We start from the raw sequence: 144,179 nt of genomic DNA, 5'->3' as shown, positions 1-144,179 counted from the left end.
CATTTTCCTCTAGCTGTTATATTTATGATTTTCAAAATTTCAAAAGAATTTTCAATTCATATCCCAGAAATACAGATTCCTGAGCAGCTGCCATTTTAGCTTTTTGTGCTTACTGTGGTTAATCACAGGAACTACAATAGATGAAGAGCTGTCACAGAATTACAGTTGTTCCCACGTGTTCTAATTTGGACAGTTGTCCCTGGAACTGCAGGTTTTGTTTTGAGAAAAGGTTATGCTTGTGCAGTCTTTCAGTGTTGCTTTAGAACTTTCTAGCATTCTTCTGCTGGAGACCTTGAAATACTCCACTGATAACAATTAGGTTAGCCCTGGAAATTCTCCTGAAAGTAATGGAAAAGTAAGATACAGGGTTTTCAAAGCTCAATTTACAGAAACATCCTTTTATTTTAAATATCTCCATTCAAAACCTCCAATATCAAGACCCTGAGTGCTGACAACAATAACTGAAGCTCTAGTAGACCTTGTAAAAATCAGGTCTCCCATGTATCTAAACAGTATCTACATAGTATCTAAACAACATTACAAGTAAACATCTGCCCAATTTACACTGAAAGAAATCCCATGGTCACCTATCAGTTTGATCCATTCCAGTTCTGAAATCTCCAAAGAAGGAAATCCTGCAAACTTTCCAGTATTTGGCCACCTGCACAGGGGAAACATTTTGCAGTATATCTAATAGGAATTCTAAATGATCCAACTTGTGGCTGCTGCTGCTTGTCCTGTCACTGGGCTCCTTTGCAAAGAGCCTGGTTCTGCCTTCTCTGTGCTCCTCTCCCATTAGGTGTTTGTAACCAGCAGCAGGACCTTCTCCTTGCCTTCATTTCTCACAGCTGAACACACCCAGGTGTCTCAGTCTGCTCTCACAAGTACGTAATGCAGCTCCATAGCTGTCCTGGTGGCTCTCCACCTGGCCCAGTATGTCACTGCCTTTCTTGTCCTGAATACCCCCAAAGAGACACCTCAGATACAGCCTCAGAAGTACTGAACAGAGGGCAATAAATGCTTTCCAGACAAGCAGCTACACTGTTGTTATAGCAACCTATTTAATCTATCCCAGATGCAAGATCCCAGACCTCATTTGCCCTTGAACTTCAGGAATTTCTGTCAGATCATTCTCCAGTCTGTCCAGATTCTTTGAACCACAGCTACTCCCTCCAATGTCATATTGCCTACAAACTTGCTGAGCATGCACTCCATCCCACCACCCAGGTCATGAATAAAGATACTGAACAGTGTTATCCCCACTACGAATCCCTGAGGGAGGCCACTTGTACAACCAAGTCACCAGTTCTGCTTCATATTGTTGATTGCAACTCTTCCAGCATGGTGGTCCAGCTGATTTTCTACCCCTGCTATCATCCACTTACAGAACCCATACACCACTAATTTGGCTCTAAGGAGATAATGGGAAACCATATCAAAGGCTTTGCTAGAATCAAAGTACACAACATTCCCTGCTCCTCCCTTCATCCCAGAGCGAGTAATCTCATCACAGAAGGCAATCAGGTTGTTCAGGTATAATTTACCCTTGATAATTCTGTGCTGGCTGTTCTCAATCACTTTCTTATCTTTCCTGTGCTTGGAATTGCTTGTAGGAGACTCAGTATGTAACATTCCCAGGGAGTACAGATCAGCTGGGTGGCCTGTACAGCCCCAAATTCTTCTTGTCCTTCTTGAAGATGGATATGTGCTTGCCTTCTTTCTTTCTGACTTCCTTGTAATATATTTTAGGCCATTAAAAAAAAAACATACAATGGACCCATATATGCTTTTAGAGGGTTAAAATTGATCAGGTCTCTCTTTTATGGAAATTTTTTATTCTAATGTAAGAAACTTGAAATATTTAGGTTTCAGGAAATCATTATGTGGTTCTGCTAGAGAAACTTACCCCCTAGATAACAATCTTGTCTCAAATTCTTTTGATTTCCATGAAAAATACACATTTTCCAAGAAGTATTCTATAAAAAAATGAAAACTACACATAGTAATCTCCTTAAATCACTTTCCATTATTAAAAAAAACTTCCCTGATGCCAAAAGATATTTTAAATATTATTTTTAATGAAATAAATGCAAACAATCAGCTTTGTAAGTACCAGAATACAAAAGAAAAGAAAACAAATAATGTACTTGTCTATCTAACAACTTGGTAATTACTATATAAAGCTCAAAGGATTTCAGAGAAGAACAAACTGATTTCTCATGAGACCAGAAGGAAGATCAGTGTAAGAGCTATTTAGGCACAAGACCAAAAGAGATTCTAGTGACATCTCCAAGGAACTGCACACAATGCTGTAGACCAGAAGAGAAAGGTGTTTGAGTGCATGGTAATGTGCTGCAAACCTGTGCTTGGACTCGTCTTTGAAAGGTGTATGCAGCTGCAAGCCACAAGGCCTCCACTGCTCTACGTGAGGCCATGGTTCGGTTTCGTTCAGGTTACTAAAACTCTTTGCTCTTGAACATGTTTGAAAGGCCTGATCTACTAATTTCTTCTTTGCTAATATTTTGTCATTAGATGAGTAGTGTAACATTTAATGTAAATACTTATCCAGGTGCAGAGGTAACTGCAACTGTTTACACTAAACAATTTTACTAGCAAAGGTAGGTTATTTCCTGTTCTTAGGAGAAGTTGCTACACTGTAAGAGCACTTTTTTACATGTATGACATTTTCTACCCTCAGATATTGTTGTGCTTTGCCTGTTCTGGTTTAAAAGAGTATGCTGAAGAGAATCATTACAGCTATCCTAGAGCTGAGGAGGTGCCTCTTTACTCAAGGTTTCTTCCTTGGTAAGCTTTAGCAGTGGAGGTGGCACTTCCTGGAGATCATGGGGATGATAAGACACTGCTCAGTCTGCATGTGTAGCTTGGTGTCAGTAACCAGAGTCCTGGTGTGAGATTAATTAGCAGGGATTATCAGTTGTTCAAGCACTGTGACCTGTGTGCAGAAAAAGCTTTGATCATTATATGTCATAGAAAACTTAACAGCAGTCTTCAGCAGCACATCTCCCAGGTTTGTTATCAGAACTAACAAGTTTTAGGTTCTCTCAGTTTCACCAGGGAAGCATGACAATTTCCAGAAATTCAGCTTTGGAGAAAGCCAGTGGTCCTATGAGAACAAAGAAATCATTGTAGGTAGGAGCTAGATCAGTTTGTTTGCTCCAAATTGATTCTGTTACATCACTACCAGTCTGTAGTAGAGGACTTGGGAAGCTAGATATGGCCAGGACTAGGACTAGCACTATTTACATTGCAGATATTGTTTTGATAAGTAAATGAAAGTAGACTTGCCTCATTTTTCATTGGGGGAAAGCTTTAAAACTTGTAAAAATATGGCCAAATAATATGAGTCATGTTTTATTTTAAAGTGACACAATATAACCATGAGATTCATAATAGTTTAAAATTGGTTATTAGTATATTCCGTGTTGTTTTTAACTACCTTCCTTACTTTTTTTTCTTTTTCTTTTTTATGTTCAAGAATCCAGTTTGTATTTATTTTGCATGAGAGCAAAATCCAGCAGAGTGGGATGACAATTGACATAACACAGAGGAAGTGAGAGTATAGAATTATCTATGTGAGTTACTATAAGCAAAAAAGAATGTCTTTTCTAAGCACAGAATGTACTTTAACCCTAGCTAGTTCCTTTTCTCACAAAAGAAAAAAAAGAGCATAGCTCCTTTAAAATCAAAGAAGCTACAATGATTAGTACCAGGAGAGCATCTTATCTGTGATTAAAGTAGACTTGGTGATTGATTCATTGTGGGGGTGGGAGGTGTTGAGGGGGGGAGGACTGAAATCACAGGTGAACAAATATATATGCCCAAAGCTTGCTCTCTAAAGTAAATGGGTTTACATGTGTGGATTAGAGAGCAGAAAATTGAAGTAGAAGAAGAAATACCACAAACCACAGCTAATTTGGCCCTCTGCTTTCTTATACTGTCACTGTTTCTGCACTTGGAGATGAAGCTGCAGCCACATTTCCTCTGCAAGGCAAGCAGAAAGGGTAGCTGAGATGCTTGCAAACTGCAGAGTTAAGTGCAGCTCTGCAGGAGTTTTCATACTGATGAAAATGTCAGCTCTTTGATGTTAGGTACTGCACAGTCCTGCAGAAAGTAAGGCAGAGTTCCCATCCTGTGTTGAAGAAGACAACAAGGAAGCCAAGAGGCTTTGTTTTTGCTTTGAAGCAAAGATAAACAGAGGCTGTCTACAAATGAAATATTCACATGTTCCAGTATGTTTTTCAGCTCCTTGAATAACTATAGTTTGGTTTGAGCTCAAGTGTAAGAAATGTTTTAAACTCCCATGCCATGGAAGGAAAAGGCTCCAAGGCCTAAAGGCTGTCCTGTGTACAGAATCAGGGTATTGGTGACACTGGACCAACACTATACTTACAGTTTCAGACACTTATAGAAACAATATTTACTCACAGAAAATTGTCCAAAAAAATAAGGATCAGACATGCTTAAATATTTGTAATGGAGCAAGAAACCTTTTCCATCCTACCCACTGTTTGCAGACCATATGGTTTCTGTTCACGTCCTGCTGGGAAAGAAAGGAGAAGAAAGAAAACCTGGGCCAGATTGTGGAGTCTCTTCTATTTCCAAAGCAGAGAAAACACCAGTAAATATAACTCTGTAAGGTAATATTTTTGTGCTCTTTTCTGTATTGTTTTGGCTGCTGAATATTGCAAAAGAGAGGCTTTAGCCATCCTTATACATAGTCAGCCCTTCACTAATTGTCAGGCACAATCTATTTTTCAAGATCATTATCTGAGAACCAAAGAATAGTGTTAAGACACCATTAAAAATTACAAGAAAATATTATTTCTTGTCATTTAGTGCTTGCACAACTAGGCAGAAACATACACACAAATACATAAGTCAGAAACACTGTTACAATGAAGAGCTCAGAAAAAGGGAAATGAAGGAGAGACAAGGACATAATATAATGAAGGGAGAAAGCAGTAGGTGTTTTCTTTCCTCTTCTGCATGCTCTTTGTGACAAGAAAATTACTTTGGAAGTTTAATTATCAGATATTTAAAAAAAAAAAGTAGCAGAGAAACCATGAATGAGACTGTTCTTTTGAAACAAGAATTACCTTATAAATGACATTAAATATCTTCTACTGGGACAGCAGGTGTCATGAAGTATATCATCAAAGTGACCCACTTTCAGATAGCAAGTTGTGTTTCCTCTTTTGCTCAGAGAAAATAAACAATTGGTATGGCTTATCCTGTCAGTATTTTATTAATTTGCTTTCTTATCCATTAGTGGGATGTTTTTTATCAGTTACTCGGTTCCTCTTGGCTCTGTCCTTGATTATGTTCACTTGCAGAAAGTAGTATTAGCTTGAAACACATCTCTCAAGGAGAAAGATATATTTCTCTAAGCATTCCAATAAACTTGAAATACTGTTGCTTGCAACAGTTCCTAAGGAAAAGTAGGAAAAAAGCCAAGTCAGAGTATCTTTTGGATGAGAAACTATTTAAAAGTATATGTAGTCTTGTGTATGTTAATTTGGTTTCTATGAAGAGAGCAGTGTTTGCATGTCAGGGTGTATGGCACACGAGTGGTCTGTGGTGTGGTTAGCCCTAACAGGCTGGAGTGGAGAATGTGAGCCCCTCTGTGCCATGCATGGAGAGCTACATGGGCCAGCTCTTCACTGCCTACAGGAGTGTCACAGGCACCATTCCCTGACAGTACTCCCTCTCTAGCTTCAGTGTATCCCAGCTGGTACTCATAGAAATGATACACTAAGTTCCTACCATTCTTCCAAACACCAAACCACTTGTTAGGTAATAATAGCAGTATTACCTAAGCAGTAATTATGGATATAGCAATAGTAAACATTGAAAATATAAAAATATTCTCCGATGAAACTTATAGAGAAAGTAATTTCTCTACACTGCAGCCCTGAGATTATTCCCAAGTGTTTCAATAATAATACTTTAACATTTGTAGGCTACAGTCTAACAAAGTGGGTAGGTACATTAAATATAAAATGAATATAGGATATATGTGGAAATGTACAGCCATATAAAAAAATTTGGATATTCCTTTTCTCTCTTTCTACACTTATTCCTGTATCTCGGAGTTCAGCAGCATAAATGGTGCCCCCATTGACTTCACCTGGTGAACTGACTGGGCTGGACCTCAGTAAAGAGTTTTCATCACACCCAAAGTCCTTTCAGAAAGATGAGCTCTGTGCTGTAGGAGGTAGTGAAGCACTGTAACAATATTTCAACCACTTCAGTAAAGAGTCATCTCACCAAATATATACAAAGGAGGGATCTGAGGAGTAGGAAAGTATCATTGATTACACATTTCTCACCTGAGCAGAAGTGCACTTGAAAAACATTCAGATAAAAAGAACTACCTGAAAAAGCTATCCTATGCTAAAACTACTTAAAGCTGGTACCTAAAGTGAAGAAAATGTGAATAACGGCATCTGAGGGCTGCTTCTTTTGATTTTTACTCAGGAAAGTCACTCTGATTGAGGAGAATTTTACCAAAAGCATGAGATCCACTGGGGTTGCCTTGGGGTTTATTTACCTGGTCTTGACAAAACCATTTTTGCCTTGAAAATAAAAATTGATGGCTTAAGGGAAAGGCCCTATTCCAAAAGGAGGTAAGCCCTTGGGCCACTATGAAGTCAGATACAGCAGGGTCTCAGTGCATAGCAAGTGACCACAGCATAGAAATCTGCTGCAATGAAAAAAGAGGGAGCAGGCAGCCTTAATGTCTGAAATTAAATGAAACTTTGAACCATGCACCTCCCATCTCTAAGGCTAGAAACAACCAGTTTGGGCATTGTTAGCTTCCTGATAGGGAGACATTTCCAACATTGTGGAAATTTCCAGAATGGATAGTTTACCTGCTAAGAGAAACCTGAAGTTTTAGCTGACAGGACATATAAGACTTGCTGCTATCTTAGGAAAAGTTTATAATGTATCCCAAAGGAAAGTACTAGTATTATTTAGTATTTATGTATTATATTAGCTTTTTAAAGCATGGAACAAATTACAGTTGATTTCTTAATTAACTGTTTCTCAGCAGATGGGGAAAACAGACATTGAGAGGTTAGAGGTTTGTACTTGCCATACAAGTAAATGGCAGTCAGGAACATGAATCAGTGTCTTCTGGCAAACAGGGCACAGCTCTTTGCCAGTCTGTGACAATATGGGAAAATCAGTGCTTGCTTGCTCCTCTTTGCCTCCTGCCAAGAGGCAGTGCTTTATGCTTGCCCAGAGACCCCTCATCCTGGCATGCAGGGTAGTCCTGCCACAGCCACTGCTCTACCCCAGTCCTCTTTACCCAGTGTTCATGTACGAAAAGCCTTAAGTTCAAGCTTCTTTTTTCACACCATTGTCAAAACCCTTAGAGACCTGATCTAAAGTAATTAGGTTTACTAATGCCTCTTAATTCTCAACCCTTTTAGTAATATTCTAAAAAGTTATATTGCTTATTAGATGATTTACGTGATTCAAATTCTTAATTTCTTGACACCTCTGAATTTCAGCCAATGCAGTTCAGGTACAATAGACAACTGTTCAATACAAGAATCTTAAACAGTCTACAACCTATGGCTTGGTTTGCTCTGTTCAAATCTGTTAACTTTTCCCCTTTCAGGCTGGAATCTGTTTTGCATGTCTCTCTGGATGACACACAACCTTTAAAGACCATTTAAAAACACCTGTCTGATGCTTTCCCTTTTTCTGTAGAGAACACTCACTTCATTGCCATCTGGGGATGCCAACACTTACCCTCCTATGAGAAGAGATGTCATGGTGCAAGATCAGCCCCTCAGCCTTGATTTCTGCCAAACCAGCAGCAGGTTTAATTGTACCTAGTGGGACAATTGCTGATGTTAGAAAAGGACTTGATTTGGGTTATTTGGGGCTCCAAAGCGTTGTCTGGATTAAAATCTAAATCTCTGCGAACAGTTTTCCCAAGCTAAAATTGGACTACCCAATTCTTAAAACATTTCCATGTCAGGAGAAGCCCAACTTCTGTGAGTCTCAAATCTGAAAATTTCTGCAGATATTCAAATAATTTCTGATAATACCACTTGGCCATGTACTCTTTCCTTTCAGAGGAGCAACATACCATCTATCTGTCAGCTTCACATGAATTCATTTTACTCCTAGAAAATTTATTATTAAATAAACCCCATTATTCTTGGCATAATTGCAGAAGAACTTCCCTCTTGTAAATATTCAGAAACTTTCTGGATATGTTCCTGGGCTTTTGTGTTCCTGCTTGAGCAGAGGGGTTAGACCAGATGACCTCCAGAGGTCCTTTCTAACTTTAACAAGTATAAACATGTCACTAACTAATCCTTTGTTTTAACTTTCACTTATGCTGCAGTTCCATCACAACTTAGCATCTCTTCACCCCTCACTCCTCCCATCTTGTTCCCCCTTCCCTCCCTTGTGCTACCACTGCTGCATGGTTCAGCGTGGGGAGATCCAGTTCAGAAAACCAGCATTTTTTGTGCTTGAGTAAGTCCCTGAACTGGTACGCTGTGGATCAGATGAGTACCAACACCAGCACAAGAGAAAGGCAAGGAGGTAGGCAGGGTAATTTATCAGGGAATTACAGCCTTAGGCATACTCAGAGGTGTGTTTTGGCCACAATAGCCAGGAGCCATCTCATCAGCACTACACCTCTAAAACACCATCTTTAGGAGTATGTTCTCTTTCAGTAAACATACTGTTTCTCAAACAGGAAACTTGGAGATATTTTGTTTGCCATTGGATATGCAGAGAGAGTAAAAAAAATTTTAAGACCCTTCCATTTCTCTAAAGACACTGTACTTCTCTATCTCTGTATCTCTTTCATTATACTGTGATTAAAGTTGTGGATTAATTGCTCAGCATCTGTGAGAATGAAATGGAATAACCTGAAATTTGCTTGAGACCTCCTATGATGTGCAAAGTTCTATTTCTTCCACTCTTTTGTTTTAGGAATAGAAATTTAGACATATTTCACAGTAGTTTCAGTAATTTTGACAATGACATGTAATTAAAATGTTACTGCATGGAAGTTTCAACCTTTTGAGATTAGTGGCATCTTAAAAATATCATTCACACTGTGATGATACTGCAGTTTTGGTTTCAGAGGCCAGTGTGGCACACTGCCTCTGTGTCCCATTTGTACTCTTTGAAACATTGCTGCTTTTTTGCACTTTCAGAGGCTTGGATGCATCCTTTCCTTCCAAACAGCCAAATTTGGCTGAATAGACACCTCATTCTCCAAATAGTGGTATTAAAATCAAAGAATGAATAGCTAAATAAGGTGCAACTCAATATTGCTAAATTAATGAGAATATACCCTTCATCTTTTGCAATATAGGAACCTGCTACAATGCTGACTACAAATTTGTCAAAAGAAAAGATACTCAAAAAACATGAGACCCGCATTGGTTCTAACAGATTATAACTAATCTGAATCTGCCATAGCCATAACAAAGCAAAGTAGCTTTTTCATGTCTTATTTTAAAGGAATGGTAAAAAGAACCACAAAGACCACCTTCCTCCACCACAGATACAGTAATATTATTTCTTACCCTTTCTAAAGATTTGGAAATAAAAAGGGGAATGATTCAGTATTACCTGTCATACTTGTAATGTATAAATTGCTGTTGTAACGGCAGCTTAGGGAGCTGATACTCAGGACATGCAAAGGGACTGAGCAGTTACTCATATGCTGTGTTTTTCCCTTCATATTACCCTGCACACCAGTATCTAGCATTCAAATTGTACTTCATCCTTTTGTTCTCTGCAGGTCTGATCCCAGTTTTTAAATGGAAAAATGTATTAACAGAGCCATAATCATATTGCTCCCCCTGGTTCCAATAGCTTTGGAAGAACTGCATTTCATATATTATATGTAACCAAATTAAAAGGCTCAAATTTTTTGTGTGTGATTTCTGGCTCACAGATGCTGGGTATAATTATTTCTTCTAGAGTATTGCATTATACTGTAATTTGCACAATGGCCCAAAAGCTTTCCAGTGTGCCAGCAGAATCAAAAACTCCACCACTTTATAGTCAAGTGCAGTGCTGCTGCTCTGCTTGTTTCAGCATGGGTAGACAATTAGATAAATAGGGTGGAATTAACCCCCTCATCCCCAAATTAGGGGTTTTACTAATATATAAAAAGAAACTCTGAGGTTTGAACATAAACCTATTGATTTCATTTCATCAAAAGCCACCAACATAATATTAAATAACATACAAATTAATTATTTTGAAGTGTGCAACTTGAAATGTTGAAGAGGTTCTACAATAGACTTTCATACTGAGATTCATGCATTTGTTTCCCCTGCAGCCTTCGAAAGCAGAAACCATCCTTTCCGTTCTTCTATACATGTAAAATTAGGTACCATTGAGTCACAGCTGTCTCAGTGGACAGAAAACATTTTTATTGTGACAAAAAGTACTCTCATATGAAGCATTTCTGTAATGTCACCATTTCAGCTGTCAGCTGACATTCAGCTTGACATTTACAAGGTGACTTCAATGACATTTCTGTAATTCGACTAACTAATGAACCTGAATAATCAAGTGATGATAGCCAGGATAAAACCCAAGCATCTGAAGCACATCTTCAACTTACATTTATGTCACAAATTGCTATGAAATTTTGATGATTCTAAATATTTTAGAGGTCTCATTAAATCTTGGTTGGATAACGAATATCACAAAAGCAAAAAAAAATCTATAGGAAAATTAATCTCAAATCATTGTTAAATTTGTACACCTGGGCTCACCATTCACTTCAGAACAGAATATCTTATTCTTAATATCACAGGCATTTTTTATAGCTTATAATAACACTCAATAGCTTTTCTGGTACCAGGTTAAATTGTGGTTTCTTTAGATTAGATTATTGCAGTGAATTGCCACTTTCAAGACATTGGTTGAAATGGAAACAGTAGCTGTACCAAAGAGAAATGCCAAAAAAGTAAGTTCAACTTTTTTCTTCACTTGTCAAAGCAATTATTTAAGATCTCATTTAATTAATTTTGGAAGCAATTTCAGAGTTTTCATTATATTCAGAAAATTATGCCAATTTTCCTGCATTACTCTGATTTTTTTGGATATAGAAAATAAATGCTCAGGGAAGCATATAATACTTTCTTTTTCATATATTGAAATGTATAATTTCATATATACTTTCTGTTAGTGTTCTGAGTTCATCTAGTACTTACTCTGCAAGTATTCTTTTAAGAATATCTGGATATGGAAAGTTAAGGCATGTTACCATAATGAGTTGCTGTCACTCATTCTTTCTCTTGTTATAGCATGGCTAACATCAACACTGCAAGATGTTACATCTATTCTTTAAATATGTTTATTCAGATGTATCTTTTATTTTTTCCTTTGGAAGTGTTGGAAGTTAAATATATTCCTTAATATTACAATGCAGTTGCTTTTAATAAGTCAAAGAAACCTGTTATCTTTTAATCACTTTCCTCAAGTTCCTTTCCCTCTCCTCTCCTCTCCTCTCCTCTCCTCTCCTCTCCTCTCCTCTCCTCTCCTCTCCTCTCCTCTCCTCTCCTCTCCTCTCCTCTCCTCTCCTCTCCTCTCCTCTCCTCTCCTCTCCTCTCCTCTCCGATATCAAATAGCAAAGAACAAGGAGATTTTAATTTCAATAGAGGGTGGTTTTTTTTCAACTCAGAAGACATCTTCATCTGAACTAGTCATCTAAGCACTGAAGATCTAATTATCATTATAGTAGGACAGTTGGACCATGCTGGGAAAGTTTCTGTTTCCTCACAGTGGGATATGAAAGGAGGTTAGGATGACTTGGTCTGATAGACACCTCTTGCTGTTGCCATCCAAAGTTAGAGATGAAGCTCTCCCAAAGCCCTGCCTTTCTATCAGCTATAAAAGACCTACTGAAAACTGTCAGTTCTGGCTATGAAGAAAGATCAGCCTGCTTAAAAAAAAAACAAACCACAATAAACAACACGTAGGGAGAAATTTGTTTCTGATGAGGCAACCTAGAAAGACTAACACTATTAGGCATCTGGCATTTGGCTCCTATTACAGGGAACAGTAAGGATAGGTCAATGATACAAACAAGTGAAATTAATTTCCTCACAGGAAGTGTACTGGCTGTCTTTTTAATTATTTCTGTTCCAAATGCTTCTATTTTATGACTTTGAAAATGTGCACTTTATTTTTATACTTCATTGGGTGATCATGTGCCTTTTTAGATGGGCAACTAGAGTGTTAACTAGAGTGATGTTTCAAGGGTGAAAAATCCCCCAAACCCCACAGCATTTTGGAGAACTTACAGTTTAATCAGTATTTTGAGTCATATAGGCATTGTATGAAATAGTCTATATTGGTACAGAATTTCTAGGGCATCACCCCAACCCAATTTGCATTATTATACTGAAATGCAGCTGCTTTTATGTACCCACCCTTATTCTTCTTGTATCTAAGTCTATCTCAAAGGTGCAGTAGCTGCCTCAACTAACCAGATATAATCTGAGAGAAAGAAGCCCCTGAGTAGAGAAAAGAGGCTCAGAAGTCATCCTAACTTGGAATGTTACTTATAGGACTGATTGGAGATTTTCTGAATATACTCTTTTGTCATGAAATATTTATTTAATTAAAGAAAAAATATTTGCAGGCATTTTTGCACCACTTTTGTAATGGTTTAGACTGCCAGCCTCCCACTTGCCTCTTGGTTGTTCTGTCAGCTTTTTTTTGGTTCATACTTTCCTATTCTACTGTGCTTTTCTGGCTCATTATCTTTGTCCACTAATGGGATACATGCCTGGGAAATTGTAGAAGCACAGGGCAAGCCTGCAGTCACTCCACAAGTTCCCTAGTAAAATACTCTCAGCTCTCAGTACTTCTTAACCCAGAACTGCATGTGTTTTGTTATTTATTGTGTGTATCAATGGATTTCACATAGGATAGGATTAGTTTCAAGTTCAGCTTCACCTCTTCCAAGTACAGCTCAACCACCTTTGAGTCTCTGCTGACCTATAGGGCACAACACTTGTAGCACAGTGAATTAGGTACTTGAGATGTTGTTTACAAATGTCTATTTGCTATGGACAAAACCAACATTGTACCACCATACTAGGGACACATACTTGCTTCTCTTAACACTGTAAGTGTTGGATATATGCAATAGCTTGACTTTCCCTGCCATCCCCTGTGATCTCTGCTCTGTCTGTCCTAGTCACTCAGAGCTCAGGAATGATGTGAGTCTCATTCACTGCGGACTTCAAGCTCTTGCCCCCGGCTCATCCTTCAGCTTGAAATGTGGGAGGCATACTCAAGTCTTAGATTGGTCATAGTGGTTTTTGTATCTTGGCCACTTCAGTTGATGTTTCATGCATGAGAGGCTGCATCTCACTCTTCATTCATACAGAGTATAATTTGCTGAGCCTAGGGCTAATATGAAATCAGCCTTGAAAGCAAGGAGGAGCAAATCCATATGTCCATCAGGAGACACTTCATGTACTGCCAGTGTAGACCAGAAAGGTAGACAGGGACCGCTGGTGTTGATGCTGATGCCATGAAGCAGCACAATATTCAGGAAAAGTATCACAGATGATAACTGATTCATTTTTGGTGGGGGGATGTTTCAATAATGGTTTTCATCACAGATTTTGTAATCTGTTCTCCTAGCATTTTGAAAAGCTATTTCTGAGCACCACAATATAAAGCTGTTAGAGAGTGTCCAAAGGAGAGCCATGGTGAAGGGTCTGTAGGGGAAGCCTTATAAGGAGTGGCTGAGGTTACTTGGTCTGTTCAGCCTGGAGAAGAGGAGACTGAGAGGAGACCTCATTGTGGTATTCAACATCCTCACAAGGAGAAGAGGAGGGGCAGGCCCTGATCTCTTCACTCTCATAGCCAATGACAGGACCCAAGGGTGTGGTCTGAAGCTGAGTCAGGGGTGGTTCAGGTTGGATATTGGGAAAAGTTCTTCACCCAGAGGGTGGTTGAGCACTGGAACAGGTCCCCAGGGAAGTGGTCAAAGCACCAGCCTGACAGAGTTCAAGAAGTCTTTGGACAATGCTGTCAGAGACATGGTGTGATTCTTGGAGTGGCCAGCAGTTGGACTCAATAATCCTAATGGGTCTCTTCCAACTGAGCATATTCCGTGATTCTGTGATTCTATGATTCTATGTTCTCATCCCTGCAATATCTTAATCTTTTTGTAAAGCCTTATAATTTCAACAAGGTCTGCTTCCAGGAGTATACCCCTTATTGCTCTTTATTGCAACATGCATATCGAAGTGAGGCAGCTAAAAGAACACTGTACTTGCTTTTATCCTTCCTCCTATACACAAAATTGCATGTAGAGAAACAATCATCTAAGGACACAATGGATTTTTGCTTACTTCTATGGAAGCCTGTACAGCTAGCTAGTAAACAGAAAGCTTTAAACTATATTAATGTCATTGACAATGTCAGGATGTATGGTTATTACAATGTAAAAACAAAATATACTCAATTAGTACCAGTGTGAAATACTGTTGGTAGTCCACTGTCTGATGATGTTTTATTTGGCTAAAAAAAATAAATAAAACCACACCAAAGACTAAGACAAATTTACCCAAAACCTCACTGGGTCTCAACTTCAAAATTACAATCACTGGTGTTCTACTAAGGTAGCATATGGCCCATACCTTTAATTTTGATTGATATTAGCAGTTAGCTAATATAATACTCCATATACGAAGATTTTGCTTACATTAATACAAATATGTTAAGTAAAGACAAAGACAAATGGTGATGCAAGTAAGTTAGCAGAATTTGGTAAAAATGTGAAGCAGAACATTTGTTCTTCAGATTTGGACAGTGATAGCTTACCACATTTATGAATAATTCCTTACATTTTTTATCATTTTCTGCCCCAGCAGCTAAATTAGTTTTACAAATATTAATTGAATTGTCTAACTTCACTATGCACTGGGTGATAGAAAAGATTATTAACTCCACTTTATAGATAAGGAAACTGAGACAGGGAGAGGAAATGATTAACTGGAGATCACATAGGGAATCACAGAAAGATAAATCCCAGATTTCTCCATCCAATGCATTAAGCACTGAACATTGCTACTTCTCCTCACAAACAGCCATCAGAAATGAGACACATTTCAAATAGAAGCAATTAAAGCAACATTTCATCAAAAATAAAAGCTTCTGAAATTCATCCTACACTGGTGATCCCAAATGTTGTTCTCTTTTGTCTCTGCCACACTGTTTTAAGCACAGATTATCCCTCCTTCCTTGCTTCCTGCACCATTATATAGGCCAGGATGTGCAGCATGTGCACTTCTATCTCTCCTGTAGCCCCCCTGAAAATATCTGCCCTACCTACATAGGTACATACCTATATACACTGCTGTGTATGCACATAAACACCATTTCTATTCCACAAAAGCTGATCATTCCTTAGCACTCTGGTACCTGAAGCACATCTGCCTCTCCAAAAGGACAGCCTCTATAGAGATGTAGGACATTTCTTCTATCAAGAAATTAATGCTCTGAGAGGATGAGAAGTGAGGGGTAACAAACAAACAAACAAACAAACAAACAAACAAACAAATAGCAATATACCTTATACATCAGATATTTGCTTGGCCTGACCTCACTCACACTCTGGGTGACCAGGAGAGCTCTGGCATATTCAGCTTGTACAAGCACTTGACAATTTCAGCTATCACTGCTCTAAATAAGGTTCATGATTAAACTAATTAAAATGGTGTTTGTTAGCTGACAGCCATTAATAAGCAAGCTGGTTAAACACTTGCCACAACGTATCAATCAACATATTAGAATTTTCTTGTTTTTCTGTAAGCCTACATGTCTTTGTCATAATTACCTTAGTACTTAGATCTAATCCTGAAATTCCATAAATCAACAGATATGCTGCCATTAATTTACACTGGAAACACAATAAGATCTCTATTAAAAACTATTTATAAAGCACTGAATGTAAGCAAATCAGGTGCTATATGATTATGGTTTTGAAGAACTTTAGTTTCTGGCTTTAGCACTTCTATGCACACTCTTGTCCCAAATAAATACTTGTACAAAAATTTTTGATCTATTTTTAACAGGGTGAATGCTGTCTAATGACTTTTGTTTAATGGGTCAAGTCTATGCCACTGAAGAAGAAAACAAAATTATTACATAGCAAACATTAGGCCATGTGTGTAGAGTCAAACAAAACAAAATATTCAAGACATAGAATTAACTATTCAAAAGATCTTGGCTGAGCTACAGTATTTTGAAAATCATTCTTAAGTTTTGATGTGCAAGTTTGTAAAACTAAAGAGTTTCCAAAGAGCAGCATGGATCAAAAATCATTGTATTTTTAAAAAATTCTTAATGATTGCTAATTTAGTGTGGAAGTAGCCTTCCAAAATGTTCAAAGTTACAAAAAAGTATGTTTATCTGGGTTGGTTTCAGACAAACCAGATTGGATTCAGACTGGAATCACTGGGAATATGATCTGATTAACAACTTGCTTAGTACTTGAAGATTAAGCTTCAAAAAACTATCTGAAAATCAAGAAAATGCAGTTAGATAAAATTAGAACAACTTAGTAATCATTACTGACGCTACAATAATTGTCTTTGCCTATCGCTTTCCATAATTATAAATAGTTTACTACTGGATGGTCCTGATGTCTCATATAAGGCCCAGAACATGAACACATTCTAATTTACCTATGATATTACTTAGCTAAAAAGTATAATGCATTACATTTTTATATTTGGTCTAGATACATTAAAAAATATTTCTTTTGCTTGTGAGGTGAGTATTACAGCTATTGACTTATAATTATTCTTGGGACCAGATATGTTTTGTTGGAACAAACTATAGTGTGTAAAGAATGATAGATGAATACTTTAAAAAAAAAAAAAACCAGAGTGAGTGTGGTTTATAATAAGAGTTTTTCAGGCTATCTAAGAAAAAGAATTTGTAATTAAAGACTTTTGTCTTCTTCATAACAGCTATAATAGTCCTTAAACTCAAAGCCACCTGTTTAGGCTTCAGCTCTAGGCCATTATACACCTGTGACCTTCTCCCACTAGCAGTTGAAGAACTTTCATATTGAATGTTTACCTAATGGCAATTGTGTTTTCAAAAAAAAAAAAAAACAAACAAAAAAACAACCCCAAAACAAAACAAAAACCCAACAAAAGCAACCAAACAAAACCCCCCACCCCTGTGCCCAGAATTCTGGAATGAAGCGCTGTCCTGCTTCCAGGAGGCACTGCCCCTGTTCTTTCAGGCTAGAAGGGGCTCAGAAATCCAGGAAGTTCTTCCACCGGTATTATTATACAGAGGGAAAAATTCATGGTGTGTGATCTCATTAAATGCCTAGGGCTGTGTCAAGGCACTGGATTGGCACATCTGCACACAGATTAATTTTGAAACCCATCTCCAGAAATCCTTCTCATCCTTGCCTCCCAAGTCCCAGTGCAGAGGCTTGGTCAGCTTCAGTTCCATTTTAGATGCCAAGAAGAATTGAATGTTCTGCCACAAAATCCAGGCTACAGCTGCATCTCTATTAGTGCTGTGTTTTGAGGCAATGCAATTCCTGCACACTGGTGCAATCCACAGAACAGTGTTTATGCTAACTGGGTTTCCTTTCAGGGATGTCTAACCTGGTGGTGGTGCTCCATATGGCCCTCAGTTTCACCCCTGCTGGGGACACATGAGACTGTGACAGTTCTTGCTGCTCCAGAGCACCATGACATTGCAGTGAGTCAGTTCCATCAAAAGTGTGTGTTTGAAGCGGATCTCCTGGCTGCCCCCCTCTTTGATTTACACCACAGAGAAGTCTCAGAGAGCCTCAACTGGATTCCTTGTAGGTGAAACTAAACTAGAAAATGTACTTCAGTTTCATCTGGGGCACTGCAGCTCTTAATGGACATTCAGTGTGTAAGATCAGATGAGATCCAGTTTGAAATACACCCTCTGAAACACACAGAGTGTGGTCCTCAGCACCAGCTACTTCCCTCTGCAGGCCTGCTTTTCTTGCAGCACACAATCTGGTAACTTAGGCACAGCCTCAGCGAGTTTCAGACCACATCTGTGGTCATGATGATTATGGGGATTTGGCAGTCTGACTTCAAACAGCTGCACAGTAAAACCCCTGGACTGCACATAATGTAGATGTACAGGCCTCAGAACTGTTTAGCTCAGTAACTCTCCCTTTTATTGCACCAAATTACTGGCTAATGTGGACATAATAGAGAGCTCTTTGCCATTAGACAGTACCCTCTGTCATGCAAACCAGAGGACAGGTATATATAAATATATGCTGTATTATCACAATTGTTACACCTTAACACTTATGCTCATCTCTCTGTTGCTTCAACTGTATGGCACTACAGACAGTAGGGTTGCAAGCAGGGAGAGGTGGGAGCCCTGCCATCATAGAGACCCTGAAATGGGTTGAGGACATTGGTTTTCTTATCTCTGCTTAGTTAAGACTAAAATTCCATCATGCAGCTTTTACTGATGGTTTATTTAAATCCTGAAAATGCAGTTTTATTTTATTAATGTACTGTATATCAGATTAAATTTTACGTGGGTTTTTTTGTTTTGTTTTGTTTTGTTTTTTAGCTTAGTATATCACCTAGAATTAAAAGTGGAGTCACTGAAATATAAATAAATACATAAGTGAACTCAAATCCACCATAATTCTACTGGTCTAATTCTGATTTTATGCTAGCATTAATCAGAACTAAAACAACTGAGAAAAACCCCAGAGTGATATACTTTCAGAGCTGGTACTAGTGCACCTCACAGAATCAGAAGTGCACCTAGCAGCACAGCAACTTCTGCTGTTGTAGATTGCAAATACTACATGAAGAAAGAAATCATGATGGATCCTAAAATTAATCTGATGCAAGGCCCAAGAGAGATCCTCCATGATACTTGTCAAAAGGGAACACAAAAGATTCAACCAAGTATTACTGGTCAGGAATTAAAATGTGGAAATGAAGGTTTCTACATACCTCTGACTTCTGCCCTGTGATTTCAGTCTGCAATAGAATTGACACACAAAAGAAAATAAATTATGCCAGAACTACAGACAAAGACCAAGGCTGCTTTAGATTAAGTTACATCAGAGATCTGCACCATCTGTTTTGCATTGAAAAAGAGCAATATTTTAAAAGCTCACATAGTCCTTTAAAATATATATTGAAATTAAAGTCAAAGTCCAACAGTGGAAACTGAGGGTCCTCAGTACCTTTCAAGAGACATTCAACAATTTCACAATAGCACTGTAAATGGGAAACAAGCCTAATATATATGATTCTTACCTGAATCCTGTAAAAATAAACACTATTAGTTATACTGTGCTACTCACATATTTTACATTCATATCCTCATATCTGGAGAATAATCTCCAGTCATAATATTTACAGATAAAGTTGTTATACCATTATATGGAGAATTTTATAAAAGAAGATATTTGTTTCTTTTTAGTCATGGATGGACCAACTGAATTTTCATACACTAAACTTTAGATAAACTGGATTTAAAATACATATGACTTTTTATTTTTTTCACTGGATAGAAAATTCACTGGTTTTGTTGGTTTACATAACTTTTCTCTTATTATTCAGACTTCACAATGTCCTTGCATTGTATGCCTTGGTGAATTCCCTAACTTCAGGTTTTGTTAGTAAAAAAACAACTGATGAATCACCACATAGTATCCTTGAGCAGTGCAGTTACGGTTTCCTTTAGACAGTATAGGCAGCTCACCCATGCTAGGACAACTCTCAGTTGCCTTTTTAAATGAGTTATCCAACATCATGGTAGATATAAAAGGGCCCTAATGGGATCTGGGTTTTTTTTCCTAATGGTTCTCAGAACCTAGGGTTACAAAGATGACTTCTCTGCAGGTTCCCTCTTTCCAGGCTCTGGCTGTCAGTGCAGCAGCAGTGCTGATGCCATAGTGGCTGCATGAGCAGCAGCACGGCCTCCTGGCTCACAGAACGGAGTGCGCCCCTCTATTTGACACTCATGACCAATTTTGGCAACTACATACATGAACAACACAAGCATACTGGACCAAGTCCTGCAGACAGATGTTTAAGGGACCAAAACACCAAGATGTTTAAGGGACCAGAAACACAACACACAAGAAAAAGCTGAGGTATCTGGGTTTGTTCAGTCTGAAGGAGAGATGACAAAGTGGGAATCCAGTTTCTGCTTTCAACTGCCTAACTGGGTTTACAGGAAAGATGAAACCAGACTCTTATCAGAGCTGCACAAGGAAAATACAACAGTCAGGTTGCAATAAAGGGAATTCTGAGTGAATACAGAAAAATATTCCTCTGTGAGTGTACTAAAGGACAGGAACAGGTTGCCCAGAAAGGGCAGGAATCCATCCTTGAAGATATTCAGACTTCAGCAGGACTACCCACAGTAACCTAAAAGCAGATTCTGCTTTGAGCAAGGGGGGTTCTATGTGGTGACCTCCAACAGTCCTTTCCAACGAAATTCTAAGCCTATGTGCATGGCTTGCTATTCTTACCACAGTAATACTTCTCATATCTAGCTTCTATATCTGCATCTATACACTAAATCTGTCATCTAGATCCTCATAATCCTCCATCCTGATTAATTCAAAACTGCTGCTTTCAGGCCATCTGTTATACATATTCCTTCCTTCCCCACCCCCCCACCCCCCCCTCCTGCATTGAGTATAGACAAGATACAGTGGTTATGGTATTCCCTGACCACAATTCTGATATTGCTGCGTTTTTGTGTCTCATCACAGCATTGCTTATCTCTCCCCCACAGCACAGCAGATTTGCTTGCCCATTTGTCAGATTCTGCCACTAGGTTCTGCCTGTGCTGGCAGATCTGCGTGGCAAATCGTAGGCCGTGACCAGTCCACTGAACTGGTGCATGAATGCCTTCCTGCCTTCCACATTCTATTGCACAGAGTTCAATTATTGAGATTTTTTGAAGAAGCTGCCAGATGATGCATAACTGGAAGGGTTGCAGAGTTTGTCAGTAGCTTTCTTTAAAATTGTGTTATACAGATTAGAAGATTAGGGAATATGCAGAATATGCTATGTCAGAAATTACATTCAATTAAATAATTACATGGGTCTAGATAACAATATAAATAATCCCAGCAGTTTTTCAAAGTATATGAGTTCCCACCGATATGGGACCTTTTTGGCATGAGTCTAGGTAACAACAATAAAAATGCTGCAAAATCTCTTAATTAATGTAAGCTCATTTTCAGTCCAGTATTTTCAGGCATTTTGATGGTTGTATTTTTGGAGAAGACTGTAAGATGTTGTGCTCTATGTAAATGCATAATTCTGCAAAATAAAATCCATCACAAAGGTCTGATTCACATCCTTGTACACAGGCACATGGTGATCTCTAAGATATTCTAGTTTCTTGAAAACCCACCATGGCCTCTGTCTGGGCACTATAGAGAAACACTACATTTGGCAGATACCTGAGGTTTCCTGAGATCCTCTGGGATTCCTGAAAAGATATGGAGCACTTTCAAATACAGGCAACTAAACTGGAGGCCCTAGTCCCCAGTTCATATGTAACTTGTAAAATAATAGAATAGCAAAGGAAACAATTCAACAAAAAACACTGAAATTATTGAAAGAAAATTACAGGGATTCCAATGATAAAAATATCACCATCAAGTATTTAGTTTCAAATGTTGGGTGTATCAGTACTTGGCATGCTGGAATGGAAAGTGCTTTCAGTGCTGGTGAGTCTGGTTCCTGCCATCACTGACAAACCTATAATCCTCTCCAGACCCAAGAGTTTTGTCCTTGAGCACCTATCACCTGCTCTGCCAACTAACAGCCAAACATGGTAATCAGTTCTAACCCCTAGATATATGCGATACAAATATGCGTTATATTCTCCTGGAAAGATCTACATTTTGTTTGTTTCCCAAACTCTTTCCATTCTTTTGGAGTGTGTTTAGACCATGATTTTAAAGAACTGTCAAGCTGGTTATCAAGCTGCAAATTATGGAATACTTGCTCCAAGTATCTGACTATAATGTTCTTAGAGAAAGTGGAAGTACTTTCTAGACAACAACCCTGTATTTTTCATGTCTTTCAGATAGAAAGTACAAATAATGATATCTCCTTTTGTACTGTCTCTGTCCATTTTGGACAGACAATTAGCTGTCTAAAAACTGATGTTTGGTTTATATTATTCCATATAAAAAGAGAATAAATAAATTCAGGAGAGATCAACACACAAAAACAATCCTCATTTTCAAAGGGGTCTGACAAACAACAGCTTCAGTAAGGGAAGATTAGTAATGCAACTAATAAATTAGGATTTTACTGAACTCTCTACCTAATGGGAAGTTAGAAACGTTTGTGGCTGGACCTCAAAATACACAGTCAACAGAGGTCAAACCCACTGACTGGAACTGAGACGTGGATTTGACATGTCTCTTCACAAAGGGAGCACTTCTAACTTACCATATTTTTGGCCATCCTTTTGCTTGAAACTCTCCACTGGAAAGTTCAAAATAATGTAGAGGAGGAGGACTACAAACCTAATGTTTTGACAAAATGAAGGTAGTGTTCATCAAAACTATAGAAAGCCTTGTCCACCAGACAACTATGAAGTCCTAGTCCATAAATAACTGCATAACGCTGTGAATATAACTATGGGAAAAATCTTTAATAATACTGTCTACATTGGTCAAAATATTTGCATATTAAATCCACCAAAATACCCCCAAATGCATCCACACAATCATTATTCAGCACAATATATTAATTACAGATTGAACTTGACAGCTATGACCAGTTTCATAAAAGCACTCTGACATGAAGTGTAACCTCTCATTTTATTTGTAGTAAAGGATTCTTTTCTGGATTTAGATGACTTGTAGTAACAGTCTCTTAACTTTTTTTTTTTTTTTTTTTTTTTTTTTTTTTTTTTGGGATATTATTACCGTATTCTCTCTGTCCTTAGCAAGAAATTGAAAATATGTGATGGTGTTCATTTTCCTGCTGTATGTTGCTTCTGGTAGAATAAGCACAATGTGGTTACAGCCTTCTATCTCTTTTATCTAAAAGAAGTGAGTGAATTTACAAGATGCTAGTCTGTGGTAATCACATCCATTACATAACTGAATTTATACTTCAGACCTGCCAAGTATTTCACACAGCTTGCAGGGCTCCCACAGTTGGCTCCTGCCTGGCCTTCTCTTGCAGCTGGGGATCCAACACACACATGTATTCAGCACTTACACAGAGCCTTTGATTTGGACCATGAGATCAGGGAGCAGGAATGAATCTATTGCAAACCCATGCCATCTTAATGGAGCCTTCTGCTCACAGAGGTCCTGCTAGGGGATGTGCTCTCAGGGTGCTGCCCAGTTTCCCAGCTGCATGTTAGCACATCACTCAGCACTTCCTCTGTCCCCTGGCCTCACACAGCATTCTCACAGGTACTGAAATAAATAGGATGGAAAGCACAGATATCTGATACCATGCAATGCACAGAACTTGCAGTTTATTATTAAGCAGACAGTGCAATAAATCCCTCTGTATTATATTTAGCAATGGTATAATTTGTGTCATTCAGGAAAGTGATCTGGATAGTTTTGTAAAACCCCAAGGCTTGGAATAAATCACTTCCAGAGTGAAGTATTTGACTGATGAGACACTAACTGTCCTACAGCGAGAAAATTATTCAGACTGGGAAGATGACAGGTTCAGAGCACGAAAAACAATACGCCATAGAGAGGCTGGAAAGAACAACACGTACAAAAGACCAAAGGGCAATTGTCACCATCCCTGAGTAATGACCATAACAACAGGTGCTAAAACATACAATACAACTATATAGTACTAGCCAATTTCTAAACTGGCAGAAAGCTGAATAGCCAAGTGAAACCCTTTTATAAGCAAGAGAGTCTTATTAGCACATTGAAAGGGACAAATAAAAATGACTAGGTTTTGTTTGCAATACCCATTACAGTCGCCTGCAATGTGAAAGAACTTCCTGTTTTCTACTTATATTTGATCATCCTATGCAATATCTAATATAATGGTTGCCAAGAGGAAAATAAGTAGAATCTGTTGTTATAATTGTCTGTGGCCTTGCAATGATTATATTTTTTCTCCATATTTCTTTCCAATAAGTTCTCTGTCTTACCAAATACAATATATAACTATTCCAATTTTCCTCCTCAAAGATGTTTATCCTTTCTTATCTAGCCTGCCTGTCATATCTTATTATAATTTAAAGAAATCTGAAATACACTGTTCTGATAAACCTGTCAGAATAATAACAGAAACACATATAGTTAATCATTATGATAGGGTTTTCATATTATTCTGGGAATGATAGAACTGAATATTATGAATAATGCTAAATATAATTTATATGAATATATAAATCCTTACCAGTGGTTTCAATTTTCTAATAAACTTGAAATTTTATTAGATACTAATTGCTAATAAGCATGATTCATGATGAGTTACTATGCACAGATTTACCATTTGTGACAGTGAAGTAAGACAGCAGACATGGGCACAGAGTATTCTTGAAAATTTAAAAAAAAAAGTTGTAGCTATCTATAAGTCTGCCCAATATAAAATACTTGTTCTAAAGAATGTCAGTATGTCTGTGCTGGTTTTCAGTAACTACATTACTCTCAGCCTTTTTTTTAATATAGCATGCAACCTAGGCTGAGGTAGCTAGAGATATGGATTGGCATCAAGGTGTCATTTGGGGAAATACTGCATCTAGATTCTTCAGGTCCAGTCAGGGAAACCTGAATGGAGATTTATCTTTTCCCATAAATTGCTAATGACTTCAACATTGAATTCGTAAGTTCAGAGAACAGAAAATATAAACCCCAGAGAATGACTTTTTTTGTTTGAAAGGCACATTAGCTGTAATCCTAAGCATATGAACCTGCCCCCTGCACAAATATAAGAAAATCCAACAGAACAAACAGAACAAGCAAAACCAATCTTTGATTTATTTCTCTGACTGTTCATGCTCCAGCTTTGTCATCAAGCAATCCATTTCAGCCTCCTCTGTGCACCTTGCATGTTTTCTCATTTCATTGTTTATCACTGCAGCTCTTCTTGCTGCTACTGCCTCCTAAGTCACACACAAATAGATTTAGTCGTGAACATTTAATGGCAAAGGCCTTTGAAAATGATAGAACTAATTTTTTTTTTGTCTAGTTGATAGCTTGCAGCACCAAACAAAACAGAATCATTAAACGGTTCAATGGACTAAGATCAAAGGGAGACACCTGTAAGCAAAATCCTCTATTATCCTTTCACTGTCAAAAGTAATTGTTGCTAATTGAACAAGTTTTTTTAATTGTAATATAGCTCAAGAGACCATATCCTGAGCTGCTGGAAATAGATCTGGTTCTGCTGAAGTCAGCTCTGCTAATCTATAGCAACTGAGGAACTGTCACAAGGAAACAGTTAACCCATTGCTTAACTGCATGGGCTACATGACCAGCTATTGCAACCAAAAATGTCTCAAAAGTTGGGCTGAACAATAAAAAGTGTCACATTAATCTTTGCCTAATTTGATGTGGGAAGCTATTAAATACACACTTTGTTATCAGTAGACTAAAAAATGTCCAATAGAATTTTACGAAGGCGAAATTTAAAATATGCCAGCAAATCTGCAAGCAGACATCAACCATCATATTGTAAATGCTTATAAAATCTGATTTCCCTTTGAAAGAAAGTTTCTCTCCTACCTGCTCAGTTTAACACACTACCACAATAAACCAGCAAGAAATGAAAAGCAGTGGTAGTGTACAGATTTAAATGTTTAGAAAGAAAATAATAATGAATCCAACACATCTTCAAATTGGTCATCTTTATAAAAACAGCTCAAAAAATTTTTAAAAAAGGGACTGCTTCTGAGTACTCTCTTTTGAGTGTGCTCAGCTTCATGTGTCTTGTGTCAGGAACTAAAACCCATGAAGTCTATGGCTTGCATCCTTCCCCTTCTCACTCCTGCTTTAATTCTGCAAGATAACTGAATGTGAATGGTGAAAAGAACAAGACCCTGGGGTACCACAAAGACAGACCTTGTTCCATTTGGGTACAGTCATTTGTGTATCCCACTAATCATAAGGTAGGCAATGAAACACAATTATCTATCTAAAAGCCTTTCTCAATGCCATTACACTCTGCATTGAAAACCATACCCTCTAGCCTGAACTTCCCAAGTTCTTTGAAAAGTTTCTGCTCTGCTCTATAAATGAGCCATGTAAGGCAACTGACTTTGAACTATTGCTGTTCTGGACAACAGTGATTTTCCAAAATCATACAGCATTTTGTCCTAGTCTAATATAAGCATAGCAAAAGGTGCATTAGTACATATCTACTCAGAAACTAAGAATGGGCAAGTACAAAAATTGCAATTATTCTTGAGTCAAAGGGAGTGCTAGATCGAATGATGCCTAACTGAACACAGCAAAAGCAGAAAACAAAGGAGGGCTGTGTTGCAAGAAATGTTAGTTAGCATCTTATTCAATATCCTAGACAAAATGCAGCTCTGAAACAATTCTATGCAGAAATCCTACCAAAACTCCTGAACACACCCTGACAAACACCTCAAATGGCTGGGCAGATGACCAATTTCTTAACATACAGAAATATGGAGCATTTTGGTAGGCTGACAATATGCCAAGGTAATTTTCAACACAAAAAATGCCAAACCAAGAACTGGATAGTAATCAACATGGGAAATGTGTGAAATTCAAAATAATTTCAAGCAAAAACGAGAGTCTCATGTCACTGACTAAAGCACGGCTGATCTTGCTTTTTGTGCTCCTCTTCCACTTTGTCTAGCATTTTTGGGAATGAAAATATAAGAAGAGCTTGGCTGATATATCTAAATCTATATCTAGATCTAATTGAAAATGTGAATTACACTATTCTAACAGTAAGGCCTGGCACTGCAAACAGGTAGACAGCAGTGCTGGCTCCTTCCAAGTTACCCATTCATTAAGCAGTTGGCCAGCAAGATGCTGGGCTCTCATACTGGTGGGAGTCTGGCAAAAGCACTCCAAAACAAGTGTTTGTAGGGTGTGGGCCAAATAAGTGCACTGAATCTTACAAAAGTTCCACTAACTGACTGTGATGGGAAAAGGGAAGAAAGCAGCTTGAAGATATTTAGATATCCCTAAATAAAGTATCTGACTTTTTGCAATAGTAGCAGGCTATTGACATACTCTCACAACCTAACATCAGAAAGGACAACAGAAAAATGTATCCTAGGTAAAAGTAAAGAATGTAATAAATAATTATTAAAAGTAATATATAGACTGACAATTTAAAATATTTTAAATAATATGGGGTTCATTTCTGAACCCATTTTCGAGACATAAAGGGAATTTCCAGTAAAAAAAAAACCAAAAACCAACCAACAGCACAATGGGACTTTCATCCAAACTAGTATCTTCCTCAGGAAAATTTATTTTTACAACTCATGTGCATAACCTCAAGCTTTAAAATGTTTGTTTCTTTTCTGTTTTCTGAATTAAAAAAACCAAACCCTTTACATAATTTTTTTTCCTCTCAGCTGCAGTGATATTTTGCTTTACGATTTTAAAAGTTGCACAGTAAGAAAAAGTAAAATTTAACTGCCATTGTGTATTCTGTACTGTTTTTTGAGTTGAGAGAGTTATGTAAATTACAGAGTAGATTAATGAAGAGGAACTGAAGAAAAGTGAAAAAAATTGCTCAATTTCCCCTATGAATCTGAAAGAAACACAGGGAGAAAAAGAAAGGGACCCAACCCTCAAATTCTGAGAATTCTATATCTATAATTAAAAGATCAAAGACTTTGATAATGAATAATTGTCATTTTGAATGCTGCATTATTGAATCAACTTAAAAATATTCATTAAACTATCTTCTCTATTTTGTTACTCTAGCCTTCAAATGCAAGATAAGAACAGAAAACAACACAGCCTTGATGAAACACAGCCTTTGGCAAGGCTTCAGAGGATCAGTGATGCTACAAGAATGGAAACAATGCAGCGCAATTTATCCTGAGGATACTACAGAATATTTCATCTTTGAAAAATGAAGCTGTACATTGAAATTTGGGCAAGAAAAGTCCTGGGCTTTTTAAACATAATCTGTGTATTTCTTCATTGGCACAGGAGATTATGGTCTCTCAGAACACCTGATATCAAACAATCTGTCCAGGATGACGCTTAACAGTATCCCTGAGAACTGATTCAGTTTAGCCTTTAAAAGTATCTATGCCTTGGGAAAACAAGGTTTAAAATATATTTGCTAAGAGATGTGAAAATATTTAGGCAGAATTATCTGATCTGTGTTAGATATAAGGTCAAAAATTTCTTTAGTTTCTTCCCTTCCTTCAGTCATTCCTTGCAGTCATCCTTCAACATCCCTGATAATATCTACAGTTTTCAAATACCACTTTAGATAAAAACCATACTTGTACATGTTCATTTATATTAGCTTACAGTGCTCACTCCTAAACTACTTTTGCAAAAAAATGTGAGTCATGGTGACTCTCATTTTCTTGGGATACATATACCCGGAGAAATAAGTGTGCCACATACTGATTTCCCAGGTACCACTCGAGCATCTCCTTCCTGATTTTGTAATGTTTATGTGCTGCAGCAACAATTTTTGAGGACCATAATGAATTTCATCTCAAAACACTGTGTATGATGAGACCTTCAGAAGTCTCCAGAAGTTTCATTGGCAGAAATTCACCTATAGAAAGAGTAAGGTATTTGGTCATTCCTGTTAAATAACGAAAATGGTTTCATTTTATGCAGTTTATTCAAGATTACACAGAAAGTTCTGTGGTCACAACTCCTGGCTTAAAGCTTTCACTGGTGAACCACCTGTCCCTCTCTGAGAGTCACAAACTATTAAGTACACACATACACATGCACTAACGTGACATAGCAAAACCAGCACTAGGTAGTGGCTGTGGCTGCAGTTCATCAGGCAATAGTGCCACGCTATTTGCTAAAAGTTATAATTTATGAATTTAATTTTATTGTTTTATAGAAACAATATACATTGGGGGACCATTTTTCAATACTTCCATACCATACACTTGTTCAGGCAGGGTGCCTATGAAAAATGAAGATTTACAAATCTCACTTGCAAATTGAAAGAAGGAAAGGCTTGTTCTCCGTTTTGATTCCTTTTTTTTTCCCTAGAGAAAGAGGTCCATTTACATTGATATTGAGTAATTTTATGTGTGAAGTAATACAGAAAACTGAAATGCCAAGATGATGTGTTGTAAATTCATCACTCCTTAAGCCAGCTGCTTCTTGTCAGAAAAGGAAAGTTCCTTTTAAGTGTCTTTTGAGACTGATATAAAACATGTTTTATGACAAGATTGTTTGTACTGTATGTCATCAGGTATTTCTAAAAGCATAAATTATGATTTTTTTTTAAAATGGAAAAAAAGGAATTATTTCATACAAGCATTGCAGCAAATAGTAATTCTACTTCTGATGTTTCAGGAAATGAGAAATTACTCCCCCAGTGGCACTTCCAGTAAAAGCAGAAAGATAATTTTGAACACTTCAACATGCAAATTTCCAGCACTTAAATTCAACAAGTACTTTGATTTGGCAGTAGCTTATTCATTTAAATCCCTTTTGAAATTAAATATTTAAAATGTTTTAAAATGTTGTTCCTCAATATTCTTTCAAATATGTTTCTAATTCATACTTGAGGGGTGATTTTTTCAGAACCTTTAAATTAATCAAACTGATTGGCCCTGTCCCTTCATAGGACAGCACACAAATTCTATAATGGCTTTATGAAAAGTTTAGTCACAAAATTTCATTAAAAGGTGTAGTTAATAAAGTTTTTGCAGTTATAAGTTCTTTTTCACTCTATTAGGTATTGAGTTTCTAGGAAGTTATTTTATTTCATAATCTCCTATCTTTAATACAATATGTATTATTTTGGTTTGTATTATTTTTTAGCATTAGAATAAATTACATTTCATTAAAATATTGAGTTCAATAAGTTTTTGGACAATGCTTTTAGGCCCATGCTGTCATTCTTGGGGCTTCTTGAGCAGGGCCAAGAATTAGACTCAGTGATCCTTGTGAATCACCTCCTACTCACAATATTCTGCTATTCTGTGGATTCTGTCATTTCTGACACTTTTCCTGTTGTGAGTTTTCATGGCATTTTGTAGCTGTTCTCATTTGTTTTATCCCTTTGCTTCCCTATTAGTAAGTCATTACTCAATGACACATTCAGAAAATTTTCACAAAATTAAAGATATTTTTCTTGATATATTTGTATAATTTTGCCAAAACACAGGTAAAAATGCTGCGATTATATGTCTGTCACACAGTGTTTGATTGCCACTTTTCATGGCAAACACAGATGAAAGCAAAAATACCAAGTCTTCATTCTGTCTCTGCAGGCTCATCTTTCTCGTGGTCATCTGCTGTTGTCCATCTTCCTTTCTGTTTCACAAAACAGATTCACACTCTTCACAAAATTTGTGAAAAGTCCTGGTTACGAGTCTGAGAGTACCTGTGCATTTCCTACCTGTAGAAGACACTAGTCGTCAAGGACAACTGAGTCCATGGTTCCATGTGGGTGTATTGAAATGCAGGGTGAACATGCACCTGATTACCACGTCCCTCTTCTCTCACATGGACTCTGCATCTGTATATCTTTTATGTGATCATTCATATGAAATAAAGAAAATATCTAAGCAGCTAGCAGTTGGCCAGAATTATGTTTGAAATAGCAATAAGAACTTCTTCTGTTATTGATGACAGGAAAAAGACAAGCTTTCCCAGTAATGGATATTGTGTTTGGGATAAGGAGATCCTAAGCAGCAACTATGTACCAGTGGGCTGCTTGATCACTGTATCTCCACACCCACAGCAGGATGTGGGATAGAATTAGAAAAAGAGAAGTGAGAAAACAACAAATGGCTCAAGATAAAGACTGTGTAATAAATGAGGGAAAAGTTTTTATAAACCCCAGTGATCTGCAAAGACTTAGTACCTCCCACCAGCAGGTTAGTGCCCAACCAGTCCCCAAGCAACAGCTACCTTGGGAAGACCACCCTCCAGCTTTACTGCTGAGCCTAATGTGATCGGGCATAAAATCACCCCTTGGTCAGTCGGGGTCAGCTCTCCCAGCTGTGTCCCCTTCCCAAACTCCTGCCCACCCCCAGCCTAGCCCCTGGCAGGGTAGCACAAGAAACAGAGGTGGCCTTGACATTGTGCAAGCACTGCTTAGCAAGAGTGGAATTAGCACAGTTTTGGTCACAAACCTACAACGTGGCAACATACCAGCTGCCATGAAGAAAACTATCTGCAACCCAGCCACACCCAGCACAGAGGTAAATCCAAATTTTTGTCTTTACTATTTACATTCATAGCACCTACCTGTCACCGTGGTGCATGTTTAGAGAGAAGTATATGAAGAAGTTAGGGAAGCTGGTGACTTGCCTGTACCAAAATTTTTTAGGCTTCCTTTCCTGCCAGGGTGAGACTCTACCAACCGTTGTAAAACTGAGACATCCATTGGTCAGGCTTGATGGAAAGTCAGTCAGTCAGTCACAAATTTTGTGAAAACAAAGTGTGATTTCCTCTGTCTCCAGAGGTACCAGTCAGTATAAATTGTTCTTGACTTGTCATGGTAGTTGCTTAAAAAAATAAATTTTCTCTAGGAGTTATGATGCTAAAAGTGGAAGGAGATGCCTTCATATGTGTCTTGTCTATGGCTGAAAATGACCCACTGACTCTTCTGTTATGATGGTACACATTTGTCATGGCGTGAGGCCAGGACATGTCTCTGCCATGATCTCAACAGAATGATATAGCTCATAAAAACAGAACTAAATTGATACTTGCAGTGTAACATTGTAAGAAATCTGGGGAGAAAGCAATGATATTGTGATTAAAAGGAATCTTAGAAGAGAGACAGTAGCAGCTGTAATTTCTTTACCTATTACGACCTGATGTTGAGGCCCCCAAATGATTATATTTGTCTCTTTTCTGTTACTCCTGCAGCTATTGATAGCAATTATGCTGTATTTCAAGTAGAAAATATTCTTTGATTTCAGAATTCAGCTTAGGATTCCTTCCACAACAGCCCTGGCTGTCAAAAGAGAACAGTGTAATGAATTATTCTTCTGAGACTAGCACAATTCTCCACATGGCACAGCTTCCTCCACCAGCAGCCTAGAGCTGAGGTCGCCCCTCGGGCCCTGCTGTGCCTCTGTGCTGATGCTCTGCCCAGGGGCTCTGACGTGCCCTACCTCGTGGAGAGGTCCTACCCTTTTCTCCTGAAAGCTGCTGGCTTCCACTTTCCTTTTTTCTTTTTTTCCCCATGAATGCCCTGAAAATAAACAGTGAAACGAGGTAGAGAAAAACCATGAAAGTAAGTTGTGAACATAGCAGTTTGCAATTTTTAGACAGACTGCACACGTTTGTTAATTTTCAGAAATTGTGTCTTTGGGTGAGTAAGTAGCCTTTTCCTTTAGTCTGCAGAAATAACTGATTCCTTGTTCCACCATTACCCAGGGCCTATCAGCAATAGCGCCTTGAAGTTTCCCTCAAAGCAGCGTCACCAGCACTTCGGAGTCGGGACAAACTGTGAAGCAGTGGATTGAACGCGTGTGCCACGGCGGAACGCTCCCCGAAGGCTTCTGGGAATTCACATGAAACGCTCGGAGCCGTCGCCCGGGGACAACTGGGAGAGCGGGGGGAAGGAGGCGCGGGGCGGCGGGCCGGGCCGCCTCGGCCGCCTCAGGCCCGGCCTCCGCCGGCGCGGCCGCCGCCGTCTCCCGGCAACGGCGAAGCGGCGGCGCGGGCGGCGCGGGCGGCGCGGGCGGCGCGGCGCGATCGCCCCCGGGCGGCGCGGGGGGCGCGGGCTCCGCGCTGCGCCGGCCGCGGGGCAAGGGCGGGGAGCGGCGCGGCGCTGAGGGCTCTGGGCTCGCGGCGGTGAGCGCAGATCACCGGGTACAGCCCCCGGGTCGCGGCGGTGCCGGGGCAGCACCGGCGGTGCCGGGCGGGCGGGGCGTGACCGGCCGGTAACGTCGGGCCGTGCCCCGCTGCCGGGGGGGCTGCCCCTCGGCGCTTGCCGCTGAACTGAGGGCCACGTGTCCGTAGCCCTTCAGCCCTTCAAAGTAAGTTAAAGCTGTAAAAGTTTTGTTTGTTTGTTTGTTTTGTGGGTTGGTTTTTTTTTTGTTTGTTTTTTTTTTTTGTGGTAGTATCTTTCCAAGTACCAGAAGAGAACTTATGGAGCAAGACTACTTACCAAGGGCACGTAGTGACAGGATGAGGTCAATTCAAGACTAATTGAAAAGAGTAGATTTAGATTAGGTACTGGGAAAAATTCTTGCCTGTGAGGGTGGTGAGGCAGCGGAACGGATTGCTGAGGGAAGTTGTGGATGCCCCATCCCTGGAGATGTTCAAGGCTGGTTTGGATGGGGCTCTGAGCAACCTGGTCTAGTGGAAAGTGTGCCCTGCCCACAGCAGGGGGGTTGGAACTAGATAATTGTCAAGATTGCCTTCTAACCATCATTCTAAGATTCTATAATTTTTTAAAGGCATACATGGAAGTTTCCTCCAACCACAACCAAAAAGCCCACTAAAAACAGACTGTCTGCATGATAAAGGTATCTACCCCTTTAAGAACAGAAGTGGCAATTTCAAGATTTATATTAAAGTTGTGATGTTTAATAACAGCTGAAGTGTATCACTATGAACATAAATATAATTTAAACACAGACAGAGAAGGGCTGCACTGAAGGGCTTCTCACACTATTTCTTATTAGCAACCAGTAGCTTAGGAACTGGTGTCAGCAATTGGTGGACACATTCAGCAGATCTCTGTACCAGTATTTTTAGATATTAATTGGGAAGCAAGAAACTGCGGTAAGGAAAGACCTGCCATAAAGAAATTTAGATGGTAGAGGAAAAAGAATTTTATTTACAAATCTAGATAGATAATCTGGAAAAAGAAAAATAACAGTTCACTTCAGGGGAGACATGGAATTTCTGTGTGACAGTAACATGAAAGATATGAAATCTAAAATTCTATGGACAGGAGATGAGAATTGGAAAAAAAAACTATTGGATATAAAAGCTTTCTCTGAAAGAACAGTAACAGTTTATTAGGCTATTAGCAGGGAAAGCTCATCTCATTTATTAATTTTATTGCAAAGGTTTTGAGACTTTTGTAGATGGGAATTTCAAAGCCAAATATGGATCACCTGGTAGAGAAGCATCATCTGTAGTACAGAACTCTTTTAAAGTCTTGGTTATCTGAAATTATCATCTACATGAGATAGTTTGATACTTATGCAAAGTAAAGACATCTGCTTTCTATTGTTCATTGACAGTGAGCAAGATCACTGTCACACTTATTGATGGCAGCAACATTTCCTTTCTTCCTTTCATTTTTATGGTTTTTATCATGTTGCCATTTTCTGATTATCTAATATTCTTCTAACACAACGAATGCCAACATGAGCTTATATATCCACTGCTGTCCTTAGGTTTGCAAATCTGCTACCTGCATATTTGTCTTAAACTGCAGCAAATATCTTTTTTTTTTCTTCTTCTTCTTTTTTTTTTTTTTTTTTTTTTCTGTAAACATAATAGATCCAGGTAAATGAGCAGTTGAAATGAAACAACAGGGCTACCTTTGCAGACATAACCATCAAAATCATGAACGTGATAGTAACACATCTGAGACATTTCCCATGTCAACAAAGAAGTATGAGTACAATTTTGTACAAGGCAGAAGAACCATCATCTGGGATGTTCAGCAGAGGTCATCCATGTTTTCAAAAGGACTTAAAACACGCTTATGAAGATGATCTTTCTAAAGCAAAAATTCAGAAAAGGAAACAGCCAATACATTTCTTTGAAGATAAAATTATTAATGGAAGCAGTTTCCATATCCCTATATTCTTACCAGGTCTTGGAAAAGTAAGGGCTAAACTTAGAGTTTATCTCATTTCCTGGGGTTCTACTTATGTTGTAGTGTTCTTTACTCATAATTCATTTGTGTGTGTGTGTGTGTTTTGTGGTTGCTGTCTTTTTTTTCTTTTCATTGAGTCCCCTATACAGCCTGCAGAAACTCTTCCATTGCCTTTGCTATGTCGTGTCACAGCCATTTTTCAGAGCCTATTTGTACTGTTTAAAATAACTTCATTTTCTGAAAAATACTTCATACTCTTGAACTATACTTCAGTTAACCAGATGGTGACATATGGCCATGTCTCTTCTTGCTCTTTTGCTTATACATGCATAAACTAAATATTTGCAGTGGTAAACTTTTTTACCAAGAAAGGAAAGAACATATTATTTCAGTATGTGCAGTGTGAGAAATCCTTTGATTAAGGGTGCAGTTTTGCATACTTCAACTAGACAGAGACTATTATATATATAATATATATAGATGAAAAATTTATTATAGATAATATTATAATATATATTATATATTTATTATTAATTAGAGATGAAGATAAACATTCTTTTTGTATTTTATTTAGGATTTTTATTTGTTAAAAGTGTGACTAATCTATAAAATATCGCTATAAGATATAATCCTTACAATGTTTTACAATTTTTATTAAAACGCTATTCAATTAATAACATCCTGCTGGGACATGATTTTTCTTTCTAAATCAATCTGAGCACTTTGGTCAACAGCACGTGTCTTCAGAAAGTTTGTGAGGCCCCTTTTTTGAGAATCTTTTTATGTAGATAAGTCTTTAAACATTCTGGTTGAATTTAGATACATGTTTCTGTAGTTATTTACATTAAAAGAGGCCCTGGGGAAAGATCGTGACTAAATAGGATTGGGCAATTACCAGATGTGAAATTAAACAAGGTCAGGTGTCAGGGACGGGACAACTCTGGATGTAGGCACAGGAAAGGGACCTGGGGGTCCTGGTCCATGGCAAGTTGAACCTGAGCCAGCAGTGTCCTGGCAGCCAGGAGGGACAACCCTGTCCTGGGGGGCATCAGGCACAGCATGGCCAGCTGGGCAAGGGAGGGATTGTCCCATTCTGCTCTGCACTGGGGCAGCCTCACCTCCAGTGCTGGGAGCAGTTCTGGGTACTACAATATAAAAAAGAGATTAGACAGTGTCCAAAGGAGGCTGTAAGGATGGTGAAAGTTTGGAGAGGAAGCTGTGGAGAAGCAGCTGAGGTCACTTCTCTTGTTCAGCCTGAAGGAGAGAGACCAAGAGGAGCTCCCCCTCCCCTTGTCCTCACATGGAGAAGTGGAAGGTCAGGTGCTGATCTCTTCTCTGTGGTGACCAGTGACAGAACTTGAGGGAATGGCCTCAAGGTGTGTGAAGGGAGGTTTAGATTGGATATTAAGAAAAATTTCTTCCCCCAGAGGGTGGTTGGGCACTGGAACAGCTCCCCAGGGTAGTGGTCAGAGCACCAAACCTGACAGAGGTCACAAAGTGTTTAGCTCTCAGGCACATGATGTGACTTTTGGGGATGGTGCTGTGCAAGGCCAGGAATTGGACTCAGTGATCCTGATGGGTCCCTTCCAACTCAGCATATTCTGTGAGTCTGTGTGGGAAATAAGGAATAAATTTTTTGAGGAAAGTAGAATTCTTTAAGCTAACAAAATGAAAATTGAGTGGGGATATGTTTGTTGCCTTCAGATAGAGGAAAGGCATGATCAGAGGGCTGGAGTACCTGTCCTATGCAGACAGACCGAGAGAGTTGGTGGTTTTCAGCCTGGAGAAGAGAAGGCTCTGAGGACACCTTAGAGCACCTTCCAGTACCTACAACAAGCCCACAGGAGAGGGACTTTTTACAAGGCATGTGGGGTTAGGGCATGGGGGAATGGCTGTGGGAAAAATCTTAAGAGGGTAGGTTTAGATTAGATAGTCACTCAGAGGTTGGTGAGACATTGGAACAAGTTAACCCAGAGAAGCTGTGGATCCGTCACTGGAAGTGTTCAAGGCCTACTGGCATGGTTGCATGGGGGTTTTAATAACCTTGTCTGGTGGAAGGTATCCTTGCCCATGGCAACAGGGTTGGAGTGAGATGATCTTTAGGTGCCCCTCCAACCAAACCATTCTAGGATTATAAAAGTATTGTTTCTATATAGGTAAATATATGTGGAATTTATATAATATACTATATAGTATGCATAGAGTATAGTAAATATATATTGTATGGAATAAATATTTACTATAAATAATGTTTTCATACATGCCAGCAAAGAAAGTAATTGAAGTAATTGAACAACTTTTTTTAAAACAACTTTTTAATGAGAGGTGGGGAAAAAATATGTAAGGTTTTTAAGATATAGTGTGATAGGTGGTATTAACATGATGCAGTGGCTGTGATGGGCAGGTCCACTCATTCAGAATGTCCCTTTCCCCCAATGTCCCTCTGAAACTGCCAGGAGGAAGCACTCATTTTAATTCATGTAGATTGTCACAGGTGGCTAAAATCTTAGGAGTGTCTTTAAGTCAGGCCATCTTTGCCTTCTGAATAGGAAGTGTCCTGTTATTATGGCTCAGATAGTGGTTGTGTAACTACTGTCTCTCATTTAGTTTAGATTAAGTCAATTTTTCTTTAGTCTATTTCTCATGGGATGAGGGATTTCACTATTTCAATCAGACATTTAGAATCACACATGAAAATATCCTCGATTCATCTTGTCACAGCTTGGATTCTCCAAGGATAGATCTTAGATCTGATGTTATTTAATATGTTCATTATAATTTGGAAATTAGCAATAGTGTAGAGAAAAAAATATTCTGGTGCGATTAAAATAATTTGTTAAAACTAAAGAAGACTTGTAGAAACTTCTGAGAGCTCTTCTGCAGTTAGGTGAACTAGTAACACCATGAAATAAAATCCATTGTTGATAAAAGCTGTGTAATTTATACTGTCAGGAATGTTTGGAACAATATACTCTTCAGTAGTAAATCTAAATTAATTGTAATCGAGTGAGAAAATGAGCCGTTTACCATATGTGGATAACTTAGTGAAAATCTTCACTGAGTAAACTGGGTAAAAATAAATACCCTGAAAGTTACAATGTCACTCAAATAAGTCAGTAGTGTTCTAGAATTGATTACAGTATTTCTCGTTACATACATCATATCTGAGAAAGGTTTAACAGTCACAGAGGGACTCTGAGACAGGAAACACACATGTCTGGAAAAGCTATATGGAAAAAAATAATTAAGACCTCTTAGAAAGGAGGTAAATCAAAATGTACAGTGACTTATAAAGGAAGGTAGAAAAGATCAAGTCAAAGCATCTGGTAACTAAAGTTGTAATGTAAGAATGAAGGGTTATTCTGTTGAATTGAGTAACACATTTAAGCTATTTGCATAGTTTCAAATCTAAGGAGTAGTTCCTTATACCGTACACTTGACAATTGGACCTGTCCTGTAGCATGTCTAAGAATGCAGAGTAAAAGGATTAGGCATTTATGTGGACAGTAAAAATAGCTACTATTGTTAGGAAGAACATAAAAACTTTAGGAGATCTAAACCTTGGTACTTTAGGGAAATAGAAACCCTGTAACAGATGGAAGAAATCTGACTTTCAGGATTAGTTTCGTGCATTTATCAGAAACACTTGTCTGTTGTCATTCTGGAGCCTGGATACTGGTCAGCCATGTGGAACACTGTTCTTATTCACAGAATCACAGGGTGGGTCAGGTTGGAAGGGCCAAAATGGGTCATCTGCTTCAGCCTCCCTGCTCCAGCAGGGCCATCCCAGAGCACATTGCACAGGATTGCAGCCAGATGATTTTTAAATCTCTCCAGTGAGGGAGGCTCCACACCCTCTCTGGACAATCTGTCTCAGTGCTTGATCACCTGCAGAGTAAAGAAGCTTTTCCTCGTATTCAGGTGGAACTTCCTCATCATTTTTTACCAATATACACATGCACACAGATAAAACAGTGGGAAATTCAAAGGCCTTGACTTAATTCGTCTCCCACATAATGTATTATTTTCATATGGCACAAATATCTATATCTGCAGGAACTGAATATTAAATTGGACCTGCTATCTCTTTTTAACTCTCCTATTATATGAAGCCAAGTTCTTTAATAGTGTGGTAATGCTTGCACTGTCATGACAACACAGGGAAAGGGAAGTCTATTGATCCATATTTAAGGAGTTGGGCAGAAAAAAAGATGAAAAGAGAATTTTGGAGAAGGAAAGGAGTTTCAAGACTATTCCACATTATTCTCTTAATTAAGATGAAGCTATCAGAGAATGATGAGGATATTTAAGCTGGTATAGAGGACATGTCTGCTGATAATGTGATTATCTTGTGATTCCATTGGAGGACAGCAGTACTAATATGTCTATACAAGAATCAGTGGAAATAAAATGTGATAATGACTGATTTATAGGCAATTTATAATGTTGTCACAAGAAAAAAATAGTTTCTGTGGGACAAAAATAAACAGCTGTACTTCAATTAAACTTGCTCAACTAAATTGACATTATGTAATCATTACTTGTAAGGCAAAAAGAGTCTCACTTGTGCATCATTTTCAGTAAGCCTGAAAATTGGGCTAGGTTGTAGTAACATAGATTGAGCCTATCTTAAAGCATTGGACTGTTAATTTGAAAGTGGATCATGTAATAAACAACTGGTTAGAACCTATTTCTAAATCCTTTTCCTTGCATTGCTTTTCCACAGGGGTAATTGCTTTCAGAACAGGCTTTTGATTCCTTGACTAAGAGGTAAGTTCCACTGCTGGCAGTGCTTTTGACTTACTCCTGTTCTTTGACTCAGCTCTCGCAGTATATGCCAGGTCCTAAGTTTGCATCTCTTATTTAAGGTTTTATAAAACAGAGAATGCAAATGGAACAGGAAGTGTTTTCTAAATGCATTGTCACGTTTAAACCCAGGAAATACTATGTTCTTTAAGTGTTGCAACAGGACTCTAATAGGGTAAAGGAAGTATTTATAAGACTTCAGTATTTCAAAAAGAAATCTTTCCTCATATTTCAAAGTACTATTTATAGATTCTTTCTTTGTTAAAGGTCACTTGCTAGCCATCATCTCGTGTTTTTAAAAAATAAAAAGTGTAGTGATGAGAAATAAGTGGGTATCTCAAATTTGCAATCTAATAAACTATTCACTAAGATTGCAAAACTATTTGCAATCTAAGAAACTCGCTGAGAAAAGCAGCTAGTCACATTAAAGCATCACAGTAAAAATAAATAAGTACAGGGATCAGGGCCATCATTATCTTATGATCTAGTACTTGGAGTCTCCTCCTCTAAGCAGGCATCTGCAGCAACTCTTTCAAAAACTAAATAAATTTTCTGTATTTTATTTGACATGGCAGAGATGCCAGTTCCTGATAAAATAGTTAAGAAGTTAGAGGTTTCCACTTTGAACCAAAAAGTCCACATTTGGGACCTTCTGCAAAATCATTTTCCATTCACAGGCAGAATATTCTGGTCATAGAGATATTACTGGAGATGTGCCCGTTCCTGCAGCCATTGCAAAAAAGACAAGGTGGCTGTGTTTTTTTGTATGCCTGGTTCTGCTAGTGTTCAGTCTGCTATGATAGTGTCTGCCAGACTTAGCCTGGCATGTGGATTCATGTGGAGAAATGGGGTAATAAACTAAGCTCACAAACTTAGATGTCAATGTAAATACATGAGCTAACAACTCCAGACTCTGGTCTTGGTCCAAGGAAAAAGTAGTTGTTTTTAAGGTGCTATTCCATTTTAGATACCTCCTTTAAGATGAATCTGCCTTAAGAGCAATTGAATATGTTGACTAGATCTCCATCAATTATCAAGCAGAGTTATTAACTTTAGTGCTGATACTTAGTTTAGTTTAATGGATACTACGCATAGATTCTGGATATGGGTTTAACTTAGGATGCTCACACTGGAGTGGTTCTGGTCCTGTGGGAAAGCTAATGAAGTTCAGAGTGAAACAGGGAAGTGCCTACTGAGCTAAGGCACTAAGAATAGCCAGAGCTGAGGGAGAGCTTTGGGGATTGTGGTTTTGGAATGAGGATTTAGTCAGACATAATGACTGTTCCTACTGCTTGAGAGACACCACCTGATTGCACCACTGCACTAAAACTGGGTCGGAGAAAGAAAAGCAGGCTAGTTTGTCTACCACTGAGGCAATAAATTCCAGGTGAAGGACAGGAAGTAGCATAGAATGATAACTTCATGGATTGCTTGGCTGGGTATTGGCTACATCTGTTAGGTCAAAGTACTTTATTACCTCTAGCTCTACATGATTTAAAACAATCAACCCTTTAATCTCAAAAAACATATGTAGAAAAGGCATGCTTCTATGATTCTAGAAATGTGCAGGACATGAAGTAGAGGATATTACTCAAATGAGAATATTATTTTGTCTTTAAGATTTAGAAACATAGAATCATTTACTTTGGAAGAGACCTTTAAGAACAAGTCCAGCTGTTAACCTAACACTGCCCAGCCCACTACTAAGCCGTGTCCCTAAGCACCAAATGTCGTAATACCTCCAGGACTGGTGAGTCAAGCACGTTCCTGGGCAGCCTGTTCCAATGCTTGACAACCCTTTCGGTGAAGAAATATTTCCTAATATTCAATCTAAACCACCCCGGCACAACTTGAGGGCATTTCCTCTTGCTGTATTGCTTGTTATGTGGAAGAAGAGACCAGCCCCCACCTTGGTGCACCCTCCTTTCAGGCAGTTGCAGAGAGCAGTAAGGTCCCCCTAAATCTGCTCCAGGCAAAGTGTTAACCTATCCACGCCATGAGCAGCAAGTTTGTCCAGGAATTAATTTAATTACATGTACATGTAATTACTAATGAATAATTTTAATTTTTAAAATAAGTTTTACAGGTGACATTAAGCCAGCACTTCATGCATATTAAAATTTAAGCCTTACTACAATTGTTTTCCAGATTCTAAATATTTAGATTGGTAAACTGAGAATCAGAAATAGGCATGCTGTAAACCTACTGAGAAAAAGACAGCATGCAGTTATCTTGGAGGGAAAGGGATTTGCATAAAGAAGCTCTTTTATAGGTCAGTAGCCTTTCAATACCTGTACATGTTGATTATCTGTAATAATTACAGTTCAGTGCAAAAGACACATTTTTAATTATCAGAAAGCCAAAGAATTCTGTGTCCATCATTCCCTCAAGTCAGAGAATGACCACTGAATAGAGAGCTTTATGGAAACAAAGCTCACATCAACATTTGATGGGAGAATATATTGAAATTTAGATTAGTAACTGCAGCAAAGAAATAGACTGAGGGGCATAACTGACAGTAAAGTAATTGACCTGTTCTCTCTGCTTTTTGCCACAGTTGACACTGCTTTTTTTTAATGAAATTTTTTAAGGAACCAAATATTTCTAATAACTTAGAAATATGTAAAAGTTTCTTTAAAATATTCTCAGAAATTGGATGTATTTATACAGAGTGAAGAAATATTTGCCATTAAAAGCCTTAGTTATTCTTGGTCTTGAAATATATATAATTTGAATCTGAGAACATAAATTATATAACATTATAAATAATTTTACATTAATTAATTTTTAAAATTAGTTGGTTTAAACTTAATTAAACTCACTCAGAATTATAATTGCTTTTTATGACTGCAGCTTAATTTATATCTGAAATGAATTGAGCTGAACTGAATGATTCTGAATACATGTTCATATTCCATATCAGGATTTGGCACAATTTAAGTAACTCAGATTTCCTGAATGTCCATCTAAATCTGGTTCTTGCATGTGTACATGATTCTTACTTTCTACAGTAACTGCATAAATCAGAAGGTAGTATGTCCATCACACCTGTTGAATATACTGTCAGTAATTTGTCCTTTTGCTTTTTCTTATATAAATTAGTTTGTCTCTGGCCAAAGCTGTGCTTTCTGAAACACTGTATTTGTGTGTGTGTTTTATACGTGTGTGTGTGTAGAGATGCAAAATGGTAAAGCAGATTGGAGCTGAAAAGTTTTTGGCTGCGTGGATCTTCATCTCAAAACTGTAATTAGTAACCTGCCTATGAAGTTTTAAATTTCAGGTCTATTTTTAGGATGTGCTTTATCAACTGCTTTTATTAGTGCTGTGTTACAATTTATTTGTAGAGATTGGTAGAGGAGCAGTACCTGGAAAATTCATGAAGAGCTGCAAACTTTTGTTGAAAACAGCAAAGAATAGCCTTGACTTTTGTAAGCAGCCAGGCTACAGCTCATGTTGCACTAGAAAATAATCTCTTATGCCAGAGGCAGGCTCTCAGTAAACTCTGGCTGAGGGTGAATGTGTGGTCTCCCTTTGCGAACTAACCGAGGAATTAACAAGGGGTACTAACGGTGCACATTTCACTTTTACACAGTGTTAAAACAAACTTAAGTTTGGCATAACTTGGATTATGTTCTATGCATAGCTAGTGCTAGTGGCTCATGTTGCCCTTTACTTTTGCCTGTACCTAACTGGAAGGCTCTGCTGAGGTTTTGCAAGCTACATGAAACTAGGTCCACATGAAGTATTACATCCATACGCTTCAGAAGCTGCTATCAGATGCAGCTGAGAAGGTCTTCTTGGTTATGTGCATGTGTGCTAATACAAAAGGAAAAATAAGACAAGCTGGACTTTGTGTAAATAAGTGTAACTTTTTAAAATCAATGAATTTTATACTGTGCAGAACTGTTTCTTAATAACTTCAGACCTGATTTTTGTCTCCTGTGAAATATGAACAGAGAATTCAATTTGTATTTGAACCATGTTTTCAAGGTAGAACTTATTTGTACATTCTGCAGTTGTATGGAATGTTTACCAACATAGAATGTATAGACAAACAAAGGGAAATACCCTAAAAGGACATTTAAGTCCATATATGATTTACAGATGCAGATAAAACTAATTTACAGAAAGGGATGTTCTGTGTATTTGTACCACATTACGGCCTGAGCCTGTGCTGACTGAGGTTTTTTTATCTATGTATGTTGTTGACAGATGTATTTTACCAAACGTGTACAAATGTTAGAAACAGGGACTACTTTCTCTACAGAAATTACTATGTCAAAGAAATTTTCAGACTGATTTGGTGGGTCAAATGAATAAGAAAGTCTGTCTTACAAGGTTCCCTGAATCACTCTTAAACTGGTTCCTAAAACACAGAAGGGAGTTTGTTTGCCTGGTTTTATTTTTGTTTGTTTGTTTGTTTGTTTTTAGAATGGGTAAAAAAGTAAAGAAGGAATCAGAGTCTCCACCCAAGGATGTGGTAAGTTTATAAACTGCTATGTGCTATAAAATAAACATTACACAATTACAGGCTCAGCTCTACCATCCTTACATAGTTCCTTATTCTCCTAGTTTACCCACTTTATTCTAAAAATGGCTTTTAAAGATGTCTCTGTTTCTGCTTTTCTTGGACAGCATACAAACCAGAGTGACTGGGCATGTGTAGTTCTTTGTAGAGATTGTTGTCTTTGGCAGGCATTGCAAACAGTTATGTATGAAACAATCCAGGCTTCTTTTTATTTGAAGAACAGTGTTAGCTTTCTCTTTGTAAAAATCAAAAGAGAATGGAGAAGAGCAACCTGAAATCTGCCTATCTTTTCAACTGTGAATACATTCTCTTTCTTTAAGGATGAAAGACTTAAAAGCCTAGATGGATCTGTGGTTTTTTACTGAATACAAAATTTGACAAATATTTTGAATAATACTACATACTCTTGTCTCTTTTGCAAATATATACAGTCTTAAGGGGAAGTTTAGGTTTTTCTGTTGTCATTGGAAATACAGTGAAAAGTACAAGAGCTGTAGCCAAATATAGAATAATGGTGATAGGGAGACTTTTTTTTTACAAAATATGGAGGTTAAGGGTCTGACACTAGCACATTTTTCAAGAATTCCTATAAATTCACAAGGTATAAAGAGGCCCCCAAAAAGATAATTATTCAAAACATAGCTATTTTTTAAAGTTTGTTTTCTTCAGAAAGAAGTAGAGGAAATACAAAAACACGGAAAAGAATACAATATAAATTCTGTGTCAAATAACAACCAATTTAATGAAAATGGGGCCTTCAACGAGTCCCGCAGAGGGAGTCCCATTCCCTCAATGAGTCCCATTAAATGGCAAGTTCTGTACACTGTTTTAAAAAACGCAATGGATTTATGAGTAAAGAGTTGTAGTACTGCAAGAGCTTTTTCAAAGGTCAAAGAAAAGTTAGCAAAAACTACATTGCAGTTTCAATATTAAATAAGCATAAGTAGTTTTGACTAAGACAATAATATCCAATAGCCATGATGTTACTGAGACATAGCAGTTGACATCAGGTTTACCCAGCTGTTCTGTGGAGAGATGAATATTACAAATGTAATTCATAACCTTCAATCAATAATAAATCCTTATGGAAGGAAATTACATAAAATCTCAACATAACTTCTATCTGTATAAAATAACCTAAAAAAACATGAGTCACAAAGAAGGTGTATGTGGATAAGTCTAATTAAAACAGGCCTGAAGAATTAAGACTAAGTATCTTTGCAGCCTAAGAAAAGGTTTGAAAGGCATGACAGCACATTTAAGTCATACAGATGAGCTGAAGTGATCAAAGTTGGCTTCTTCAGTAAATAGCTAGCAAATCAGTAGATGCAGCACCACAATTTCTACATCCAAAATATACAACTAGATTTTCTAGAGAAAACTGTGTTACAATATGTTGTGTACTACAATAACCTGTAAATACGCAGAAAAAGTCAGTAAAACTATCAAAAGGAACAAATTGGGAAGAGTGAATTCCAGATGGCATCTACAGCTTTGTCTTAGCTTTTACCCTTATTGTACTTCAGGCTAGCATGTCTATTCTGACAGTCGTAGCAGGAGAAATGTTGCATATCAAGACACTATTAAACATGAAAATAGATCATTGTAACTATTAATTAAGAAAATCTTACCATAATAAGAATTTTGATTTACACCATAATGGTGGTGTAAAATAAAATCTGAAAACTTTAAAATTCACCTGGTGTTTCAGATGGCAGGAAATGAGATGCAGACAAAATAAAAGATGTATTAGCCATTATCTTGTGATTGATAATCTGTTTATGAAAATGTCAAGTCCAAGAAAAGAAGCCTTGAGATAATGTAGATGGGCTTATAAAAGGAGGCCTTTGTGCATGTGGAATGCTATGAGAATATATGGTACTGCAGATGATCACTAATTTTTTATAGATTTCTAGGAACAGGTGGGAAACACATCTCTTAGCCTACCCACTGTTTATATGTTTCAGAAAGTATTCTTGAGGACTCTGTTTTCACTGCCTTTCATAATTTGTCTTTTAGTATTCTCTGTTCTGAGAATTGTTCTCCAAGAAGAAAAACATTGCTTTGAGCCTCTATCTCTATATGAATGACCTAAGACAGTAATTCAGGCAGATAAAATATGCTTTGACATAGATTGATAGGAACTTTTCACATGATATCTACATTAAGTTTGGTCTAGACAATACTATTATTTGTTCATCAACTTGGTCATGGACATTGAAAGGAGAGCCTAAGATTATCCCTAGAGAAAATACTGAAGTGTTATCCCTTAAAGAAAGCTATAGATAACCTGAGTATTTTTGAAAATGGCTTAATTCACAAGACTGATATTAAAAAAAGTGGAATGTATCTATTGGCACAGTCAGCTTCTGAAATTGTCTCCACATAAACACCTTCTTTTGATGAATGTCTAAATATTAATTTGACTTTACTTTAGTGAGGCTTTCAGTACTGCCTCTTGTAACATCCTCATAGGTAAACTGGTGAAGTACAGATGAGATAAACAGTGTAAATTAACCAAAAGGTAGCTGAACTGACAGGCTCAGAGGGTTGTGATCAGCAGCATGAGATCCTGTTAGAGCTCAGGCACTTGTGTTGTGCTCCAGGGGTTGATCCTGGAGCACAAACTGTTCAACCTCTTCCTTAGTGACCTGAATGATGTGCACCCCCAGCAAGTTTGCAGAGGATGCGAAAGTAAGAGAAGTGATTGACAGCCCAGATGGTTGTGCAGCCATTCAGGGGGACCTCAACAATTTCCTAGAGAAATAGGAAATTGGGAATTTAATTAAGTTCAATAAAGGGAAATGGCTAATTCCTGCACCTGGGGGAAGAATATCCGGTACAGACTGGGTAAAGAGCAGCTGGAAAGCAGCTTTACAGGAAAGAACCTGGTGATTCTGGTGGACATGCACCAGAAATGGGAACTTGGGACAAAGAGAGCTAACTAAATCCTGGGCATTAGGCAGAGTGTTGCCAGGAACTTGAGAGAGGGGACTCTTGTCTTTCACTGAGCATTGGTGAGTGAGACCACACTCGAATGCTGTGTCCTGTTCTGTGTTCTCTGGTACAAGAGAGACAAGGCCTTACTGGAACAAAGTCTTGGAGCATTTGTCATAGGAGGAGAGACTGACAGTTGGGACTGCTAGGTCTTGAGAGAAGGCTTGGAGGGGTCTTGTCAGTGTAAAAATTGCTGATGGGAAGAAGTTAAGAAATCAGGCCAGGCTCTTCTCAGTGGTGCCCTGTGAAAAGATGAGAGGCAGTAGGCACAAATGGAAATGCAGGAGGTTTCCATTTAAGCATAAGAAAAAAAATCCTCTTTTACCTTGACAATGATGGAGCACGGCATAGGTTGTCCAGGGAGCTTGTGGAGTCTCCATCCTTGGGGTTACTCAAAATCAGACTGTGCAGTAACCCTGAGCTCTAGCTCACCCTGCTCTGGACAGAACAGTTGGACCAGATCATCTTTGGAGGTGCCTTCTAATATCAACTGTTCATGATTCAGTGGAATAAAAAATGCTTCCACTCCCAGATTAGAAGTAAAAGCACTGTGACCCTGCATCAAAATATTTTGGGAGAGAACTAGCAAAGATACAAAAACTAGCAGTAAAGTTTTTTCAAATTGACTATATGCAAGAAGCTTCTTAGGGGGGACACTGTTAGGTGATTGCAGTCATGAAAGAAAAGCAAAATTACTTATTGTTGTGTCAAAAGACTAAGCAATGTGGTAATCACTAAAATAAATATGATAAAATTGCTCAAGTAGGAATAAAAAGTGTATGCCTAGGTCTTGTGCTAAATGAAAAATAGCTAACGTCTGAAAATGTGTTACTAGAAGATGGGATAGTAGAAAATTTCATTTTTTAGAGGAAATACAGCAATAATTACATGAAGTTTTTCTTCTGTGCTGTGTCAATTGGTAGAAATAGTTCTTGAAAAAAACAAAACTAAATCCATAGATACATATCATAGCAATGGGGAAGAATCAATAGTGCCTGTGTAGAGGAAAGTTTGAGTTATGAAATCTACTTGAGTTCTTTGGAGGGGTCAATGAGCAAATGGATAATGGTGTTCTGAATGATACAGTTGCTTAGCTTTTCCAAAAGTTTTCAGACCAGGCTTTTCCCTCTCATAAACATGAACAGGTGAAAAGAAATTACTCTCCTAGCAATAATGCCTGATTATAAAATAGGAAGCAAAGGTGAGAAAAAAAATTATTGTTCAGATTTTGTAATGGGGAGAAGTTGCCAGCCATGGGGTTTTTATTCTCCAGCTGTATCATCCAGTACATCAGAATGAATGTGGATATTTTCATGAAAAGGACATCCAGTTCCTAAGTAGGAGAAAGTAATAAGTACAAAATTTCAAATTCCAGAAATAGAAGACAAAACATTGTGTTACTAGCAAATGCCCTGTACATGCACATGAATGCCATTAACAGTTCTGGTGTTTCTATCTCAAAAAGGTAGAGCTGAACTATAGAAAGACAAAAGAATGAACTCAGAAAGACAACAGACAGGGTGGCCTCTGTTTTAGGAAAGGTCAAGGAGAGTAGGTTTCTTAATTTCCAGAAGGAATTACTGTGAAGAGGATTATCATAGAAACTTACAAAATTATGACTATACAGGGAAGGTAAATGAGTGTAATTTATTTCACCTTTTCTTGTAGGGAATGAACTGTGGAGGATAAATAAAATTATCAGGTGGTATTTTTAAATCAAATAAGAGGCATAGTTATTTTATTACTCTAACTGTGATACTTGTGCCTCAGAATATTAAGGATGTTAAAATACAGATGGCTTCAAAAATTCTGTAACAAATTTTTCTTGGACTTTTTGAACAGAGAGATAAAATCCCTAGGCTCTCCAGTTCTCTACGTTGCCGAGCTGGTATCTGTGTGGGAACATAAGTAAAATTTAATAGTCTGTTTGCTCACACCTCTTACCTGGCCCTTGCCAAAGACAGGATGTGGGTCTAGGTGAGTCTTTGGTCTGATGGAAACATATTTTGTATTATATTAAAGTTAAACTAAATTAAGTTGATGGAAGCAGAAAAAAATCCAAAACCCCAAAGCAACAAAACCAAAACACCCCCCTCAAAAAAAAAATCTAAAAAAATGTTAAAAACCCCAAACAAACAAAAAACCTCAAAAAACCCCAAACCAAAACCAAATCCCAAATACTCTTCAGTTGCTAATGGCTTTAAGGTAAAATGTACACAAAAGGCAAGATCAAAGACATGTTATAGCTTTTTTTTTAATTTAACTTGCTGTTTTCTTAACACAAACTGAATGATGGGGATGTTGTTGCTTATAATTTAGTTAAATTTCTGTGTTTATTCAAGGTTATTTTTAACTTCAAGAACATTATTCTAGCACATAATGTCCTGTATGTGCCATTACAGGAAGAGTCTGCAATGATGTATGAAGATTTAGATGCAAGTCTTGGATTAAAAAAAAAAAAAAAAAAAAAAACCAAAACACAAAATGTGGAACACTAGCTATGCTGACATAATGATAAGGAGAAGTCATAACCAGTTCTATGATAGTTTTGATGAACATGTTACCTCCCAACAAATCACAGAATCACAGAGTGGGTCAGGTTGGAAGGGACCACAGTGGTCATCTGGTTCAGCCTCCCTGCTCAAGCAGGGTCATCCCTGGGCACATTGCACAGGATTGCATCCGGATGGTTCTTGGGTATTTCCAGTCAGGGAGACTCCACAGCCTCTCTGGCAGCCTGTTCCAGTGCACAGTCACCACACAGTAAAGAAATTCTTCCTCAATCACTCAGGTTTCTGATTCTTAAAGACGCATTGACATTGGTTTCAGTGACTATTTTTTACTGTGTTTTAGCACAGAAATGCTTTTAATAGCAAAGTGCCTATTGAATATTGAATACAGTAATAGCAAATCTAATGTTTAATCAAATGGTTAGAGATTAGACTAATTTGACTGTGTTCGTGTGCCAACCTGTCATTAAATCCTAGGAATTTTCAGTGAGTTGGGGTTTATATAATTACTTGTAAACATGAGAAATACTGAAAACAAAGCAATGCAATTCTGACTGGTATTACATCAATGTGTAAATAACTGAGATTTAAAACTCTTATTTCATCTTTCATTTCTTATTGAACTTTATCTGAGATCAGTACTGGTGTTTATTTTTCTCTGAACTACCAGCCTTTTCTAAAACTTAGAATTTTATTCCATCACCAAGTATTTGACCAAACTCAGGAGTTACGTCTGTGTTTAAATAATGGCACTTACCTGAGGATCATGTTCTGTCTATGCAAAGACTCAAATGTGAAGAAGTAGAGACATATTAAGAAGCTAAAGGGACTTCCTATCACCTCTAAGTTCTCCCACAGGTAAAATGAGCAGTGATAGGCTGGATTGTTTTGCCTAGTTACAATCAAAAAAGAAAATTTTGATAAATGATTCCATCATTTTAGGCCCATCCTTGCACCCCTATGCTATTATTTGATTTAACTCCCAGTGTGGAATGATTATTAGGCAAAATCACTTATGGTACAGTAAGCAAGTCAGAGAAGGGAGAAGAAAAACCTTTCTCTATGTTCATTTTTCTTCTAGCACACTCATATTTTTTTTAAGATTTGCTCCCCTAAATTTCCTTGCTGACAACTGATTTGTATGTACCTTCATACTTTGATTGTTCAACATGTGCCTCTGATGTAGCTATTAGAAGTTTGTTTAATGAAGTAAAACAAATTATTGACATTTGTAAATATATATGTATATATATTGTAATAATATTGTAAATTAATTTGTATTGCTATCTTATAATCTGCTGTATTTTCAAGATAAATACATTGTTTTTGGAAACTGCATGACTCCAGTATCTACTAGTTTCTGTATGTAACACAGATGCTGTATTGGCCTGAAATGTGAGGATGGGAGACCGTTTTTTAATATTAAGCAATTACTTTAAATACAAGGAAGCTTAAAACTTTTTAATAAGTAGAATTTTCAGTATTCCTTGAGTCTTCTTAGGAAACAAAAGGCTTTTTTAAAGGATTCCCTTGCTCAAGTGATGTTAGTCCTAAGGAGTCTGTTAAGATGGTGAAAACTGTCCCGTTTGTTGGGAGATTTCTTTCTGCATGAGAGAGCTCAGAAATGGAAATGAAACCTTTGTATCATTTCTAGCTGGGTGAGCAGGAATTATATCTTGGAAGTACTTCATCTAGTAGAGGATCATGGTGAGCTGGTGAACTGAGCTGACAAAGGCACAGAAAGTGTTCGTTTATTTTTTAAACAGCTGCAAAGTGATATTGCCACAGAGTAACCAAATCCTCTTCCTTGTACACCTGCTGAGTCCATGGGCTCTGTGTACAGCTGCTCAAAAAAAAATTTCTCATGTCTGGTTCTGAAATCTCAGAATGCTCTTACATATGTAATGACTACATAGCTTGTTACCTTCAAAACTTTCTAGATTTGCAGGGAAGCATGAAGGTTTTCCCAATATCTTCGTATGTGATGAAATCCTGGTTATATTTATTTGGAAGTCAGTTATTCTTTCTAATTTTTCAACAATTACTCTAATTATTATTTTAAAAATTGGATTTTTCAAAGGAAACAGCAACTCATTAGCATTTCTAATTCCATGTAGATATCAAGCAAGATTTTATTTTATTTTTAATGAAATGTGGGAGTCTACTGCAGCACACTGGAAGACTCAGTATAAATCAAACTTTTCTTTCCCTTCTTTTTGTTTTGTTTTTAGTTTGATCCTTTATTGATTGAAAGCAAAACACCAGCAACAGTTGTACTAATGCTTAGTTTTCCTGAAAATGAAGTTTTGGCCAAAGCATGTGATGCTCTATATAAATTTGCATCAAAAGGTTGGTATTTTTGCAATGAGCTTTGTTTTGCACTGCTTAGATTTTGATAGTAGTTCACAATTGTTTAATTTCCTGGCATTGAAATCTTACTTTCTCCTCAAAGGCATCTGGTGAAATTTGGGGTGGGGGGGGAGTTTGAAATGTCTATCCAGCCTGTAGTTGCAGTAATAAAGAAATCTTGTAGTTTGCATGGAGGAAACCTTTAAAATTTTGTTGGAGAATTTTATATTTACTGTTTAATAGAGCTCATTTTAAATATAAGACAGGTAAGGGTTTTTATAAGCAACAGATCTGCAGTTGAAAATGAATTCTCTTATGTTCTCTTAATTCTTTATGTTGGAGTTTGAAACATCTGTACCAGTGTAGTAGTTTTAATCTTCAGTTTTCAGTAAAAAGAATTTCTTTGCCTTTTTCTGTTATTTTTACCCAAAGTTGTTGTGTCAGTATTTCTGTGCATGTGATTCTTTGGAGGCTGCTCAGCCTCCTTTATCAAGCGTATTTCTGTATGATCTGGAAATCTAACAAGTCTCCAAGATTCCAAATCTTCCAAAGGTCCCTGTATAATCTACAGCTAAATATCATATTCAAGGTGCTCAGGAGACAAGCAACTGTATAACAAAGGCTCAAATTTATGTAGCATGTAATTTCCTAGGTTGTCTCCTACTTATTCCATGTTATTCAATGTTAGCCACTCACATTGGCATACACTGGTAGTATTCTTGCTCTGATTAATCTAGTTTGATTTTAAGTTCCATTTAATTTATGTCTTCTTTAAAAATTATGCATTTATATGCTGATTATTATACTGATGTAAGTTACCAACACTGATGAAATTGTGAGAGAAGAGCTGGAGTCTTTGACAGCTGGCTAGAGGTCACTGGGTTCTGAAAGATATTTAGGTTCTGCTTAATATGTCAAGCTTAGTTGAGAGCATGAGATCAAATTCTGAATATGTGAAGAGACAATGTGGGACTGTTGGGGGAACAGCTACAAACCATAAACTCTTGCTGGCTCCTTCCATCCTATCCACAGTAAAATGTGTCACACTGCAGGAGGATAGATGTGTTTATACTAAGAATCCTTTAAATTATTAATGTAGATACTCCCATAATCTTCCAGAAGACTAGACTGTAACTCTGAGGTGTGGCACAAGAGAAGGAGTTGTTTTCAGTTAATTAATTGCAGTTAATATTAATTTTTTTTGGAGTGTAGCTAGTAAATAAAGTCCCATAATAAATAATACTTCCTCCATTTTAATCATGTCTTGGCCTGAGAATGAGCATAGATCTCTGGTTTCCTCTCACATTTCTCGCTTGTAGCCAGGAAGGACAGGCGTGGTTCATTAGAAAATGAATTATAAAGCTGTTGTGGGAACTGAGAATAGGAGTAGGATTGGGATTTTGTTTCTTGGGGTTTGTGTGTATTTTGTGTGAGCAGGAACAGAAGGCTGTAATCACACTAAACTCCTCTGTTCTTTGCACATCCAGCACCTATTCAGCAACAAAGCACTTCATTCTCAGGTGGTAGAAATCTCAGGTAGGAATTAATGATAAAAATCCTGGTAGTTGCTTCCCTTGAGGGATAATAAAGATTCACATCATCAGTGAAATGTTATGTTGAGGAAAATGCAACTGGGAGGCAAGAAAGGAGGAAAATAAAATGCATTCACCTGACGCTGTTCACCTATACTTTGCTAAGTAGAAAGCTTTCCTTTGTATTTCCACTGCAGTCTCCAACAAATGAGTAGTGTCCAATAGACAGAAGCATCCTTTGCTTGAAAAATGTGAATTAATCTGAGATACTGTTAATCCTTGAAACTATTTGACACATATTTATTAGGGATGTAAATCAGATGATCTTCAAAGGACCTGTCAGGCTTCTGTTTTTTGATTCTACTGTTCAATAAAAGATTGGTAGTGGTTTTTTACCTTGATTCATTAGAACTGTAAGGTTGGCCTTTTTATTGGGCTTTTAACCCAGTTCCTTTCCAGGTGATGAAAACAAAGTGACACTTCTTGGTCTTGGAGCATTGGAACATCTCTATAAGCTCCTCTCACACGAAGATCCACTTGTGCGCAGAAATGCCATCATGGTATTTGGCATCATGGCTTCTAATAGTAAGAGTCTCAAGGTTTTACTGTTTTTCAGTGTGGGTCATCAAAACACGATCATGTGAAAAAATCCTGTATTAATGGCCCAGAGTAAAGTGATGTAAGGTTGAGTTTCAGTGGTTGTTATTTTTATAGTGCCATATAGACCTATATCTGATTAATGTAATTAAACAGGTCTTCATTTGGTGGATGTTCTACCCAGTTGTCTTCTGTGAGGATATCCCAACCACACTCTGAGCCTTTTCATCAGCTGCTACCTGCTTGTCATGCTGCACTGGACCTTACCCACTTAGATTACTTTTAATTTGGCATTAGCATATTGTCAATGGTACTGCACAAACATGGATTTGAATTAACAAGTATCTCCCATTTATATTCACATCTTAATTGTTTTTTATTTAAAAGTAAATTAAACTCATACCTTTTTTCCTCACATTTCAACATATTGAATATGTTGATAAGAGCAACACAGCCCTGTAGGATCACATGAAGTCTGTCCCCAAAAAATATTATTTGATTTTTCTATCCAAGGGTTGAGGTTTTGCTACTTTGCCATTGACAACATTAGAAATGCAATCTGAAAGACTTTACTGTGATTTTAGTAAGACCTGTGTAATTCATGTTTTCCATTTGTTGTGTGGGCTGGTGTTAGCATAAAATTGCAAAGTGATGGCTTGAAAACTAAATAACAGAAGGATTGTTTTTAATTTGATAATTTTAACCACAAATAATTTTAACTATTGGGGTATGACTTCTTTAGCAACCAAAATTGTGCAATATTTAATCAGAACTTGCTAGATGCAAGTATTTTGAATAAAGATGCAATGAAATATAGAGGAACTTCATGTGTAGCAAATGTCAGAGAATGTCATCTGCAACTTGAAAGTCTCTGGTTTTTTGGTTTTTTTCTGGGCTTTTTTATGATCTTGGTCTAACTTTAGTTGTATGTCTTTCCCAGTCATGTCTTTTTGTCACTCAGGGGATAACCATAAGTGAATTTTGGTTGGAGCAGATTCTGTTTCTTTACTCAGCAAACAATGCCAAATAAAATATTTCATTTTTGTATTTACTTCATTTTAGACGATGTCAGAAAGTTACTGAGGGAGCTGGATGTCACAAATTCGCTTATATCACAGCTGGCTCCAGAAGGTACCTTATAGTATTCATTCCTTGTGCAAAAGTACAGTCAGAAATAATTTATGATTGCCATTTTAACAGAAAATTTAATAAAATCTACCCTGTAATACATGTTAAATAGGTAAATGCTTTTATAGGAGTGGCTCTGTAGCTCACTGAATAGTGTTTTGTGTTGTACAGATGGAACAAGATGTTTGTGGACACACTGGGTATGGTGAACAGCTGTTATTTATTGACTTCAAATAATGCTTTAAACTACTGAATTAGTGAAAATATACTGTGCTGAATAAAACTTCATAAAAATGTTTATTTTTTTTCTCCACAGAAGATGTAGTTATCCATGAGTTTGCTACTCTTTGTCTAGCATATATGGCCGTTGAATATACTACTAAAGTAAAAATATTTGAGCAAGGTGGGTTAGAACCACTTATCAGACTGCTTGGTAGCTCTGATCCTGATGTTCAGAAGAATTCACTTGAGTGTATCTACTTTCTGGTGCAGGTAAAGTTTGCTCTTGTTTGTTGTCTTAAACTTCAGAGGCAGATAAGCATTCCCTGTGGGCAATTTTAAAATACTGCTGTGTGTAATTTTGAAATATTTGCTTCCTTTACTTCACAGTGTTCATGACTGTTTTTGAAACATTGAATCCTTGCACCTGAGTCCATAAATGTTTAATTAGTTATGAATATAGCTGCTTTTTAATTCTGTTGAACTTAATGCAGTTGTCTTTGGTATACTGCAGTAAAAGTAAAATCAGTATAAAGTTCAGATTTTTTAAACTAAATTAGAATTTGCCTTCTGTCTTAGTTGAAAAATGTTAATCTTGGTAATGAGAGTTGTAATCTGTCTATCCAAAAGGTTGGAATTATCCTGTAAATTAAAGAACTACCAATTGCATTGTTTCTTGTTTTGACCGGCAAATAGCACAATTTGGAACATCTTTCTAGTGATAGGTGAATGCTGTCAACAGCTACTTTCCATACTAGGAGGAATAGATTTGTTATTGGCCACTTCTACTAATGTCATCCATATGCTGCTTAGCAAAAGAATGGTGCATTTGTATGGCAGTTCTTTCCCATGGCTTAAGCGAATCAATTCAGTAATGAATTCAGTTTATAACTCTATCTCTTTTGGGGCATCAGAGCATGTCTATTCAGAATCACATTTTACTCTTTCTCCTTTTTTACTATCTCGCTGTCTTTGTTGCAGTGTATATCTGGATAACTGCACCTGGTGCTTGCTTATATTGATAAGGATAATTGCATGCTGCACATGTGCAATAAGCTATTTAAAAGCAAATTGTAATTTATTTATTTATTTTCTCTTTTAATATAATCAACTACTGTCTTTTTATTAAGCTGCACATTGAAAGCTGAAAGTTGAAATTTTATATTGTCATTCTATAATTACTAAAACAAAAGAAGATATAACCAGGCAACCGTAGCAGAGTTCAAAAAACTGTTTTCCTCCCACTGAGGTAAAAAATGGAGAAACTAAATTTTAAAACTTTTTAAAAGAAACATTTGTCTTGAGGCAAACATGGTAAAATCAAGACTGAATAGGCTTTCTTATACAGGACTAGATTTTGTGGTGTGTATTTCAATCATACAAACCCCTAGAATTTCAGGTTCTTAGGGCTTGATATATGCAGTTTGATTCTTAGCTTAAAAGAAAGAAGTCTGCAGAACTGGAAGCTCTGCAGTATTGACTCATTTTTTAATGTCTGAAATCAGATTTTGGTGTTCTTTTTGCAAAGTGAGAAATTGATGTATTGTTACATTCTCTATTACTAACATTCTTTGTTGGAATATTTTACTGCAGGATTTTCAAAACTGTGCTGCCGTTCGTGAACTGAATGTAATTCCACCCTTGCTGGGACTACTGGAATCTGAATATCCGGTCATTCAGTCATTGGCCCTACAAACCTTAGAAGTAATTAGCAAAGACAGAGAAACCAGGATATTACTGGGAGAAAATAAGGGATTAGATTGCCTTCTGAATATACTGGAAAACAATGTACGGTTTACTTGCCTGAAAAGTTTTTTTGTTCTTGGTGCTGATGTTTGTATGACTAATGAGAAATAATACTTATTTTATGGAAGAGAGATATAAGAACAAAGAGTTACTTACTTGAAGGGATCTTTGGTAGAAATAGGATAAGCTAGGATATCTATAGCTTACTAAGAAAAGAAGCAAAGACATTTCCCAAAGTGTTTATTATTCAATTTTTGAATTGAGTTTACTTTATATAATGACTTTAGACACAATTTCCTATCATTGTTTATGTTATTATGAGACTCAGTGATTCTGGAGTTCAGGTGTCACAATGGGAAATATAATGCATAGAGATGTTAGAGAAGTTTTTTAAGTATTAAGATGACAGGCTTATTCTGAGAACCTGTCTAGCCTGCTTTGATGTAAATTAAAAACTTCTGGGGTTTTTACCATTTTTAATAAATTGTGTTGAATCCTAAGTCATCATCAAATAAATTATATGAAAATATGAATTTGTAAATATGTACTTTGCAGTATGAATAGAATGTCCAAAGGAAAGTTGCAACAATTATCCTACAAACATAAAAGCCTAAGACAATTTAGTCCTGATGTCAAGGTTGGTTTTTTGTGTGTGTGTTTTTTGTTTGTTTGTTTGTTTTGTTATTTATTTATTTATTTATTTATTTATTAGGAACTCAGCGATCTACATATTGAAGCTCTTGCTGTGTTGGGAAATTGCCTTGAAGATGTGCATACTCTGCAACAGATTCAGCTGACAGGAGGCCTTAAAAAACTACTTTCATTTTTAGAAGTCTCTACTGTTCCTGATATTCAGAAGAATGCAGCAAAAGCAATTACCAAGGCAGCTTATGACCGTATGTGACTTTTAAATATTCCATGAATATGAAATTGTTTATGAAGTAAATTTTTGTCCAGAATGAGGCCATCTTCTCTGGTTGAGGGTAGTACTTGTATTGAGGAAAGCAATGACAAGAATTAATTACAGTGATGAGTCTTGCCACTGAGCAGCAATTGGATGCTAGGAAATTATATATATTTGAAAATGTTACGGTTTTGCCTCATTTTATTTTCAATTTATCTTTATTATTTTATTTTAATATATTTTTGTAAAATGCTGTCCTAAAAGGGAAATGGAGCTCTGAAAATATGATCCTTGTCTTTTGTTTAGTGATGCCAGCTGACTGCCATCTTAAGCCACCTTTGCTGGCGCTGTTTCTGCCTCTATCTGTTAAGACTTCATTGCAAGCTGACTTCCTTTTTGCATTCAACTGCTCTTCTAAATGTCAGGCAATTTCAAATACAAATTCCTTTAACAGAGGCATGAAAGGAAACCTTTCAAATGGCTTGCAGATTAATATTCCCAGGGGAGTTAAATAGTTTCATTGTAATCTTTTTATAATTATTCATCCTATAGTTCTTTTTATATACTTTTCTTTAATTCACTGAGGAATTCTGAATTAGGCAGGACATGCTCATCATTTATGCCCATAAGGATGCTCTTTTAATCAAACTACATTTGAAATTCCTTCCATACATTGGCTACTGAGTTGCAACATGTGCCAAGTAGTGTTGTATAATAAAATGCAATGTAGCTAATAACATACTTCTGACTATAGATTTTACTTCTGTGAAGGGATTTTTATGACAGTGGAATTTAAATATTTCATTCATAATTCTGGTACCTTGTGGTTGAATTATGGATTAATATGTATTTTAAAAAGAGGTAATTTAGTTTAATACATGGATAAAATAATCTCTCCTTTCTGCCATATTTCAGACCTCCTTTTATCTCCCCCCATGCTATTTTTCTGATTCTTTTCTCACCTTGCTTAGTTTGATATCGTGAATATTTTTAATCATTTGGATTGAAAATGATACACAGAAAGAGTGTCCAAGGTTTTTCTTTGCTTTTGTCATTATCTGTTGGAAGCTTGGCAAGTCACTGAAAATTGTTTTCATTAATGTTCAGGTATCAAAGACAGGAAGGGACCTTCTTATGTCACTATTTTCTTTGTGTATTTTCCTGTGTTGTTATTTTATTACGCTACTTAGGACTGTCAGTATCATTTTTATAGTCCTGTGACAGGCTTGTAAGTTGTATGCTAAGCAGATTTATATTTGCTCCCACTGCTTTCTACTGCATCTTCCTCCTTTATCATATTTATTTTCAAATAAGCATAGCCTTCTTTCCCTCTTTCACACTTTTTTTTCAGTTTTTGTGGCCTAATATTTTAGCAGCTGTTAGTAGAGGCATGTCTGAGCACATTCTTAAAGCATGGCTGCAAGAACCACACATAATATATTACAGTACCGCCTATGATCTTATATCATGGGATGTTACCGTCAGTGAAGATGCATCTTCTTGTCATGCTTCTTTACAAATGGAGTCAATGAGGTTTCATTATAAAGGTTTGCTCTCTTCTTCAGCCTATGACAGTTAGTATGGATGGAGCAAGCTGGGAAAATACATCAAAAGGAGATTTAAAATATTTGCTTTCAAGCTGTAGAATTTTGGTGGCACCCAGTTGACAACAGGAAACTTTTTGTCCTGGTGCAGTGGAAAACACAGTCCAGTAAACTTGCTGCTCAATGTAGTCCCCAAAAGCACTGAAAATTTTTCAGCTACCTAAAGATACTGGTCTAAAGTCAGCCTTGCAGTGAAAAGAAAAGGCCAGTATAAGAAACAGCCCAAGTGCAAAAAGAAACTGAAATATTTTCAGGTTTTGTTTTTTGATTGGATTCTGGTTGTAAGCATACTATAAACAGCCTATCCAAAATGCAACACTAAAGTGTACTGTACTAGTACTTGCCTTGATGTGAATCCAGTATAATCCAACACAGCTCGTAGTTCTGTAGTGACTTTTTTATTAAATTTGCAATAGCTATATCCACATTCTTCAGGTTTGATAATAATGGTTGCAATTTACCAACATTTCCTGTATACTTGGGTAAAAAAAATACTGCTTTTCATTGGAATGAAAAACGTACTTCTGCCATGACAGAACATGTATCTAGCTGTTTTTTAATCCTGGCAGCTGAGTATACAGCAGTATCTGGTTTTGAAATTATTGTTGTTGACAGATGGAATTTGGCTTTGGATTGTTTTTTTTTCCTGATAGATCTGATCATAGCAAGCAGTTTTATGCCCCTTTCAACCCTTTGGAAAGGGACTCTTTTAACTTGGTGCTGTTGTTATAAGATATATTTATCCCTTAAGAGTTATTCTCAGTATCAGAATAAATTACATTGTATAAATTACACAATATTCAACTTTAAATAGCATCTTTAGGATCCTGCTCTGTTTAAGTACATTAAAATGCATCATATTTCTATACATAATCATTATGCCTTTGTCCTGAATTTTTCATTCTGTAACATAATTTTGAATTTCTTATATTAATTTACTGATTATTTTGTTTTGTACGCTCAGAATTACAGTGGTGAATTGTACTGCGATTCCTGCCTTGCCCACCAAATAATGCAATCATTTCAAAACACTAAATTGTAATGTAAAGCTATAAATTATTGAATGTCTGTGGGTGGATTATCTGGACTGTTGATTAAGGAGAGCCTGATTTTCTCCTGACAATGCCAGACACACCAGCAACAACAAAATACTGTGGAGTGTATATGGAGAAAGTGATGATCACACTTACACTGCCAAACTTCTGGTTTGAAGCTCTCCACATTCTTTCTGTGTATCTCAATGCATCTCATGCTCAAAGGGGAGCACACTAAACATGCTCTGTAGCCTGATTAACAAATGCATTTCATAATACAGATCTTTGTTTATCAGTGTTATCACAGCCCAAGATCAGTGGGAGGTCATGATACTATTTCACATTAACTTTTTTCATTTGAAATTGGTATAAATAATTCCATAAGGTGTTGACAGTGACCTGAAAAGTAATCAGTAGAACTCAGATCATGATTTTGGGGTAAGAGGAGAAAATAGGAAAATATATTGAAAAATAAAGATTGTCTCACCATGGAGTCAATGCATTAAAATCTGGACAGAACGGTTGATACTCCAGACTCTTTTAGTTGTGTGTGCTTGATTTTCCTTGTATTCAAAGTAATTTGGGTTCAAAAATTGGTGTTGACACTGACATACAAAGTACTTCAGTATAAACCATGCTTTTCAGTTGTGCATTCTTCCTAGTTTGTAGTAAAGGACATAAAGCAAACAACTCATACACAAAGAGAGAGGATCAGCAGAAAATGTTCATCCCTTAAATAGACTTGGCACATGGATATTGAAATATTAATGATTTTCATTGATCTAGCTACATAAATATACATATATATATATATATATATATATATATATATATATATACACATACTCTTTATCATAAGTTCAATTTCAAGATATTTTCTACATTATTATAAAATTACTTTTCTGTTTAAAGTACTTTAAATTACTATTTTCACTCATTCAAATTATTTATTCATATTATTTAGTATAGGAATAAATTATTTTTAAAATCAATGCTTACCCATCATCATAGCTGCTTTTAAAAGCAAGAATTATTTTTAAGAAAATCTGTAAACAAATAAGTAACTTGCTGTACAATAAACAAATTACTGAGTCATGAAGAACCTCTAGAGATCATTATTAGGGATTATGGTCTACCTTGGCAAGTAACAGGCCAGCGACGTACTTGTCAAAACAGTCTCTCATCCCAATTGAGGCCTTCTCTTGAGAGCTGGCTGATACACATCAAAGTTGTGGCTGAAGTTCTGCTGACACTTAAATTCCTCTCTGTTTTATTTGTTGCATCTTTGTTTTGAGATTTCATTTATGTATCTGAGGATTCTAAAAAAGTTTAAAACTGAGCTGAAGAGGAGAAATTGACTGCACCTGTCTCATCTCCATGCTTTGAGTCATTTATGCTCTAATTACATTTTCAATCAAACTTGCTTTTCATTGAATTTTCAGACTTGTATTTGTTTCCTTTTATTCACTACAGAATCAGGTTTATCTAAAAGAATACTTTTAGGTTCTAAATAAGTAAGTATTCTAATTGTAATTATTCTAATTGTATTCTAATTGTAGGCATTCTAAAAGAATACTTAAAATATTTTTTTTCCCCCTTTACATTTTTTTGGGGGGACAAAATCCAAACAAGGGAGTGATCCCTCAGGATGATAGCACACGGTTGTAAAATTTCTAAATATTTTGAAGTCCCACTGACTTTTCAGTTCCTGAAATTCTTTAATACATTCCAAATTCTGCTATGTAGATATAACTTCCAGCATGCAATTAGTCTGGTTTAAATTATGCATATGGTTAAATGTTTATTGACTCTCACTATAGAGCTTCCGTGCTCTCCAGCGCCTTTCTGCATGAGAAAGTGTCTTTCAGGGATCTTTCTAAGAAACACCTGCATTTCTGAACTCATCAGTTTATCAGCTTATTGGTATCTACATACAGATGTCTGTAGATACTTGGTGGGTGCTGTGTGTTGTTACTTGTGCAGCTGCTGCTGGTCAGTACAGTGTAGGTCAGCAGTGAACACTGTGCTTAATCACAAAATTCAAATTCTCTGAAAAGTAGGTGGAATTTTTTTTTTCTAATGCTCCTTGCCTTTTTTTGGCTATTTGTAATGCATTGAGTGGTATTTCACAAAGTTCAATTGTACATTTACTGGTATGTTCTTCAGTTTTATGCATTTGGACTTTGTTAGCATAACCTGAAGTTCAGCACAATCCTGAGTAAGTATGATCTGTTGCATTGGAAAAACTGTTTTCATCATGCCTGTATGCATTCTGTGGTTTTAAATTCTTGCAGAGAACAAACTTTGCATTCTGTTGGGTTATGTATGTTTATACTGTGTTTAATAGTAATTATTTGGGCTTGGTTCAGAGTTCAGTGAAGCCTAATCCAGGAGCTGGATTTTGGATGATCCTTGAGGGTCTCTTCCAAGTCAGGATATTTTATGATGGGATTGGCTCAGGTCCTTTGTGCATATTTCTTAGTGGCTGGTGCCTCTGTTACCAAAATATTTCCAACAACTAAATGAAATCAAATTATTATCCTTTCACTGATTTGGAAAACAAATGCAGATTAATGCTATTGTTATTTCTCATTTAAAGCTGAAATACGAAAAATCTTACATTGGAAAGAAGTTGAGAAATTTCTCCTAAGCCTTTTGGAAATTAACAATGATGAAGTTAAAGTTGCTGCTTCCCAAGCCATTTCTGCCATGTGTGAGAATACAGACAGTAAATGTGTCCTTGGACTCCAGGGTAAGTAAAGTGGGAAAGGATGAAATGTGAATTTGTGGTTTTTTTCTGTTTATAAGGAGAATATTACAATTTTGCAGTCTGCCATGGTTTATTTAAATGTTCATATATGTAATTATTTCTTTCAAAGGGATTCCTCAGCTAGTACAGTTGCTAAGCAGTGATAATGAAGAGGTAAAAGAAGCTGTAGTGACAGCATTAACTAATTTGACAACAGCCAGTCCTAGAAATGCAAGGTGAGTCTGCAATAATTAAATTATTATTTTAAACACTAAACTGAAGTGATAATATTTTGATTTTTAAAGAATGCCTCATCTTGTTCTTTCCGTACAAGTCAAGTCTGTTTGAATTTGACTATAAGGCACTTTTTGGTGCTTATGATTCACCTGGAATAGCTAGGTTCCCATCAGTGTTACAAGAGTTGTGCTGTCTGCTAACATTAGCATCATCAAGGAAAGGTATGAAGCAGATGTAATGGAAGCAGAGCTGTAAATCATGTTTTGAAGAGAACATATGAGCAAAATATGCCTTATAATCTAAAGCATTTGATGTAGAGCTCTTTTTTTGAATCTAAAATAATTGGTACATTTTAAAACTTGATGGTTCATACAACGTTTTTGGTTGATCTAAATCCATTCTTTGAGAGAGATTGATCTCCTGAAGGTTGGAATTGTCTTGCTCTTCCTTTTTTAAAATTATTTCCCAAGTAATAAAGAAGGCTTATAGTGCATTCTCTGAAAGAAAAGAAGTGTACCTTCAGAATCTGAAATTACTAACAAAGGTAACAATGGTTACTTCACTGTATGTTCTAAAACAATTATATCAACTAAGTTCTACTGTCAGCTGCAGCATTCTTTTATCCCAACTCTTTCAGAAGTCCTCTTCAGGGAAAAGTTACAGAGCAGTGTGATGTATATGAGCAATCACATATAACTTACAAACGAAAAAAAATCCTTCTGAGTTTTCTGGAATATACTTAAAGAAGTTGTAATAGAGTCACAGGCATTCTTTGAAGTGAAAAAGGAAAATAACTCACAAAACAAATTGTTTCAATTTATTGATTCAGCTCTAATAGTCACTCGTATTTACTTAATGTTACCAGATGGAGCAATAATTTGACACAAGAGAATAATACTCTGTTCTCAGATTCACATAGTACATTTCTTTTTGTCTGATATTCTGCTCTCCTTATGTGCTGGACTCTTCAGTTGGTGTCAGTGGGAGTCACACACACATAAAACAAGCACAGTGCTGGAGTCCAGAGGTCAAACTTTCAGCTCCACTACGGTTGGTTTTCGTAGTGCAGCCCTTTGAGGTTTCACATTGTGAAAAGGGGATCTCTGGAGAGTTTTGAGTTGGTATAGCAGCTTATGCCAACTCATTCCATTTCTTTTGCTAAGGAGATAGTCAGGACATTGTTTAGCTCAACTGCTGGAACAATTCTCTGAGACCTCAGGCAGGGAAATAGCTGTCTCTGTTCCTCTGCAATTATAATGAAGTCCGTATTTGTTTCTTGCTGGGCAGAGTCAGGAAATTGTAAAGGTGGCTTACATATACTTCTCTCTCCTTGCAATCCAGCTTCAAGTACAATATGGAAGCACCAGATAATCTAATCAGAGGTCTTCTGTGAAAATCAGGAAGCAATAATTTACATTAAATATGTATATTGGATGAATTCCATGTGACTATATAATTACTTCAAAGCTTCATTTCTAAATCAAAACCATTAATAAGTCACAGAAGGGTTTGAGTGTGACTAGGATCTATAAATGAATATATAGTGTTGAACCCTTAGCTGATACAAATTGGTATAGTTCCAGCTCACTGACTGACTATCAGACATATATTTATTTTACATTCACATAATAGGAAAAAAAATAGTTTGGAGAAAATTCATTCCATATTGAGTTACCATAATCATATTTCATATTAGAATGTTTCATTTATATGTCCTGTAGACCACTGAAAATAAGTGTATAAATAATGAAGATGCTGATGCACTTTTATAATAATGTGACTTCGCTGTGTGATTATGTTAACAATATTCTGATCTCTAATGAAAATGATGAGACTAGTTTTCTTTTATCAGTTATGTATTAGATTTTTGTTATAAACCCTCCAAGAATATAAAATCAGAAAGGTAGTAGCAGTAGGTGAACCTTATATGGCAAGAACAAAATGGGTCCAGTGATGGGGAAGACTGTTTGCTGTAAGTGCTTTCACTTTTTACTGGCCAGTCAAATATTCAACCTTGTTGAACTCATATGCATGTGTTCTGCTGTATTTCATGTCATAAGCATTTTTCTGTTATTTTGATTGAAGGATGTGTACCTTGTTCTTTTATTTGGTACAGTATATATTTGAGGATATAAAATGAATACAAGACATTGCTATTTTTGCTGGAGATTTGTTGTTCTTGTTAGGAATATCAAAAAGTACTGCCAGCTTTTCATATAGAACAGAAGAAAACCCAAAGCAATTGTGTAATTAAAACTCTCACTATAGGTAGCTCATAAAGTGTTTCATTGATTAATAGCACAAGAACAGCATAGGCAATGGGCAATACTACCTTCCACTAATGTATATTAACCTTGACCTTTAGGTGCTTCCCCACAGCAATGAAAGGCTAGTTCTATACCCCTACCCAATCAATCCTTTGTTCCTCAACTGAGACAGCTAATAACAGTGTCAAATATGGTGGAGGTTTGGTAATTGGAACACCTGTTCACGAGGAACGGGACAGAGACCAGCTTGTCATTTGACACAAGTCCTCAAGCAACCACGATTTGGCAAAACAAACAAATTAATTAATTACTCTGTTTCCCGTAGTATTTTAACAAAAAATCTGGAGTAGAAGAGGACATGAATCCCATACAAGTGGCTTGAGTTTTCAGGTTTACTGAAGAACATGGATTTTCAATAGGATCTCTACCAGAACACATCGCAGTTAATATAAATAACTACGAAAATATTTCAGCATTTAAGTTTTTGCTGCAGAGCTGATGTTGTGTCCCAATAGCACAATAGCACATAGGAAAAAATATGTTGGTCAAATGCCTCCTTAGCTTACAGAATTACATTCTCAGAATATGCTTTTATAAGAATTTTACCGGAAGGACAGGGTTTTAATGCTGATCAATATTGATGATAAATCCTTGTTAATAATTAGGCTCAGTAAAAATAAAATTGCAAAGTACATTGCAGCTTAATATCTCATGCTTATTCTGACATGTTACATTACTATGTGTGCATAGCTCTGAAGTCATCCCTGATTTTACATGTCAGAATTTGTTTCTGTGGTCTGCTTCTGGATAAAAAGAGAATTATGTTCAGCTGGTTATTTACATCCATCTTATCTATCACATTTTTTTAATCCAGATCAAAAACTTTGCTTTATTGAAAACAGTTCTTTGGGCAGCAGAATGCCATTTAAAGAATCCCTGAAGCCCTCTGGTTTGGCTGTGTGCAGGCACCGGGCAGTGTGGGTGCAGTCACTCCAGTAACGGATGTGATGCACAAATGGAACAATTGCACACGAACAAAGAAACAGCAGCGTCATCTGTTGGGCAGGAAAATAAGTGATTCTGTGCCACACATCTAATCCTGGAACAAATGGCTTACCTTAGGCTCTGCCTGTTTTTTTCTCATTTAAAGTATAATCAATTATTTTCGCTTTTCATGTATTTAGGATTAGATAATAATGTTAAATATAAATACGATATGAGAAGTAGCACATAGAAATAAGCTCTCACATATACCAGTTAGTCAGACATGAATTTGACTAGCTCTTTCCTTCAGTATTGTCGTAGCACAAATGCCATTTCTAATAGCTGCCTTCATAAATCTGGCAATGTCTGAATTCTGGGCACCTAATGGATTTGCCAATGAAGGAAAACACATGCTCTGAAATTCAAAACTTCGTGCTGGACATGAAAACTAATTTTTAGCCTCAATAATATTTGTCTTAAATTGTTTATTTTAACATCAAAATTTATAGCATTCAGTTAGAATTTGGTCTGGGGGAAGAAGGAAAAGGATGGTTTTTCTTCATCTGTACCAAGGGCTGCAGAAAGTTGTGGTTTATGACAGGATATTTCTCCTGGGAGTGTCATGTGACAAAATCCTGCTTTATTTCTGGATTGAAGATAATAAAGTATCACCCCAAAATTTACAAAGTCAGCAAGCTTGATGTTATTTAATTTTCTAATTCTTAAATTCAGAGGAATCTGAGAACCTATTTGAATTTGCAAAGGTTATATCCATATAGGCAGTTCCAGGCATTAGTGCAGTATCTGAATGTATGCTTTCTCAAATGTATCAAGATTGTCAAGATTTGAGAGCAGTTTGGGACCGGAGGAGAGTTTAGGAACTCATTGGTTATGGCTACTCCTCAGTGAGGGGAAAATGAGTTGTTCCCTTGGCTTTAGTGGGTGTTGTATCTGTTATTCCAAACTGAAATTCATACACTAATCTAATGACTCAAAATACATCCTCCATCTGTTTCACCTGTAGTGAGAGTGTCTCACCTTTTTCAACTGAGATTTTCAGTACACAATAGATTTTTTATTTTTTATGAGTATGGCTGTCAAGGAAAAAATTGAAGAACATCCAGTTTTTTTACATTCCAAATATTAGGAATGCATTATTAGGAATGTTGTTATTAGGAAGTTGGGATTACTACCATTAGGTACTAATGTCACTAGGCAGTAATCTTCTCTATTAGAAAATGGGAAACTTAGTAATAGCTTTTCTCTTTTAAGACTGTAGATAGAACCTAATTCACATAAATATTAAAGTGTCAATATTATGTAAGATAATACATTTGTATGAATATATGTATTAATTTATGAGAACAGGAACACAAATCTAGTGGCATAAAAAGGTGATGATACACTGTAGGTTTTGTCTTTTTTTGTGGTTTTAGTTCTTTATGACATAAGTTCGTTTTTCTGAAGGAGGAAATCAACAATAGAATGTTGACTGTATTGTGTAGCTGTAATATGTTTTAATACTGACCCCTAGTGACAGAATTCTATTTTTGAGCTAATGTGCTGCAAGGTAAGGGATGTTTTTGCGTTTTTTGGGTTGTGCAGTTATTTTTTTGCATTAGCATCCACGTCTACACCATGTAAAATACAGTTATCTCAGGCCAAGAACAGGTTCCTCTTTTTCCTTTCTCTTACTCTATATCCATATTGTGGGAGGAACTGTATTTAAAAAAAAAAAAAAAAAAAAAAGACAACAAAGTCATTGCCCACTATCTAAGAGCTCACAAGCTTTTCCCTGCAAGTTACATTTTGACTTCCATTGAAAACTGCAAAATATTTAATGACAAATTTCTCCCTTGGCAGAAAAGCTGAGTTAAGACTTAAGATCACATCAGATGACAGATACACAACCCATGGACATGGGTCTGTGCCCTGCTGGCAGTCAAAAATCTTTCATACAGCCAGCTGGTGTATTTTTCTCTTAGATTGGGAAGGTGTGGCTGCATGGGAAAGTCCTTCTATAGGCTCAGACACTCTGTTTTCTTCCCAGTAGACTTCTTTCACAAAAAAAAAATGTTATGCATTCTCCTAAGGTTTGTGGATTTTTTTGTTTTGTTTTGTTTTGGGTTTGATGTTTTTTTGGTTTGGGTTTTTTTTTGTTTGGGTTTTTTTTCTTTTGGTTTTTGTTTTTAACTTTGGGGTTATATTCAAGACAAAGAACAATATAGAATATTTTTCTCTATCTAACACAGATCTTATGTCACCACATCCTAAAGTGCATGGAAACCTAAGTAGGTCCAAAGTAGTTTCAGACAGAACACAGAACACTTCTGATCTGGGATGATGATAACTACATGGAAATTTTCTTCCTTGTAGATACTGCAGAATCTTTTGGCCTGTTTGTACAACCCTACTTTCAAAGCCTTGCACTATGATCACTGTTTATCTTAGCTGTGGGCAGCTGGAATTTCACTTAGAGCATGTTTGTTGTCACCTGTAACTTCCCATGATGGATTTCTATGGGATCAGGTGAAAACTTTTCCTTCCTGGATGGAAACTCCTAAGCCTGGGAGAGAAAACTTTCTTTTGTGTAGTGGCATAAATACCATGATTACACTTGAGTGTGTGTCCTTGCAATGTCAGTGATATGCCTTTTATGAATTAAAAGTGGCAAGGGTTATTCTACATATAAATAAGTATTTCAGACAAATGTATTGGTGCTTTTGTATGCACACTTTCTTTGTAGTAGATTCCTAAATTAAATTATTTAAGTGTATATTTTAACTTCCTTTAAGTAAGTGAAGTTGTTTATTTGTTTGTTTAAAGTGTGAAATTGTTTATTTGAACTAAGGAAATTTTTCTGTGAGAAAATTTCAGGGCTATGACTAACCATGCAGGCTTAATTCTGCCCTGCTGTGAATTTAAGCTGTGCACTGACTATGGCATGTTGTCCACTTGGACTGTCATCCAGTAAAAATAGGGTTTCACAAGTATCTTTGACATTTTGACATACAACCTTAGTAATTTTATCATAATACAATCATATATGTGTAGTTTCTTAGAGATGTAATTTAAAGAAACAAAGCTAAAAGCATAAATTTCTTCACCCCAAATCATTGTAAGAGCTTGAGCTTGTAGCAAGGCAAAACAGACAGCTGCCATTTGAGATATATTCACAGTTGTCCAGAAAAGAGTTATCCAGAAGTGAAAGCTGAAGTTCACAATCCAAAGTACTGTGTATAGAGACTGACTTGGCACAGCTCTTTTATCCTTCCTCAGCTGGTGCTCCCAAAAAAGAACTACAGGATCTTTCAGGAGCAAAAAGGGTTTCTATTGTTGAATTTTAAGCTTTCCACATAATAGTGGAAATATCAGAAATTCTTTAGCAAGGTTGCAAATATTATTATAACTGAAAGTCTCAGGCATCAGGAACAGATAGTTCACTACCAATGCTCCTGTAATATTTTAAATTATGTATACTACAGTTTTAGAACTGAGATCTATGTAACTTCATCAGATGAGTTCAATGATAGACATTAGAAGATCTCTGTGAATTGCTAAATGAGAGTCAGGTCTCTGCTAACCCAGACAGTTTAAGCCTTTATTGCATCCAGACTGTGAGGTTTATTAAGTTTTGGGTGTATTACAGTTTTAATAGGATTCTTGTAATTAGAAATTAGGAATAGAGGCTTCAGTTCCTCAAATGAAAAATATATGGTTTGTTGATATCATCAATATTTTTATTGGAGCACAAAGGGCCCCCAGATTGTAGATCGGAGTCTCTTGTGCTAGATTCCCTTACTCAGAATAAACATACTGACATTAATCTCCCTTGTCTAGTGAAGAAAACAGAACTAATATTAGTCTATAAATAAAATACGAGTGACTATTTACAACAGTCAATTGCTTTTGAAAATAATTAAATCACAAAGTGAAATTTTTGATAAGAAGACAGTTATTGGATGTGATTATTCTGATGGCATAACAAGGCTAATGAAGAATATGAATACATTTAAGGAATAAAAAATTAAGCTATTTCTTGATGCTTTTTCAAACTTCTGCTTATGATATTCTTTCTCAGACAGAAATTGTATAAGAGAGCTGGATCAAAAATACCTTGTGTGAAAAAAAAGTCATACGATTTAACACAGATAGAGTTGATTTAAAAAAATGTGTGTAATTAGATGCATAATTCTTATGCATAATTTACATGCAATTATGTATGAAAATGAGCTATGCACAGGCATAAATGGCTAGCTAAGCACCTCACACACAATCACAGTAATTTTGCACAGAAATTAAACATGCAGTTGCAAACACATTTGAAAAAAATAAGTCCAGTGAGGAGAAAAAATTTGAATTTTTTCTGAGCAGAAATTCTGTTAAGTCCTCAGTCAGGAAGGGGGGAGTAAACAGCATAGAAGTGAATAAAAATATAATTCATTATAAACCAGTTTATGTTCAGTCATGGTATAAGAAACAAAACCAAATATAATTTACCATTTTTATGAAGTGTCAATCTCACTAGTGTAAATTTAGTACAATCCTGAGTAAACAGTGGTGTCAAGCTGTACAGCTCTTCTCCTCTCTCCCCCTCCCCCAGAGGTTGTTTAGGTTGGGGGTTTGAGGGGCAATCTCAGTGTTTTCTGGCAGCTCTTTGAACACTTTTGGTTGTTTTCTCCCTAAGGCTAGATTTTCTCTTCAGGAAGAAAAGCTAGCTGGACCGTTCCTGATGCTCTAAGTAAATAATCTGTTATTTTTCTTGTCATGGCTAGAAGGTCTGGTCACAGAGCAGAGCTTTTATGGTCCTGTGATGCCAGCAAAAAGAGGTGGTTCTTGCTGCAGAGTGCTTATAGTACTAAAAGTAAAGTGAAGTATAAAAAAAACCCACAGTATTTTAATAAAATTTTTACTGCTGATTGTTTTCACCACACACTCCCAATATCTGAGCTTTCCTCCTGTACCCCAGACAACTAAAGCAACAAAATACTCACTTCAGTGACATTCATACACATCTCCAAAATGTCTGGTAAAAAAAAAGTTTGTATTGTGAAGTTTTTGGTAATGATTTTTTTGTCAACTTTTAAATTATTTTTGCAGTAAAAGCAGTAAAGAAAATGTCTGGTTTTCCTTAGTCTCTCAGCATTTATTCTTTGAGTCTTGTATTATCTCTTAGAGAATATTCTAAAAATAAATATACATTACAATGTATATTTAAAATTAATTAAATATTTGTTATATAAATCTTTATTATATTTATTATATAAAATAAATTAAATATTTATTATATAAAATTTTAATCCAAATGACAGCTGAAAAAATATTTTAGCTATTCTTGAATACAGTAATTTGAATCCAATTGTAATCAGAATTTTACTGTTTCACTAAAGAGCATGCTTAGGGTCCTTAGTGTACTTGAACTGTGTATACCTTGATAAAGGTAAATGCCTAACCCTGTTAGGTTAGGCGTTCTAAGGATCATAATATGTGCTTATAATTCATAACATTTCAAGTATTTTAACTTTAATTTAAACTCTGCAAATTCCTACACCCGTTTTTTCTTTTTTTTTCCTTCCTGTTTGTGGTTCAGAATAGGCAGCTTCCACTTTTGAGGAAAAAATGGTGATGTGGCAAATGTAACATCCTTTTTTTTCCTTCTCTTGTTGTCTTCTTTCCTTTTTTCTAACCCCTCTTCTCCTTAGGAAAGTATGTACTTTGAATATATACAAAACATGGAGGAAAAAACTTGTGAATTTTTTTAATTTACTCCTTTTCCACATCAAAAAGTGTCTACTTCTTTTCAGCTAAACCAAGGCTCACTTCTTCCTTGAAGATACAGTTCTGTAGTGGAAGCACTGATAAACTGCACTCTCAGTAGGATGTGTCCGAAGGAGAGTCTTCTGGAGGCAGGGAGAGTCTAGTGCTGACCTGCATTAAGCAAAGACAGAGCTGGTAAAAGCATTCTCTGACTTTTGTTGCCACATAATAAAAAAATTCCACACTGCATGTCTCTGCCCAAGATAAAAGGGAATAAGGACCTTCGTGCTTAGTGTTGTGGTATTTCAGCACCTTAAACTTGAACATGTTCATCTTCTCAGCTCCCTTCTGAGGCCAGGTTCTGTGCTATTCCTGTGTTCTCCAGAGGCCTGTGGAGTAGGAGTGAGTTGAACTATGGATTCCCCATTCCTCCTTCTGTGTGCATCTCTGTTACCAGGACACAGCACTGGCTTCAGATGTTCATGCCCTCTTAAAAACTTCTCAAAGGTGTTAGTTACCTTCAACTCTTGTTACCAGCCATTGTCACTTGGAACAAATTCTTTTTGCCTTGTGCTCAGATGTGCTACTTGATTCAACTATATGCATGAAACTGGGATTCAAAACGAGTCTGCGCAGAAGTAGAACACAGGGTAGAAATAAATATGTATGATCTTCTAAATCAGTGGTTCTCAACCTTTTTGAAGTTGAGTGGCACTTGAGAAAATTGGCTGTGCTCTGTACCTTGCTGAGGTCAGCTCTGAGCTCATGAGGAGCTGTCACCTTTCTCTTTTGTTAAGTGCTTGTGTACTTGCTGGTTTTATGGAAATTATTGTAAATCTGCATATGATGTGAGCAACGTCATTCAGTGCTGTGTATCATTCTGTAGACAGTCTGTTAGGGATTATATGTTTACTAGGAGCTCCTGTGGGAGAATATGTGTATTCTTGGGTGTAGTATAGGAATAGTAAGTCCTGTACTTACTGCAGAAATATTGGATATACTACACCTGTGAGATGCAGTGCTGCATTTTATGAGTAGTGAATCTGTCCCATAAATCCTGGAATTTCTGTGTATCCATTGTAAAGGAGAAACTGCTTGATTTTGCTTTTGGTTTTTTTTTTCCTTCCCGGGTAAAGTGTGTGTGCATGCACTGCATGATGCTGTAAATCTGATAGCTCCTGGACACACCTCACTGTGTGCAGCTGTGTGTGTATGGTGGGTCTCACCCAAGCTGTGCTAGCAGGTACCTCATGGCATTGTTACACATGCTGTTAATGTGATGTTTTCCAGCAGCCCTGTGATAAATGTGGTGTAGAACTCATTCTTACACGTGCCATCACCATGTCCAGAAATTCTTCACATACAGCAACCTGGATAGAGCTACGACAGTCTTGAAGCTGAAAATTTGGATAAAAGTTTCATGGGCAGGTTAAGACAGTATTAACCAAAGAAGTATAGTGGCCTTACCTAAGTAAAAAACCCAAAACAACAACAACAAAACAACCAAAAAAAACACCCAACAAATAAAACATTTTTAGCTCTTCTTGATCTGGTCAAGTAGGATAGGGGAAGGAGGATACACAAAGGGAAATCCAGCTACTTGGAAGACAGAGGGGTGCAGTGTGGGACGTCTGAAAACATGGGATTTACTTTTGAATAGAGAGCAAAGTGTTTGCATTAAAGCTATTGGTGCTCTAGGAGAGTTAATTAGGCAGCACCAAACTGAGCCTGTATCTTAATGCTGCACCTTCAGTCCCTAGATTGCTGCTTTCCCCCTGATTTTCTAAACAAGTAGCTGTTGTCTGCCTGCCAGATAATGTTAGATCCATGCTCCAGCACTGCTTGTGAGCTGCCACTGCCTTGCACCTGAGGCAGAGATGAGAGTAACAAATCCCATTAGGCTCTGCCCATCCATCCAGGTATGCTCAGGAGCATCTGTATCCCCCTCTCTGACCATGTGGAGATATTGCACCGAGTTCACAGTAAGACTTACATCATGTTGCCCATGTATTGGGATTATTTGAATAATTATTATTAATGGCACAGGTTGGCATGTATTCTACTTTCTGTCCTGTTTGCATAGAAGTCTGACTGTCAGCATTCCTCATGGGTTTTTTGTTTGTTATCCAATGCCAGCAGTCTTTGGTAGTATAGCAGTTTCTTTTATATGTGATACTTGTAAGCTTGGTTTATTTTCTAACTGTGAAAGTTATCCAAATATTAGTCAAATTTTGGTATAGTACTGTTACAGTAAAGGCTTTTCACATACAGATGTCTTTTATTACTGTGTTCACAGAAATTCAGCAGAATTGATTAGAAGTGTAAACTCTTTATTTGAAGATTTTTTTATGGTTTTCATGTAGACAACATGTATTAATAGATGGTATAAAAAGAACTTGCAGTGAAAATTCAACTTGTCATCTGTGCATTCTCATTTCTAACAATATTGCCAACTTTTGTTTAGCAAACATATTAGCCTTAAGTAAAATTATATATCCTCTAGTAGTACAGCTCCTTACACCTTCTTGCTGTCTCATGCTCAAATCTGCTATTTCATTAATAATGCTTCTTCAGCTGTTTTTTTTCCCCTTGACTGCTCTCTAACCTAAATCTATGAGATTCTCCTTAGGAAAAATCCCAACCATCTTCCTCAATATTATTTGAAATAACATTAACATATATTGAAATAACAATAAAATAATAGATTATTTTGCATGTCTGCCTTAGGACTTGTCCACAGGAGCATTTGTTCCAGCACTGCTGAGGGGCTGAACCCTTCAGCCATGGATGCAATATTATCTGGGAACAGAGGGACTATGTAAACTGGATCTGCTGTTGATAGACTAGATGATCTGGATACTCTGTTCACTATAATCCTTATTAGTAGTGCTAGAATGTTTATGGGGAGAGGTGATAAGAGGCTGCAGAGGCATTTGCCTGGAACTAAAGATACTGAAATTCTGCACCTTTGAAAAGATGCAGGGTTTAACTCTTCTCAATGTGAGTCACATAGAAATCATGCACACACACATTTATATTTACAGATGCCCACATATGTATATATGTAAACCTTGAATTGTAATACTAGTTTAGTTGGTAAAAACAGCATACTAAAAAGAAAAAATGGTCCTAAAATAACAAATATTTTTTCTCCTTTTTCATTTTGCTAGTGTTGTAGCTGAGTCTGAAGGAATTGTGCCAGTAATGAACACCTTGAATGCCCGGAGAGATGGAGCCATTTCCAATGCCATTGCAGTGCTAACAAATCTGTCCCTGCAAGAGCCATCCCGTGTCAGTATCCAGAGCCATGGCATCATGAGTGCCCTTGTGGGGCCACTGTGCTCAACCAACAGCCAAGTGCAGAGCAAAGCAGCGTTTGCTGTGGCTGCCTTTGGTTGTGATGCTGATGCACGAACTGAGGTAAAACTACTCTTTGAGGTTGTGTTGGTAATGATGTTTCTAGATCTGAGGTGGGACTTACATTAACCAGATTCTGAACTAATCAAAATCTGTTGTGTCTGACCTACAAGTCCTGAGATTTCTATATAGTTACTTATTTTTGTGATACCTGTTCTGCTAAATATAGCTCAGTTTTTTAGATTTTGGAAAGGGTTTTCTTTAACTTGAATTTTCACTGCTGTCTTTGCTTGCACCAAATTAATGTTTTGCAGCTTTTCAGTGACTTCAATGAGCTTTAACCAGGGCTATATCTTGATTTGTATATTTAGAAGCATTAAACATCAAGGTTTCTTTCAGCTGCAACTGTCGGCTGAACTTTGAAAGATGGGAAGTTCAGTCCTCTTTACTCTCCCTCAGTGTTCTCTTGCCCATTTTCAAGGCTTGAACAGCAATGTCTGACCTTGATTAATGAGATACTGGATGTGCATGGAGTAAATGTATTTCAGACAAAACTCAAAATATAATTAATCCTTTGATCAGTGACATCCAGCAAGTTGAACTCTTTGCTGTTTATGAATTGGTCATAGTATTTTATTCTCATAAATAAGAATGATACTATGTGCATTCATAAATCATAAGCTGAGGTTTTCTCATGGGTCAAAGCTATTAATTAGGACATGAATAAGGGGCATAGATAATTAATCTACCTCTTTCAGTGCCCTTAAAATGTCTTTCTCTTCAAAAATCCAAATGAGCAATATTTCCTCCAGCATGTATAGGAAAGATATTGTAGCACACAAGAGAATAGGATGTTAATAAGATTGTCATACCTACAATACAAATTCAAATGTATTGTGATGTAAATTAGTTGCTAGGAGGCACCAGAACACAGAAAACGCTGTGTAACTCTCTGTGGCAGTCTTGGGTTGCATAGTCTCTTTGGGTTCCACACTGCAGCCTAATAACTGAAAGGCAGAGCAGAGCCAGAAGGGATTTCTGCCTTGTACCACTCTTGAAGCTCCAGCCTATGCAGACTTCACAGAAACACAGAATTCCCATTAATGCCTTTTTTTCAGCCCAGTGTAGCTTTTCTACAAAGCTTGAATGTTTTGGGAGGTGAATTTCACAGACTATTCTTGCTGGGATAGATGAAATATGTAAGTGGAAATGTTTTCACTTTTTTAATAGTTAAGGAATGTAGGTGGGCTGGGACCACTCGTTGAATTGCTGCATTCTAAGAATGAAGAAGTCAGAAGAAATGCCTGTTGGGCTGTTGTGGTCTGTGGAAGTGATGAACTAACTGCTGTTGAACTGTGCAGGCTAGGGTGAGTAGAAATAGTATCAAAAGTCAAAAGAAAATTTTTGATGAGAGATCTCAATTTAAGTCAATCTTTGCATAGTTATAGCAAAATAACAAAGCTTTATGATAACCTGAAACTACTTTTGCACCACATTTGTTATGGATGAAATGGTATTGATTTTAAGGAACAGAATCTTCTGACAAAATATAAGTCTTTTAGGAGAACTGTCTAGAATTATAAAACATTTATTGTTTCTGTGACTGAATTAGGTTTTATACTGAAGATAACTTGTATCACTCAGTATTAGGGACTACAATGCCCCATACATTTGAAAGTGAAATAAAGGTTTCAGACTAAATTTAATATACAGTAAATTGTACTTAGTACACACAGATTTGATTTAAAAGCTCCAGTTAACTGCAGATGTGCTGAAGTGTCATGGAAAAGTGGCTGTGTTTTATTCTTTCTTAGGGACTCCCAGGTCCATATATGAATTACAAATGCTGGTTTAGGTTATAAGAATTATGACACGGGACTCCTCAGACAAGGCGACTCTTTAGTTACTGTTAAATTAAAATTTTTGTAATTGCCCTGCTCCCTCTGCTGGGCACTTCTCTGGTGACTGCACAGATACTTCAAATCCATCTATGAGGGAATTTCAGAGACTCACAGAAATTCAGATCAAGAGGAGACCTCAAAGGTGATATTATCCATCTATCCTAGTGTAAGGCTGATTAAGGTACACTGACATATTTTGGCTTGGATAAATTTGGATAAATATTGATCCTGCAGGAGTTTCACAACTTTCTGAGGTAACCTGTTGCAGTGCTGGAATATCCTTACAGTTAGAAGGGGTTTCTCATTTTTAAATATCCCTTAAAACCAATTGTGTTGTCCTGCTTTCGGTGAGATTGAATATCCACTTATTATAGGAATTTAACTCACTGAATTTTCTCATTTTTCATGTCTCTCTTGTTTCTTTTTCATGACAAAGTAAAAAGGTTAGACAAGTTTTGTTTGTATCATTTCATCTCTGAATTTCTCTAATTTTTTTATGTCTTTTTGAAGTAGTATCTCCCAGCCTGGATGAGGTACTTCAGGTGAGATCATACCACTATCATATGAAGCTCAGTAATTATTTTCTCTTTCCTGCATATGTTTCCTGCATATGGCACTGTTCTTATGTAATGCCTTTTTGTGACAATATTCCAGCAGGACTCAAATTTATGTGTCCTTTAAGTTTGACAGCATATTATTGACAGTAATACATTAAGCATAGTTTTTCAACTAGTCAGGCACTATTTCATGTTATTTTCACGTAGATCATATTTCCCTGACCTGTTCATGAGTATGCAAGTAGGAATAAATAAAAAGACTTATAAAAGTCAAAACATGTCTCAAATCAGCTCATATCTCACATCTATGTCTTCTGCCTATATGTTAAGTCAATTACCCTATTGCAGCAGGGATTAGATTGACTTTTGGCAAATTGATTCTTGACAAATATGTATGGCTATTTCTCATCTCTTGTTGCTTGCCTACCAATGGTTTAATAATTTGATGTGGTGTTTGGACACTGAAATTTGGCTGAATGATCTCTATTATGATTTCCTTGTTCATAGTTTTTTTCAAAACTAGATAGTATCTTTGCCCTTCTCCACTCTCCAGCCATCTAGCCTAGAATTTTCCAATACAATTTTAAATAGTTCCAGTGTTGTATTTGTAAATTTATAGAGTGTATGAGGTAAGTGTCCTCAGGGACTGCTAACCTTTTCTCCTCAAAATTATCCCAGACATTTTAAGACTATTGTTTGTACCTCCTTGTTAATATTGCTGCCAGGCATCTGCTTGAAACCTTTCTATGAAAACTGAAGCAAAAAAGGCATCAGACACTTCAGTCTCTTCTGTACCACCTGAGTTTTCTTCCCACATTGAGTAATAGACCTACATTTTTCTCTCTAACTTGTAGTATGTGAAACATTTAGTTTTGTTTCTTTTTGAATACTTGTGTCTCACTTTGCCTGTTCATCTTTTGGGTTTGTCCCTTACTTTTTTTATTTTGTTGGAAATGTAAATGTTTCCATTTCTGTTTGATTCCTGGCTTTTTTCTTCTTTTTCTTTTTCTTTTTCTTTTTCTTTTTCTTTTTCTTTTTCTTTTTCTTTTTTTCTTTTCAACTCTTTATGGAATTTTTGGTGTAGCTGTTTTATTTGTCTATTTGTCTGGTTTTGGTGTATCTTTCTTCCATGTGAGGGTAATTGTGCCTGTAATGTCATTTAATTTAGACCCTGCTGTACACATTTTACCTGCCTTTCTTTATTAATTTTCCCCTTTGAAATTGTTCCTTGTGTTACTTGCTGATTATCTGCAATATGCTGTAGATATATAGTCTGAACTGCTCTTCCCCACTTCTATCTTCTCCCACTTCTTTCTTCTGTAAGAAAAGGATGTCATCTGCCTTGCCTGAAAAACTTGTTCTCTGGAATTCATCTGAATTCATCCCTTCAGACATCTACATGTAGATGTCCACAGCTGAGGCTCCCTATGTAGTTCACAGAAATATATATATATATATTGTATATATATAAAATTGATTCCTTGGGACATGAAGAATATCTGCATGTGTGCATAGTCACATACAGATATTTGAATATGTACTCTTACACAAACATGAGAATACATAATGCTTTTTTCCTGGTGTTTTTTTTAATTGCTGAACAGTCTTAGAACTGTGGTATGTAATGTTTTCCTGATTCAGTTTCCTTTATTTACTTACTGATGTTTTCCTAAGTTTTTCAGGTCAAAAGTTGTCACTTTATGGGTTTCAGCACTAGAAAAAGCTTAGGAAATTAATTCTTGTCCTCCCATGTCCCCATGTTACTATTTGTTTTTATGTCCATGTTGCAAAAATCCTGCCATTCTGGTGGTGTTGGTACAACTTGTGTTTCCATGCTTGTTCATGTTTAGCAAATATCTGCGAGCTGGGCTCCCCCAAACAGAGTAACAGTGCTAGACCAGAAGGATTCAGACATTGCATAATGCACAACTGAATCTGCAAATTGCCTTGCAGCTGAAAAGAGAGGGAGAGAGGTTGCCTGGACTGTATCATATGGTTGGCTCTGATAATTATTACTTTTACATGTTTTTTCTCCCAATTTCTCCATGGTGCTCTATAACATCCTTCTAGATAAAAGATTGTGGCATCCTGTCTGCATTTCTTTAGGTAGCATTTAACTACCTAAAGGAATTGTTTTTGCTTTTGAGCACTGCATGGTGTTTTCCTTCCCCAGAGAAGGAATTCTGTGTGGCACAGCCATTCCTTGCTGGCCCAGAGGACACAGGATCAGCACTTGGAAGTGAATCTGTCTTGGTCTTGGTAATGCTGAAAACCTTGAGCTGTATAATGACATTTAATTAGTATTTAATGATGAATGAGCCTTTGTATTTTATTTATCAGTGCTTTAGACATCCTAGAAGAAATTAATCTGTCAACAAAGTGTAAAAATAAATTTAGTGAAGCTGCTCTGGAAAAGCTACTTGATAACAATCTTTCCCAAAAGTACAGTCGGATGGGATATTTATCATCAAGTAATATCATTACTAATGGATTCTATGATTGTGGTCAGGTAAGATAGTCTAAACAAATTATTTAGAAAGAGTAATATTTTCCTCTTAATTTAGAAAGAGTATTGTAGCAACAGCCAAACTCTGGCTACAGAAAATACTTTGTTTTTTCTTGTCCTGAAATTTCACATCTGTTACACAGATCTCCTTTGATTATCTTTCTTAATGAATGAAATCATCTTCATGGTATTCCCTAGTTGTGATCTTCCCAATCCTATCTGAGCTGTTCAGACCTTTCCAGATCCTTTCTCAAACTTCAGTTCTTCTGGTCTCTTTCCCTGCACTATACTTAATGCTAACTTGACATTGTATGACCTATGGACGTTTTGTTTGTTAATTTTTACATAAGGAAGCAAAGAGTTCATATTTTCACCTCAGTCATGACCCTTTCTCTCACAAAAGAAGTGTTTGTGTATAAAGACTGACTCCAATATCACTTATTAGTGCTGTGCTCAATTTAAATCTGAGAAGGACTTTTGAAAATACCCAGATAAATTAGAAATATCAGTCTTACTGACAATCAGTGAAATACTGCTCCTAAAGCACTTGGTTGCTTTTGAAAATTCCATCCTATGTTGTAAAACCTTCAGAGGCAGGAACATTTCCTTATTCTGGAACTGTTTGGAATGCTTCAAACCAATAACTACAAGCTAAAATATTTATAAACAATCTTTTCTAAGAAAAATAGATGAAGAAAATGCAAATTTAGAAGAAAATAATTTCAGATATTTTGAATAGCTTTATAAGTTCTTACACAATCTTTGGTTTAGGATTAGGAATTTTAAATTACTCTTTAAGTATCTTTTAAATGTATTTTTTACTCTGCATCTTTAACTGAACAGAAAACCTTATATTTTATGCTAATTTTCTTATAGATAAAACATGGAGGGAAATTTTTGTCTTTGGAAGAACTAAGCAAGCAAGAGCTTACTGACCGTCGGGAAATAATCTTCATTAATGCTAAACCCCAGGAAAAGTGAGTGATGTTAGATCTACTAGCATTTGTTGTAATAGCTCGTCTTTTTAATAGTTTTCACTGTTCCAGTACAAAATCTATCTATCTATCCATCTATCTATCTATCCACACACACACATATAAAAATAGAGACATTTATTTTATTCTCAGCACAGGGCTTTTATGTCCTAGGAGGCAAAACATTCATATTTTATAAAAATAAGAATTTGGAAAATAGCTTATTCAGTTGAGTTGCTTTATTTATCTTAGCCTTGAAGACTCATTCATTTAACACTCTTTGATTCCTGATGATGGGACACCCAGTGTTTTATTAGTTATAACAAAGCTTGTCATCTGCTGTAATAATTATGTCATCTGAGCTGAATGTCAACATTCGACAATGAAAGCTATGATTTGATGGTCCTCTTGTACAGACAAATGCATGGAATTTTAAGCACATCATTCCAAGGGGTGGGACAAAGCCAAGCATTAAGCTCTCAGGCTTTCTTCTGTGTTTAAGTTGAAGCCAGCCTAACAAATCTTCTTAGATTTGAATGCAGGAAATTGGTATTGGGCTTGTTTAACTGGGAGCCATTTCCTGTAAACAGTCTCACAGATCAAAGATCGCTCTACCAATATTTTGCAAGTCCAAAAACTTCTTCTCTGTCAACACATCACATATTTGGGTTACAGTATGATTAGCTTCCCTTTTAAGCTTGTATATGGCAACATAAAGATGTCTGGTAATATCTGACAAATTGGACTTCCATGCTCTTTGTTGATCCCTAGAGCTGTCTCTAACTATCAGGTCTTCATTCTTTGACTTTAATAACAGTGTCTTGCTTTTGCACGTTGGCAGCAGCCTTACTGCCCAGTTACTTTTGTGTTCATCATTGGGCATTCTCAGAAATAAAAGTTCTAGCACAGGAGCTGGCAGGGCTCACTGGCAGAGCTTTAAACCAGCCTGGAAGGGGAAAGGGACAAAGCCAGGCTGGCCAGTGATGAGTGATGGGATGGCGTGTCAGTACTTGAGGAAAGGAGCACTAACAGGATTCCTCAAACTGCCTCAGGAGGTGCTGGCTGCAATGCACCAAACCTGAAATGTGTCCACACTGATGCACCCAGCATGAGGGACAAACAAGGGGAATCCAGGCTTTGGCCCAGTCCCAGAGGTTTGACATCACCGGCAGAAGTGAAAGCCGGTGGGATGGGTCCTGTGCCTGGAGTGCCCTGTTGGATGGTTACAGGCTCTTCAGGAGGGACAGGCAGGGCAGGAGAGGTGGAGGGGTGGCACTGTGTGCAATAGAAGGGGTAGAATGTATGGAGCTCACAGCTGGCAATGGCACAGGTGAGAGCCCATAAGAATCAAGGGACAAACAAATAATGCAGATGCCATCGTGGGAGTCCACTACAGACCTTTGGGACGGGACAATGATGAATTGTTCTTTGAGGAACAAAGAGACTCTTCCAAGTCAACTGCCTTTGTCCTTATGGGAGACTTCAACTTGCCAGAAACTTACTGGGAACATCACACAGCTGCTACAACCTGGGCCAGAAGATCCCTAAAAACCTGAATGACAACTTTACAGAACAGGCTTGGAAAGATGTTGATCTTGATCTACTCCTTGATCTACTCCTTGTCAACAGGGTGGATCTTGTGAGCAAGTGGAGATTGGAAGCCATTTTGGCCACAATGACCACAAAGAGATCAAGTTTAAAATCTCTATTAACAAAAGGAAAAATGCAAAAACCTTGACTCTGGGCCTGAGGGGAGCAGACCTCGGGCTGCTCAGGGAATTAGTGAGTAAGATCCTCTGAGAACATATTTTTGGAGATGCTGGCATCTGTTAGTTGATCACTTTTTAAACATCACCCCCTGAGTGCACAAGAGCAGGCAATTCCCAAATGTCAGAAGTCAAGCAAGTGAGGCAGAAGGCCATCTTGGTTGAGCAGGAATCTTCTCTTAAAAATAAGGCAAAAAACGAAGGTGTATGCCCAGTGGAAGCAAGGTCAGGTGACATGGGAAAAACACAGAGTCTCTGCTGGCCACTGTAGGGAGAAAATTCACATGGCCAAAGCTCAGCTGCCGTTAAAGCCAGCCAGAACTGTGGGGAACAAGAAAAAGAGTTTTTTCAGGTATATTAATGGCAACAGGCAATGTAAAAACATCATTGTCCAATTACAGGATGAGGATGGTCTCCTCACAAACACAGACAGAGACAAGGCAGAGGTGTTCAACACATTCTTTGCCTCTGTCTTCAACAAGGATGATGGACCAAGGGTGCCCTGAGCTGGAGGACCATGACTGCAAGAGTGATCCACTCCCAGTCAACCCTGAAACTGTGCAGGATCTGCTGCTCCAGCTTGATTCCTACAAATCTGCAAGGCCTAGTGGGATTCATTCAAAGAGCTGGATGATGTTATTGCACAACCTCTCTCAATGATTTCTGAGCAGTCTTGGGAATACAGAGAAGTCCCAGCTGACTGGAAGCTGGTGAATGTCCTGATTTTCATGCAGTGTGTGAAGAAGGATCCCAGAAACTACAGACCTTTTAATTTCACTTTACCAGTGCCTGGTAAAGTTATGGAGAAGATTATTCTGGGAGGTACTGAAAAATACCTTAAAGACAACAAAGTCACTGGTCACACCCAGCACAGTTTCTTGAGATGAAAGACCTGCTCATCAAACCTGATTTCTTTTTGTGACAAGGTAACCCATGGGGTTGATCAAGGTGAGCCAGTTGATACAATGAGATTTCTAGATTTCAGGAAAGCTTTTAATGCTGTTTCTCACAGAGTCCTTCTGCACAAGATGTCCAGCTGGATAAACTCATTATGTGATGGGTGAGCAGCTGGCTCATGGGTTGGGCACAAAGGGTTACAGTGAATGGAGTGACTTCAGATTTGTGACCTGTCACTGGGGAGTTCCACAGGGCTCCATACTCAGCCCTGTGCTCTTCAACAGCTTCATCAATGACTTGGACCCAGGACTGGAAGGGACACTAAGCACGTTCACAAATGATACAAAACTGGCAGGAGCTGTTCACTCCCTCAAAGACAGAAAGGCCCTGCAGAGTCACCTCAGCAAATCAGAGGGCTGGACAATCACCAGCCATTGAAGCTCAACATGGGGAAGTGCTGGATTCTGCACCGGGCAACCCTGGGTGTACAGACAGACTGGAGAGCAGTGCCATGGAAAGGGACCTGGGGATCCTGGTCCATGAGCCAGCAGTGCCCTGGCAGCCAGAAGGGCCAACCCTGTCCTGGGGGACATCAGGCACAGCATGGCCAGCTGGGCAAGGGAGGGATTGTCCTGCTCTGTTCTGCACTGGGGCAGCCTCACCTCCAGTGCTGGGGGCAGTTTTGAGTGCCACAGTGTAAGAAAAATATTCAACTATTAGATACCATTTAAGGGGGACCATGAGGATGGTTAAGGGCATTGAGGGGAAGCTGTGTGAGGAATGGCTGAGGTCACTTGGTTTGTTCAGCCTGGAGGAGACTGAGGGGAGACTTCATGGCAACCTACAACTTCCTCATGAGGTGAAGAGGAGGGTCAGGCAGACCCTCTGTGGTGACCAGTGATAGAACCCAAGTGAATGGCCTGAGGTTGTGTCAGGGGAGGTTTAGGTTGGATATTAGGAAAAGAGGGTATTTGAGCACTGGAACAACTGTCCAGGGAAGTGATCACAGCACCAAGCCAGACAGAGTTCAAGAAGGATTTGGACAATGCTCTCAGGCACATGGCATGACTCTTGGGGATGGTTCTGTGCAGAGCCAGGAGTGGGATATGATGATCTTGATGGGTCCCTTTCAACTCAGCATATTCTGTCATTCTGTGATTCCATACTTTATTTTTGATCCTTGAATTAATGTCTGGTTTATTAGGACTTATGTTATTTCTTTCACTTATATACTACCTATGAATAGTTTATTGTCCTTTAAAATCCAAACTCCATTTTCATAACTTCACATGCAAATATTAACTCTGCAAACAAATGCAAAAATATCTTATTCTGTTTCAGTATTGTAGTACAAAAAGTACAAGATGTATCACCGTCTGTTTCAGAAAGAAGCAGCAGAGAAAAATCAAGGTATGGTTCTCAGATTTAGTAGTTGTAAATGTTGTGTTTTTGCTGTAACACTAGAAATAGAAGTTGAGAAAATAGTGACAGATAGTTTCTGAATGGAGTACAAATACTGAAACACAATGTTAAATATATTTTTGGAGTCTTTCTGTCACCTGCTATTTGCAGTAATTTTCCTTTGTCTATCTTAGTGATTATTTGTCCTCTCTTCCCATGCTGTATTTGAACAGCTCAGACTTACTTGCTCTTATTTTTTTTTTCCTTCATTATCCCTTGGAAGCAGTGAAATACTGCGATTTTACAACTTAACAACCAAGACCCAGGGAAATTACAGTAGAAGTTCCTTCTCAGTTTAGAACCTAAACCCATAAAATGTTCCTACACTGCCTACATGCTTCCTTATTTCTAGATTAAATCTCTTCCAGTGCAGTTGACAGATGACTAAAAGCTGAGAAGGGTATGCTCAGAGATGTTCTGATTTTTAGACAACTAGCCTAGAAATATTTCACTCTTGCAGCACTTGTCCTGATCCATATAATACACTAGCACAGTGCTGCAGTCTGTCTCTTCATACCAAGTAGATCAGAACGTCTACTCTTGTAGTGGAAAATTAACTTATTTCTTTTACAGAAAGAGGATTTGAGTCTGTCCCTCACACCTGCAGACAGCTGACCACAAGATATTTGGGGTTTAGCAGTCTCTCTGTGGTTTGTTGTGGCTGATCACTAACGATGAGGTGTAACGAACAGGGCGTTTTACTTGAGCTGTTCAGGTACTTAACTCTCCTTACTCTCGCCAAGACCAGGTTTTTATTCCTTGTCTAATATAAAATGTTTAACCTGGAGTTTGTTCCTGTGGAATGAAACTGAGCCCAGCTGCCCTTCCTGTAAAACAGCAGCACAGTTATGACCACAACGGTGCCTTCTGCGGAAGGCAGGTGTGCATGCCTGATTCCAGGGGAATCCAAAAGCAGTCCAAACAGAGCCTCCTTGCCCCTGATGGAATGGTCTCTAGTTCTTGATAGGAATGTGATGCAACCTAAAACTGTCCTTAGCTTTTCTGTTAGCTCACTTAGCGAGCTGACCATTTATCATGCTGGCTTCTGTGGGTCCGAGTCCTGACTTCCTAATTTTCTTTTCTTTATGGTACAGGGAGTCTTGGCAATGGCTAAGGGCTGTGAGTTCTAGACAGTGATGAAAATTATGAAATGCTACGTGCTGCAGGGTTGGAGAAAAAGGAGAAATGATGTGTCTGTTGTAGGAGCTGATGTACTGTGTTTCCAATTTTTATTTTGGAGCTCGTTCATGAACTGATACCCTACTGTCTGTACAGGTGTTTTATTGACAGAGATAACGGCTGATTTTTGACACTGCTTTTATATTTCTGCGTATGTTTGCATCTGCACTTAACAAATGAAATGTGCAGTAAGAAAATCAAGACAAAACTGAAACCTGTTTGTGATTTCAATAGTTCAGTAATATCTCCAATAGAGGAAAATCAGAAGTTGCCTGGACTATGGTGTTCACTCAGCAAAAGCAGCACTAGAGAAAAAGGCTTAAAGTATTATACTTTGATTTTTATTTGAATATGTTTGAATTATATACATTTGTTTAGAACACACATGCAAATTATTGACAGATAATAGCTATTGACTCTGAATGTTTGAGGTTTTGACTTAAATCAGGACCCAAATTATCAGACTAGTCTATCCAAAAGTTATTAACTTACAAGGCAGACATTCCCATTTGACTAGTTATTTGGGCTGCAAGCACTTCTGAAATTCAGTTTAAATCATTTTATAGTAGATACCTGGAATGGATTGTATGAATTGCATTGTGGAAGGTTCCTGTTTCAGGATGCACCAGACTAGATACAACACCTTGAGTGCCTTAGGAGGCTTCTCCCAGCTTCTGCCCCCTTCCAGGTCCTCCTGCTGCCCCCACATGCCCTGCTCATGACCATCTGTGCCTATGCAGTTTACTCAAAGGGAGCAGAGGCAAGGGGAGATGCTGAGCCCCAGTTATTTTTGCTCTGCTCCAGTGGGGAGTTCCTTCACCTTGGAAGATGCTCTACAGTCATAGGCCATTTTGTATAGTCTCAGGAGCTGGGAGACCTGCTCTGACAAGATAATATATTTGTTTATTACAGTGTGTGATGAGGATACACTTGGATAGTTACTTTCTAATGTAATTTATATCACTTACAGTGTAAATGACTGCTCTGTTGGCAACCATAACTCCTTTGAAAAGAAAAAAATTTTCTTTAGGAAAAACAAATACCTGATTCAATTTCCCATAGTAAACCTTGGAGGGGTACAAGGACTCCTTTCTTCAAGTATGAAGTAATTGCTTTTGAATGTCATGATCAAGTTCTATGATTTATAACCCCATTGTCATTCATTTTGAATCCATAATTCATACATCATTATTATTATTAATTTCTGAGATATATGGGAGTTACTTGAAGGTCAGTAGCTGACTCCAGGTCTCAAACATGCTTAGACTTTTTCCTATGTATTTTTTCCCTTGATGTTTCTGTTCATCATTATTTTGCAAAGTACTACTGAACACTGTTTAAAATCATTGTTTTGAAAAAGTGATACTGCTTTATATAAACCATAGTTGAAAGCCAAGAGAAAGGGCAGTTGTAATTGTCTGCTGGAAATGTTTGAATTAGATGTGAGGAAGTGGCTGGTTGATAGCTTGACATATATTTTCATTGACAGCAACATTTTTAATAAGGCAGTTTAATATCTGATATACACACTGATTGGACTAAAAGATTGTATTTAATGTAGACTAATAAATGTGTATTTATTGCATCCTATGTTTCAGTACTGCATTTAAAGAAATACTTCCCAATGCTCCTTTGTTCCTTTTCAGAAGAGAACCAGGGCATTTAAGCTATGCAAAATGGGAAAGAAAATAGGTGTCCTGGCTGCTTTTTGATGGTAGACTATTGTATTGGCTGCCTTCTTCCTCCAGCTTCCTCCAGCCATCCTCTGGTGACCTGTTGGACTCTTGTACTAAAGTTGCAAGGAATCAGAAACAGCTTGGAGACTATTAAAGTGCCACGAGCTCTCCTTTGCAATATTCCTCTGCTTTCACAGCAAGTAGTCTCACAACTAGGAAGACAGCTCTGAGAAATGAGAGTGATTTTTTTCTGATGTCACGAATTCCCACTGGCAAGAAAATGGGGATTTAAAAAAAGAGGGCAGGAAAAAAGACAGTACAAGTCTCCTGTAGAGGTTACTGGTTATTTTATAGCGCTGAGTTGTAAGACAGCAGCTCCACAGTTCCTTATGAGATAAAGATTAGACAGATATGATGAACTGAAGAGCTGAGGAGTAAGACAGAGACAAGTGTGGAAGGCAACCTTAAATCATCTATTCCGCCAAGGAAAACAACCTGAGAGAAATAAGCAGCAGCAAAAAAACAAAACAAATCACTGTTCAAACCCATCTCAGGTGTTTTGTTCCTGCAAATTGGAAGGGAGGAGAGTAAGTGTGATTCTAGAGTAATTTCAATAGTTACGAATAGGAAACAAATTCTCCTATAGCACTGTAATTTAATGGTGCACTTCTCATAGAGAAAATGAAGTACTGGGAGGATAGAAGGGGAGAAGGGGGGAAAGGGCAAATGGTGGAGAAACAAGAATTACAGCATTTGTAAATGTTGTTCTTTTAAAAACTTCCTGAACTGGACACCAGAGAGTTGGGAATAATTCAGGATTTTTTAAACATGGTATTTTTAACCATAATGTATAAGTGGATAAATGGATACGTATATAGCTATTTAATATAGCATTATAAGGTTCTCTGGCTATAGTTAGATAGAGTCAAATTAGATAAAAGAAAACTGTTTGTCTGCTTTTCTCCAAGTGTAAGTGTAATTAATAACCAGAACAGTTTATTTAAGAGAGTGGTGATTTTTCAATAATTTAAAGATTAAATCTTAATTGGTTATCCTTCTAAAATAATGTGCTTTGTGACACCTATTTAAAGGACTTTTTGTGACTATGGTAAATCTCAATGGGTTAAAGGAAAGTTTGCAAAGTATTCTGAAGACAAATTGCTTGAATTCAACTACTGATAATGATGTATGCCCTTTTGCTTTGTTCAATGCCTTCCATCTTAAGAGTGCTATTCATAGTATAACTTTTAAGAATAATTTGAAGAGCATGCAATAATGACAGTGTGTCTTAGAGCCATGTACTCTAGTGATCCTTTATTTCTTTTTTTTTCTTTTTCCTTCCAAGATCACCAGAAGCATTACAGATTTTAAAAATTAAGCCAGACTGTTAAATTAAAGAAAGAGGTTTTGTTATATTTCACAGTAAAAATTTTCAGGATCTACACTGAGAAAAGGCACAATGCTTACAAAACACTAGCTTCATGTGTTCCCACAAATGAAAGATCCTAAACTGTTTGACTGTATAGCTCTTAATAATACCTCTGGTAAAATAATGATTTTATAGATGCTGCATAACTTGTCAAATGCACAGTGTTTAATTTAAGCAGAACAGTAATTTCATTTATACTTCTGCTGGGTGCTTAAGATGCTTGTTTAGGATTGTAGTCATTTTTCAGATCCCAAGCATTAGTAAAATATGAAGCATGTGCAATGAAAAAGAGTCAGCTAAAACACAGACTTATTGTAAAATCTTTCTCTGACAAGCCATGCTGTAATTTGCATAATGCTTGAAGTACCTGAACTTGCAAGTACAGAGGCTGCCTTTTGGAATGTCCTGTCAAGATTTCAGCTGTGCTGAAAAGATCAGATTTTTATCAAGTAAAAACTCATTGGAATTCATGTTTTTTATTTCATATCCATACAAAACTAAACCATAACTAAAAATATGCTCTGTATGTATAGGTAAGTAAGTGTCTACTCCTCCTCTATATAATCCATACATGGGAAAGGCATATCAGAGCCATTAAGTAAAAATAAAATGAGAACTGACAACAATATTAATATGGAGCTAGTGGCATTTGTTCCTAACCACCTCCTGTGGACATGTCCCACAAGTGTTCTCTACAGCTTTGTAGATTTTGGATATTTGTTATCAAGAGAAAAGATGCCTCCTACATTCCACCTCTCCCTAGTCAACTTATCTAAATGTCCTTTTGGAAACGAATGTATTTGAATTTGAACCTTAGAGAATACAGTATTCTAGATAAGTGTGTATTTTTTTTTTCTATGTAAGAAAAGGGAAGGGGAAAAAAGAGGAGGAAAAACCAAAAGAAGTTATTCAAGTAACACCTACAGTCCAGGAGGAAATAAGTTCCCATTGGCTACCACCACCTGACTTCATTTTAATGGATTACATTAATGATGCTTCTAAAACAATTCTACCACTAGCTACTACCCGGGAACAGGTTGTGGCTCTTGCACAGTGAGTACCAAATTGTATTTCCATAAGCTGAATTGGTAAAATAACTGTTTTCTTATCCAAAGTCAACTTTTTAAAAATAGTTATTTTCCCATACTTAAGTGGAATCCAAATCAGCTTTGGCCCATAATGCTGACATATTTATATTTTAATCTTCTTGTTTCTCATTTTCTTGTAATTAATTTAATACATTTTAAAATAAAGTATCACTTGTAACAAAAGAGTATCAATTTATCATTTAAAAAAAATATTCTCATAGACAATTTCAGGTTATTTTTCACATTTATACATCTGTACTGATTCTTTCCAGTGAACACATCAGCTTCATATAGCATCTACATAATCAAAGAGCCCCAGAGTCCCAGGTTTTGCAAAGCTTAAAAACATGGTTAGAAGCCAAACCTAATAGTCAAGATGGTTGCAAGTTACATGTATCATGTCTGTTCTTTCTCCTACCATCTTTCCTGCCTGCTTGGTTTTGGACCCCCTTGGGACAGCAACTCTGTTGTATTTTGTTTTCTATAGAGCTAAAAGCATAGGACAAGTTTTCTAACATAGCTTTTAAGTGCTCTTGTAATTAATATCCTGATAATTAATAGCATCAGAATATTGCCATAGTGCATGCACAGACTGTTGATATCAATGTGTGATTCATTGGTTACACTGACTGCTGGGCACCAGTCACTGTCACCTCCAAGCAGTGTGTCCGTTTCCATCTTCTCCATAGTTTAACCTTTATATCTTAGCAGTTTCCAGGCTGCCTCCTGAATCTGGAGAGTTCGACATCAGATCCCACTTACTTTCACAAAATTTGTTACTTTTACTATCTCTCATTTTTAATGAAGTCGTCTAATGTGATATGAGGAATGAATTTTCCATTGATTGCAGAATTTGACAGGACAGATACTAATCCTTAACTATCCAGCTGTATATAAATCATGCTGCCTTCCTCAAGGTGGAATGCATAAAACTCTCCTACAAATCCACTCTTCTAACACACTAGTGAAATACTTGCAGACACACAACCCAGTGAAACAATCATGGGAAATTTAAGTAGAATGTTTTAAAATATGGGCATTTTTTCTGTCTGTGGTCCATTTCAGGTGCCTGCATAGCATGTGTTAAATAGGGAGCTGGGGAGAAGGCAGCCTGGCAGCCTGGCTGGAGTTCCTCTTGTGCTCTCTGGGGAGGAGGTCAGGCTAGCTGAGGGGACATCAGTAATGCTGGATGTCTCCTTTGGAACAAACACAGCACACTTTGTGTAGTGGTGATCACATTGGCTGGGGCAGCATTGCTCTCCTTAATGAGGGCTGGCCACAGGCACACACAGCACAAGGGACTGCCTCGAGCCCCACACTTTCTCAGCTTCACCCAGTAATTCCCAATTTCAAGATACCCTGTCTGACACCCGTGGTGATAGCTTCCTGTGCCCATGCTATTGAAACCAATGCTTCCTCAATTCTAAATTTTGAGAAGTGAGGCCTTGGAGGTTGCTATGTTTGTGCTGGGCAGAGGAACATGTTCACTGCTTCTACAGAGTAGGGGATGCAGGTTTTAGCTCAATGTCTGAAGCAATGGCTTGTGATTTTCATGTCAGCTCTGCAACATCTTATCCATAGTGAGAGACCTCAATAACCCTTGTGCCCGTGGCTGAGACACTGAGGGGGAACAAAGGTCTTTACATACATTGATGTGCACAGGGGAGATGAAGGTGTGTGTGTGTGTGTATTACAAACCAGGGCTTGGTCCTGTGTGTGCACAGTCCCCCAAAAGACATGTTTTTGGCAGAGCTTGCACTAACATGAGTTCTGATCTGTTTCTGAGCCATTTGTTTAAATGGATAAATACCACTCATCCCCAAAATATTGGCTTCAATGTAAGAAAGCACACATAGAAGATAAGTACTTCCAATTAATACAGCTGCTTTTCTATGTTGGGATCATTACTTATGGCTTTATTTTTGTCGTACTTATTCTCATGCATTTATTACTATTTCAAACAAATTATAGGTCTGCAGACTGTAATATGTAACTCACCTAATCTGTTATCTGTAAACATGACCATCAGTTTCTGAAATTACTTCCTCAGTAATTACACTGTTATTGATGACTTTTTCTGACGACTTTGTGCTTATACTACACCTCTCCAGAATCTCTTCTTTTGCACCTTGGTTTAGGTCTGTGACAAATATGAATGACCTGAGTTAAGGTATTTGTATTTATCAGTAAGCCTATTTAAAATACCAGTTATTAAATAAAAATAATTAATTAAGCAAAAGTAGAAAAAGTATTACAGTCTTAAAGGTCATTCACTTCTTGCTTGTATACATTTTATTGTGCACATTTTTGCAATAAATACAAGAGGAATTATAGATTTAATTGATCCCATTATGCATTTGGAACAGGTTTGTTGCAGACAAGATGGGTGGCACGGTTGTAAGAGAGCAACTACATAACTTTTGCTGGGAACTTGACATGAGTGAAATAGAATTTGAACTGAAAAGCAACATTGTGCCTATCACAAAAATCAAAAGAGGGACATTCTATCACAGAGCTTTACTTTTCAAGGTACATTATAATTTATTTTGCAACGTAACATATTATTGTTAAATGGATAATCTAAACTAAAGTATATTTGCATAAGTATAATACTTTATATTCATGCAAAATCTTTTGTATACAGTTTCATAATTTTTCAACAGCAAAGTTGATTTCCCAGTGAATGAAAGCCAGCTTTGCTTCTTTCTGTAAACATTCTTGTTGTCATTAAATTGTCTTAAGTGATATCAGCAGAATACTTGATAAATGGCAAAAAGCCAAAGAATTTGATTTCGAGTCAAAACATTTCACATTTTTTGTAAACTGTAAAATATTAAATTATGCAGCTTCCTTCTTTTTCCATGCTGCAAATGTAGACTTGTTGAGACAATTTTTATTTGGTATCTATCCAGTATTCCGGGATAGTATATAACAGCTTCTATGTTCTAGTTTCTTAGAAGAAACTGTGAAGTTTTATTTCTTCTTGCTTCATATGAGGATGTATTGGTGCAGCCTGATTATCTGTCCCATCCTTTTTCCTTGGCTGGATTTTAATCTTTCTTGAATGGAAAGAAACAAAGAAACAAGGGCCTAGCACATTAAGCAGGAAGGACCTAGGAGAGAGTACACAGAAGAAAGAGTATGACCCTAAATTTATGGTATCCATAGGGAGAGAAAGTTTCCACTTATTTTATGACATTCTAAGGGTGTGAATTAATTATGCTCCACTGTCCTAAGAAACTTTTGTAGGGACAGGTCATCTCTCTTAAAGCCACAGCACTCTAATCACTGGGTATCTGTCCATTAGTAACAAGTTAAAAATCTTCCAGGATTTTATTCCGTCACAGCAGATGTGTGTTGAAAAAGCAGCTTGGTAGCTGGAAACCATTATGGAAAACATTATGGAAACTGTGACAGTGCAGTCCAGAGGAAAGGCAGGTGTTTCATCTAGCAGACACTTGCCTCACATTTCATTGCTTCCCACATTTCCAGGGTTGAAAAGCAAGGAGTGTGCTTCAGAGTGAAGCAACAGTCCTAAAGTTACACTGATAAAAATGCTACATTTTTACACTTAATATTTCATACTAGCTATATGTGTGCAGTGTGCCTATACCTCATTGCTTGAATATACTTCAAAATGTTGCTCAGAAGCAGTCTTCCAAGTAGACAAAAAACATTGCTAGGTACTGTGGGTGTTGCACTTTATTTGAGATCTGAAGGACTGGCTGATAAATGTATTACTGTTTGAAAAGAGTTAAAATGAATGTTTTTCAAGTTGTGCATAAGATATGCAAGAAATAACATTTAAAAGCCTACACTTTCTATGCAAAACCAACAATAAAGGTTCGAAGTTTGGAACACTTGAGAAATTTATGAAGTCTGAAAGGCTCTAGGCCTTTCAGGTGTTGGTTTTGGGTTTTAAGCATCACTGGGCCTTGCTGTATATCACAGAAGCTGCATGAATGAACTTTTTGTTTCTTTTTTAGGTGATAGCAGACAGAGTCGGCATTGGCTGTAGTTTAGTTCGTGGCAAGTATAACAGAGCTTGGAATGAAGTTCAGTTGGTTGAACACTCTCCCAAAGGGCTTCTGCTTCCTCCTCAAGAGTATATTGTAGATCTAATGTTTGAACCAGGCCATTTGCTAAAACAAGGAAGTGCACATGCTGATCAATACAAATGTATTTAATCATCTTGATGAATTTCACCAAAATAAATATTTTAAATATGTTTGCAGTGCTGTATTTATGGAACATGAGGGGGTTCATATACAGCTATCAAAAAGAAGCATATCTGGTATGTTGTTTTAAAGGTTTAATTAAATGTGGCTTTCATATCTAGCTTCAGTGCTTAGAAATTTTGTTAATTTTTTTGTAAAATGTTAAGAATACATTGCAAAACTACAGAATTAAATTTAGTAATCAATAATATTTTGTGTTCACTAACATTACAATGCTTATTAAATAAGTTAAATACCAATACAGCATATTCTCTTTTTTTTATTTTTAATTTTCCTTCAAACTTATAGGAATTTCATGTCCATAAAGCAAAAAAATGTGGCATCTGATGAAATGATAGGACACCTAAAAACAGCTGGATAATTTTTGTGTGAAATAACCCAAGAACTGAGAAATAGAACTACAATAACAGTGTACTTTCATCCTCTGTAGAAAAAATCCCATTTATATTTCTTAGAGCTTGGCAGAGTTAATATTTACATATAATAGGATACTCTGGATGAAAGTATATACTGTTTGTCTTGGCACAGGAAAGACAGATGATTGGTAAGTTAGATCTGTTTAAGTTCTTTATTTTTGACTTGAAGATAAAATGGACTCCAAGAAGTCAGCAATTTCAGACAGAGAATTTGTATTTCTTGCAGTCTTGGGTAACATGGTGTTGCTGAAGACTGGCAGCATGTTTAAGAGAGGTAAAACACGGGCTAGAACACTCTGGCAAACACTTCCTGGTGAAACTGTCAGGAAGGTACTGGAGTATTTCAGAGACCACCACTATCAATTGAGTTTACTATGGAAAACTGAGAGAACGTACTGTACAGCAATTAGGCCACTGCAGGCCTAACAGAACTGGATTTTGGTAGACCAGAACACCTACAACAAGGCATTTACTTCCTGCCTACCAAAAATGTGATTAAAAATTTTGGGGTCTGTGTTCTTTTAGCTTTTTAATGTTTGCCTTGATGCTTTGGTTGAGGAGGAGGTTTGTATCTGTTGTATTCATTACTGCTCACAAGCATGATCCCACCACTCCCTCTCCTTCCTCCTCTGACATGCAGCATGATTTCCTGGTAGCCCTTAGGGGAACATTTTATCTAAATTTATGTTGTAAATTTGCTTATATGGCCTCATGTTCATTTTTTTTAACCTTATGTTTAGCAGTCCCCTAGACATCAGAATGCAGAAGGAATCTTGAAACAAAATGCAGGATGTGCTGGCAGAACTGAGAGAAAGGTGAGGATGTGTTTCTTATTGCTATGTAGCAGGTAGGAGACTGATGGAAAGTCATATGATCTCACTGACAGGTATGACTGGGTATAGAAACCCACAACCTTCAAAGTCCAGTAAATTGAAGCAAAATAAGAATTAATTTCCTGCTAGCTATCATTTTGTATAGTTTTCTTACATTGGAATTTCATTATTTTGTATTGGAACCATAATGTTAAAGTATGACTTACTGTGTTTGAGGAGGTCTTGAAAAGAAAGCAATTTCTGTTGTTTCTAAAAAAAAAATCTATATAAAAAAATAGTCAAAATGCAGTTTTTCAAAATAAAAATTGGGAAATTTCTAGACATACAAGCTCACCTTACATAAAATAATTATCTAAACAAATAAAACCAAATACTATACCTTGCATTGTATAATGTGGAATTTGATGATCTAGAAATGTAGGATCCAAAAATGTTTTATGTCTTTCAGTTTTGAACTTTGTACTGTCTGAGTTCTGTCACTTCAAAATTGTAATGCACTTGGATGTCAGAATTAAGATATAGGCAGAATATAAACACTTCAATTAGAATGGTTACTTTGAAAACTGCACTTTTTTTGTCAAGTACGTCAAGAAATTACACACTTTTTTATTTTATGTTAATCAGGGACCTGTAATTGTGTCCATGGCCTGGTGAAGAAACTCCCCACCCTTGATAAGAGCAGCTCAGCTCACACTCATTCCAGAACTGAATCAGAAAAACAAAATGTTTAAACATTTCTGCAGGGCTCAGCTGGGTGAGAATTCCCAGGACATGCCCAGCACACACCATTTGGCTTGGGCTGTGCCTGAGGGAATCGATCGCCTCCTTCATTTAAGGAGCAGATGGGGAAGAGCTCGTATTTCCTTTTACATAATAGTTCACTGGGCAGATCAGTCACACAGAAGGAGTCAGGCTTGATGCCTTCCTAAGCACGAACAAAACAGTCTGCAGCTACCTCATTGCAGGATCTGTTCTGGCCACTAAACACTCTGCATCCCTTTTTGAAGATTTGCTGTCATGCAGAAAAGAATGCAGGATTAATAGACTACAGAAACAGAAAAGTTGAGCAGCCTCTTCAACTTAATATTTGGGACTAGCAATTAGGCTTTTCCTTTGGGAAAAAATAGTCTGGGTCTCCAGTATCCACTTCCAGAAATGTTCTTATATTTTACTGCCTAGACATGTAAATACCTGCTGTCTTAAGAAAAGGTAATCAGAAGTCAGGTTCATTCCTCCAGAGCTGTAACCACCAGGCAGTGACACAGAATGGGCCTCATGGCCAGCAGCTGTGCAGAATGAGAACCAAATGAGATGTGCTCCGCTTCTTGAAAGTGAGGGCAAATGGTCATCCCAGGACAGTGATGGGGACTGAAGATCCTGATTTGAATGAGGCACTCCCAAGGCATGCATCCTCACTGCCATGTCTGTGCTTCTGAGAGAAGCAGGCGTGAAGACTCTTTCCTCCTGCTTATAGGAACTGCCCAGCTTGGTACTGACTGTGCAGAAATGATGAAGTTCCCTGCTCAGTTCCTGCATGGTCTCTTCCAAGGCATCTGCAAGTGACGCACCACACATGCACACACCAACACACACCGCTGCCCCCACTACTCATTAAAAATAATTTTAGTTTTCATTTGGCATTGAAAAGCACAATGCTTATATAGCACATCTGCATATCAAGAAATACAAATCTGGACTGTGTTAATAAAAGGTCAGGTGTGATTCCTACCTGTCTGATCAATGTAAGTCAGTAAAGCAGCAAACCGAAGTTCCAGCAGAGGTTTTGGTATGAGAGAGTCTAATGGCTGGGCAAACCTCTGCTTTTGCTTGTTCTGTGTGTCTGGGACCATTGTGGCTAAGGGAGTAATTCCAGACTCTGCAGATGAGTTTTTGGCTGAGACCTGTTTCTGAGGGGTGCTTCTGGTAATCACCTCACTGCAGAAGTGGACTCTTCTTCCCCCAGCAGGCACCAAGGCAGTACAGATTGCTTGCAGCAGCAGCTCTTCCATGCTTCTCTTCTGTTGCCCTCTATCCTGAGCATTAGGAACACTGAGGTTAACTTACATTTGTTTATGCTAGCAGGGAACAACTGCAGTGTAATTTACAGATTTGGGACATTTCAAATGGTGTCTGATTACTCACTGCTAAACTAGAGCAGTTGACTTGACATCACTCCCTCAAACATTGCAGTCCCGTGCATGTAGAAATTGAAATGAACTCTTCTTCCAGGAAATCTCTGTTGCTGATTAACTCTGGGTCCTGAGAAGAATCCAGAGCTCTCAGAACAAAATACATATTTATTTTCAGATGCAAGAGGAACTTTTGTCTGTTACTTTTCTCACTAAACTTGTCTTCAGGGAAAAACAAGTCTTTTATTAGTAAACATGCGCTTTGAATGGTGACATACTATTTCATCTAGAGCTTCTTTGCATGGATCTGCGCCTCTTCTACTACATTATTTATTTCTCTGTAAATCCAGCTCATTATTGACACAGAACATCAGAATGGAAACTGCAGTGGCAGTAGACATTTCCTGGCCAGCATGTCAACTTAGTTAAGTGCAGTAAAACATTTATTATATTCATAGCCACCTAGCTGGTTTATACAAGGGTCTTTCTCCCAACAACTCTTTGGCACTTTCTATTTTCCTTCAGAAGACTGAAAAAAAAAAGACCAAAAAATCCCTATATAATTAGAATCCCAAACACATTGTAACAAAGCAGAAGAAAGCATAAGAATGGACAGACAGACTCAAGCCAGGAGTCTATCCTTGAACGTAACCCATCTCCAGCAATGGTCAATATGGAGAAGGTAAAGAGCATGGCTCAAATACATTTCTGCATTTCCAGAGTACTCTGCTAGGTTCAGCACTTCACAACTGAGGGGATTTCTGTGTGTCTAGGGATTTAGTAACACATTTACACAGAGGTGAAAATACATAGCACTACAACCTACATAGCTCTACAACCACCCACTGGCACATCCAATACACAAACCCTCTAACTCTACAGCTGTGCCACTGTACCTCCTTTCCTCCCAGGCAGCTGTACCTCTTCCAAATAGCACAGAGGGCTCTGCTCTAGCACTGGCTGGGGCCTTTGCAATACAACTGTGTATATGGGACATGGGACAGTTCACCAGAACTGCTACTAGAGCAGATCTTTGCAGAGAAATTAACAGCTCTTTAGACCTCTTAATGAGCTTGTTATTTTTCTATTACACAAACACTGTCTCTGACACTTAAAGATATCAGAAATAGTGGAAGAAATAGTGGAATAACTTTATCTGGTCTTCCTTGTCCACTGTCACCCAGGCAGAATTTAGAATTCACGTACAAGTAGAGTATGCACAGGAATGAGTGAAACACAGTGGGGGAGAGACATACACATACATACACACGTATATATGTCTTTGACCTATAAAAATGTTATTTGCAGGACATGGAAGAAATTAGAGTATTGGAGATACAATGAGCTAGTAAAAGCTTTTCTTTCATGAAGAGTGAGCTTATTTGCATGGTAATGAACCAGCTTGTTTTTCCAGCTCATTTATGTTTCACTGATATGCTAAGACACCATCTATGGAAATCTTGTACAAAGCATAATTGAAGCAAGTTCCTACTTGAAGCTGGATAGATGTTGGGGGAATTACAAGGTGAGAAGAACAATCATATCAGACTAGGCAACAGATCCTGTTACTCATGCAGCCCTTTGCCCAGGCTACACCCACCTATTCAAATGCTGTCTACAAACAGCTCCCCCCATGCTAATACTACCTTGCAAGTTAGCACAGCAGACCCTGTCTTCCAGCAGACCAGATGCTTGGGATTTGCAGGATCTCTTTGCTTATTCTGAAATAAGAGACAGAAAAAGCTCTTCAGCAAGAGCTGTTAGCTGTTTGCTGCTGGTTTTCACTCATCCATGCTGCATAAAAGTAACAAAACTCTCCCTAGGCTCCATAGTGTGTAAAATCTTCCCTTTTTGTGGTGCCAGTGTTGTGCAAGTTTGCTGTAAAATATGGCACCAAGTTCTTGTGAAGCAGAAACTGCTCCTAAGTCACTTCATTCTTTTGTTACGAGAAAGGTTGAGCGAACCACCCAACCAGAGACCTCGGTGCCTGCTGCTCCCACAGCTTGCAGTCTTCTCCATTTCATTGTTGCTTTATCTTACTGTTTCCAGGAGACATCCCTAGATTGTCTTACTGTGTCTGATACTCATCTCCTGTGTTTTCTCATCTACATCCTATTGTGGTTTAACATCAACCATCAGCCCCACCCTGCCTTTCATGCACTCTTCCTCCTGTAAGTGAGGGGAGGGAATCAGAAAATTCTGTTTAATAGGTAAAACGAAAGCTGCACATGCAATCAAAGCAGCACTAGGAATTCATTCACCACTTGCCATGGCCAGGCAGGTGTACAGCCATCCCCAGAGAGCAGGGCTCCAGCACATGTTAACAGTGACTCGGTCAGACAAACGGAATCACAGATCACAGAACCAGCTGGGTTGGAACAGACCTGAGATCAGAGTCCAGCCTTCGAGCAGACACCACCAAGGCAGTTAGACCATGCTTCTAAGTACCAAGTCCAGTCTTTTCTAAACACCTACAAGCAGTGGACCTCCACCAACACCATAAAGGACATCATTCTGAATGTCCTCCCCCTTCCTTCTTCTCCCCCCTGTTTTATATATGGAGCATGATGCGATATGCTATGGAATATGCCTCTGGTCACTTGTGGTCAGCGTCCTGGCTCTGCCCCCTCACAGGTCCTTGTGTAACCTCAGCCCACTTGCAGGTGGAGTAAGGAGCAGAAAAGGCCTCAGTGGTATGTAAGAGTTGCTCAGCAGTAACAAACACAGCCCCATGTTATCAACGTCTCCAGCACAAAACCAAAACACAGCCCCATACCGGCTTCTGTGAAGTAAATTAACTCTATCCCATTCCAAATCAGCACACCTTTTTCTACAGATCATCAGTTCTTCCTAGTTATAAGAAGGATTTGAACAAAAACCCCCACACCATAGCATGTTTTTAATTCCTTTTTAGTATGAGCTTCTCTGAACAAGGTGCTTTCAGTGACACAGTCTGAAAGAAGATTCCTTAAAGGCCAGGTGTTAAAAAGATATTAAAGAGTCAAAAGGCTTTTCAAAATGTCAAGTCATTAGTTTTAATTGGCATTAGGGAACATATTATGAAAGACTGGAGGTCTGCTCGGTGTCCCAAGGTATAACAGATGTTGGTAATGATACCTAATTTCCAAAATTGGAGAATTCTCTGACAAATGGGCACTCTTAAGACACAGTTTATCCATGGTAGATCATACAGAAGAATCACATGCTGTGAGTGCCAGTTTCTTTTCATTACACTGTTTTTTCTCCAGACTTCTAATGTAAGTGGGTTTAATCTGAGATTCACCTGCTATTAATGGGAGCTGCATTACCAAAGAGAGAACTAGGTGACTAAAGACTGGTTACTAGGTATAAATATGTGCAAAAAAGTCAGGGGCTTTAAGCCCAAATCTTGGGCTATTCAGGTACTAAATTTCTACAGGAACTCCCAATGACAAGAGAGTATCAGGAACTGACGGGGACTTGGACTTTGCAGCACTGGGCCAAATTTAACGTTGGGTCTAAGGAAGCTCACTGGAGTTTCCACAAGCCAAGAGCTGTGTGGCATGTGGTACAGGTTTAAAACACAAATAATGTGAAATTTAGGCTTAGCTCAGGATGCAGAGTTCCATGTGCCAAGGATCACACTGGTCCAATGCTCAGGGTGCCTTCTTCAGAGCAAAACCTCTGGTCAGAAATATGGAGTTATTTACACAGGGATTAGTCTGTAGCATTTGTTACCATGAGATAGAGGAGGTATGGGAGTCACAGAATCCTAGAATGGTTTGAGATGAGAGGGCTCTTAAAAATCATCTCATTCCAACCCCCACAGTGGGCAGGGACACCTTCCACTAGACCAAGTTGTCCCAAGCACCATCCAACCTGACTTTGAGCACTTGTAGGCATGGGACGTCCACAGCTTCTCAGGGGAACCTGTTCCAGTGCCTCATCCAGGGGCTGCCACTGATTCAGTGTGTTGTTGTCACTTGCTGTGTATTTGCTGACCACAGAAATTCAGTAGTAGAGAGTAGCACAGGTTTCAGTCAGGTCCATGCTCAGTTTTGATACTGAAACACTGCTGGACGTTAGGTATGGTGGGGAGGTATCTTTGCTTGGCACTCAGAAATTAGAGCAATTCACTAATAAATGGGCTTGCAATACCTGACCTATCAGCATTTTTCTTGGTAGACAAATGACAGTATGGTGTAGAGACAAGATGAAACCATATGAAACCTAGAGCCTGCTCTGGTCCTTTCTACCCTCTTCTTACATAGCAGATATGGACAAAACCATCTACCACAGCAGCACTGACTCAGTACACTCTGCCTTTTAAAAAGCTCCTCACCTAAGGTTCCCACATAAGTAGGTTTTCCCCACAGATCTGGCCAGATTTTATATCACATGAAGCTGCAGAAGTTTTTGCTCAGCTCAGAGTTGCTCAGACAGGTCCTGGAAAAGAAACCCCAAATCCTGTTCCAGTGGGAGCAGGGTGTGCTGGGCCAGATTGCTACCAGGCACTTCATTTTCATCAAATGGAACAGCAGCTCATGCCTTGAGAACAGAATGCTAGTTTTTCCAACAAAAATAAATCTTTGGAGGCTCACCTAAGAGAGAAGGAAAGAAGATTCATAGCTTCACTTACATTAATCCCAAATTTAAAATACGTCTAAGATGAATGAGTGGGAATAAAACTTGTTCTAGCAATCCTCATTCCTCAGTAATTCCCATTTGCTGGGAAAAAGGCAAACTCTGTTATCAGGGAAATCACTCTGTGGAAGAGAGTAATTTTCCTAATCAGAGTGTGAAGCATGCCCTACTCTTAAATCATTTATATTTTACTTTTTTATGATGCAATCACAAATTAGCTTTTTCTGTGTTTGTAATGAGACAATAGAACAGATGGTCAGGGCTTAGTTCAGGGTGATAAATCCATTAGGATAACCTACAGAAAGTTGCTGCTATGGCAGTTGCTGCCAAATAAGTGTTCATTCAATTTTCTGTTCAGGCTTTGGGTACTGTGTGAAGAACCATCTCAGTTCTTCAGTACCTTGGGATAAAAGGGATGCACAATTTTGTGTAATATATTATTAGTGTCTACATAGCTCAAGGAACTGGATGGTAATGATATGGGGGATGCATAGGGTAATGCAGGGAAATAGCCTGGATCTGTTTCTTCCCAATAGCTGTCCCTGAAGATACACATACTCCATACCAGACTGCATGTCTACTTATAGCTGAACCAATGGCTCAATTGCAGAGTTGAGTTTTCTGTCGAGGAGTGATTGCAAAATCCCATTTAACTTTGAATTCATGCCTTCACTTGTTATGCAAGAAATTTCTCAAAACATTTAGAATCCTAGTATAATTCATACTGCATAGGATCTATTGAGGGCATTTGGTGTAATCCAACTCAAAGCATTTGTCACAGTGGACCAAATCCAAAGGTCTCTTCCAACTGGAACTATTCTATTCTATTCTGTCCTGTTCAAATTTCACCCTTAGACTCCAAGAGAAGGCTCTCAAGCTAGCCCACAAATATGAGCTATTACTTTCCAAAAACAAAAGTTAGAATAATTAGATATCCTATAGCTTATGATTAGCAAAAAGAGATATTAAACCATAAAGCAAAGTGAGAAGTTGTGTGTTCATTATTTCTGATGATGTCTTTGACCTGAATCACATCAGGCTGCTCCATAAATGAATCAGAATCCATAGATCATCTTCAGGGAGGTTCAGATCTGCATTCAGTCTCTGTGTGTCTCTGGAAACCAGCAGTACCCTTTTCCAAGGTACTTTGACACTTCTTCCTATAAATTTTGCCCAAATCCCTTTCCATCACTGGAATTCAGCACCAGAGCACTACCACATACCTTTAGATAGTGTTTCCATGTGGAAACAGTATCTCCACCAAGAGCTCCATAGTTTCATCACACCTGAGTGGCTAGAGGCTGGCTGTGTCAAATCCATTAGAGGAGAGAGAAGACTCTGCCAAGGAAGGATGTGGAGTTCCTGCAGTATCTCTTACAAAAGCATTGAGGGTTTCCATGGAGAAAACAGCTCCCCACAGATACAGCCCACCATGGAAGGGCTTATGCCAGACCCCTGTCCTTCACTCCCTGGGCACCTGGGCACACAGCACCCCTGCATATGACAGTCCAGGACAAAATGTTGTATGGTGAGCTCCCACGTGTTTCAGAGGAAGCACCCCACAGGAGGGGGCATACATTAGATCTGACAAAGAGAGCAGAGGAAAACCGATTGCATACAAATGCATACAAAATAAAACCACCACAATTTCAGTGTTTTCTTCCATACGTGGTAATGTCAAGGGGCTTTATTAACAAAAGCTGTGTAAGCAGAGGTTTGAATTTGAACAGGGCTTTTTTTCACTTCTGCACTTTGTTGCTGCCTGGCTGAGTGCTCAGTATCTGCCAGTGCAGGCATTACGTGCTGCTCTGCTTGTCCCCAGTCAGTCAAGGCAGAGCCTGAGCTGGGAAATGGCTGGAGCCCCAATAAATATTAGCAGGATAGTCTGGGATGAGGCTGCTTCCCTCTTCCCTTCTGCTCTCACCTACACATGGGATGCTGCTGCTGCCTCGGCACAGAGCCACACTACAGGAGGAGCTGAGGAGCTTTTCCCCATCTACACGTGTCTGATGGGACATTGTGCTTTGGATGAGTGACCCTTCCTTGGATGCAGCTTGTGCACATGCTGGAGACAGGTGCCATTTTTAGCAATAAATCTGCTGAATTACAACTCAGGGAGAATTTACTTGAAAATTTACATAATGTAGCTAGGGGAGATTTTTAAATGCTTCCCCTTGTGCATAAGGGAGATAAAAAAAATAGGTGGAAAATTAAGTAACAGTTTAATTGGCTTCCACAACAGTCTATGGGGAGAAAGGCAGGCCGGATGTCTGCCTAGCTACACGGCTTGGTGTGTGCTGTAACCATGGGAGGCAACATTACAGGCATGACAGGACAATGATTTGGTTTTTCAGCACTGAAGATCTGAAAAATGAATTACCTCCAGCTGGGGGGTTGTTTTCCACTTGAGGAAGACCTGTCATGCTGGTTTGGATGACTGCAGGTCAGACTTCTGTTTCAGGGGAAAATGGAGGATTTTCTCCTGCTCTGCCATGTGTGGGAACTCAAAATGTCTCTCAGACATTTTTAGAGGTTCCAGGCCTTGGTCAGAAGCATTCTAGACCCTGGCAGACAGCTGAAAAACAACTGTGATTTTGAGTTTGAGCCATGGAATGAATTACCAACTTTGGAGGTGGAACAAGCAATCACAAAAGGTTAGATAGTATAGTATAAGTAGTTACGAAGTAGAGAGGAAATTTTTTTAGTATTGTACAGGGGGGTTTTAGCACATGTACAGGGGGGTTTTCACTTTGTACATGAGGGTCAGAAGTTCTAAGATGGAGGAAAGTGGGCTGATCCCATCCTTCTTCCTTCTTCTTCCTTACCTCCATGTTCTTGGTGATGTTGGCACTCATAGATTGGTTTAGAGTAGAAAAACACTTGGCAACGTAGGTAGTAGGTATTGGGGAATAATTGTAAACATGTTATACGTAATATATCTTATAAAAGATAGCAGCAACCCTGGGCGGAGAAAGAGACGAAGAAGACAGCAGATAGAGAGGATGTCAGGGTGTGTGTGTGCCTCTACCCAGGCCACTGATCAAATAGCTGCAGTCCAAGAACATAATCTGTTAGATAACTAGCAATAAACTGCCTTGAGACCGAACAGCTAAGCCTGCGGAGTTTTTCTTTGGAAGCACGGGTTGGAGGAGGAATTTCACCACCACATGTGGCCCCAAAACAAGGCTGGGGTTCCCACATCTGGCGTCCCTGGTCGGGCATCAATAAAAAGAAGAAAAAGAAACATCAAACAACCTCCAACCTTCATCGGCAGAAAAAGAAAGAAGAAAAAAAAAAAAAGAAGAGCAGTACACACTCTCCGCATTTTCAAGAAGAGAGGGAGCGGAAAGCTCAAGATAAGAACTTGACCTTCACCAAGGCATTTCGTCTGGAGGACAGCCAGGAGGAGAGAAACCAGAAGCGCGCCTGGGATTCCTCGCCTGTGACCTGCTGGACGATGGACAGTGCCATCTCCGGACTGACTTCATGCTGACTCAGCTTTTGGTGAGAATGGTTGAAATTAAGAACATGGGGAGGGAAGGAATTTTTCCCAAGGACACACCAAAGACTTTTTTTTAGCCCTATAGGGCGAAACTTCTACCCATCAGGTAGAGACAGCCCAAATGAAATGAAAGCTTTGTTATCATAGGTGCGGTGTAGTCACTCGCACACAGATATATATTTTTCTTGGGATTGAATTTTTGGCAAAAGATCAATAAGTAACTTTATTACTGAGCCACAAAAGGACAAAAAGATAAGACTGCTGCAAAACTTTTGTTTTTAACAAGGACAATATTATAGCCAGCTCTACAGCACGGCACGTCCAGCCGGACAGCTGGGGTTTCTATGGGAGCACAAAGGGGAAAGATTGCCCAGCCAGCAGCTCGGGGCAGTTTTCCTCACCACAGATCCAGGGAAAGCAGGACTGCCTTCCATGGACAATCAGGGGATGGTCTGTCATCATGCCCTGTGTGTCCGGGTTCCCACTGTTCCTCAGTTTCCCTCGAACCTCAATCCCTGAGCTCCTCCAATGCAAATCCCCCAGACAGAGAGATAAGCCAAGCACAGCCGCAGCCCCCGGTGGGGGAAGGGACCAGCACTGCTCGAGTCCGAACCCGCGGCGGGAGGGGCAGCGGCGGCGGCGGCGTCTCCGGTGGGGGAGGGTGCAGAGGGAGTGCAGAGCAGAGAGGGAAGAGGAGGGGAGAGGAGAAATCTCTCGTGGCTGCTCGGGCTGGGAGTCCAAAACAGCCCGCGGTGCAGGCGAGAGGGGGGGCAGCGGGAACAGCGCAGACACGGGGCAGCGGGGGCGCGGGTGCAGCGGCCAGGCGTCCCGAGCGTCCCGTGGCGCGTTCAGTGTCGAGAATCCGTGAAGTCGCAAGAGCGGCCACCCAAGAGGCGGGGGCAGCTCCCGGATCGCGGCAGCCAGTCCCGCTGAGGAAATAGCAGAGGGACAGCGAGAGGCGTCCTTCGCTGCAACTCAGGCGGTGGGCACGCGCGTGAAGGTTGAGCAAAGCCCAAGAGCCACGGGTGCAGGGAATTCTCGCATCTGGAACGCGTGGGACAGGCGCAGGCGGGGCGGGGCCGGTGCGCGCGGGCTGTGGGTGCTGGGACAGTCAGGAGAGGGGCAAAGCGAAATGGGAAACATCGGGACCGGAATGGGAACAGAGAGTGTGATTGCGTCAGCCTGGGGAGGGATGGCAGTGGCTCTGAACCGGGCGCTGCGAGCCGGAGTTAGGCGAAAGCACGGCCGGGACCAGAGCAGGAGCGTCCTCACCCCCGGGGTGACACAGGCAGGGACGGAGCGTGGCCAGGATGATTCAGGGCATGGTCCGTCGCGGTTCCCATGGCAACAGCCAGCACAAACCCACAGCAACCCCTGTGAGTTTCAGACGGCCAGAACAGAATAGTTATTGCATCAAAAATTAGTTACACATAGATCGGTTGTTAGAAGAAATGTTAGACTGAAAGTTTATCAGGAATTAGTACGGGGTTTGCGAATGTAAATCAATTGTCGGAAGTACATATTGGAGAGCGAAGTGCATGGAACCATGGCGCGGGGTCTTTCGCATCTCGAGCGCGGCACAGGCACTGACAGCGTCAGCGGCGGCGGCGGCCGCCAGCCAGCCGAGTGCCCACAGGCTGCGCGGTGACGGCGCGGGGGGGGAAACCCGAGCGCGGGACGCGGCGCGGGGCGCGGCGGCGGCGGGGAGCGGCGGTCGCGCGCTGATGACGTCAGCAGGGCGCCGAACTACGCTGAGCGGGGACAGACACCGGGGCCGGGCGGGACGACCCGAGCGAGACCGGAACGGTGCCGGGTTCAGTCGGGCGTGAGAGGGGACATTCCCGAGCCCACGGCCGTGGCCGGGGCCGGCGCGGCGGGGTGCAGTCGGGGCTGGTGTTCCTTCTCTCGTTCCCATGGCGACACAGACAGAGACGGGTGAATCCAGGATGCACTCTGCGTTTGCAGAAGTTAAAGCGAACGCAGAAGTGCCAGAGAGGGACAGATTGCAGGAATGGGTCCAGCGCAGCCGACACTGGGCGTGTGCGAGGGCTGAGAGCAGGAGAGAGACACAGTCACTCCAGTGCAGGCAGAAGCGGGGTGTGACTGTGCCAGAACTGCTCCCCTGCGCTCCGCTCGGGCTCGTGCAAGCGGGGACTGGGCAGAGCCAAGGCAGGGATTTCTTTTGTCACTGCTTCTCCACAGCAGAGCTGCGGTGTGACAGATGCTGAGGCTTTTTCCACTGCAGTGCACATCAAAACATTAACAACAAATACACGGCACAGCCCAGAAACCACAGCGGTCAAAGTAAATAACTTTTTGCAATCACATCTATTACACCAAATGTCCCACAGCAATGATGAGATGAAATTCCAACATTCACCCAAAAAATAAGATACAGCTAAGTCGCCACTTGAAATTATAAGGACCTTCTTCAAACTTCTCCAATGTTTTTAAATGCTAACCCCAGATTTTTTAGTTAGGTGACAGAATTGATCAGCACATGCACCCATCCGGTGTGGTGAAATGATATTGTTTATAGAACATAATGTGAAAAAGAGATAGTATAATGAGAATTGAGATAGAGAATTGAATAGCATGAAACTTTAGTAATTTATTATGTTAAGGTTTAAGTTAAGTTGTATTTTAGCATTTTATTAATAATAGAATTGAATTTTATATATAGTTTAATTTAAGTTTAAGTATTGTTTAATTAGAGTATATCACTTTAAGTTTATCTTAGTTTGGGCCCTGAAAAAGTTAAGTTTATAAGCATTTAATTGATAATGAATTTATATATTGTTAATTTGATATATATATATATAGGTTTCATAAAGTTAATATAATTTAGGGATTTTTTACCAATATTTTATATGTTAAGTTTAAGTAGTGTTTAATTCAAAAAAATTATTTTAAGTTTTTCAAAGGTTAAGTTTGTTCAATTAACAAAGTTTAGTTGTTTTTCTTTAAGAATAATAAGGTTTTGACTGAAAGAGTTTATGAGATGATAATGAATATTAAGTTAAAGGGAAGAAACAGTCTATCGGATTTTTGGTTTTATTTTAGTCTTTTCTGTTTTATTGTAAGTTTATCAGTGTATAAGAGTCTTGAAGAAATTTATTCTGAGTTTTTCTGAGATCGATTTCATTGTTTAATGATCACTTGTTTATTTTGTTATTTCTTTGTGTAATGATACAAAGAGTGTTTGTTTCCAAATTCTTTCTTTTGCGTTTAACTATTTAAGTGTTTTATAAATGTTATTGTTAAGAAATTTTATCATGTTATCAGGTGAAGCTCTGTGCTTTGTTCTTTCATAGCGAATTTTCGTATGTTTTATTGTTGTTTTTGTAATCTCATCCAGGTTACATGTCATTCTGAAGTTTCATTTTGGATTTTAACTATGTTGTGCATTTTTCTAGGTGAACTCTCTGGTTTTTTCTTGTGAGTGGAATCATTGCATTTCTATTTTTTAACACTCTTGAATGTTTTTCAGAAAATCTCAGAGACAGATGCCTGAAGCATTCTGACAATGTTTTGTTAATGTTTATTTTATGGTTTCTTTCAATTGAAAAAACATCTGTTTCCTTCAAAGGAGTTTCAAGAAGAATGAATCCTCGTATCATTTGATCAATTTATCAGTTTGAACTTTGAGTGTTTATTTCATATGAAAATGTTATAATAAGTTGTTATGTTTTAGGTATCATATATGTAATATTAGTATAAGCTTTGTTTAAGATAGTATGATAAAGAGCATCACTCCAATTTAAAGTTTGGGTTTTGGCCAGGCCCGGATTTTAACTTGGACGGATGAGTTTGCCAGCAAAATTCAGAGGTTTTTGCACAAAAATGAATGTTGTATAGATCATTTTGATCCATCAATTCGATCCTACAAATTTGACAGCTGACACAGCTTTGTGGTGAAACTTGTCAGCCCTGCCCGGGAAGGGAATGCCAATTTTCACTGGAAACAAGTGTTTCAGCTGTTTGCAGACTCTGAACCACTGGCACAATGTTTCTGATAATTATGCTTTGTTCAATTTTATATATGTTATTTAGAATCTTTCTTTTGAACTCTTTTGAATTGTTATTGATTTTGATAAGTTTTCTGCATTTTATTATTACGATATTTTGTCTTGTTCTATATTATGTTTTATATTTTAACCTTCTTGTTTCAAAAGAGAAGAAGAGAAAGAGAGAAAAAAGAAAAAAGGTGCAAAGAGAGAAGAGAAGTGAAGAAGTGCCTGAAATAAGGCTGGAATAAGTAATGAAAATTTTGTATATTTTAATCTTTTGAGATTGTTCTTTTGTAGATTTGATTTCACTGATTGTCGAGGAAAATATGAGGAGAGTGCCAGACACTGGATGGATCAAATTGAAAAAATCAGTCAAGTTAATAACTTTGAGCAAGGATCGTGGTAATGTTTTCATGAAGTTTAAAATAGATCTTTGTTTTTATCTTACAGGCCCTCAAAAGGTGTTCTTATAGATTTAGAGATAATGGCTCAGATCATTGTTAAGGCAAACACTGGATTGCTGATAATGTCAGGCAGAGATTTCCTAATCATTCATTTACATTTAAAGAAAGAAAAAATATTTTGAGTGGACAATCCAAAGTCACAAGATTTTTCAATCACGTTGTTAGAATACCCAGAAGTTTGCACAGTTCATTTTTTAGCTCACAATACGTTAAATGCAAAAATAAGTTCTAGAGAAAAATCAAAAATAAGTTAAGAATTAATAGAAAAGATGACAGTGTTTACTAATAGTTCAAGGAAAACTCACAAATCACATGGAAAATTCCAAAAATAGAGAAATGGGAATCAGATGTAAAAAATGGTAAAAGACTCACCACAAATTGTAAAATTAGTAGTAATAGTCAGGGTTTTTCAGTTATTTCAGAAGCCATCAATCTGATCACAGATTCAGTGTATATTGCAAATGTGACCAAACAATTAGAGGAATCACTTTTAAAACATACGGACAATGAAGTTTTATATTCGTATCTATTATGTATGAAAATAATCCTGATAGACAGAGAACATAAATATTTTGTTATGCACATCAGAATGCATTCTTCATTTCTGAGGTTTTTAGTAAAAGTAAATGTTCATGTAGACAGATTCACAGTGTCCATCTCACAAACACTGCCAGACATTTTTGAACAAGAAAAATTGAGCCATGCATTTTTTCACAAAAGTATACAAACATTGATGGAATCCTTTCGCTTTCTAAAGGTCAGGCAAAGGAAATCATCAACGCTTGTCAGAGTGTCAGTTTGTACAGCGTCCTGTATTTACAGGAGTGACCAATTTGAGAGGTTTGGAAAAAGTCTTCAGCTGTGGCAAACTGATGTCACAAAATATGCATTTTTTGAGAAGCTTGAAAACATTTGTGTTTCAGTTGATATGTTTTCACATTTATGTTTCAGTTCACACATTTTCAGGAGCAATTTTTGGATCATGACATACAGGAGAAACCACAGAATATATCATACCTTGAAATCCATTTGGATAAACAGAAAAGGGGAGAGGCAGGTTTAACACCTTTTATGCGGCTGAACAAAGCTCTGTATGTATTGAATTTTTTAAATGGTTCTTTCTCAGAGCCCACACCACCAATTGTTAGGCATTTTACAAACAGTGCACGAGCAGTGCTAAGGGAAAATTCTTCAGTTTTGTCAAAAACCCAGAGTCAGGACAAATTGAAAGTTCATTTACATTAATAACTTGGGGCAAGGGTTTTGTTTGTGTTTCTATAGAACGAGGATCGAAGTGGGTGTCGGCAAGGCATGTGAAACCTCATCGGGTACAGATGCCAGTGAACATGGACCAGAGAAGCAGAGAAGCAAGCACGCAGACAAAGATGGACAGCAACGCTGCAGACGTCTCGTCAGACGACAATTGGGAACTCAGAGACTTGGGGTTTTTCTGGGGAATCAAGTGTTGTTTGGATGTTGCTGCATTGCGGGGTTTCTCACAGAGGTTGGGGATATGGACATGGGGTTCAGACAGATAGTGTTCATGTACTTCATTCCTTTGCTTGTTGCCTTGGGCAATGGGACAGGCTTTCCCATGAGACAACCAAGGGAAAAGGTGTGGGAGACTTTGGCAAAGGCAGCGGGTCTGGACAGCATTTGCCTGACCCATTCAGAACTGGGGAAACAATTTTTGAACCTCCAAAGTTGGCAAATTTTTGGATCGACAAAAATGGGATTTGGTACCGAATTCAATCCATTGAGAGTGGCAAAGATAGATAATCAGATAGTAGATATCATTCCAAATCAGTTCTTTCATAGAAATGCCTGGTGCAATCACACCAAAGTGACAAGCAAACTATCCCTTCAACACCCAGCCACTTTACCGAAGGGAGTGTTTTTTCATTTGCAGGGACAGAATTTGGCCTGCTATCCCTGCAAAAGTCAAAAGCAGTCCATGCAGCATTGAGGAGTTCTCATTGATAACACCTGATTTGAAAACTTTAAAGGAGCAGACACACAGGAAAGAGAAAAGGTCCTTTGAACAATATAGCCAAATTGTGATAATGATGTCTGTACTTGGGACAAGGCTCGGAGAATTGCAGTTGCAATTTTCTCACCCCAAAAACAGCGTTGGGGGTGACCTTGACACAATTGGACCACATAGCATGCTGGATTGAGTAAACATAATCGTGCCATTTCGTCTGCACTGAGTGACATGTTAACAGATGTTAGCAGTGCAAGACAAGTGGTTCTTCAGAACAGGGCAGCAGTTGGTTATTTGCTGCTGTCACATGGACACGGATGTGAAAAATTTGAGGGGACATGCTGCATGAACTTGCTTGATCATTCAAAATCTATTCATGAAAATATGAAACATGCAAAGTAGTATCAGCAAATTGAGAAAAAGAAACTTACAAGATTCTGGTGAAATGATTTCATTGGCTTTTTTAATCTTTCACCATTGTGGAAAAACTTTTTAAAATAGTGTTATATATTCTTATAGGGTTTGTAGTTCTACTTGTTCTGCCATGCATTTTCATGTGCATTCAAAGAGCCTTGAACAACATGGCAAAGCAAGTGTTTCTGGTTCAAACAGGGAGGGGAGATGTGGGAACTCAAAATGTCTCTCAGACATTTTTAGAGGTTCCAGGCCTTGGTCAGAAGCATTCTAGACCCTGGCAGACAGCTGAAAAACAACTGTGATTTTGAGTTTGAGCCATGGAATGAATTACCAACTTTGGAGGTGGAACAAGCAATCACAAAAGGTTAGATAGTATAGTATAAGTAGTTACGAAGTAGAGAGGAAATTTTTTTAGTATTGTACAGGGGGGTTTTAGCACATGTACAGGGGGGTTTTCACTTTGTACATGAGGGTCAGAAGTTCTAAGATGGAGGAAAGTGGGCTGATCCCATCCTTCTTCCTTCTTCTTCCTTACCTCCATGTTCTTGGTGATGTTGGCACTCATAGATTGGTTTAGAGTAGAAAAACACTTGGCAACGTAGGTAGTAGGTATTGGGGAATAATTGTAAACATGTTATACGTAATATATCTTATAAAAGATAGCAGCAACCCTGGGCGGAGAAAGAGACGAAGAAGACAGCAGATAGAGAGGATGTCAGGGTGTGTGTGTGCCTCTACCCAGGCCACTGATCAAATAGCTGCAGTCCAAGAACATAATCTGTTAGATAACTAGCAATAAACTGCCTTGAGACCGAACAGCTAAGCCTGCGGAGTTTTTCTTTGGAAGCACGGGTTGGAGGAGGAATTTCACCACCACATGTGGCCCCAAAACAAGGCTGGGGTTCCCACACCATGCACCACCTTAAATGTGGATCACAGCTGTTGGGATGAATGTGATCTGCCTCTTCCACCACCCCCCTCATTTTAATCAAGGAGTGGCTTGTAGTGAACTGGGTAACTGAGAGGATGATGAGGCTTGGGCTGATGAGCCTGATGCCTTGTGCTCCCTCTGCTCCACTGCCCCCCAGACCCCTACCTCCCTCCTCCAGAATCTGAGGAAAATGGTACAGCATCAGACCTGTGTTGATTCAGTTCCCACTGCCTCAAAACTGCTGCATTTTGGGATGGTACCTGTAACAGAGACCTGCAAAAAAATATACTGACAGTTCGTTTTTGTATTTAATTTTGGCTTTTAAAAAAGCATCAGTTAAATCGATGTCAATTACATGAAAACATGCAAGTTTCAGGACTAACCACTTTCTCTCACCATCCTTCATTTCTCAGATAATTCAGGGAGAACTCTATTGATTACCTGTCTTCCTCAGGAGCAAACACCATCTGAGTGAGATTAAGACCAGGAATGTGAGGGAAATGCCTCTTTTCTACAGCTGAACTGGAGACAGAGGCCAGGAGTGACATCATCACCTGCTACCACTTTCTAGCCCTAAGTCACTTGCCAGAACTGGGGAAATGTCAGATTGGGTCTCTTCTCACCAAAGGCTTCCTAACCTGTTCCAACTCCCTCCTAAACCATGGCTAAATGATTGATATAAGATGCCAGAGGGATAAGCTAGAAAATGTTTGGAAAGATCACAGGATCATGAGTTGCCAAAATGGCTGAACATGGAAAAATGTTGTCCATCTGCCTATAGCATGGATGCTGCCTTCTGCCAGCACCAAAGTGGGGTGGCAAGGCCCTCTCCTTCCTGCCAGCAGCACTACTCTCCTAACATCCTGAATCACAGTCCTGAGGATTCACAGGCATCACATCTCCAGGGTTTCTATCCAGATACTCTGGGTTCATTCCACCGTGTGTTATTACACAGGAGAAAGCCATAAATCAGCTGTGTGCCCCACTCCCCCCTGCCACTGCAGACAGTGAATGCACCACGGAGGAACCTTGCTGATAGCCATCCTTTGGTGCAGTACTCTGTGCATCCGAGCAGAGGCAGTGATTACAGCTGTGGTGCTGATCAGATGCTGTGCTGGATGTCCTCAGCTGCCATGGAACTCACTGTCTTAGGCATAAGGATGGCTCAATACAAATGTGTATATACAGGACTGATCACACAGGATTATTTTTTAGCTTTTTGAATTAGGCTAGAAGAATTAGGCTAAAAGAAAGTAAATTTGTATTAAACATCATTATTAGCTTTGTTATCCAATGCAATCGAAACGCTTCCTTCCAAACAAAATTATGATCTAGTTCCAAATCAGAAATGTAACTATTGGAAGAAAAGCAGACAGTAGCATTAAGGCTTAACATAGAAAATTAACTTGTGCTTAGGTCTACGTTTTAAGGACAGGCTGCCAAACTAACACACGTGTCCTATTACAGGTATATTTATAGGCCAAGCCAAGGCAGCTGTGACTGCAAATCACCCCAGGAAAGCAGGAATCCCTCAGAGGGCACAGCGCCTTTGCCATTCCTCGGTCCAGGACATGCATCCAGGACATGCATCCAGGACAGCAAGAGCGCTTTTGCATGCAAGTACCAGACCCGTTCTCCTTAAAAACAACCTAGAATATCTCCACAGGATTTTGTTATGTTTACGGCTGCAGCGAGTATTCATTTTTAAGCCCGTCTCGGTAAGAAGTGATTTGAAACCTTTACGTGCAAATGCTGCACCGGCATTTCAGCGGGTGTTTTACTCATTGCTATGATGAGGTCTGATTCTTTAGGTGGAACGCGGGGATTACATCGGCGCCTTCCCCGGTTCCGCCCCGCCGCGATGGCGGCTCGCCCGCTCGGGAGGACGCTCGGGAGGACGCTCGGGAGGATGCTCGGGAAGATGCTCGGGAGGACGCTCGGGAGGATGCTCGGGAGGATGCTCGGGAGCCGCCGCCCGCTGCTCCTGCTCCGCTCGCGGCCGCCGGGCGCCGGCTGCGCGCAGCGGCACAGGTACCCCCGGCACCGGGGCGGCGGAAAGCGTCCCCTGCTGCCGTCCGCTGCGTCAGCGTGCTGTGGGTTGTTGTCTTGAACTGGCAAGCTAAGCTCTAGGGTTTTTTTTGGTTAAACTATAGTTTTCAAATTCATTTCCCCCTGCCCTCCCCCCCCCCCGCCTCCCCACCCCGTTCTCACCTCTACCTTGCAAGAGATTAATTCAGACAAGCGTTCATTCCTCAAGAGCTGGTTGTTTTTCAAGGATTCTGTGCTGATGGGAGATAGGCTGGGAGGTAGTTCCCCACCTCAGACTTACTGATTAGGAAGGTATTAAACTATTTTACTTGCTGTTTTTCAGCCAGTCCATGAATTCTTTGCCAATGCTATACCACCATAAGTGTTCTTCTTGTGTACAGACTCACAGGATATATTGCTGGAGGTTTGCACCATGATGGGCGACTTCTGCTCTGCTGTTGTGTGTCCCTCATTTAACTGTGGCCCCATTTCTCTTGTGCTGTAGGTGTTGCTTTCTTGCAGTCTTCCTTCTTAGCACCACTTTTCACTGGGGCCTGTGGAAGTTGCCAGTGTTCCACAGCTCACAGATGAACATTAATTCTGGTTTCTGAGGGTTTCCAAGAGGTTTGCCAAGACTTTTAGTGATATCCATGGATGAAGGAGGAGCACTGGCAGACCAGCAGTTATCCTGAGCCAGGGCAGAGAGCTGTGCTGGGAGAGTGGGTGGTACCTGGGGTCGTAGGTGGCCATTTCCTTTAGAAGCCTTCCCAAGTGGTTTGCTGGAGCTGCTCTCTGGATGTGGCACACCAAATGGAAAGCAGACGCAAAGTCCTGCACGTGCCCCTGTTCATGCCCCTGAACTGCCCTCTGTACTTTGTCTGTACCCATAGAAACTTTTGGAGAACTGAGATGATGATGGAATGCATCAATGGAATCTAAGCTCTCTTACTAAATTATCTTTCTATATCTAATTGAAGACATGGACCCCCTCACTAAACAAGCTGAAGCAGCTGCTGCTACAGACTGGAAAAAAAAATTGACTCCGGAACAATTCTACGTAACGCGAGAAAAAGGAACTGAACCGGTGAGCAGAAGTGCTAATGCTGTCCGAGGGTGAGCCAGCTCCTCTGCCTGCTGGGCACAGAAAAACCTGCCCTGGGAAGCTGTCACCACTCAGTTTCTTCACAGGATTTCCCCTGCCTTCCTGTGGATGAAAGTTAGACTCAACATACGGAACAGGGTGGATTTTGTTCTGACCCAGACTGTTTTGCAGATGAAAAACATTCTGCATTCTTTTCATATTTTATTGGGTTTTCTTTTCTGGGATACTTTCCTGCCAGTTCAACTGTTTGTGTGGTGGGAGTAGAGGCCCGTCTAGAGGACAGGGAGATTCTCAGATATTTTTATCTTGTAGTCTCCTTTTTGTGACCATATGTAGATTAGCCATGGAAATCTTAAATATAGTGCTCCCTTCAGGAGATGGGTTCTCCCTCAGGTGCCAGATCACCCACCCACTTGTCCCCACGTTTCCTCCTTCTGTGCAGGAAGCCATATACCATTGTGGGTGGAGTGCTGGTTGTCCCTAGCCCAGAGACAGGACTTCTGCACACGTGGAGCATGTACCGTGTGATCTGTGCCCAAATCCATAGCTGTAAAACAAGGATCCCAGTACCAGACCATGAAGGAAGGAGGACAGTCCCTTTGTAAAGCCACTTTAAAGTTGTGGCAATCCATAGCAGAGCCCTGGCCTTTGGGATCCTGCACATTTCACCAGTTTCTTGGAGGTCATGACTCCATCCTTGGTACCTGGATGATTTATGCATCTGACTGGTCTCAAAGTTTGTGGGGGTAGGGGGTAGTCTTCACTACTAACCCAAAGGCATCCTTCCCTTCATTTCTTTGGGCTGCTAATGTTTGTTCTTCAAAGGCCCCCTGCGAAGCTGCCTTTTTATGGTTTTTCTCCTGTTTTGAATCTGATTCCTACATGCTTCTTCCAGATGGTGAGCTTTTAAAGACCTACATTATTAACTTCTCTTTTTTCCTTCCTATTTTAAAAGCCATTCAGTGGGATCCATCTGAATAACACAGAATCAGGAATCTACTGCTGTGTGTGCTGCAATGCTCCCCTCTTCAGGTAACAGCCTCTGGATTTCACAGCATCTTTACAATGTACTGTTTGTGGCAGGAAGGGCAATGCCTTTTCATGAATGGCATAGAAAGTGTTGGTCAGAAGAACAATCCCTTGATGCCCAAGTGCTGTGTGTAAATCTTTCAGGATGCCTGTGGTGACACAGATCCATGGTATGCCTTTTCCTTGAGCTGAGGGGGATTGCCCGTGGCCAGCACACAGCTGTCATGCTCTAGTCTGCCTCTTTCTCCTGACACACTTTTTAGTTGATAATAATTCTCTGTTTAAGAGGTCCTTAAGCCACAAGCTGCTGCAAAATACATGTATTTATGCATGAGTATCACAGTGTGTTTGCTCTGTGCTTGTGCTCCTCCATACTCATCTTCTGCCACTCGTGCTGCTGGGCTGGAGAGACCTTGGTCTGCCTTTGTCTACTGTTATGTTCTCATTGCTGGGTCCCTCACACTGCAGCTGAGACCTTCTCTTCACCCCCACTCCCTCCTTGTTCCCTAAATTAAATTCCTCTATTCTTGCCTTTTTGGTTGCATCTACTTTTTAAAGCCTGGCTGCAAATGATTGCTCAGTTAACCTCTGTGCTCTTTACAATACTATATATTTTGCAACTTCATTAACATCTAAGTAAAAGGAAATGGAGTGCCTTGGAGTGGGATGTGCAGAGGGTGTTCTGTTCTCTGTAACTGAACCAGAAAAGACAGTTTCTCATATTTTTGGTCTAGAAAATAGCCCTTATTTATTCCCAACTGAGAACTGAATGAAATATGGCTGATTTAATGGATAAATCACAGATCAGAACTTCAAATGGGATGCTAGGGATCAAGAGATCTGGATAGTAAGAAAGGAGGGGAAAATGTAATGGGTGTATTGAAAATAAACTAAACTAAGCAAATAAATTATAATTGAGTACAATTAGCTTTTCTTTGGCCAAGTGCAGAATACTATTTTTATGCAAACATGCATTTCTTTAAATGAATAATTTTCCACTGAGGTTTGCTAATGAATATGTCTAAATAAATTAATTTCTGATGTTATCTCAGCATTACAAAATATTCTGAAGAGAAATATAAAACCTAAAAACACATTTGGAAAATTCAGATGAATTAGAGAAATTGTAAAGTACTAAGCTTTCCTTCCATTCCTTCAGATTTTCCTTCAATTTCAGTGTCTTTTATATTAGACAATTGATATTGACAGGCCAACATGAAGAGAGACAAACACTGGAGGGAATTGCTTCTGTTGTTAAACTAATAACAAAACAGCAATATAACCAAACGGTCAGGCTGCCCTTTGCACTATCCGGCTCTCAGAGAATATAAGCACTTTTCTTTGCAGCAGAAAATAATGCTAAGCTTCACAGACCAAAAAAAAGGCCAAACTTTCAGAAAGAAAAAAAGGCTCATAAGAAAAAAGGAAACAATTAAATGTGAAAAATCGTCTGAAAATATATTTTCCATGGAGATATTATGCTGTGGAGAACACAAGCAATAAGGGGGGAAAATGGAATTGGATAAAAGATTCATTCATTATATTTATTTCCTAGTCCATTAAAAATGTTCTTGGTTTTTTTGGTGTTTTTTTTTGTTGTTGTTTCTGGATTTGGTTGTTTGTTTTTTTTTTTCAAATGCATTAGATCGTTAGCTACAGGTAAATATGAAGTATTTCTTCCTTTCTTTGGAACAAGTGTGTATACATTTAAATCAGAATTTAGTACCTTATGCTACCAAATACACATTTGAAAGAGTTGGAAATACATGGAACAAACCCCTAACCTTTATAGATAGCAAATTGTGGTGCTTTAATGAAATCTCAAACCTTCATCAAACCATAAACTTACAGCTGAGATTCATACAGCAAAAAAGCACTTTTTAGAATTATCTGGATTCCATCCAGGACAACTGAAACAGGGATCAAAGTAAATGACATGTGCTGGAGGAATGGTGTGTCGAGGTCTAATCTAATGCATATGTTTAGGGAAAGTCCATTTATCCATAAATTAAGTGGTGAAATACTTCAAAGGACAAATATGATCTCGAACAGCAATATTTTTGGGTACTAAAATGTTTCTATTAGGGAATCTAAGTGACATTACTGTTAATAAAACCACATAGAGACCATTTCTGTTGAGAGCTAGTTGAACAGCTCAAATGATTGTTCCTTTAGCAGTGGAAAACATGTACAATAAACTTAAGTATTGTGAGTGGCATGTAAGGGACAGAGTCAGTCAAGGTCAGATGCAAAACCCATGCAGTGTTAAAGACCTTCCTTGACTCTGTGGGTTTTCAAAGAGGATCTTTGTATCTATGTGTGAATAAACATTCCTGTGTCAAAAATTAAAGAGTTTTGGTGAAAAATAAACAGAACAGATGTATGTCAGGGAAGCTCGGAAGTCATATATGAATACGTGTCCCCCAGGTCATTCTTGGGGACTCTGTGGCTGTAGAGACAGTGTTTGTGTGGTTTTGTGGCAGGTAAAGCAGGGAACCTTCTTTATCTGGAAAGAAACAGGCCTGGAGCCCTAAGGACCTTGATGTACAAACAGAGTCTGCAAACTGCATTTGCTTCAGACCAGGCTGCTCCTGTGTCTGATTTTTCTCCAGTTTTATGGAGAGGAGGGGAAGGAAAATATTTCTCGTGGCTATCTGTGTGTTGATGTAAATAACTAAGCAACAGCCCATGCAAAAACTAGCCTTTGGTCATTCTGTGCTAGCAAATGCTCTTTATTTCCACAGCTGCATTACTCAATGACAGCCCTGTACAGATGAATATGAAAATGCTGATTCATGCACTACTCTTTGGGTTGGATTTTTTAAGGTTTTTGTCCAGTTTGGTTGCTTTATCTTTCTAAAAGGCACTGCAATTAAGATTTTCGGATTTATCTTCACCGTGTGAACAACACACTAAAATATACGTGATATATATGACATACTTAGTTTTAAATTCTGTTGTAACTAACGTTTCGATCCCATTTATCAAGAGCTGCTAGTGGTGCTCATGTCTCCATCGACCACTAGATGCCAGTAAGAGCATTGGGTTTGCGAAACTGGGGAAAAACCATGAGAAAGAGTGAGGAAATGGTTGTGGTGAGTCTCCAGACCACTTATCTGAGAAGTATGTGAACCTATCTTCACTTCTTGTTCTAACTCACACAAGGTCCCTCTTTGATAAGAGAAGGTTCATATTGCTGTCAAAGCTTGCACAATTTAAAAAAAAAGGAATTTTCTCATTTCTGTACCAAATCCCTAAAATATATTTTGATCATATTTGCCAACACACTCTAAGTTTTAATATGCAGCTAAACAGTGTTGATCACCCTGGATGTTAACAGGAGGCACCCACAAGCTGGTAGTCAGTTGTACTGTTTCTTATGGCTGTGATTATCTCTTGGGAAAAATAGATCTTTGTGCTGTGAGGATTTGTCATTGGTTGATTGATGGTTTGAGCAAGGCTCTGTTTGATTTTCCAAACCAGCTTGATGGCTGACTGCAAGACAAAGCCTCTATCATCATCAGGCACGAGCCTGGTCTGGTGGGCCAGCCCAGCTTTTGTCTATTCTTTGTTCCTTCTTGAAAACTCTCTTCTCTGAGATTGCTGGATTGAGCCAGGCTTCAAACTGCAACTCTGTAGGTATAATTCAGCTAAATACTATAGCATAATATTAGTATAGCATAGTTGTCAGGGAAAAAAAAAAAACAACTTTTCTAAGCTTTATAAAATTAAAGGCCTAACACTGAAATAGAAACAATGAGGCAAAATCTCCTGTTGTGAACTGATTGAGAATTCCCTTTGGAAAAGAGTTTCCAGCACAGTTCGATGCCAGTGAGGAAACTTCTACTGTTCTAAATATTAATATTGGAACAACACAGGAATGAGGGAATAAGCCAGAGTTCTTAATAGAAGCAGACTCTTTTGTAACATCTCTGTTATTAACTAACAAGGTCTGGTTTCCACTATAGCTCAGAGAAGAAGTACAATTCTGGGACTGGATGGCCATCTTTTTCTGAGGCTTATGGCACTTGTGGCAGAGATGAAAGTAATACCAATATTGTGAGACGACCAGATAACTCACTGGGATCAAGTAGAACTGAAGTCATCTGCAAACAGGTATGTTTATTTTGGAGATGATACACAAAGACACAAAACTCAGCAGATAGGTTTTCTTTGTGCCCATGAGAATCTACCTAAACACAACAGTGAGAATTACAGTATCACTGCAGCCATTCTTTCTTAGCCTGAGGTGAAGAATAATATGTGACTGGGGGGAGCAATTGTGTATGTATAGCCCAAGGCTGGAGCTTACACAGAAAATTTACACAAGGTGTGCCACAAGGTGTGACAAGAGACGGTAGAAGAGACTCTGAGATGGGGTCCATGCATTTGGCCCATCATAGGAACTGTTCTTTCCTCATTCAGCCTTGCTAAATATTTGCTGTAGATGTTCTTAAAATATTCAGAGAGCGATACACCAGCCCTTAAACCATTTGCAGCCATTACTATTTGCCCTGCAGGGTGGCAGCTGTGCTCTGCATCTCCACAGATATTTTCTGTGGATTCTCTTCTTTCACAGAAGCTACCCTTCTATTTTTTTAGCTATTTTGACTCCCTCAGTCTTTTCTTTTCTAGACTAGAAAGGTCCAGTTCCTTCAACTTCCTTTTTGTGCAGTGCTTTTTAGTGTGCTCACCATCCTGTTGCTCTGTTTTGCATCCTTCCCAATTGACCCTTTTCCTTCTTGTAGTAGAGTACTAGGTGGACTTAGCACTGCAGCTGGGCCCAGCCTGCAGCAGGGGTTAGAGGCTGTTCAGGTGTGTTAAAAATGGTGTTCCTGGCCTTACACCTTTACCTTTCCACAGATCATATTACACAGACACATTTTGCTTTTGGAACCTGCTGTAATACCCCAGGTTCTTTTTCTAAAGAACTGCCACTCTTAACCATTTCTTCCCAACTCAAATCTGTTTTTCACTTCTGTTATGGTATAAAAGTATGCAATTGAATTTAATGAATTGCATCGTGGATTTGGGGCTTTTTTATGTCTCTGTGTGTCTGTTTTTGTAAACTGTTAAGATTGTTAATGCTGTCCTTCAGTGTGCTTGCAGCAGTTTAGGTACATCTGCAAATGTAACAAGAGTTTGCTGTGGTCTATTATCTTGGAGGAATTCACATTTACAGCCATATGCAGCAAGCACCTCCAAGAATCCCAGCTGAAGAACTTCCAATTTTATGTCACTGATAGCTATACTGTGTCTAATATTGTCACCTCAGTAATTTGAGAGGGGAATCCTCAGTTGATCTGTGAGAATGACCTTCAGTGACTTCTTAACTTGAAGTTTTCATGATATATTGAGATGCTTAGATCATCTCGTTTATTTCCTATACTTTCTGGCAATAATATCTTTTTTCTTCTGGGATGTGCTTGTCTGGGGGCAGATACTTGCCCACTGACAAGATGTGATTCCTTGGCATCCCTAGGACTCTCCCACTCACCCAATTCAACAGTGATTTAATCATGGAAGTTTCTTAATTCAGGATAGCACAGTAGATACCAGCACAATGTTAGTCCACAATTCCAATGATAATAATGCAATGGCAATGTGTTCTGGTCATCAGTGATGTTCCCCAGGGCTCAGGGCTGCCACCAGCTCTGTTTAATCTTTCTCAGTGACCCACGTGAGGGGATCCAGGGCACCCTCAGTCAGTCTGCAGACACACCGGGCTGGGTGGGAGTGTTGAGCTGCTGAAGGCTCTGCAGGGGGATCTGGACAGGCTGCAGGGATGGGGAGAGCCCAGAGCTCTGAGCTTCAGCAAGGCCAAGTGCCTGGGCCTGCTCCTGCCCCTGGGTCACAACAGCCCCTGCAGCTACAGGCTGGGGCAGAGTGGCACCAAAGATGCCTGGAGGAAAAGGTCCCGGGGGTGCTGGTCAGCAGCAGCTGAACAAGAGCCAGAGAGTGCCCAGGTGGCCAAGGGGCCAATGGCATCCTGGCCTGGACCAGCAACAGTGTGGCCAGCAGCACCAGGGCAGTGACCATAACCCTCTACTCAGGACTGCTGAGGCCACACCTTAAATCCTGGGTTCAGTTCTGGGCCCCTCAATTCAGGAAGGCCATTGAGGTGCTGGAGAGAGTGCAGAGAAGGGCAATGGAGCTGGGGAAGGGTCTGGAGCACAAGTCTGATGAGGAGCAGCTGAGGGAGCTGGGGGAGTTTAGCCTGGAGAAGAGGAGGCTCAGGAGTGACCTTATCATTCTACAGCTGCCTGAAAGGAGGGTGCAGCCAGGTGGGGTTGGGCTGTTCTTCCAGGCAGCTGGAGACAGGACAAGAGGACATGGCCTCAGGCTGTACCAGGGAGGTTCAGGCTGGACATCAGCAGGAAATTCTTCATGAAAAGGGCTGTTAAACATTGGAACGGACTGCCAAGGGAGGTGGTGGAGTCACCATCCTTGGAGGTGCTCAAGAAACCACTGGACATGGCAATTAGTGCCATGGTGGTGATCAAAGATGGACTCTATGAATGAGAGGTCTTTCCCAGCCTAAATGATTCTGTCATTTTGTAGCAACACAATAATAAAATGGTAATAATTTCTGTTGCAGTGTGACGCCCATCTAGGCCACGTGTTTGATGATGGACCCACACCTTCTGGGCAGAGGTTCTGTATCAACAGTGTTTCATTAAACTTCAAACCAGGCTCTGGTCAGTGAGAAGTGGCTCTCTCTGGCTTGCAGAACATTCTTTCTCTGCTCGTACAGCATGCTTCTTAAAAACTCTCTGCTTTTAATATATAACTCAAATTTTAGTATTTATGCTGTAGTAGCTTTGTTTTCCAGCTGCTATAATTGTTGATAAAATACATATTTTTGTTTTCACTCTTTGGCAGTCTGTCTTTTCATGGTTAGTGTGGTGTGTTGATCTGCTTATTTTATTTTTAATTAAAAAAAAAAAAAAATCTGTGCAATAGTTCACATTCACAGCTTTCATCATTAACTGTATTGAGGCTGCTGAAATGAGGTGCTCTCCTGAACCTGACTGCCTACTCTGAGCAGTAGTTGTGGCACTCAGGAACACAGATGTACATGACTGATCATGGTAAACTTATACTTCTATAAAATCATCCTATCCTTCTAAAGGGAAGTAAAAATAATATGAATCTTCAAATAAGGTTTGAGGGGTTTTTTTCCCCCTGATATTAGAGATCCTTAGCTGAGCCAAGTGACTTTTCTGTGAACCCATAAAAGAAAAGTCCTGAAGGAGGACCTAATTAAAACTGTTTCAGGCAATGGAACCAGTGGAGACATGAAGTCTTTCTTCTTTTAAATCAATTATTTTGATTCTGTATCCAATAGCAAAGTTGAAATAGGGTTTTATCCAGAAACTTCTCTTACAGCAACTGTATGATAATAGTGTAATGATATGTGTAGTATTTTCAGACATCTGTTATCACTTGTGTATTTCAGAATCCAAAAATAAAAATTAATATGGAATTTACTGTATTTGGGGGAAATAAATCAGAATTAAAACCCACGCTTGTTGCTTTTGATGCTTTGTCTGTTCTTGCTTGTACAAGTTTGTAAATACTTCTGCATTCTCCCAAGCATTGTCATTACAGTTTGCCCTAACAGCAAAATAAATATGACTGTTAAATTGAGCTTTCCTTCCTTCAGAATTTTTTCCAGAGAAAATAATCTCTGACTCAGAACATCAGCTTCACTAAACTGGCTGGGTTTAAATGCTTCCCTGCTGAGAGTTACTAGGCAACATCTCATTTGGCTTTACCTATAACAGCCTGTTTCCACTCTCCCCACTTTGGTTGCCTCAGTGATAAAAAGGGTGTGTTCATTTACTAGTGTAGTCTTAAAGCTGTTTAATGTCTTCAGAAAATGGACCTCTACTGCATTGAATTTATTTCTGCTCGTTCCATCTTGGAGCTCTGTGGGTTTTCATTCTCCTCTGCTTTCTACAGGGGAACTCTACAATTCCCTGACATCATAACTCTACAAATCCAAAAACATCATAGAAGCAATGATCACTACAGCCAGCTTAAACCAGAATGGCACAAAGCCCACCAGAGGTGTGAAGCAGCATGAGTGAAGCCAGCACTTGGTGCTACTGATTTTATGTAGTGTCTCAGCTGGTGCCAGTCCCATTGCCATCAGAGGTGTCTGTTAACAGCACTAACACTGCTTGCTGTGCCTGTGCTGCATCATACTCTGCCTCTCAGGGTTGCCCTTGCATCACCCACTGTATTTCTGTCTGCTCTGGCCAGGCTGTGCATGCCCAGCCTGCTCAGGTCTCTGCTCTCACGTGTCTTCACAAATTGTACAGAAATCACATCTTTGCACTTTATCCTGATATACTTTCATCCACTGTTTGTATGTTTGTTTGTCTTAAGGTTTAAAGATTATTTGACTTTTAAAGGCATTTTTTAGTCAGGCAGCCTTCTCTCATCTCCTCATTTTTCCTAACAGAAGAGGGTTCTTTCAGAAAGGGGGAAGGTTTTCCCACAAGGACTTCTGTGTTCAGCCATGTGCTGGTGAAAGAAGCCAGCACCTGCCTTAAAAGAGTGACATTTGGCTGGGATACCAATGGAAATGCTCCTCACTTCTGCAAGTGGCCTAAAGTAGAACAGAACTGGCAAAATACCTGGGTTTTTTCCTGTCCCCAGAGATTCCAGGTATCTCTGACACCTTTTAGGAATGAAAGTGCTGTACAAACTAAACAGACCATGAAGCTGACAAAACAAGTTTCCACACAGACCACACTCAGTTTAGTACCTTGGATGGATGGATGTGGTTGGTGGAGATCAGCTCTAAGTAAACTGGCAAGTTAGTACCTACTACTCACAGGGGGAGCTTGCTAGGGCAGAGAGCACATTTATTTCACATCTACAAAGATCATTGTATGCAACTAGACATTTGTGGTTAGCAGCAGCTGGTGCCTCCTCACTCATGGAGCAGGATTACCTGAGGAAGGAGAAGGAAGGCCCCAGTTCAGCTTGTGCAGTGTTACTGATACATAATCAATTAACACATCCATAGCTCCAAGCACAGCACCTGACCTGCACTACACTGGTATGTCACCAAGCAAACACAGCGAGGCCCCCACTGAGGGGGGAATCAGACACTGAGATAAGCAGCCTTGTTCTGCTTCATATGAAACAGGGGGAAAGAGGGAAATCTGACCATGTGTGTAAAATCAGAGCAATGGTACATCACCTTTGAGTGCGATGTACTGGACATTTGGGATCTCTGACCAAAGGCTCTTTGGGGCTGTGCCCTTCATTATCTTCTGTCTCTGTGGTACCAACCACACCAGGACAGGTCCCAGCTAAAGGCCCAAAGTGTTCTAAGATCATGAAAAATAAAGACCAATAATAGTGGAAGGCATTATCAAGGAGTATCACAGGCTACAAGAATTTCCTCATGTATCTGCAATTACTTTGTTCCACCATAGTGAATAAAGAGCTGTTCCTTTTCCAAGTAGAATATACTCTGACAGACAACTGCAGATTCATGTTCCATTCTTCACATCTGAGCAGTTTTTACCATGGTTATTTCATTAATTAATTTCAATGTTGATACTTTTTATCCCACTGTGGTTTTAAATAGCCTTTTTATAAATCCTAAGTGAGGTTTCTACATAATTCTTATGAGATTTTTTGTGTCTAAAATATATTATTTAATGACTTTCTTAGTCTTTACAACATCTCTACAAGGCAAGTAACTATTCCCTCTTTTGGTGAGGGAAGACTTGATGAGAAAAAATTATTGACTTGCTCAAGACTTCAATTAAATTTGGACTCAAGCCAGAATTAGACTCTGCATGGCTCATTACGGCATCCATACCTTCAGACCCTACTTTTTCAAAACTTGTCTTGGTAATGGATTGTTTAGGGGGGAGAGGGTGTAAATTGCCAAAAAAAGAGGAAGTAAACTTAGCATATGTTTTCCAGCTATGGTGTTAAAACCAGATCTAAGCCAACATAGGCAACTTGGCTCATAAAGAGAAATATTTTACCTCTTTCTCAGAGCAAATGTGATAAGGGCTTATTTAGAAATTATAGCGGTGCGGGGGAAGAGAGAAAATAGGAAAGAAGGAGCAGGTTATGATACTAGAAACTTCACTCAGAAGAAAATCAGAATGGGCAGAAATGGGCAGAAATTATAATGCCCATTACTTTAGCTGTGTATCCACAGAATTATAGTGATGCTCTTTTCTACTGCACCATACTGCAAATAATTTGGATTATTTTTTATGCTTTTGGACAGCCTAGTCCAATTTTGGTCAGAACAGGAAAAGAAGGGAGACTATTGTCAGTGCAAATACAGGATTTTTCCCAACCCTAAACACCTCCAGCATGAAGTGGCTCAGGAGATAGCCTGCATGAGAACAAACAGAAAAATTCTCAGCTTGAGTTTTTCTTTTTTTCTGAGTATTTAGCTAGTACTCCTAAGCATGTTCATATTTTCTGGTCTTAAACCTTGGCCCTACTGTGTAGAAGAAATAAGCCCTGTGACATGACTCCAATGCCTCCTCTTTAATTCACTGTATGAAGTTTTGCACTGGGCAGTGAAGTGTTTTAAACTACACTCCAGCGCCTGCCCCACCTCCTGCCATACCCGAGTGATGAGCTGATGGTAACACTACACTCACAGCATGTCATGTACTGCTCAGCACCCGTCACCCTCATGGATTTATTTCACAGCTCTTCACACACAAATGATGCCTCACCCCAGCCCTTTGAGGTAGTGGTGAGCCACACGTCACAGAATTGGAAGCTGAGGGACAGCTGTGGGAAGTCACTCGCCCACAGTCCCCTGGGGCAGGGCAGGGAAATCTGATTAAAGAAAGGGTTCTCAAAAGCTCTCCAAGTGTGAGCTGCTGCCAAAATTCACAAAGGCAAAGCAGTTTAAAAGCAAAGCGCTTTATTGAAGAAGTGCCCAGATTTTTTCAAGACTAAAAGAATTTGTCTCAAGGCAGGTGTGTCCATGGGGACTGGTTTTAGTAGCACTGAGGAATTTGTGTGGAAGAGATTGGCAGCTTGCCATGGGGCAGAAGAAAGAGAAATGCATGCCCATTATTGCACTCCCTTTTACTGTCTTCTCTTTTGTTGTGGTATTATTTTTTTCTGTTGCTCTGTGGTATTCTTCCTCACTCCTCCTCCCTGGGCTCTGGCTTTCTTGACTGCACTCACCCTTACCTTGTGCCTGAACCCTTCTAGCTCCACTCGCTGCCCTTGGCGCCCGAGAGATGAGCACGGACACGGTCCTGCAGCCAGCCCGGGCCAGCAGCTCCGGGGCCTGGGGCGGCTGTGCGGGGATCCGGCTGCAGGCTCCAGGTCCTGGATCCCCTGCAGGCTCCGGGTCCTGGATCCCTGGCAGGCTCCAGGTCTTGGATCCCCTGCAGGCTCCGGGTCCTGGATCCCCTGCAGGCTCCAGGTCTTGGATCCCCTGCAGGCTCCGGGTCCTGGATCCCTGGCAGGCTCCGGGTCCTGGATCCCCTGCAGGCTCCGGGTCCTGGATCCCCTGCAGGCTCCGGGTCCTGGATCCCCTGCAGGCTCCAGGTCTTGGATCCCCTGCAGGCTCCAGGTCCTGGGTCCCCGGCAGGCTCCGGGTCCTGGATCCCCTGCAGGCTCCGGGTCCTGGATCCCCTGCAGGCTCCAGGTCTTGGATCCCCTGCAGGCTCTGGAGCTTGGATCCCTGGCAGGCTCCGGGTCCTGGATCCCCTGCAGGCTCCGGGTCCTGGATCCCCTGCAGGCTCCAGGTCCTGGGTCCCCTGCAGGCTCCGGGTCCTGGATCCCCTGCAGGCTCTGGAGCTTGGATCCCCTGCAGGCTCCGGAGCTTGGATCCCCTGCAGGCTCCAGGTCCTGGATCCCCTGCAGGCTCCGGGTCCTGGATCCCCTGCCAGAGCATCCTTGGCTGTGCTCATTCTGCTTGCTTTCTTTGCACACACAGTTTGACAATATTTACAAGGCTACTTCCAGAAAAACTCATCAAGGGCATAGGAGTTCCCACAGAAATCAGGAAAAAGATGGTAAAAATGTCGTAAGGGATTGTTGCACAGCCTGCTTCATTAAGGAAACAAAGGCTGTGCTGTTATACTACTGATCCATGAGATGTAGAAATGTGGACCACAACTAGGTCATCTTTGCTCAGATGTCATTTGTGGAAGATCAAAAAATGGATCCAGACATCTTGTAATAGCAGGAAAAGGAACAGGAAAGAGCAGCAACTGTTGCCCAACTTCTAAGGAAGAGTCAAAGGCAAAACAGAGGAAGGTGCTGGAGTCAAGGACAACAAGAATTTGTGTTTTCCTTTTCAAAGGAGTCAGCACTGGAAGGTGATGACACAGCTGGTGGTTGTCAGCTGAAGAAATGTCTGTGAGCTCTCAGAAATGGGAGAGCTGAAATCAATCCTCCCTGATGTGAAAGTCTCTTGGGGATAGTTCTGACAGAGACATGGGATGCCTATGCATTTCCTGGGATTACTGAAGGAGAAATCCTTGTGAAGGGCTAGGATATGAGCAGTGCTAGAAGCAGGTGTTCATGCTTGGGAAGAGGAGATTGACCTCACTGTTAATCAGAATACCAGGTGCAAAATGAACCCGCATACGTTCACTGCCCCAGGAATGACCCTATCCCAATCCAGAAAATGTTCCCTCCCTATTTCAGGCTTTACATTTTACCTCTTAGTCCTGGGCCTCTCCTGAATGCACTTGGGTTCACACTAGGATCCATTATGAGCAAAGATTGTTAAACCTTGTCATGTACAATATGTCTAGCTGGAGTTTCCTTAGGCCCCCAGAGAAGGAAAAAAGGGGCCTCCATAACACTTCTCCTTGGCAATAGCTAAAATAGCCTCTGCCTCTGGGCTGAGTCTGTAAGAGGGGCATTTTCCAAAACTGGGTCACATGTAACTTTCTATGACCTTGTAGCCTTCACTTAAGTTTTATGAATGAACCTCTATTAAAAGCAGGGGGTAAATGTTTTTCCTTTGTCCCACTTTCAGTTTACAAATTTGTCTTCTCCTACAGCCAGCTGTTAAAAGATTGGTTCTGCCCCTGCTTTCACCTTTCCTGTTTTATCAGCTGAGACGTCAAACTGAGGGCCTGACCACTTGGTGTTAAAGATCCATGGCTTTTTTTGTAAGGCAGTGGCCTGGCCAACTTTCTAAATGCTGCCTTGTCTTACAGTTTGAGTTAGCCTCTCATACCCTAAATCATGAGGCATGGTTGCCTTGAGCAATGAACAGCTTCCCTCTCCTAATTCAGGGGTGACAGCAGTTAAGCAATAGGTGAAAGAAACTGCATCATTCTGGTGTATGAGCACTGCTGAGAGGCTTGATTCTTTTAGCTCTTGAAATTGTTTGACATGCACAGATGAAAAGGGCTTTAGAAATACTTATGATGGCTTATTATTTTGATCCTATTGGTATTTTTATTTCTATTACCTCTGTGCCAATTTATCTTTTCTGCAAATTTCACCTTCTTGCTCTACACCTGCCTCGTGAATAGCGAGAAATTGCCAATTGATAAACATTGGAGGAAGCAGATAAACTTCTCCAAAGAGGCAATAAAATTCCTCTGCTCCATCCGTACCACAGTATTTAACAAAGTCCCCTAAGCACCTCTCCACAGATAATTACAGCTGATCAGAGGTGTACAGCTGTGCTTGGGATGACTTCCCAGCCTGTGGCAACCACTGCAAGGACCTATCCATATTTGCCATCAGAATCACTCTTCTGGATGGAGAAAGGCAAATAAAGCTATTAAATGGAGCCATGGCAGGGCGAGGGGGCAGTCTGTGCATGCTGTGGAGATGTGACACAGACAGGCTGATGAGACTGGGCTGCTCCACAGCAGGAAGACCTCACGGGGAGAGGTGTGGTAGAGGGAATAGGTGGGAATATGAGGTGGAGGGTATAGCATGAAGGAGGTGACATTCTAATATGAGACAGATAACAGGGCAGAGTTTTGGGATCCTCTCTGGAGGTATGGCATGTGGTTGGGTGGTTTTGGAGAGAGATGGACAATGACTACTGAGTCTCACCTCAAATAAATCTAATATCCCAAAGTGTTTTGACAATTTTCCCTCGAAACACATTGTGACTCAAATGACTGCTCCGCAGTGACCTCTAGGGCACGTTTGCTTTCAAACCTCCTGCAACATTCAATCACCTCGAAAAAACAGCTTCCCCCAAACATATTATATGGATCTATTTTCTCTTCTAAGAGTGGCTTGTGCCATTGCCAGGCTGAAAGTCCTTCTTCACATAATGCCCTACACAGGGCATGCAGAGAAGAGAGGCTTGTTATCTCCACTTTGCTGGTGCATCAAAGGAAGTTGCAGATGGTCTGCATGAATCTGATCCAACACTCTTTGAAGTCAATGAAACCCCTTCCCTCGACCCTTCATTCAGTTCTTTCTCAGCTCCTTATGCAAATCATAGTCTATTTTGTGTGTCTCTCCAACAAAACCAACCTGTTCCTCCCAGGCATACCCCTTTGTGGAACCTGATAGCAAACCTTTCAAAATTCTTGGTGTTCTGTTTTTCTGATGAAGCGTGACTTGAAAGTAGAGTGATGCTATCCAAAGCAGGGGGGAAGAAGTAAGCCCCAACACTACAAATCTGTTTAAGTACTAATTACGGACAGCTATTATCACTGACTGCAGCAGGACTGCTCACCTGGGTAACAGCCAGGAGGAACAGGCTTCAGAGAGGAACCTGATGGAAATCAGACACAATGCTGATGAATGCAGGCCACTTGATGCAGAAGGTTGTCAGGAAGCCAAACTGAAAAGTGCTGTCCAAGCCTAAAATGAAATGGACTGCATTTGCTACAAACAAACAAACAAACAAACAAACAAACCGATGGATGGAAGTACAGAGTGCATAAGTCCTGGAACACTCAGGAGGAAAATGTTGAAAGATTAGACCAAAATTCGCAATGAAGGCTAAACCAAAAAACGGTCACCCCTAATTGTGATGCCTGGGATACAATCCTAATGCTTTGTGCCTTACATGATAGTCCTCATGTATTCATGTGCCAACTGCCCACCCCCCGCCCCCCCTTAACAATTAAAAATCTGGGATACGGATTAAAGTGATAGCAGGTGGCAATCTAATTACTATCAATCTTACATCTGAATCTCTCATTTGTCATATAAGCCCGGCAACAGCTGGCTCTCAACCCTAGTTATCCTCGTGGCTGCTACAACATGTTCAAAGAAGGTGCGGAGGGATGGTCCCTCATCTGCACGCTGCCAAGCGGCGAGGGGAGCAGGGGGCGTCCAGGTGCTGCGGCGAGGCGGAGGCAGCAGCACTTCGTTCAGCCTTTCCTCTCCCCTCGGCAGCCCTGCAGCCGCTCGGCAGCCGGCGCCGGGCAGCGCCGGGCCGGGCTGCGGCCGCAGGCTGCACCTCGCGGGGCAGCAGCACGGCAAAAGCAGCTCAGCCATCCTCACTGGGAGCTGGGGAGGAAGCAAATTCCAGTTTTCCGGGCCGTTTCGGCCGTACCGCGGGGTTCCAGGCGCCGCTCCCGGCCGGTCCGAGCGGCGTCGCGAGGTGGCGGCAGAGCCCCGAGGCTCCCGCTCCTGGCCGGCTTTTCCCGCGGGGAATCTGGAGAGCTGGCCTGGGAAAAGGTGCAATCAGCTACTGTGGTGTGGGTTTTGGGGAAACTGTGTTCACACTTCACGGAAACTTGGTAGGTTTTTGCAGTCAGATACATCGTAGTTTCCTTCTGAACAGGTCACACTTCCACCCCGGAGTGCAATCCAGGCATAAACTTATTTCTATTCTTGAGAGCTCTGTGTGACATTTGCCTCTGGAATTAAAACGTGGAGGCTGGCAGCGCCATCAGCATATTTTCTGCCAGCATTTGGTGAGAGACAGTAACCTTTGAAATAAGGAGAGATAGATCTTGGGTAGGGAAGGAGAAGAAGGAGCAAAAGACAGTGACTCCAGGCACAGGGCAGGGGAGAAAGGGAATGAGATACCCACTGAAGTGAGGGGACAGGGGTTTCAGCAGTTAACTGGAATGAGTGAAGAGACTGAGGTCACATCATAGAATCATAGAATGGTTTGGGTTGGAAGGGACCTAAAAGATCCAACCCTCCTGTCATGGGCAGGAACACCTTTCACTACACCAGGTTGCTCTGAGCCCCATTTGGCTTGGTACACATCAAGAGATGGGGCATCCACAACTTCTCAGGCAACCTGTTCCAGTACCTTACTACCTTTACAGTAAATAATTTCTTCATAAAGTCTGGTTTAAACCTACTCTCAACTTACAGATATTCTCCCTTGTCCCAGCACTACATGCCATTTTAAATAGTCTGCCCCCATCTTTCCTGTAGGCTCCCTTTAGGTACTGGAAGGTCATAGTTAAGTCAGCCTTCTCTTTTCCAGCCTGAACAATCCAAACTTTCTTAGCCTTTCCTCATAGGTGCTCAATCCCTCTAATAAACTTCATGGCCTCCTCTGGACTTGCTCCAAAAGGTCCATGTCCTACCTCTGCCAGGGACCCCAGAGCTGGATGCAGCACTGCAGGTGGGGTCTCACCAAAGCAGAGCAGAGGGGCAGAATCCCCTCCCTTTACCAGCTGCCCACACTGCTTTTGATGCAGCTCAGGGCACGTTTGGCTCTCTGGGCTGTGAGTGCACATGGCTGGGTCATGTCCAGCCTCTCACCCATCAGCAGCCCAAGCCCCTCTGGGCAGGGCTGCTCTTGCCCTATCCATTCCCCAGCCCGTGTTGACACTGTGGATAAAAGCATCTCTGATGGCTCCTCAGAGTGTGTAACCTGGATGTGTCTTGTGGCTTAAGCTATTGGTGCTAACACTATGCTTCAAAGACATGGGGATATGTTTACCAGGTACACTCCATTTGCAACCGATAACAGTAAAGAACTGGCAGTGTTATAACCAAAAGTACACCTTAAAATGTGCTATTGTCTCTTGGCTGCTATTCCTAAACAATTGCAGTCCCCAGGGATCCTAAATAAAGGGAGGCAGCATCTCTGCCCTCTAAAGAGAGGACAATCTGGTGTGTGAAACACCAGGCAAAGCCCTGGGAATGCAGCTGAGCCGTGAAGACCTATGGAGGATTTGCAATGAATGCTGGCATGGCAGAAAGAGGGCACTGAATTCACACGCATTGCCCTAAGCCTTTGTGTGCCAGCGTGCAGGGCCAGCTCTCGCTGCCCAGTCCCACAGCCATAATTAAGGGATTCCCACTCACCATGAACAGGTGCAGCCCCACCCAAACAACAAGGCTGCAGACAAAAGATTACAAATAAGGCCTAAATCCCTCTACTGTACATTGCAGTGGTGAGGGGAGACAGGTGGCCTAGGATAATTCAGGTTCAGTCCCCATGCTGCGGTGGGAAATTGAAGCAGCTCATTTGGATCTGATAACTCCTTGCTGACTCTGTAGATTGGGAAGCCAATGGAGGCATGGATTAAATCAAACAGCCCGTAAGATACTGGCAGTGGAACTTTTCCTACAGGTTTCTGACAGCTTGCAAATAAAGGCACAGATGATGGACAAGCTGCTTTCTCAAGCTATCTCTTTCTCACACATATTCTATGTCAGTTTTTCATTCATTCACTCATTAAGCTAAAATTGATTATAAAGTCCTTGTACATCAGATGAACCTGACTGAATACATGCAGGGCATTTGCAGTGCTCATACACCTTTGGGACTTGCTATGGTCAGAAGAGGTCTTGAGAATTTTGGTAACAAAAATTTTTTCAAAATATTAAATTGTATTTACTGTTTTCCAAATTTATTGCATCTGTCTGTTGTATATTGTTGTGTTAGGCATGTTTTGCCAGCAGTGTCCTGTCTGTAAATTTGGAGAGAGGTGTTACCCAGCTCATGCAAATCTCTAGTTTCACAGTCTGTACTACTCAGTGCATCTGCCTTGGGTTCATGTGGCTCTGTTACCACAGATCAGTGTGCCTTGCAAGCTTTCCTCTGGTTATCCTCACCTGAGAGTGAGTGAAAGACTATTTTCTGCATTTAGTAGGTAGGGCTGTGTTATGAAACCCTGGATTCCTCTGAATCAACAAAAACACCCAAGCTAAAGTTTAAGGAGTGCAAGCTCTCTTTGTAGTTCTTAGTGACCTACAAGCATGTAAAGATGGTCTAGAAGTAATTTGAAGTAATTAGCTTTCTACATGGCATATCTTCAGTAGTCTGAAAAAGACTAAGTATGGGGTAGACTGAGTGCAAGGTGCTTGAGTACTTCAAAACTCTTGTTAGGCTTTTGAATCATTTAAATGGCAGAATGCCTTGAGAAACACGTAGCTGCATAAATATGAGCCCTTTAACTTGCAGGTAAATTGTTTCAGTTCCTTCTGTTGCCAGTGAGCCAAGAGTGGCACCTTCAGTGGCCACCAGACTTCACCTCAGAAACGTTCCCTCCTGAGGGTGGTTTGTTGTACCCATCTTTTCCCCTTGACTATTAATGAACACCTTGCACTTAGGAGGGCAGTTACATTAACATAGATGTAGATGCCCTGTCCTGTTTGAAATGTTCTCAGGTGTCCCACAAGGATAGCCTGCATGGAAGTTCCAGCTGAGCCTCCAGAAAGGTGCAGGTCTCCTACTGATCGTGTGTCATATCTGCAAGCCCCAAGTTTGGGATACTATGTCCTAGGCCATATATGTCATTGCTCTGTGTGAGGGATGGAATCCCTCCCCTAATTAGCGTCCAGCTCTTCACTTGGTGAAGTTAATGAGGACTCACACCCTAAGTTACTTGTTTGAGGATGTTGATGCCAGAGGCATGTGTTTACAAGCCTAAAAAAGAGCAAAGAAGAGGGTCCTGGGAAGTATAAATCCATCAGTGTAAACATGATAATGAGAGTAAATTATTAATCAATTTGTAAGCATGTAAGTGATAAGAAGGCAGTAAAACATATCAGCATGGATTAATCGAGAACATATCACTTCAAATTAATTCAGTGTTCTTATTTGAAGGACTAACTAGCCAAGTGTGTAAAGGCATATATGTAATATATGTCAATTCTTTTAGTGTCCAAAGCCTTTGCTCTTCTTATAAATAAAACCATTTAATGACATCTGAATAAAATAGGGATTGAAATGAGCATATAGTATTTGAATTATATGAAAGTGCTCAACCACAGTTTACTGTCAAAGCTGGATGTGCCAAATGGAGTCCTGCAAGTGTCTGTTGCAGCTCCAATGTTTTCAACAATAAATAGGCTACAAAAAGAGGGAAAGAGAGTGCTTAATGCAACTTCTGAGAGCATGGCTGGGAGTGGTTGATTTGGAGAACAGGATTGGGACTCACATTGATCTTCACAGATTGGAGAGCTTGCCTGAAATCAATAAGCTGCACTGTAATAAGACAAGTACAAAATGCAATCTTTGGAGAAAAGACAGATCAAATGCATGATTGGTGAAATGAATAACTGATAAGGCAGCAGTAGTGCAGGAATGGATCAGCTGACTGTTGTGAACTGTGCACTATGCAAAATGGGAGATGCAGAAAACAAATGTCATTTGAGAGTACACTAACAGCAGTGTTTTGGGTAAAACACTGAGGTAATTATTCTGCTCTACTTGGCACTGGTGAGGCTTAGCCTAAATACAGTCTTGAACACTACACTTGAAGAAATGGTACAGGGAAATTAGCAGCAAACACCACGGAAATGGGTTTGAAGGGATATGGCTTTACTTAGTCTCAGGAAAAGGTCATTCAGAAGAGACATGGAAACAATCTTTGTTGTGAGAAAGTTTTTCATAAAGTGGAATGAACAATGTTCTCCCATGCCTCCCGGTAGGCAAGCACTGGAGAAGAGCTACCAGGCTAAGTAAAACAGTACTTTTAGTGTGTGGACAATTTCCAAAGGAAATGCAGCATCTCCTTGTGCAGATGTTTTTTTGTGTCCCTGACTTGGTTAATAATTTGCCATGAAGATAAAAGCTTCAGGGCTAAATGGATGCAGAGATGTGGTTTTGCAATGCCTAAATTGTAGGTGCTGGGCACGCAGCCCCAAGGCTCCTGGTATAGTCAGAGGCAGGTGATCAACAAAGAATGTAGGAGAGACCCAGTGGGCTCAGTAGGGAGCCAAAAAATGTCTAACTCTGGGCTGGACAAAAACATAACTGCAATGAGAAGTGGGGGTTGAGGGATCTGCAGCAGAAAACATTTCCTGGAACTGAACAACCATGACAGGTCAGCCATTCTTGTCAAAAGTCATCAAGATAGTTTTAACACGATATTACACCCAAGACTACTCAAAAAACCATCAACAATGTAGAGTATTTCCTTGTGAGAGACACTTGTGAGGCTAGGTGGTAGCTGATTCCTGAGGAACGTGGACTCATGAGGTGTCTTTGGTTTTCCTGCATCTCTAAGATTTATCTCTTTCCAAGACAGGAATAATCAATTTAAAACTCAGCTCTACTAAGTAGTACCTACTACTTTTAATAAAATTATTTTAGTTTTAAAATCCATTAGACAAGTTCACGGAAGGGAGAGAGAGGGAAATGTATCAAGAACTCTTAAACACATGGATCTATGCCATGGCCTGGAATAGTAATGTTATTGCTCTTATGGACAAAACATAGCATTTTTTGGGAAGAATTGTAGAACAAAAGAAGTATTGTAAACAATATTTGTCAGTCATGGAGGAGGAAAGGCATCCCAGCATGGAAGGGTCTTGAACAATCATCAGAAGAAGCCTAGAACTGTGAGAATCAAAATGGCAGAGAAGGAAAGAAATCCAGTGTTAAGACGTTGCACTTTAGGCACGTGTGTTAAGAACATGTGCTATGGCTGTGACTTGATAATCCTTGCCAGAAAGAGGAGGAAAAAGACCTTGGGCCACTAGCTAATGATGAAGTGGTCATGAGCCACTGAAGGAACATGGCCATGAAAAAGGTAAATGTAACCTTTGCAGTACAAAGTGAGGGATTTTGGCAGAAAGGCAAATGCTGACATCATTCTCCAAGGGGCTGTGAGAACTCTCCTGGACAGCTGTGTACCATTACAGTTCTGGTTATCCCAGAAGATTAAGTTATATGGAGAAAAAAGCAGGAAAGGTGATAAAGAAAGGGGGAGTCCAATCCTGAGCTTGCTCTGCTTGCCCTGGCAAAGTGAGAGCTGGGAAGGAACGTGTGTATATAGACCTAAAGGAAAATCCCATGGAGATTGAGATCTTTCGTGGGAACCAACACTCACACTAGAACAAATGGGCATAAACCAGGGAGGAAGAATTAAAGGGAGGAGGATAGAAAATTAATGGAGTCTCTAACCAACAAAAAAGATCAATGACGGAAAAGCTTCATTTCTGTTTAATCTAGAGCTGGTTTTATTTATGGAAGATATGATGTAACACAGGTGCTTAACAGAATGAAGAAGTGCCCTGTTACCCATTGGGATAGGACTCTTAGTTGTTGGAAATTGTCAGGAATAAAAAATTGAAGCTAAATCACAGCGCCTCCTGCCAGCTGGTGTCGGGGAGCCTTACTGCCCTTGTTACAGCGTAAAGCAAGTCTCTAGCGCTCCACCAGCTGTGCCCTGCTCTGCTGTGCTTCAGCGAACTCTTTTGCACTTGTGGGACAGTCTTGTGTAGTGTTTCAAATAAGCGATCCTGCGTCAGAGCAGTGCTGTCAGGACCCCGTCTCAAGGAACCATTTCCCCTCCTCTTGAGTGGTTTTGTGTCTTGGAAGATAAGAGACTCCCTATCAAATGTGCTTTTTACATACTGCTTTCCTCCAGCGGCCCTGTTTCTACATTCCCCACGGGGGAACGGGAGGGACACCGCACAGCCCGAACGGCATGGCATGGGCGGGGGGCGCCGGGGAGAGCTCCACCGGGGGCTCTGGGCAGCCCGGGGAGCCAGCCCTGCTCCCAGCCTGCCCCCGCCCCTGGGGCGGTCACGGCCCCTTAGAGGAGTCCGTTCCCTGCGGGGACCACTTGGGTTTGTTGCGGTCTCATTCCGCCGCGCTGCACTAAAGGAGTCGCTGCGCCGTCCCCGTCCTGCAAAACCGGCACCCGGCCGACATCCCCCACACACCGTGGCTGCCTTTTCCTCCGGCTTCCCCGTGCCCCGGGCCTGGCAGGGCAGCCCGGCTGGCCCCGCAGGCTGCGCACGGCCGCCCCGCTCGCACCTGAGCAGCTCCCGCAGGAAGAGCCGGGCAGCAGCCGCGGCCCCGCCGCCTCCGCAGCCGGCGGAGCCTCGAGCACGGCCACCTCCGTTGATGTGAATGACATTAACTTTAAGCCCTTCTGTTGACGGGTCAATTTAGAAGCTGATGAAACAGTAAATTGTTGGTGGAAACGTAGGAAGTTTTGTGCTTTGCCAAGCAGGTGCCTGGCGGTTTTAATCAAGGATTGGTAAATTTACAAGAGCGCAGTGAACGTGCCCTTCCCGGGCTATTGTGAAATTCAGGGGCGAACAAAGGAGAACGTGAATATTCACACAGCCGCCTTTCAGCGTGTGGCATTGCTTCGCAATTTTAAAGGGCTGCGCTTTTTTGTTGTTGTTGTTTTGTCTAGGAAAAAAAAACTACCAACACTCCTCCCCCCCCGAATCAGAAAGTACCTGTTTGCGTTTTAAAGAACATGGAAATCATCCGTGAGCAACCATATAATTTGATTTGCTAAGCAATCTGCGAGGCGATTGCACATCATTTATAATGTTCATTGAGCATTTTGCTTAATTGTGTCTCTTTTTGTAAAGGAAGCACAGCCCCCTCCCGGCTGCGGCCGGCACAAGTGGCCAGATTCCCATGGACCCGCAGACAACCGCCAGCTCGGCGCGGGGTTTTTCCCAAGAGGAGCCGTCCCCGTACGCACGTCTGGGGGGCGAGAAAAGGGCTCAGGTACGAGCTCGCTGTCTGAAACCCCTCTGCTCACAGCCCGCGGCTCCGGCAGGTGCTGCCCGTCCAGGCTGGCGGGTGCCCGACTCGCTTCTCGCCGGGGCGGTGCGTCCCGCGGGCGGCGAGCCCCGGGATCCACAGGTGCGGGACGGGCCCGGCGGCAGCGATGCCGGGAGGGGCTGAATCCCTTTGCCAGCCCCAGGCCCAGGAGAGGAGCTCGGAGAGACCGAAACTGGCACCAGAAGGGAAGACCTTTCCTGCCCGATCTCGCTGCGGTCCGCCCCCATCCCGTTCCCCCGCACGAGCTGTGCCGTAGTCGGTTCCTCCGCACGCCGGGGAACCTGCGCGCAGCCGGCAGCGCGGCCGAGAGGCCGTCGGGCCCCTCGGGGAGGGGAGGCACCGGCCGGGGGGAACGGCGCTTAGCGGGACTAGGGCGGGCCCCTTGCAGCCAGTGCACTCCTGCCTTTCGGGCTCCTGTACGGAGCGGCAGGAGAAGCCAAGCAGGGCTCGGTGGGAGCGCGGCTGGGGCTGGCAGCCTCTCCGCTCTCCGGCGGAGGGAAGCCGGCAGCCCGCCCGCCGCCCGCCCGCACCTTTTGCCTGCCGCGACCGCCCAGCCGCACCATATAATTTGATTTTCCCCCGTGCCCGCAGATCGATTGCAGCTCATTTGATACATTCAGCGGTTCCTCGGGACGGGGAGGGGGGAGAAGGGCGGGCCGAGGGAGCCGGCGGCACAAGTGTTGGGATTCCCATGGGCTGTGCCTGCTCTCCAGCTTGCCGCACTGGCACCCCGGCCCGAGCGGCCGAAGGAGGGGGGTTTGCAGACACGGTGACCTCCGCGATCTCGGTTTGAAAGAGCCTGAAAGGCAGCCCGCTATGGTGCATTACCAGCCCAGCGCCCAGGTACCGGCTCGGAGGGGAGGGCGCACAGCCGGGCCGACCCCGGCTGCAGGTGCCGCCTCCTCCGCCGGGCGGGCGAGGCCCGGGGCCGCCCCGCCGCCTTTGTGGGGCCGCCGTCCCGCCGCGCCGCGCTCGCCCCGGTAGCGGCGCCTGCGGAGGGGGAGCTTTTCCCGGCCTTATTTATGGGCCCCACGTGGTGGAGGGGGAAGGGGTGGCTCGCCGCGGGCTGCTCTGCTCCTCCGCACCCCCCCGGGCCAGTCCCTGCTCCGGGAAAGCCGCCCGGGTCCCGGGCACCTGCCTCCGGGGATGCTTGGGCTACAAAGCCCGGGGGTGCTGTGGGCTGGTGAGGCTCTGCTGGCCCGCGGGAAGCAAACGAACTCCCGCAGACGTCCCTGCATAGTGCTTTTGGGTCTCCAGAACCTGGCAGCTCAACCCTGCCTGGTGCCTGGCGTGCGGCACTCCTCGCCGCATCTTCAGATCAGGAAAGTTGTGTTAAAGTCTATTTCCATGAAAAACACAATGCCCCGAGGTTTCACTGGACAAAGTTTGATTTCAATTATACTTTCAGTGGTAAAACAGTCCTAGAAGTTGATCAACAAAGTGCCACTTTGCATGGTGAATTGCAGAATTGCAGTAGGGCTTTTTTTTTTTTTTTTTTTTTTTTCTTTTCCTCATGAAACCTTTCCTGGTAAATATCATTTGCATAGATCCTGGGCAAACTCTGGTCCCGGCTTTTAAAATATTCTTGCTTCCTTTCTCAAACAAACATTGCAACTCTGAATAAGTGCAGCACGCCAAGGAATTCCAGCTGTTGAGTTTTACAATTTGAGGAAAAAATGATCATACTCAGAATTTGCTCCACTGAAACTTTATGGACTTCAGACTTCTTTTTTAACCAAACACTGAGTGTGTGGGTATGAAGATTTGAGAAGAATATTGGGTAGAGCCTGCATGGATGAAGGTGGAA

At 39.6% G+C, this 144,179-nt stretch overlaps 2 protein-coding genes across 5 annotated transcripts; both read left to right on the top strand.

Moving 5' to 3' along the window:
- Positions 1-32,980: 32,980 nt before the first annotated feature.
- Positions 32,981-115,183, top strand: ARMC3 (armadillo repeat containing 3). 4 transcript variants are annotated; one of them, XM_021530390.4, is made up of 19 exons: positions 32,981-33,210; positions 39,739-39,782; positions 44,250-44,298; positions 52,085-52,202; positions 54,194-54,319; positions 55,394-55,462; positions 55,776-55,951; positions 57,272-57,466; positions 58,137-58,320; positions 63,566-63,718; positions 63,846-63,951; positions 76,131-76,380; positions 77,548-77,684; positions 81,116-81,284; positions 82,158-82,258; positions 86,260-86,328; positions 91,528-91,716; positions 94,118-94,280; positions 95,738-115,183. In XM_021530390.4, the coding sequence occupies exons 3-19, from the start codon at positions 44,251-44,253 to the stop codon at positions 95,936-95,938; spliced, it is 2,454 nt and encodes an 817-aa protein (XP_021386065.2). In that variant the 5' UTR covers positions 32,981-33,210; positions 39,739-39,782; position 44,250; the 3' UTR covers positions 95,939-115,183. The 4 variants fall into 4 exon arrangements, with proteins under 4 accessions (XP_021386065.2, XP_085421508.1, XP_085421519.1 ...); XM_085565382.1 differs by lacking the exons at positions 32,981-33,210; positions 39,739-39,782 and adding an exon at positions 34,691-35,020; XM_085565393.1 differs by lacking the exons at positions 32,981-33,210; positions 39,739-39,782; positions 54,194-54,319 and adding an exon at positions 34,691-35,020.
- Positions 115,184-115,323: 140 nt separating this feature from the next.
- MSRB2 (methionine sulfoxide reductase B2) lies at positions 115,324-126,983 on the top strand. Its single transcript, XM_021533147.3, has 6 exons — positions 115,324-117,016; positions 117,110-117,329; positions 118,304-118,410; positions 119,384-119,460; positions 123,426-123,573; positions 126,056-126,983. Exons 1-6 carry the CDS (start codon positions 116,870-116,872, stop codon positions 126,161-126,163), a joined length of 807 nt encoding a protein of 268 aa, XP_021388822.2. The 5' UTR covers positions 115,324-116,869; the 3' UTR covers positions 126,164-126,983.
- The last annotated feature ends 17,196 nt before the right edge of the window (positions 126,984-144,179 follow it).

The sequence above is a fragment of the Lonchura striata genome, chromosome 2 (assembly GCF_050655825.1).
Source record: "Lonchura striata isolate lonStrDom1 chromosome 2, ASM5065582v1, whole genome shotgun sequence".
In the NCBI taxonomy this organism is placed as follows: domain Eukaryota; kingdom Metazoa; phylum Chordata; class Aves; order Passeriformes; family Estrildidae; genus Lonchura; species Lonchura striata.
Note: the sequence above shows the minus strand (reverse complement) of the source record. Positions and strands in the feature narration are given on the sequence as shown.

What these genes read in the sequence shown, in the direction of transcription:
- ARMC3 (XM_085565382.1), top strand. Translation starts at nt 34,899, where the DNA reads ATGAAGATGATCTTTCTAAAGCAAAAATTCAGAAAAGGAAACAGCCAA. An exon ending in ATATAAATTTGCATCAAAAG is followed by an intron (nt 52,203 to 54,193) that starts GTTGGTATTTTT and finishes GTTCCTTTCCAG; the next exon opens with GTGATGAAAACAAAGTGACA. An exon ending in TGGCATCATGGCTTCTAATA is followed by an intron (nt 54,320 to 55,393) that starts GTAAGAGTCTCA and finishes ACTTCATTTTAG; the next exon opens with ACGATGTCAGAAAGTTACTG.
- MSRB2 (XM_021533147.3), top strand. Translation starts at nt 116,870, where the DNA reads ATGCATCCAGGACATGCATCCAGGACAGCAAGAGCGCTTTTGCATGCA. An exon ending in TCATTTTTAAGCCCGTCTCG is followed by an intron (nt 117,017 to 117,109) that starts GTAAGAAGTGAT and finishes CTGATTCTTTAG; the next exon opens with GTGGAACGCGGGGATTACAT. An exon ending in GGCTGCGCGCAGCGGCACAG is followed by an intron (nt 117,330 to 118,303) that starts GTACCCCCGGCA and finishes ATCTAATTGAAG; the next exon opens with ACATGGACCCCCTCACTAAA.